We start from the raw sequence: 138,274 nt of genomic DNA on the forward strand, positions 1-138,274 counted from the left end.
AAGGTCTCTCTTGGCGAGTGAAGGTGTGATCGTACTTAAAGGCTCATTCTATCCTCCTACAGCCTGGGTGTGGGTTGCCCAGAGCTCCACCATCAGGGAGAGCATTTCAGTGGTCCCCAGGTCTTGGTAAGACTCCAGGCTGAGCCCCCACCTGCTTGAACCCACCACAGTCCTCCTCCCTCTAGCTCCAAAAGTCCACTCCCCGTGTCATCCGTGGCTCTCCTCTCCACTCATTCGGATTGCGACAGTTCAACCCAAGTTTACCTCTGTCTCCCCAGGAAGACGTGGCTGACTGCATGAATGAATAGCGTAAACAAAATTACAGGAATCTTGTGTTTAAATTGCTTCTGAAAACAAACATGTTAAAGGCATTTAGCACTTTGTGAGTAGTGTGTAAATAATGCCGCTAATTTCAAACTGCTCTGGGGGTGCCTCCTCCCCTTTTACCTGGGGCACCCTTCCCCGCTCAGTTTCCATGCCTTTTTGGAGGAGCGGAGCATGCAAAGGGGTACCCTGCATTCCTACTGGCTGCAGGCAGCTCACAACTTCACTACCTTACGCGGTATAATGAGGAAATGGACAGAAAGGTTAACAAAACGTGCCCGAAGTTAGATGGCTAAGTGGCAGCTTCAGGACTCAGACCTGGGTCTGGTTGGATCTATGCATGACACCGAGCTGCTTCCCTTTAGAAGTGAGCAGACATCATTTCTTTCCGCGAGCCGGGGATTTCCTCCTCTCCAATTAGTCTTAATGAGTTTTTTCCCCCTGTGTGCCATGTCCCACAGAAGCAGTCACTGCCTCACATCTGGACCCCCCAGCGGCCTGGTGTGCCGCCTTGACCTCAGGAGGCCTCGCTTCCTGCTGGTTGGATCGACATAGAATAACTTCTGCATTTCCTGGGGCCCTCACATACATTATCTCACTTGATCATCACCATCACCCCTGCAAGTGCAGAGGCAGAGAGCAAAGCAGCTGGTAACCAGGGCCAGGAGGGCAAGCTTCGCACAACAGGCTCCGTTGCAGGAGGCTGAAGTCACTTGGGCTGGGGGCCGCTCACAGGGGGAAGAGGTCACTTTTGACAAGGTTGTTCTGCCGCCGACCATTTGCTAGGCAAACACTCGTGGCTCCGTGGTGCAAAATGTGCTCTTGGGTGACCCATTAAATGTACAGACTCCGCCGATGGAGTTAAGCACGTGGGCTCCTTGATCTCAATCACAGGGGGTCGGGCTGAGGTGTCTAGCTCACAAGGCGGCAGCCTGGCTGGTTCAGGGAGCTGGCAGAGGCTATTGGGTTGGGGACAGCAAGCTGACAGCCAGCTCCCAGCTGACCTCCGTAGGCAGCGATGACACTCTGAGATCCGATTGTTCCATGAGAGGCGGCAATCAATGGCTCCCCCATCTGCTGCCCTAAGGCCCCCTCCCGCTTCAACCTGCCAGCCTTGGCAGGGAGGAGGGCCTCGCTCTACTTCAGGGAGTTCAGAAGTTCTCTCTTCCCCTGATCTTCACAGCCACCCGAGGCCCCGCAGTGCAGGTCTGGGTCCCACCCAGGGGCACAAATTCCTGCCCCAGTTCAGAGACCCAGGCTCAGTGCCAGGAGCTGCAGACACAGAACAACATGAGTCAGGATGGAGTCCTTGTCACCTGTGCGTCAGCTCCAACCTCCATCAGTATCAGGACCTGTCAGGAGGGAGGGACTGGGCTTTTCCCACTGGGTCCTCCCCACACCCAGCCATTGGCTTGGCACCCACAGGGAACTTCATCACTGCATGGGGATCCTCCTTGGCAGCTGCTAAACTCAGCCATCCTGCCTCCCAGACCCCTCCTCATCAGTCTTCAGACTCCCAGAATGTTCCTTTGGCTCTTAGCCTAAGTTTGGGGGATCCTGGTTCCCAGATAGAATCTAGGTCCTGGCTGTCTTCCCCTTCTCCATGTTTTTTTTGTGACTAGGGACCAGCAGGCCTTGGGATGGAGTTTGGGTAGAGGGGGGAGGGGGGAGGGAGGAACCAGTCATGCCAGGAACCTGGAGACCATGGCTGTGTCTTCCAGCTCATCCTGGGGCTCTCCCCAGCTTGCCCACAGCGCTGCCCTCCTAGCTCATCCTGTCCATTTGGAAGACCACTGGATTGGAAATAACATGCTGCCTGCCAGCCCTCTCCTCCCTCCAGGGACACATCTGGTCTCCGCCTCTCACTCTCAAAGGGACGCAGTCAGCCAGGGAGATGGAAGGGAGCATGGAGCAGAGCAGATCAAGGAAAGCAATTAGAGAGCTAGTCTCAGAGTTAGAGGCTGGGAGGTGGGGGGCAGGCTGGAGCAGGCCCTGGCTAGGTGGGGAGATGGGGCAGAGAAGGGCCCAAACTTATTAACCCCAAAGCAGCAGGCTGGCCCCTGGGTCTGTGAAGGTGAATGAGCTGATGCCTCCGAAGGCTGAGGGACCAGAGAAGAGAAGGGAAAGGAGTCTAGGTGTTCAGCTGAGAACCCTTCTGCAGCCACAGGAGTTGGATGCTTCTAACCTGCAGGGCAAGGCTGGGCACAGGCTCAGGATGGGAGAAGGAACCATCCCTGGCCCAAGGCAGCCGTCCTCCAAAAGAAGGATATCGCCTGCCCTCGAAGCTCCCAGCTGACAGTGAACCATAGATCCTCTGATCAGATGGCTCCCACCCAAGGAGAGAGGCGGCTTCTGTCTGTGGTTGCCTGAGTCTGAAGTCTGATGAAGACATAGATATAGCACTGGGAAGACCCCATCTACTGGGAGCCTTGTCCTTGGGAAGCCTCAGGTTCAAGTGTAGAAGAGACCCATCCCCATGGGAGATGTTGACACACCAAGAGGTTCTCAAGCCAATGGAACTATGGGTCTCAAGTCCACAAGGTCTGGGAAAGGGCAAAGATGGAAGGATAGAGCCCACTGGGGGAGTCAGGGAGATGAGAAAGCAGGGTGGGAAACAGCCTCTATTCAGTCTCCGCTAGGACAGTGGGACCTAACTCTCACATGTTCCCTGGGAGACCCAAAGCTATAAACAGCTAGTGGTCTGGGGGGTGAAGAATGCTGACTCCCACCTTCTCTTCACTGGCTGCCACCACCTCCCACATCCTGTCCACACTGCCGTTTGTGGGGTGCCCCTGCCCACATGCTGTCCCTGCTCCAACCCCAATGGAGTCGACAGGACATGGCAGCTCCCCTAGAAGACCCAGCTCCCACCCGTCCAGGCCCACCCCATCAGAGATGTGCTAACATGGAAACAGGTAAAGCACTTGGTGCATGCGTGCTAAGTCACTTCAGTTGTGTCTGACTCTTTGCGACCCTATGGACTGTAGCCTGCCGGGCTCCTCTGTCCATGGAATTTTCCAGGCAAGACTGCTGGAGTGGGTTGCCATTTCCTCCTCCAGGGGATCTTCCCAACCCAGGGATCGAACTTGTGTCTCAGGCACCTCCTGCATTGGCAGGTGAGTTCTTTATCACTAGCGCCACCCAGGAAGCCCCTGGTAGGTGTTATTAAATGGAAGCTAGGATTTGTCAAGCACCTGCTGTGTCTGGCTTTCACTGATAGTTTTTCTTACAACTACCTTGGAAGTAAGTTTGTCTAGACCTCATTATGGAGGTGTGGAAATGGAGACTCAAAGAAGGTTCCTGAGTCATCCAGAATCATACAGCTATTGAATGGCCTTGCTCTCTCCCCTAGAGGGCGCTGCCATAGCAGTCAGAGGCAATTCTAGTGACCCCTCTTTTAGAGGTTTTAGAAAGCCTGATGCACTTAGGGGTTTTAGAAAGCCTGAGAGGAGCTTTCTTCCTGCCTCCAAAGGACTATGGCCACCAGGCTGCTCAGATCTGGGCAGCTCAGCACTGCCATCTAGTGGTCACTCAGTTCCCTTCCTCAGGGATGGGTCCCCAAGTGCATGGATTCTGGCAAGGGGTTGGCCAGAGACCCATGTTCCCTCCATCCCACTCATGAGGCCTGCCAACCACCATGCTGTGTCAGGCACTGGGAGAGCAGCAGGGAGTCAGTGGGCAGCAGTCGAGGGACAAAAGGGCCCCTTGAATTGGAGGCTGGCAAATTTGGAACATGCTGGGCACCTTCTGTGTGGGTGGAGGCCAGGTGGAGGGTTGATCTGTCCTGGAAGGTATTTGGGCTGTAGACAGGTCATCCTGGAAGATTCTGATGTAGAGGATGGGCATAGTGAGTGGGAGGTCATCTTGTCCCTGACTCAGCTTGAATTGTCCCCGACTCAGCTTGAATTGTCCCCAACTCAGCTTGAAATAGGACCTGATTTGGCTGAAAGCTGTGGGGAGGGGTGTCCAGGCGTCCTCTTCCCAGAGCCAGCATCGTTCTTCTGTCCAGTCCAGAAGGCCATCCAGGGACTGGCCTGAGGCTTTGGATGATGAGGCTTCCAAAGATTAGGGAAGCAGGAGAGGAGGTGCCATGGAGAATGGGGCTGCAGCCAGACTGGGAGGAGGCGAGTAGAGGTAGAGGCTGGGAGCTATGTCTACCTGGAGCAAATGTGCATCACAGTATAATCTAGAACAAAGAGAGAGAGGGGACAGAACTGTGCAACAATAGGGCCTGGTTACATCCATGCACGAGCTTCCCTGGTGGCTCAGATAGTAAAGAATCTGCCTGCAATTCAGGAGACAGACCTGGGTTTGATCCCTGGCTTGGGGAGATCCTCTGGAGAAGGGAATGGCTACCTACTCCAGTATTCTTGCCTGGAGAATCTCATGGACTGAGGAGCCTGGCAGGCTATATAGTCTATAGGGTCACAAAGAGTCAGACACGGCTGAAGTGACTTAGCAGTCACGCACATTCATGCACATGGTGGAAAACCATGCAACTGTTAAAATGATGATGGTGATAAATATTTATGGATATGAAAAGATGTTCACAACATATTGTCAAGGAAATAAAAAGCAGATTACAAAATAATTTGTACAGCATGAGCCTACTTTTTAAAAATGAATTTATACATGTAGAAAAAAAATCTGTTTATATCTCCAGGTGGCAAAATGATGGCTAATTAATTTTTCTGTTCTGCTTATCTGTATTCTCTGATTTTTCTACAATGCATGTAAATAAAAAGTAATGAAGTTTTGACAAACGACCATGGCCAAATCTGTCCACCACCTCTTTGCTTCTGTGTGTGAACATCACATAGATAAGGGCTGAGTGTGGGGATGTGTCTGAAGGAGAGATAGGGGTTGACAATAGGGGGAAGGGAGAGGATACAGGTGGGTGAAAAGGGCCCAGTGAGGTGGCTGAAGTGGGTGAAGACGGGGCCTCACCTGCTGCTGCTGAAACAAGCTGGTGTTTCACAAAAACAGTTACTGAGTGTTCCTGACAAGCCCTTTCTGCTTTGTTACAGCTTTTTCCTCCAGGACTGCTTTGCACTCATTTCAAGTAGATTTCACTTGGACAAAGAGAGAAGGCAGCACTGTGACTTGCCTGGCAGGCTGGAAACGCAGCCACTCCAAGCCACGGAGAGGAGTTGGGACAAGGGCTTGTCCCCAGCCTTGTTCTTCCTCTAAGGTCACTCCCCACCCTCATCCTTCCTCAGTTCCCCAAACCACAACAGGATCAAGTCACTGGGTGCCTGCTTCTCATCATTCCCCTCCCCATGATACTCCTCAGGCCCAGCAGCAGACTCTGCTAAACAATTAGAAAGTCAGAAAATGAAGATCATGGCATCCGGTTCCATCACTTCATGGGAAATAGATGGGGAAACAGTGGAAACAGTGTCAGACTTTATTTTTCTGGGCTCCAAAATCACTGCAGATGGTGACTGCAGCCATGAAATTAAAAGATGCTTACTCCTTGGAAGAAAAGTTATGACCAACCTAGATAGCATATTCAAAAGCAGAGACATTACTTTGCCAACAAAGGTTCGTCAAGTCAAGGCTATGGTTTTTCCTGTGGTCATGTATGGATGTGACAGCTGGACTGTGAAGAAGGCTGAGCGCCAAAGAATTGATGCTTTTGAACTGTGGTGTTGGAGAAGACTCTTGAGCGTCCCTTGGACTGCAAGGAGATCCAACCAGTCCATTCTGAAGGAGATCAGCCCTGGGATTTCTTTGGAAGGAATAATGCTAAAGCTGAAACTCCGGTACTTTGGCCACCTCATGCGAAGAGTTGACTCATTGGAAAAGACTCTGATGCTGGGAGGGATTGGGGGCAAGAGGAGAAGGGGACGACAGAGGATGAGATGGCTGGATGGCATCACTGACTTGATGGACATGAATCTCAGTGAACTCCAGGAGTTGGTAATGGACAGGGAGGCCTGGTGTGCTGCAATTCATGGGGTCACAGAGTCAGACACGACTGAGCGACTGATCTGATCTGATCTGATCTGATGGTCCAGTGGTTAAGACTGCGCTTCCAAGGCAGGGAATGCTGGTTCGATCCCTGGTTGGGGAAGTGAAATGGCAGATGCTGCGAGGCACTGCTAAGTTGCTTCAGTCGTGTCCGACTCTGTGCGACTTCATAGATGGCAGCCCACCAGGCTCCACCGTCCCTGGGATTCTCCAGGCAAGAACACTGGAGTGGGTTGCCATTTCCTTCTCCAGCTGCGAGGCACAGCACCCCCCCCCCCCAAAAAAAAAATTAGGAGTGGTGCTCATCTCCTCTCTCTGCCTGAGATTAACAGGGAAATCTTGTCAACCAGCCCATAAAACATGCCCAAATGAAGAGCACCTCCCCTAGTGTGGAGGAAGGGGTATTGCTAGGACAGGGGCTCAGGGGCTGAGCTGGCTCTGAGAGCAGGGGAGGGGACCAGCAGTCAGCCCTTGTCTGCAGTGCTGGAGCCCTGGCATTGCTGGGCCACCCCCCAGGGCCTCTCCTGGTGCCCACTAAATGACTCACCTTGGCACAGACACAATGGTCAGGGTGGGCACAGAGCCTGCTCCCCGCAGCACCTCAGCTCCCCTCAGATGCTTTCCGAGAAGCTCTTTGAGCAAGGGGCTTGGGCTGAGTCCCGCCCAACGGGCTGGCAACTTGGGATGAAAACAGCACAGCCCCCTGCAGGGGCTGCCCTCGCTGAGCGATGCCCTCACCAGTGGTGGAGAACAAGGCTCCATTCAGCAAGTGCCCGGGAAAAGGGATCGGAGGCCCAGGCATGGGCAGTGGGCAGCAAGAGGGGGTGGTGCAGGAGAGGAAGGCTGCCTGCTTCCCAGAAGTCCAGGGGCACAGATAGGCTGAGGGCCTGGGTGGACCACCAGGCAACCAGATCGAGGGGGTGGATGGATCTGAAATCTCAAGGGGCCACAGGGCACTGGGCCCGGGCTCCCAGTTCAGAAGCACTGGCTCCTCAGTACCCAAACCCACTCATCCCCAGAAGCCTTTCCCAGCCTTTCAGCCTGATGTGTGGGAACTTGAAGGAGATAAATCCACTCTCACTGTGAGAGTGAGGTGAGAGGGGGCCAGGGAAGTGGGATGTTACAGGGACAAAGATGGGAGTTGGGACAGCCAGCTCATTTATAAGTGCTTTGTGGAGCTGTCAAGGCCTGGGCTCTGGGAGGGGGTGCAGGGAGGCTGAGGTGAGCCCACTGAGGCTGAGCCCAGAGCTTCAGGGTGGCCCCAGGGGTGGGGGGAGGGCCTGGGAGTGCAGCACCTGCCCCCTCTGGCCCTATCAGGAGCCCCACATTCCTTCCATCATCCCCCCACTGCTAGATAGAGGCCTCGATTGACCCTCTAGACAAAGGGTTGGTTCTAATTCCAGCCCACAGCCCCAAAACTCCGGGGGATGGGGAGACAGCAGGAATGTGGACGCCTGCACTCAGAGGGGAGGATGGCAGGAATCTGCTGGGACTGAGGTGGTCAGGAAATCTAACACAGGCTGTTTCCTGAGTAGGGAACAGGTTTATTCTTCGTCAAGTTCCCAACAAATACCAGACACTGGAAGGAGAACGCTGAGGGAGGGCCTGGGTCATGGGATCTAAGAGTTAGAAGACAGGTCTGGGGTCATCTGGTCCAGCCCTTCCCTGACCCATGGTTCCAGAGAAAGGGTCTGCTTGCTCAGTGGTCAGGGTTTCAGACAGCATCGGCCCCAGGAACTGCCCACTAGCAGCTCTGTCTGGAGCCAGACCGAGGCTGGCATGCTCTGGTGCCCCTGCCTCGGGGCACAGTGGCCTCGGTGGGATGAGAGGCGTTCTCCCCGTGGCTTGGCTGTGGCCCAGCACCACCCCCTCAGGCTATGCCAGGGGGCGTTGCCAGGGGCAGCCTGGGCCGTGCCAGGCCGGTCCCCTCCTCCTTAAAGCCTGCACATCTCTGGAGCGGGCAGAGTGAGGCCAGGATGGAGAGGAGACGGGTCACCTCAGCCACTCGCCGCTCCTATGTCTCCTCCTCAGAGATGGTGGTGGGGGGCCGCCGCCTGGGTCCCGGCACCCGCCTGTCCTTGGCTCGAATGCCGCCTCCACTCCCAGCCCGGGTGGACTTCTCCCTGGCCGGGGCACTCAACTCCGGCTTCAAGGAGACCCGGGCCAGCGAGAGGGCAGAGATGATGGAGCTCAATGACCGCTTCGCCAGCTACATTGAGAAGGTGCGCTTCCTGGAGCAGCAGAACAAGGCGCTGGCTGCCGAGCTCAACCAGCTGCGGGCCAAGGAACCCACCAAGCTGGCCGACGTCTACCAGGCGGAGCTGCGCGAGCTGCGCCTGCGGCTCGATCAACTCACTGCCAACAGCGCCCGGCTCGAGGTGGAGAGGGACAACCTGGCACAGGACCTGGGCACCTTGAGGCAGAAGTGAGGAGAGGAGCCACAGAGGGGCCTCCTGAACCGGGAGGACTGAGTCCCGGGAGGGGGCGCCTGCAGGTCTCAGGCGGAGCTCTGCCTTCCTGTTCCCGTTTCCCGCCTTTAGGAGGGAGGGCGATCCTTGTTCTCAGATGATGGAGGGCCTGGGACGAGGCTCAGAGTCTGGTTTCCGGGGATCTGATTCCCAAAAACCTGCCAGGGAGCCGCTGTACCGTCAACACCTTCCCGCTGAGGAAAGCGGACAGTCAGGGATCCTAGTGGGCAGTCTCTCTGAGTTTTATTCACTGCGGGGCCTTGCGACTGTGCACAGAGAATACACTTATTTTTAGCTCTGTCTAGAGGAGGAATTGGAAGGGAAGATGGGGGTGCACCAGGAGGACTGGGCTGGGATACAGGCAATAGTGGAGACAGCAGGTAAGCCTGGCTTCAGAACACAGGTGACTCTGCCTGTCCCCAGCTTACGACCCTAGTCAAGGTGCTTCAACTTGCACAGCTGTAAGGTGGAGATCTTAATAAACCCATTTCTGAAGGTCACAGGAAATGCCAGGGGCATGGTCCTTGCCGAGCTGGCAGAGTATGCGTGTGTGACTTCAAGTGTGAGAAGACGTGTGTGTGTGTGTGTGTGTGTGTGTGTGTGTGTGTGTATGGCAGGAATGAGTATAGGTTGGTGGAAGCGCCTGTGTGAGCAGGAGCAGGTGCAGCAACCCTGATAAGGCACCTTGGTAATGACTTAAAGCACAGGCTCTTGTCTGCTCATCCTTCTGGCCAAGGCTCTGTCTAGAATACTTCTGCCCCTCACTCCTCCTGCTCCTCTGGTCCTGAGGGTGGGAGAGTATCTCTCTGGCAGGGAGATCAGGGGAGGGGTCCCCACAGTCGTCAGAAGAGCCCAGACCCAGGAGTGTGTCTCTCTACCTCAGGCTCCAGGATGAAACCAACCAGAGGCTGGAGGCTGAGAACAACCTGGCTGCCTATCGACAGGTCAGGGTGGTGAGGAGGGATCGGGGAGGGGGAAAATGTTGATGGCAGCCCACCCAACACAGTCCCTAAGCCCAGCCCTCCAGAGCAACGTGCTCTCCCTGCCCCCCACCAGCCACAAAAGGAGAGATCAGATTAGACTAGGGAGCAGACAGGACGAGTCTGGGGTCAGAGTGGCCCTTTGCCCCACCCTGCTCCAGGAAGCAGATGAAGCCACCCTGGCCCGTCTGGATCTGGAGAGGAAGATTGAGTCTCTGGAGGAGGAAATCCGGTTCTTGAGGAAGATCCATGAGGAGGTAAGATCGGGAAGAAGGGGAAAAAAGGCCAACACAGAGACTGGAACTGAGGGAAAGAGATGGGGAGACAGAGACAGATATTCAGAGAGAGAAAGGGACACACTGACAGAGAAAGAAAATGAGAGACAGAGAAAGAGATGCAGAGAGAGACTGAGGGAGGCAGAGCTAGAGACAGATAAGAGAGCACCCCCAGCCCCCGGTAAGATGCACCTCGACACACACTCCACTTAAAGTGGGCCCTGTTGCCTCATTCTTCTTCACTACAGCCCTGTGAGATAGGGGTGGTTCCAGTGTTATCTCCTTTTCACAGAGGAGAACCCTGAAGCCCAGAGAGGTTAAAGAATGTGCTAAGGTCACACAGTTGGTCTCTATGACTCCACTCCCTCTGCCATCTCTTTCCATTGAAATGACAGCCATACATTAAAAAAAAAAAAAGACCCCACTGAGCTCTGACTTCAGATAATAGATTCAGAATCCATGGGCTCAGGGAACCCAGGAACCCATAGGCACATCCACACCACAGGACTCAGACATTCTTTCACGAGAACACAGACACGCTTCCAGTGCTCCTGACTTCCAGGCCTGGGAGGAGGACACCCTGGGGCCCCCAAACTAACCCCCTTCTTCCCTTATCCTGGACAACACCATTTCCTCCAACTAGGAGCATCCCATCTCCCCTAGCCAATGTTCGTGTCCAAGGGGCAGAAAGAAGAGGGCATGATGCTAGGGGGAAGCCCCAGTTGCAGCTGGTCCCTGAGGCCTGGCAACTCTTCTCTCACCCTGGCCAGGAGGTGCGGGAGCTCCAGGAGCAGCTGGCCCAGCAGCAGGTCCACGTGGAGATGGATGTAGCCAAGCCTGACCTCACAGCGGCCCTGAGAGAGATCCGCACACAGTATGAGGCAGTGGCATCCAGCAACATGCATGAGGCGGAGGAGTGGTACCGGTCCAAGGTAGCCCTGACTTTGGGCCAGCCTGCCTTCTCCAGGCAGCCCTCCTGGCTCCATACAAAAGAATCAGGGAAGGAGGGTGGAGGAAGCTGGGAGAGGATCCTCTTTGAGTGACTGACCTTCACCAAAGAAGTGAGGCGACTTGCCCAGGGTCATACAGGCAGTATTACTTCCAATAAGTACTTATTAGTATCTGTTGCTATTGACTACTAGCCAACACTCTTGTGTTTAGGCCCTATGCTTTGCAAGGATTATCTTACCATGAAGTAGGTACTGTTCTTTGATAGATGACAGAACTAAAGTCCAGAGAGATTAACCAATTTGACCAAACTCACACAGCTCCTAAGCAATAGAGCTGGATTTCTAACCCTAGCTGTCTCACTTAAGAGTCTGTATTCTTTTTTTTTAACTGTTTATCTGGGGGGGCTTTTTTGGTCATGCCTCGAAGCATGTGGGATGTTAGTTCCTTGACCAGGGATCAAACCCATGCCTCCCGCATTCGAAGGGTGGGGCTTTAACCACTGGACTGCCAAGGAAGTCCCAAGCCCACATTCTTGATGCTTCTGCCATCTGCATCCTGGGTTATTGAGCATCTGCTGCATGCCAAGCTCTGCCCAGCATACAGAGACACATCTGACCAGGGAGATGTGATGTCACTCAGTCTGATGTCTATGAAGAACACAGCAGGGCAGGGTTTACACGCAATGTGGGAGCAGGACAGATTTCATGGGAGGCAGTGGAGCCAGGCGGGACTGGCAGCCTATGAACATAAAGAGAAGAGAGAAAGGGCATTCAGGAAGGGCATGCAGGACACAGCCTGAGTAGAGGCCATAAAGCACAGAAGAGTGGGGGCCCGGAGATCCTGGCCCAGGGCATGGAGCTGAGGAGTGTAAGTGGCAGAAGTCAGTGATGGTTCTGAGCAGGTTAAGGCGTGATGGAGCCATGAGGGATTCAGTGCAGGCTGGGGGAGAGAGGGTTATTAGGACCTGGTCTCTGCTCACCAGAGCTCCCTGTGTGTGACCGAGGAGGACAGGATTCAGTCCCGAGGATGGAGCTACTGGAGAGTCTGGGCTCTGTGACACCCTCTGCTCATTCATGCGTTCCCTCATCAGGCACTGAGCTAGATGCTAGAGAAGTGGCAGTGTCTGTGTCCATGGGCCACGGGTGACTGTGAATAATCCCACCCAGTGCCAATGGCGTGGGGTGGGCTGGAAAACAACCCTACCGTCCGGCCCATCTCCCTGATCCTCCAGACTGCGTACCAACCCCCGGGGCCCACTAAGCTCCCGCGATATGCGGCCCCAGACCGCCCTCCAGCATAAAGCCCTCTCCTCATCTAGTTTGCGGACCTGAACGACGCCGCCGCCCGCAACGCGGAGCTGCTCCGCCAGGCCAAGCATGAGGCCAACGACTACCGGCGGCAGCTGCAGGCCTTGACCTGCGACCTGGAGTCCTTGCGCGGCACGGTGAGCACAGGCGGGGCCGCAGGCGGAGGAGGGGTACGGGGTGAGCGAGCCGGGGACCTGGGACCTACAGCCCTAGCAGATGCTGAAGGACCGTCTGGGGCGGAGCTCTGAAAAGTTACTTGGGGCGGGGTCTCGGGGAACGGTCCGGCTCCACCCACAGAACGAGTCCCTGGAGCGGCAGATGCGCGAGCAAGAGGAGCGCCACGCGCGGGAGGCGGCGAGTTACCAGGAGGCGCTGGCCCGGCTGGAGGAAGAGGGGCAGAGCCTCAAGGACGAGATGGCACGCCACCTGCAGGAATACCAGGATCTGCTCAACGTCAAACTGGCCCTGGACATCGAGATCGCCACCTACAGGAAGCTGCTAGAGGGCGAGGAGAACCGGTGAGCCCAGACAGGCCGCCTGCCCTACTGCCCTGCCCCAGAGTCGCCTTGCTCCCTTCATGCGTGCATGTGTGCTCGGACATGTCCACCTCTTTGCGACTCCCATAGATGTTAGCCCGTCAGGTTCCTATGTCTATGGGATTTCCCAGGCAAGAATACTGGAGTGAGTTGCCATTTCCTTCTCCAGCGGGTCTTCCCGACCCAGGGATAGAACCCACGTCTCTTATGTCTCCTGCTTTGGCAGGTGTGTTCTTTACCACTGCGCCACCTGGGAAGCCCCATCAGGGACTGTCTTATTCAGCCTCGTGACCAGCCCCCTCCTATCCCAGCGCCCAGCACAGTGCTCACCTAAAACACAGTTGGTATTCATAAATGCCTGATGAATGAATGGATGGATTCAATTCAGCCCATGTTGATCAGATCCTAGGGTAAGGACTTGGGTTATCTTCCAAACTAAAAGGCTCACTCCCCACCCTCCCAACAAAGACTGGACTTCTTTTCTGCTGACCAATCTCCTCTGCCTCCTGGGAACTCTCTTCATTGCTCTCCCCTCCCTGCAGTCATCCTCAGAGCACTCACTCTCTTTAGAATGGAGATGTTCCCCTTACTTATAACACCCAGAGCTCTTACAGCCCCGGGAGTGTATTGGCTGCTGGAGAAGCTAAGAGATGGGGGTCTGCCTTTCCTGGCAAGGAAAAGGGCCTCGAAGCTATCATGACGACCCTGGACCAGAATCTGGCCTGGGAATGTCCTCTGGCAGGCTGGTCACCCCTCTCCTTCTGCTGTCTTTCAGCATCACCATTCCTGTGCAGACCTTCTCCAACCTGCAGATCCGAGGTCAGTAGAACAGGGTTTTGTGGGCAGAGTGTTGGATTCCCGCCCCCTCCCCTAGGCCTGTGGGTTGCTCTTCTGGTCTGAGGCCGAGGACCAGGGCAGAGGGGCCCAATGCTCTCTGTGGGGACCTTCATTATTCACGGCACAACTTCCAGTCAGAACACACCATCCCAGAGCATTCCAGGTGGGGCTTGCAGCCACTCCTGTCCTGCTCTGCCCTTTGTCCCTCCTCCCATGCCCACTCCCCATTCCACTGCAGAACTGAGTGAGGGTCTTAACCTCTCTCCTGTCTGCAGATCCCTGTCCAGCTGAGTGTTTGATGTTTGTGTGTTTTTTTAACTGCTTGTCACTACAGGGGGCAAAAGCACCAAAGAAGGGGAAAGTCACAAGGTCACAAGACATCTCAAAAGCCTCACAATACAAGTTATACCAATTCAGGCTCACCAGGTTGTAGATGGAGCCCCGCCGGCTCTCGGTTAGCTGCCTGCCTTTTAGACATGGTGCTTTTCTCAGCTTGATAGGGAGCAAGCTCACCAAGCCCACTCTCCCCATCTTCTTGAGCTCTCTCCTCCCAGGTTTCCCTAAAGGGCCAACCCTATGTCATTTCCCCAGCAATCTCAGCACCCAGTCCAGGACCTGGCACAGGGTAAATGTACATTAAAGTAGTAGAGTTGGCCGGTGTTCAAGGTGCTAAGTCCTCAGGCACTCAGCTGAGATGCTCTGGGCCTCTGAGCAAACACCAGCTTCTGCCTCACCTCTTCCCATCACCGGGAGGGCCCCTAGAGTCTCACGGTGCCTGGCGGCCAGGCTCTTGGCCTGATTCCTCTTTCCCTGAGCCTCGGTTGTTCAGCTCAGGGCTGATTCAGCCCAGAGGATTATTTCCCTCTAGATTGCTGCTCTTGGAGTGAATAAAGTTTTATGTCCCCTGCTCTTAATAGTAAACATTAGTGAGTGTGACATATTATATTTTTCTCTCTGCAGGGAGGAATAAATTACTTCTTACTTGTATGTGGCCCTCAATTCTCAGCTGAGGGAAAATATAATTCTTCTGGACTAGAAATTTAGGAACACTAGCTATGCATGTCCTAGGGCTTAGTTCAGTATCAGAAGAGTTAACCAGCAGGCCAGGTAGAGGCAATACTGCCACATGCCAGACAGAAAAGGGTCCTAGAGAAGTGGCAGAGAGAAGCAGGAAAAGGGAAGAGGGATGGGAGAGGGACCCATGCGTATAGAACATGAATCCGTGCCCATTGTTTTAAACACATTATTTCAGTTAACTGACTCACTACTTCCACCTAGAGAAGTAGGCAGCAGCATCCCCATTTTGTAGATGAGGACACTGAGTTTGGAAGAGGTAAATTAACTTACCCAGAGTCGTGTGGCTGAGCTGGGACTCAAGCTCTGGCCTGCCTGACTTCAATAACCACATGCTCTTTCCTTGGCATGATGCTGGGTTGCCAGGGAGCCAGGGGCCAGGTGAGGGACTGCAGAGGGGCTGAAATGCAGCCAGGCCAAGACAGCAAGCAGGGCAGTGAGGGCTTGCTTGGCACCGTGGGGACTCAGGAGGTTGCCAGCCCCTCTGGGAGAGCCTAGGACTTCTCTGGTTGGATTGGCTTTTGTACTCACGATTAGGGGTCTCAGGGAGAAACCAAGGGTGGGAGAGGATGTCTAGGGCTCTGAGAACCTATGGAGGCCTCCTCTCCTCATGTCTGCAGAAACCAGCCTGGACACCAAGTCCGTGTCAGAAGGCCACCTCAAGAGGAACATTGTGGTGAAGACCGTGGAGATGCGGGATGGAGAGGTGAGGAGGGCAGGCCCAAGATTCTGGTCCCAGAAGGCTCCAGGAGAAAGCCTAGACTGGCATATAGAAGGTTCTCCATACCTCCCAAGAGTTCCTCTGGGAGGCTCTGGAAGAGGGGAAGGAGCCCGGATATAATTCCATTCCCCAGTCCCTACACTAAGGGCAGCCTAGATGGTTAGGCCATGGGACAGGGTCCTGATTCGCTTTCTTTCTCCCTTTCTCACCCTCAGACTCAGATGCCCCCACAGGCCTGGGGGAGAGAGAAAGAAAATTAGTAACTTTCACTCCCAACTTTCAACTTTCAGCTTGGTGAAAGGGACCTGGCAGAAGAATGGGAAGAGGAGATTGGGCATATCCCCTCCCTACCGTACCAGCAACAAAACTAGCTAAGCTTACAACGGCAGCTCAGCATGTGCCAGGCGGATGTTTGCTAGATGTTTGACAGGATTAGCTCGTTTCCCCCTCTGACTGCCGCATGGCGGCGTTCCGGTTACTATCATAGAAAAGTTGGAAGGCTGGGAACTTGTCCCAGGTCACATTGCCTAACCGTGGTGGACCTGGAGTCTGTGTGAGCTCCTAACTGTGGCACCTTCTGTGTCCCCTTCAGGTCATTAAGGAGTCCAAGCAGGAGCACAAGGATGTGATGTGAGCAGGACTCATCTGGCGGTCACTGCCCCACCGTGTGAGGCATTTGCAGCAGGAGTCAGGGTAGCTGTCCCTTCTCTGCTAGTTAATTTCCCCAGAATTGAGTTCCCACCCAATCCAGTTGCTCCTCTTCCTGCTCCATCTCTATGCCAGCTTGCCACCCTAGGCTCCAGCAGCATTAAGCCTGTCAGACAGCACCCACCCTACACCCAGCAACACTAACAGGGCACTCACCCCAAAGGGTGGCCTGGAGGGGCATGGCCAGCAGCTTGGGCTAGAATTGGGAGGGAGGAGAGAAAGCGGGGAGGGCAGAGAGACCTCATAAATCACCCTGCCCTCCGTATCCCGAACCTCTGTTGTCATGGCAACTGTTGCCAGAGCTGGAGGTGTCTGGGGCCTCCAGAATGGGGCCTTCGAGTTTCCTTGAGCTGCTAGAGGAAAACTGAGAGTCTGAGACAAGCAGAGGAAGTCCCCAAGGCAAGGTGGCCTTGGCCAGAGGCTTATTCTTCTAGACTGACTCTGACCAGTCTGAGGGTAGGTGGGGCTATCCTGCCAACTGGGAGAGTCAGCAGACAGAATTCCTGGCCTGCTCAGATCGCAGAGGGGCCTCCTGAGCGATGCGTCGAGTGTCTCAGGCCCACTGAGCTGCCACATGGGCATGCCGTGGGCCCGTGTGAGCTTGATTCTCTGTGCTTGGGGGAAGTATAGTGTAAGTGCAGAGGAAAGGGGTGCTGGGAGGGAGTAGAAGGGGGCCTTGCCCATTGCTGTGGGTACAGAGAGGTCAAGCCCAGGAGGACTCCAATACAGGCTGGAGTGAGCAGGTAGAGATGGTGGGGGCAGCGCTTGGGATGATGCTAGACATCAGAGTTGGGGTCGTGGGTGAGCAGTTACACTTGGCCTTTGGGTCGTGGGAATCAAGAAAGTGACTTATCCTCTTGAAGATGCTGACACAGGAAAGGAAGAGGCTGCTGTTCATGGGAGTGGGGCCTGCTTTGTCCCAGCCCTCAAGGCCCTTTCCTTGCTTTGTAAACCTTGTCCATCCAGGCCTGTGAGCCCCTGCAACTGCCACCTGACCCAGGAAACACTGCTAGGCGAAGCCTCTGTTGCCACCCAACCTCCTCTCCCCACAGTGATCACTGCTCTTCCCTAAACCAAGGCCCCTGTAGTCCCCTCTTAGTCAAATACAAAACATACCCACCTCCCCATGTTTTAGGTAGCACTTTATTTTATGATTTGGAACCTGAGGCCCATGCAGAGTAAAGACACTGGTTTGTGTTCCCGCAGCCTGGAGGCAGGAAAGCTTGGGGCAGACACTTTCACCCTGAGTACCTGTTCTGCTGTTCACAGGGAGACTAGTGGGCATGAGATGATCAGTGCCCACAAGTGGGGCTCTGAAGCCCACTCCAGGGTCCCCATCTCCGTCCAAGTCAGAGGGACTTAACTGCATACCCTTCCCCCATTCCCTCCTGCCACCCACTGCTGCTAACCTTTGGGGCATTGCTGCGGGCTTTAGTCACTGACATAAATGCAACAAATAAAGACAACTGCTGTGGCCTTCCCCAGAGTGGACTCTGATCTGTTCAGCGGAGGCTGAGGCTGGAGCAGAGGACAGGAAGCAGCCTCAGGCAAGACACAACTTGCTTCTTATCACTGATCATCTTGGGGCCCCCAGCACCCCCAGAAATGGCCACATGACAAATCCCACCTCCAACCCTGCTCTGCTCTCCAGCCCTGGTGCCCCATGCACCCACTGCCTTTGCTTCTGGCTCCTCTTCTCACCTCCAGCCCCAGGCTGGGTGCCATCTCTCAGGAAAGCCCTGAATTCACTCTCCACTTTCCTCACCCATTTCTCCTGTCCTGGTCTCTACCTTTATTCCCAAACTCACCATTTCTACCTGCTGGTCCTGGGATGAGGCTGGGAAAGAAGACAAAGAGGATATACTAGGTACCCCAACTCTTTTCTTCCTCTCTCTGCTACCTTCAGTTCAAACAGCACCCACTTGGCAATCCACGAAGGCAAGAAAATAAAGCACATCAAACACAGTCAACACCAGATAGCAGATAAATATTAGGTTACCTTCTTCCTTCTCTAAGCATGAAGTCAGAAGACACGTGCACTCCGACTACTTCCATCCTGGACTCAGTTCCCCATCTCCCACCTGCTCAGGCTTCCCTGCTTCCCAGATGAGGTTCCAGACTTGCTCACGAAAATGGGGGGCAGGTTCGCATGCCCCGCCCCCAACCAGAGGCATCTGGTACCATTTAACAAACACATTTGAGCACAGCTGGTCTTCAGAGCTGGGGGCGAGAGAGCCTGGGGGAGAAGTTGGGACAAAAACGGAATAAGTAACAGCAGCAACGACAAAGGTGAATGCTGATAAAGATGACCGTGATGAGCATGTAGCCTATCAGAATGAGCCCCAGGGCGGCCCGAGTCTCGGGGTCGGAGAAGGAGACCGGGTAGCGACCTGGAGATGTCACGCCCAGTCGGAACCCAGCAATGCGCTCGCCCTGCCGCCAGCAATAGTAGATGCCCCGGTCTTCCAGCTGGGTGAAGCGGATGTGAAGATGGTTGCCGTGGTCGATGAACACCCTCATGGACCCATTGACGCCCTTCAGGTACTGCGTGCGGTAGAGGTACTGGTGGTCCTTGTCCCAGGCCACTGCGTGCTCTGGCCGGGCCCCGGGGCAGGAGATGATGAGTCCATGGCCCAGCCTCTGCTGGTGGAACTGAATGGGCACCTGAGGCAACCAGGGCCGGCTGCCCACTTTGGACACATAGTTGAAGATGGCCATCACGCCCTCCTGGACCTTCTTCTTCTTCTCGCAGGGCATCAGGCAGCTCCGAACCAGCAGCTCGGGGTTGTGGTCGCTGGCCTTGGCCCGGAGCTGCCTGGGCACAGCTCTCGAACCGCAAGACACCACGTTGGGCAGTATCTTGCGGTAGCGGGGAGAGAGGTCCGGGCTCTGCAGGTAGCACAGACCGATACGCCACTGCTCCCCGCGCACCCCGCAGCGGTCGCAGGGGGTCCACTCCCAGAAGGTGGTGAAGACGCGGAGGCTCCCGTGGTACTCGTCTTCCAAGGGTTCCTGGCCCTGGTCCTTGAAGGTAGCCACCATCCCCTCACTGCTCTGGATGTCCACGTCATAGGCGTAAAAGTAGTCCCCCTTGCGCGTGCCGCAAAAATACAACCCGGAGTCTTCCGGCTGCGCCCGGAAGACTAAGAGGCTGAACATGCGGATGCTGAAGCGGACCAGCATGTCGCTGCCCACGCGCACCTGGGCGGCCTCCGTCAGCACCCGCCCATCAAAGTCCGTCAGCACTTTGGTGTGGCTGCTGCCCAGGTGCTTCTGATAGTACCAAACGACAGCGGACACCTCCTCCGGCTTGCAGGGGCAGGGGAGCTCGAAGCTCATGTCGGTCAGGTAGGCCGCGTTGTCAAACATCAGGAAAGCCGGGCAGGGGGTCCTCTGAAAGATGTTCTCTTTCTCCACTATTTCAAAGGCCTGGAGGCTCCCCCACGCCCACAGGAGCACAGTGGTGTGGGCCAGGTTCATGCCTGTGCAAGGGAAGGGTCAGAGGGGGTGGGGGCAAACCCGAGGCACTAAAGGCCTATGGGGCTTCTAGCAATCACTGCTGGGAGGAGGCATCTATATGAGGAAAGGATTAAGCAGCCAGGAAAAGAAGCAACAGGCTGCAGAGGAAGCTGCCATAGGCAAGGCAGTTGATTCCTAGTTAACATACAAGATGCCCTTCTCATGTTCCAGATGTGATCTTGAGGAGAAAACCATTCTAGAATCTGGCTCCCTCTCCCCTTTCTAGAACTCTAGCATTCTAGAACACTGGGTCAGGGGAAGCCAGGAGAAGAAACAAGGGCCCAGGTACAAGTTCGGGAAAATCTCTGCCCTTCTGCTTCAGGCTCTGCCCTGCCTGCCTGCCTGGTGGAAAGGTCTTCCCTTTGGTTAATCTGAGAGTTGAAGGAAACCCTCCCACCTGCACATCGGGCCATCTGAAGATACCTGGAGGCTGGCCAGGCCTGAGCTGAAGGCTTGGGGCTTTCTCAGGCCCAACCTGCATGGGAACTCAGCCCCTGGAGAAAAATATTCCACTTCAAATGAGGTAGCATTTGATCATTTATTGACTAAATGTCCATTCATTGGTTTCTGGTGATGAATACTCTTGTTTAAGGGCTATGGAGGATGAACTGGGAGATTGGGATTGACCATATGTAGACTACTATGTATAAAATAGATAACTAATGAGAATCTACTGTATACCACAGGTAACTCTACTCAATGCTCTGTGGTCACCTAAATGGGAAGGAAATCTAATACATATATATATAAGTGATTCACTTTGCTATACAGAGGAAACTAACAACATTGTAAGGCAACTATACTCCAATAAAAATCAATTTAAAAAAAAAGAACTATGGAGATCAGTATTTGTTAACCACGGAGGATTAACAATTTTGGTTTTTCCTTGTTTTGAGTGGAGGCTGCAATGGGTGGTACCAGTGTTTGGTTGGGTGCTCACCCATATCTCAGGGCCATGGGCTAGCAGACTGGCAGGCTCTAAGGGTGGAAAGCAAAAGTCTTTCAGCTTGGCCCTTGACCATCCTGTAGATCTACAAAGTTCAGAATATGAAGCCCCCAAGGGGCTGGGGGAAAAGTGAAAATTCAGTTCCTGCTTTGGTTGTGAAAATTCTAAATCCAAAAGGGAATCCAGTGTGGGTTTCTGATTAGAGTCCCGCAGAGCCCCCAAGACCATCAAAAAATGCCTCTGATGACCAGTGGGGGCCTCTGAAGGTAAATGGTCCCATCAGTCCACGTGGTATAGCATCAGCAGCTCTTGCAGCAGACCCTCCTCCTCCTGAAGCCCACCCGGCTGCTCCCCCAGACCCTGCCCCTCCGAGCTGGGGGTGCCCATGGCCTGCAACTTCTGAAACAAGGCTCTGCAGCTCTCTCTCTCTGCACGGCTCATCAAGCTCAGGTTCAGGGTGAAGCGCCCAGTGCTGGCCAGGCTGTGCAGGATCCCCAGCACCGCCCAGCAATCAGCAGGCCTCACGTGATCAGCCAGCGCCACCAGCATCTCCCCTAGAAGTCCAAACCCCACGTCCATCTGGAAGAGTCGGCCCAGCTTCGGGCCCCCGAGCTGCAGCAGGGCCTCATAGCGCTCTGGCCCGCTGCGCAAGTGTCGCCGCCAGTCACGGTAGAACTCGGCTGAGGTCTCAGGCTGGAAGAGCGTTTTCTCCTGGGTCACAAAGGAAGGGAAAGAGAGTGCAGAGCTCTTCCAACTGCTTTGTGACAGCAAGGGGAACCCATGGGTTTTCAGTTCTGGTATTGGTCTCTGAGCACTGGCAAGGCCGCAGTCCCTGTGGGCCTCATTTTCAGATGAAGGAACAGGGGATGGGATGGGGAGGGAGGATCCCAAGAGGAAAAAATGCAGGCCATGATGTGAGATTCTCAGCTGTACCAGGACTTTCCTACTGATGAGTGTGGACATAGCCCTGTTCTACAAGTGTAAGTCAGACTTCACTCTGAGCAGGGTGGCGGTGGGAGGTATTTGGAAACTTCAGGAGGAGAAAAAAGAACTCAAGTGTTCAGGGTTTGACAGGCTGTATCTCCTTCCCAACCCTGCGAGAGGATCAGATTCTCTACCATATAACCCAAGGCAGGGCACCCCAAATGTGATCTGGGAATGCAAGCCAAGGGCTGATGGACAGGGGCCTGCCAAGTACACCTTTCTGACTTGATCTGGCAGGTGTGGGCTTCATCACCCACCGGTTGCTTTTCTTTCTGGAACTGGAGGCAGAAGGTTGTTTCCGTTGGCTTTACATGAGACACAAGGAAAACCTATGTGTTGTAAGATAGGATGGGAGGCTGAGGGCAGAGATTCCTGCTGGGCCTCACCTACCAGGGAGAGTTCATTGGTTTCATCCTGGGAGGGCCTTCCCTGACTAGTGTGACAGTTCCAGGGCACAGGCCTCTTTCCTCCCATCTTGTCCTTCTGTTCCAGCGGCTTCAGATGTGATGCAAGGACGATACCCCTATGGGCAAAGGCCAGAGATTAGGGGATGGACTTTATGCTGCCTGTAAGTATGAGGTGGCTGGACTCTGCATGAAACAGGCTGGATCTGTTGGCAAGCCCATATGAGAAAAATAACAGCAAAAGTAACTGATAACTTTTGAGCACTTCCCATGTGTTAGGTATCGTGCTCAGAATCTTATGTGCAATAACGTTTAATCATGACAATAGTTACACTCTCTTACAGATGAGGAATAGTGGCTCAGATAGGGAAAATAATTTGCATAAGATCACACAGGTAGCCAGAGAAGGCAATGGCACCCCACTCCAGTACTCCTGCCTGGAAAATCCCATGGACAGAGGAGCCTGGTAGGCTGCAGTCCATGGGGTCGCTGAGGGTCGGACTCAACTGAGCGACTTCACTTTCACTTTTCACTTTCATGCGTTGGAGAAGGAAATGGCAACCCACTCCAGTGTTCTTGCCTGGAGAATCCCAGGGACGGGGGAGCCTGGTGGGCTGCCATCTATGGGGTCACACAGAGTCGGACATGACTGAAGTGACTTAGCAGCAGCAGCAGCACACAGGTAGCAGAAGGTAGGGCTAAGACTGAGCCCAGAATGGTCTGAGGCCAGGTGCATGCTTTTATCCACTATAGTAAACCAGAACAGGAGAGCCTGAGAAAAATGGCATTAAGCTGACCTGAATTCCTCATAGGAAGCTACCTTCTGTTCCACTGCCCGTAACTTGGCAGCATTCTCCCGTTTGTACTTCTCATCAGCAATGAGTGCAGCCTGCAGCTCTTTCTCCAAAGCCTTGAAGTTGATGACGTCATTCCTTTTCATGGCCCCTGCCTAGGAAGGCAAAGGAAATGAATGTCAAACAGAAGACGAATATCAGGGATAGGGGGGGTAGTGGGCGTTTGCATCTGGATTCTTTGCCAGCCAACAAAACGACCCCAAAGCACTCTGGACATCTAGTCACTTATCTTGGGGGGTGTTAAAAAAATCTAGTTCTCTGTTTTACAGAGGGGAGCTGAGTCACACAGTGAGGTCTTACTTAAGATTTGTTGTCGCCGAAAACAGTCTTGACTTTCAATTTAGTGCCTTATCTTAATTTTGTTCTCTGCCTCTGAAAATATTTTTTAATTGGAATTTAATTGACATTAAATGTTATATTAGTTTCAGGTGTACAACACAGTAATTCAACATTTATATACATTACCAGATGATCACCACAATGTTTAGTTACCATCTGTCATAATTTAAGAGTTATTACAATATTATTGACTTATTCCCTATTTTGTATGTTACATTCTCATAACAATATATCTTATGGCTGGAAGTTTGTGCCTCTTAATCTATTTCATCCATTCCTCCCCGCTACCTTCCCCTGTAGCAACCACCAGTGTGTTCTCAGTATCTGTGAATCTTTCTGTTTTCCTTGTTTTGTTTTTTAGATTTCACATATAAGTGAAATCATGCAGTATTTAACTTTCTCTGTCTTAAAATACCCTGTAATACCCTATAACACCTTAGCATAACACCCTCTAGGTCCATCCATATTGTTTTAAATAGCAATTTTTCATTCTTTTTTATTCTGTCTCTAAAAATATTTTAGTATTGGTGCTTTGGCTGAGGAAGCATTTTGATTTCAGAATTTAGTTCCTTCACATTTCCACAAGGACTCACTATATACAAGTTGCGATAGAGGCCCTCACAAAATCAGAACTACTGTAAGCTATTCTTGAGCCCAGGGATAAAAATTCACCCATTGCTAAGTTAAGCATTAGTCGTTCTGTCCTGTCACAGCTGCGACCTCATGGATTGTTGCCCACCAGGCAGCTCTTGGATGGTATCATCGACTCAATGGACATGGGTTTGGGTGGACTCCAGGAGTTGGTGTTGGACAGGGAAGCCTGACGTGCTGCGGTTCGTGGGGTCGCAAAGAGTCGGAAACGACTGAGCGACTGCACTTAACTGAACTGAAGGCGGCTCTGTCCATGGAATTCTCCAGGCAAGAATACTGGAGTGGGTTGCCATTCCCTTCTCCAGTGTTATGTTCCCCATCCAGGGATCCAACCCGGGTCTCCCACACTGCAGGCAGATTCTTTACGGTCTGAGCCACCAGGGAAGCACCCATCCTTAAATGTCTTTTAAGGAGGAAAGATACTTTCCACCCGAAACCAGATGCAATGATTGAGCAGGAAATCAAGCAGACGCGACAGAGGAAGGGGCTTAATGATTCCGGTTTTCAAATCCCTCTGTCCAGCCCAAGGCTGAAGCATAAATCTCTAGGTACTCGGGCAACCTCTTTAGTTCTGTCTATGTACTTCTGCAACTTCCGCATATCTGAGGCTGATTAATTCGTTCTATAGAGAGATCACCTATATGAGTTTTAATCTTGGATCCGCATTTACTGCTGTGAGACCCTTCTAAACCTTACTACTGCTGCTCCGAGCTATTAGCTAAAGATCACGTGGCGAAGTCATCCCCACCAAACTCCTCAGTCCCTGGGATCTCCCAGGCAAGAATACTGGAGTGGGTTGCCATTTCCTCCTCCAGGACATTTTCCTGACCCAGGTCTCCAGCACTGCAGGCAGATTCTTTACCGTCTGAGCCACCAGGGAAGCCCCAACACGGAAGCAGGAGGTCTAAAACCAACCCTCCACCCTAACATGGGTAAGCGAAAGACCAAGAAGTAGGGTGGGCTGGCCAGGAACTGAACTCAGGTGTCCTGACTCCTGCCTAGTTCTGAGCCTTTCCCAGTCACTGAAAATCTAGAACACTTAATCCTCCTGCCCTCTGACCTTCACCCCAGCAGCCGGGGCCTCGGTTTCCTTTCTTTCTTTCTTTGGGGATACCCAGATACTGCCGGACGAAGTCAGCTCAGCGTAGACCACGCCCAGCAGCTGTGGTTGCCTAGCAACTGCTACAACAGCCTCCCACGTGATCGCCCCGAAGGCCCCCCGGTCAGGGTGGCCTCGAGGCGCCTGATCAGATTCACGCCTCCTCAGGCCTCGGTTTCTTTGGAGCAGCCCACACCGTGGTTTGGGGACCCTCAGTTCCTCTTCTCAGGTTCTTGTGTCCGCAGCCGGGATTCCTCCGAGCTGGTCCACAGGCAGAGGGCTGCCCTCCCGGGAAGAAACGCGACCGCGGCGCCTGTGGGGTCCTTCCGAACGGCGGGCGCAGGCGGTGAGGCAGCGTGGGGCGGAAGCACGGTCTCCAGCGGCCGACTGGGAGTTTTTGGCTGAGCAACGGGAGGTGAGTGCCGCTGGTCAGCGTCAGGGGAGGCTTACTCTGGTGGAATGGGAAATTAAATGTCAGATCTGGAAGAGATGCTATATGTTATATGCCACGTTCACTTTACAGATGGGTAAATTGAGGCGTGGAGTAGGATAGAGAATGAAAGCCCGCCCCCGCCCCCCCCCCCCCCAACCGATTCCTGGGTTCCCTGCGTGTCGTCCGTCTGTAAAACCCTTTCCCTGGGCAGGGGTCGTTCTTGCAGTGTCTATTCCCCTATCTTACTCTGTCTTCCAACTGTGCCGCCTTCATTTCTCTATCAAGCTCCCTCCGTCGTTACTCTGTGTTGCTTTGAGAGCCTGCATTGTAGCGGGAAGCTGCAGTGAAGTTTGGTACCGAAATTCACTAGTTTTGTGCAACTGTGGGCAGGTCAGCTGTCTTCTCTGTGCCTTGTTGGAGCCATACATTTCGTCATTCAGTAAGTGGTTCTGTTTTGTGCCAGGCACCCTTTTAAGTGAAAACAAACAAAAACAGTCCTTGCTTAAACTGTAGTTGGAGAGGTGACGGTAAATACATAGATACTTGTATATCTATGTATATACTTGTATATCTTGTATATACAAGAATAGATACTTGTCAGCTAATGATAAATGTTAATAAAAATAATAAAACATTGAAAATAGGGGTTGGAGAGTGTGTGTGTGAGGGGAGGAGTTTTTTAGAGTGACAAGGGAAGGTTTCTCAGAGAAGGTGCTGTGTTAGTAGAGACCTGAGTGAGATGAAGGAACAAGGTATATAGGCCCGAGGGAAGAGCATTTTGGAAGAGTAGAGTAAGTGCAATGGCCCTGAAGCAGAAATGATTTGGATTATTTCATGAACAGTCTTGTATAGAAATTTCTGCAGTCATTTCATAGGTGTCTTGGGAGAATGAAATGTGCACAGAGATGATAGCTCTTTGGAAATAAAAAGAATATGCATATGAAAGTTTCTGTGATAATTTACATTTTCTTATTAGTAGTGGAGCTATTATTTCTCTATTTTATCCACAGTCAGCACTCAACAAGGGGCACTGAAGGAGGTGGAGGGATTACCCTCATGGAATAAATACCAGTATCTCAAAATTGAATGTTCTGGTCAGTTAACATTTATCCGGTGCCTACTTATGTGAAGTGGTGTCTTGGGCATTGGCACATGGGCACAAGGAGCACAGGGTTCCTGTATTCAAGAATGGCCAAAAAAGTTTTTTAACTAAGAAATACAAATAAAACAGACAAAAGAATGGCTAAAAAATAATGCCAGCTAACATTGACTGATCCTGGAATCGTGATGAATTCTTTACACAGCCTATTTTGTTTAATTCTCATAACGCTTTATATGATGAAAATTAATCACTTTATTTTCCAGTTGAAGAAACAGGCTTGGAGAGGTGAATAGCTTACTTAAAGTCACATAGTTATCATAGTTATTAAGTGACAAAGTTTGGATTCAAATCTAGGTCTACCAGTTCCAGAGCCCTGACCAGTAATCCATGCTCTGGTCTGTTGTCTATTACTTGTAAGCTGTAGAGTTGTTGTTGAGGGTAATTAGTGCAGTTAACTACCGTTGATGACAGAAGTAAATGCTGATAAAGACACAAAAGGCTGTAGCATCATAGGTGAGTGAGAAATTGAGGCTCTAGGAAGACTTGAAGGAAGTGGTCTTTGAACAGTTTTTTGAATAGAATTTCAATACTTGAAGTGGAGACAGCCCACAAAATATTTATTAACTGCAGAGAAAAAACAAGTATCTTTATACAGTGGAAAGGCCTGGTAGACACCACCATAATCAAGTGGTTAAGTTAACATCACCACTGATGGAAGAGATTAAAATCACATGCCACTTGTTAGGAGTTGGACTAAAAAGAGCACAGCCTCACTACTGTGATAGTCTTACCAAAAAAAAAAGCATAATGACTCTAATCATGAGGAAATATCAGACAAACTTAAATTCAGGAATATTCTACAAACTCCCTAGCCTATAATCTTCAAAAGTGTCAAGTCATAGAAATCAAGGAAAGACCAAGGATTGTTCCAGATTGAAAGAGACTAAAGACATGGTAGCCAGGTGCAAACATGGAGTCCTTTGCTGTGCAGGACATGAGTGGAACAATTTCTGAAACTTGTATGGGGGCCTGTGGATTAGGTGTAGTAATGTGTCAGTATTTTCTGATTTTGATGGTTGTATTGTGGTTATATAGAAGAATGTCCTTGTTTGTAGGAATCACACACACTAAGAGCAGGGGTTGGCAAACTTTGTCTATTAAGTGCCAGATAGTAAATATTTTAGGCTCTGAGGGCCATATAGTCTCAGAGGCAGCTCCTCAGCTGTTACAGGGTGAAAGCAGCCACAGAGAGTATAAAAAACGGGCATGGCTGTGTTCTAGTAAAGCTGTTTTCATAGACACTGAAATTTGAATTTCATAGAACTAATTGTCATGTATCATGAAATACTGTTCTTTTGACTTTCTTTTCCAAATGTTTAAAAATATTAAAAAAATCATACCTTCCAGGCCGTTATGGGAACAGCCAGATTTGGCCACAGGCTATAGTTTACCAACTCCTGCACTAAAGTCTGAAGAGGTGATGAGACATTGTGTCAGCAACTTATTCTCAAATAACTTAGGAAAAAGTGATGTGCACTGTTTCTGCAACTTCCTGTATTTAATTACTTTAAAATTAAAATTCTTTTAGTATTAAAAAAAAACCAACAAGTGGTCTGGGACTTCCCTGGCAGTCCAGTGGTTAGGACTCCATGCTTCTACGGCAGGGGGCGTGGGTTCAAGCGCTGGTGGAGGGAGGGGAAGAAGTGGGCAAAGTGTATGTGAACAGACGCAGGATTAGGACAGAGAGGAGGGAGAAGTACAGGGCTTTAGAGGAGCAGGTGGTGGGTTGATGTAACTGGAGAGGAGAGTATGTGAAGGGATATGGTCAACCATAGGCCAGGGTGGAGGCCTCGGTTTCCTCACCAGCATCTAACTTTTCTCTTGTTGAATTTTAGCACCATGGATACTGACTTGTATGACGAGTTTGGGAATTACATCGGACCAGAGCTTGATTCTGATGAAGATGATGATGAATTGGGCAGAGAGACCAAAGATCTTGATGAGGTAAAACAAATATATTACTTTTTCTCATCTCTGTTTTTAAAAAAAGCAATGAAATAGTGAATCTTCTGTGCTCCTATAGTAACCTGTATTTATCTCTAACATTGCCCTTTTTATAATTATTATGATTTAATTTGGTTCTTATACTGCCCGTAAGAAAGCTTGAAGTTCCAAAGGAGCATATAAGGTAATTTCATTGGTAGGGTGGTTTTATATTCTGAGTTCTAGTTCTTCAGGTAGTAGCTCTTCTTCCATTTGCTTGAAGTGCCTTTTGGCTATCATGAATAGTTCTAACTTAGAAAAGGTAGTCAGCTCTTTCAAGGGCTGCTGTCCTGGGAGCTCCCTCATAAACTCAGGTTTTAAAGATGTATAGGGCCTTCCCTGGTGGTTCAGTAGTTAAGAATCACCTACCAATGCAGGGGACACGTGTTTGATCAGTGATCCAGGAAGATTCCACATGCTGTGGAGCAACTAAATCCGTGCGCCACAACTACTGAGCCAAAGCTCAAGGGCCCTTGAGCCGCAACTAGTGAAGCCTGCCTGAAATGAGAAGTCTGTGCACCACAACGAAGGTAGCCTCCACTCGCCGCGACTAGAGAAAGCCCGCGAGCAGCAACGAAGAAAAAAAATACACAAAAGCAGTGGAAAGGGAAGACACAGATTCCTGTGCCTCCTCTTCAGGAGAGTTACAGAGGATGAGGTTCAGAAGGGTTTGAGGCTTGCAGAAGACGCCGAAGGCGGCTTTTATGTTGTAGCCCTGTTCAGAACAAAGTGAGTAAGAAGCACACTGATGAGCCCACTGCGCCTCGGTGGAGGCTTGCTATTAATGGGCCAGCAGAAGAGCAGGAGAAAAGTCTTGACTGCCATTTGTCTTCTTCATCAGAGAAACTGTCCTTCAAACCAGAAAAAATAGAATAAACACTGGAAAAAGAAAATTGAAACCATGTAGGTCAAAAGGGAGTAGCTCACACCTTTAGATGAGTTCAAGTCTCCAGGCCCCAGATGAATTGTGTCCTGGGTGGGATGGTGGGTGAGACGTTGCACAGGTAGGCTAGAAAGCTTAAGAAAATGAGGCATGGCCATGGTGCTAAAAAGTGAATCGGGAAACTCCTACTTTTCAAAGAGGAAGAAAAGGTACTGCCTTCAGAAACTATGGACTAGTGAGTGCTATGCATCCATGGTAAAAATTATGGAAGGAATTTTAGAATAGATGACTGTTGAACACTTAGGAAGCCAGGATGAGTTTTTAAAATAATAAGTTTTTCTTGATCCCATTACTAGATATAAGTCATAGGTATGTTGTGGATATTATGTGTATCCTGGTTTGGGCAAGGCATTTTTTTTTTTTTAATAAACCAGTTTTCTTTTTTAAAATATTTTAAAGAGATTATTTTTCATTATACAAGTAACTCACGAATCCAGTTCAAACCAAATAGGAAGGCTTCCTTGGTCTTCATTTCATTTCACTCCCTTTCCCCACTGTAATTCATGATGTCCTTATGGAAAGACAATGTGCTGAGTTATAATGCAATTTGGAGAGGTTCCAGCCAGTTGAACAGTGGGACCCAGAGAGTGTTAGTTACTGGATCATCACCAGAGCTCTTGTGACATAACCCCGGCATCCATGCTTGGTCCTGTCCTTTTTAATCTTTTTATCAATGACTTAGGTGAAGATAGAGAAGAGAGGTGTATAAGATTTGCACATGACATAAGCCAGTATACTGGATGCATGCTCAGTTGCTAAGTCATGTCCAACTCTGTATGACCCTATGGACTACAGCCCGCCAGGCTCCTCTGTCCATGGGATTCTCCAGGTAAGAATACTGGAGTGGGTTGCCCTCTAGGGGATCTTCCCAACACAGGGACCAAACCCATATCTCTTACGTCTCCTGCGTTGGCAGGCGGATTCTTTACCACTGAGCCACTTGGTATATATATATATATATATATATATATATATATATATATATATCCTGGTGTGTATATGTGTGTGTGTGTGTGTATATATATTCTGGTATATATTCCAGACAATATACTGGATAACAGAATCTAAGGTCAAAGATTCTTGAACTTGAATCTTTGAATACTGAGCTAAATGAAGTCCACGAAGTCATTCAGTATTTGTCAAGTACTTACTGTTTGCAGGAAATCCTGATGCAGAAGGGAGCCAAGGCACTATCCATGCCCTCCCGGCACAGGCTCCTTGCCAGGAGAGATGAAGTACAAGCAAGGTTTATAATAGGATACAGGGAAGGACAAGCACTGTTTAAGTCCTAGTAGCTTGTGTCTGTAGGGACATCTCTGGTGATCCAGTGGCCAAGACTCTGTACGTCCAGTTCAGGGGACCTTGGTTCAATTCCTGGTCAGGAAACTACATCCTATATGTCACAACTAAGAGTTCACATGCCCCAGCTAAAGATCTACATGTGGTTGTTCAGTTGCTGGGTGGTGTCCTTCTCTTTGAGACTCTTTGCTGTGGACTGCAGCATGCCAGACTTCCCTGTCCTTCACCATCTCCCGGAGCTTGCTCGAACTCATGTCCATTGAGTTGGTGATGCCACCCAACCATCTCCTTTGTCATCCCCTTCTTCTCCTCCTGCCTTCAGTCTCTCCCAGCATCAAAGTCTTTTCCAGTGAGGTGTCTCTTCCCATCAGGTGGCCAAAATATTAGAGCTTCAGCATCAGTCCATCCCGTGAATATTCAGGGTTGATTTCCTTTAGGATTGACTGGTTTGATCTCCTTGATGTCCAAGATCCCTCATGCTGCAAAGAAAATCAAAGATCCCTCCTGCATGCTGCAACTAAGACCTGGCACAGCAAATAAAAATAATTTTTTTAAAAAATCACATTTTTAGTAATAATATTATAAGGAAGGGTCATTCCTGGCTAGATTGACCACGAAAAATACTTGAGGAAGTCACATTGAAAGTGGACCTGAAGAATGAGTAGGCATCTGTGGGGGGAGAGAGAGTAGAGTGATTAGTGATTGCCCAGGCTGGGGGCAGGAACTAGGTGGGTAATGACTAAAGGGTACAAGGGTTTTAGGTGGGGCGTGATACAAATAATCTAAATTTAATTGTGATGGTTACCCAGCTGTGAGTATACTGAAGACCATTGAACCGTAGGCAGATTGTGTGGCATGTGACTTAGATCTCACTAAGGCTGTTAACAACAACATAAACTAAAAATAAAAGCGGGGGGAATGGTTAAGCAATGTTTGACTGTTTTCACCTCAGTCCAGAGGGTTGAGGGAATCATACTCTAGTAGAAGCTCCTCAGTATTATGGCTTGGGCGAGGCTCTCTCCTTGTTCAATGAACTCACAAATTCTTTCTATTTCATTCTTATACCTGTTACCACAAGAACTCTGGTGTACACATGCTTTTTTTACCTGTAGAAGTTACAAAGTGTGTATAGTTGCATGGTGCACCTGAACTTTTTTTTCAATCTTTGTTTCTTTGGCTGTGCTCTTAGTTGTAGCACAAGAGATCTTTGACCTTGGGGCATCTGGAATCTAGTTCCCTGACCAGGGCTGGAACCCAGGCCTGTTGCACTATGAGCACAGAGTCTTTGCCACCGGACCACCAGGGAAGTCCCTCTTTACATGTATTTTTAATGTAGGTAAATGGTATCATGTTGTCTGTATCATTCTGTTTCTTGCTTTTGCCACTCAGTCTTGTGGTGAGTGATGTATTTTTAGGATCCATCCCTGTTGCTGTGTGTCTGTCTAGTTTGTGGCATCTGATTGCTGCTCCATTCTCCCTGATGTATATCACCCAGGATACCTGCCAGCAGCCTTCCCTCATCACAGATAATACTGCAGTGGCTATTCTCGGGTATACCCAGTTATGCTCCATGTGAACATTTCTGGGGGTTATATTATATATTCCCTGAAGCAGAGTTGCTGATGATAGGGTTGTATATATACTTAATGTGTTTATACTGTCAGGTTCCTCTTCAGCATGGCTGTACTCGTCCAGACTTTCTAGCTGGGTGAGAATCCTATAGCCTCCTAGTCCACATAGGTGCGTAGATTTTTTAAAAAATACTTTTTATGGAGGTGTGTAACAGTGAAGAGCTTCCCTGGTAGCTCAGCTGGTAAAGAATCCACCTGCAGTGCAGGAGACCCCAGTTCGATTCCTGGGCTGGGAAGATCCCCTGAAGAAGGGATAGGCTACGCACTCCAGTATTGGGCTTCTCTGGTGGTTCAGATGGTTAAGAATCGCCTGCAGTGTGGGAGACCTGGGTTCAATCCCTGTGTTGGGAAGATCCCCTGGAGGAGGGCATGACAACCCAATCCAATATTCTTGCCTGGAGAATCCCCATGAACAGAGGAGCCTGATGGGCTACAGTCCATGGGGTTGCAAAGAGTTGGACACGACTAAGCGACTAAGCACAGCACAGCAGTGAAGAGATACATAGGATTTTAATTATGGAGACAGGGAAGAAGGAAGGCTATTCTAGAAAGGAGTGGAGTTTGCAGGAACCAAAAGGTTTTGTTATTTCATCGTAGTCCTTTCTTGACCTCAGAGCTCCCTTCCATTACCTCCCATTTCCCTGTTCCCTATTCGACTCATCTCCGAAGAGTTGTTACTTGCTGTCTCCAAATCCTTTTCTCCCTTTTTTCCCTCAAACCTACTTCTGTTCTTTGCCTCTCCCATTCCACAGAGATGGCTGTCGTCAAGGTCATCAGTGACCTCTGTGTCAGACCCCATTCTCACCCTACCTGCCCTGCCTGCAGCACCTAACCCCGCTAATTACTCCCTCTTTAAAACACTCTCTTTCCTGGACTTCCAGGGAACCTCTGGACTTTCCTTCTCTCTTCTGGCTGGTCCTCCTCAGTCTTTGCTGCTGGTTCCTCCTCATCTCCCTGACCTCCTAACTGTCAACAGGTCCCAAAGCTCCATTACTGATAGCTGTTCTCTGTCTACACTCACTCCCCTGCTCATCTTATCCAGTGTATCAAATACCTTCTATTAACTAAGGACTCTCAAATGTTATCTCCAGCCTGGACTTTGCTCTTGAACCTCAGGTGGTATGTCCAGCTTCCTATTTGGCATCTCTATTTGGTATCTAATATAGCATCTCAAACTCAGCATATCTAAGACCTAAACACAGAACTTCCCCACCCCCTGTCTCCTGCCTCCAATTACTCTCACTGTCTTCCTCATATCATTAAAGACAGTACATTCCCCAGATCAAAAACCTTGCCTCTTTTTTTTCACTCCACTTTGAATTCACTAGAAAATATTTTTGACTCTTTAAAAGTATATGCAGAATCCAGCCTCTTCTGACCACTGTCCCAGCTGCTCCTCTAAGTGCCATTTCTTTCCTACTTCACTGCAGTAGCCTTCTATCGAATCTCCCTCCTTCCAGTATGTTCTCAGTATGAGAACCAGAGTGATTCTTCTAAAACAAAAGCCTGACTGTATCACTCCTCTGCTCAGAACTTCTAGAACCGGACCTCTCAGCCTTGCTACCATTGACATCTGGGGCCAGGTAATTCTTCATTGCAAGAGCTGTCCTTTGTTTTATGGGATATTGATCAGTATCCCTGGCTCATGCCCAGTAGGTCCCCCCACACACACACCCAGAAATGCTTTCAGATGTTGCCAAATGTTTCCCGGAAGGCAAAATTGCCTTTGTTGGGAAGCACTGCCATAAAGTCAGATCACTTAGAATGATCCAGAGGATCCGACATGATCACCTGCTGTGTGATCTCAGCTCATACTGTTATCCCGTTATTTACTGAACTCTCACCATCCTGTCTTCCAACAGGAAACTGGCCTGTCTTGTGAGTAAATGCTATTATTATTGGAAGTATTCAACAGGGGCAGGAATAGGTAGAAAGACTTCCTTCATTTGATAGAGTTGGCTGTGTGCCAGACTGTGAGTTGAGCATGCAGAGTTGACTAGTTTTTACAGAGCTCCCATCCTGTGGGATTCCTGATGTGTGACATAGGGCAGGGCCCAGAAAAGTGCCTTCCATCTGCATCTACTTGTGACCAGTGGCCCTTAAGAAAGGGTTAGTTTTTTTTTTTCTTGGTTAGGATACATAGATTTATTTCTTTGTTATATCAGCTGACAGGGCCTGTAAGCAATTCCCTGGTGGCTCAGTAGTAAAGAATCTGCCTGCCAATGCAAAAGACTCAAGTTTGATCCCTGGGTCAGGAAGATCCCCTGGAGAAGGAAATGGCAACCCTCTCCAGTATTCTTGCCTGGAGTATCCCATGGAGGGAGGGGCCTGGCGGGCTTCAGTCCATGGGGTCCCAAAGAGTCAGACTTAGGAACTAAACAGGAACAATCTAGCGCACGTCTAGTGCCCAGGTCTTGGTTCTATAATCCCATTCTCTGATGAAGAAACTGTGACTCCTTAGATAAATGGCTGACTCTGGACAGGAGAAATATGAGATGAACCTGGAGCATCTTCTGGTGCTGTAAAGTAAGACGTGTTTAAAAACAGCAACCACACAACGATGGAGGCATATTGAAGGGACACAAGAGCCAATTAAAAGCTCCCAGTGACCAAAGAGGCAACAGCTTGAACAAAATTTAAGTATCACTGGATTCTTTCCCAAAGCATAAAATGAATATTCATGAGCTCATAATGGTAGAAATTAATAAATGAAGAGACCAATTTCTTTCCATAGGACTTCAATTAACTGATGTAAACATTCCACCCCTAAGAATACCACAACTCTACACTACTCTATATAAAATAGACAAGCAATAAGAACCCACTGTATAGCCCAAGGAACTTCACCCAGTACTTTGCAATGACCCAGATGGGGATAGAATCTAAGAAAGAGCGGATTTGTGCATGGGTATAACTGATTCACCTTGCTGCACAGCAGAAACCAGCACAACCCTGCATTCAACTGTACACCAACAAGAATTTAAAAAACAAAAACATAATTCCACTCTTAAGTGTAGGCTATACACAGTGACATCATTCCAAAGAGTACAATATTGGGGGAAGAGGGTAACTTTACAGTGCAGAAACCTGCGAATAAGACCTTGGCTTGGTGATCAAGGTTAGCATCAACAGTAGTAAGTCATATTGAGAATATACACCCTTGATGTGGGGTGAAAGTGCTGCTGTTCTCTGTGGTCATCCTTTCAAAACCCCTTAAGGTCTTAAGATCCCCAAATCCTACTTATGAGAAAAACTCAGTCAAATTCACTGAGAAAGTTTCTATAAAATGCCTTACTCAAAACTGGAGGCCATCAAAAACAAGGAAAGTCAGAGAAGCCTAAGAAGACATGATTGCTCAAGGTAGTGTCCTCAGTGGGATCCAGATTGTTTTTCTTTGTGTGACTTCCTAGGCACTGAGCCACCTTTTTGTGTCCCTTTGGTGCCTGTAGAATTTATTCCCCTGGGGTTTTGTTTTCATTACTTGGTGGCACAATGGTGTCAGACCTCTGAGGTCCCAATGGAGGAAAGTTTCTCACTCAGATCAAGGCATCTAATAACTCTCTGCACAGACTATCTGCCACTAGTTTCCTGTCTTCAGGAGGGTTAAGAATGCTCTACTTTCAAGTCCTGTGGCTGCATCTGCCCAGAGTCCACAGCTGGCCCCTCCACACATGTCCCAAGAAAGGGTTCATTTGAATCGGGAGAGTGGTCTGTGCCCGTGGCTTACAGTCTTCTCATTGTGGAGGATCACTCAAGGGTAGACCCTGCCTTGTTGACTCCTTAGTGCGGAACTCAAGAAGCTGCCAGGCGTGTGACATTGCTTTTAACTCAGGTATTGTAGTCCGTCCCTGAGCAGGAAGAGGGCATGCCTCTTCCCAACTCCTTCCCGCTTTTGCGTTCAGGTCGATGAGGATGAGGACGACGATGATGTGGGCGATCACGACGAAGACCACCCTGGGATGGAGGTGGTGCTGCACGAGGACAAGAAGTACTACCCCACCGCCGAGGAGGTGTACGGCCCCGAGGTGGAGACCATAGTTCAGGAGGAGGACACCCAGCCTCTCACAGGTCAGTCAGAGGCAAAATCAGAATGGAAACCTCGTGTGATAGCCAGAAGCAGTCTGAAAAAGTTCAGTGAATGACATGACTCATTTTTCTTTGAGGTGCTATCTCTGGGTTGAGATTCAGTTAACCCTGCTTTGATATTCAATAAAACAGCTCGTTACTAAATAAATATGAGTTGCTTCTTTACCTAATATCTGTTTAGGTTCCCAAAGACTGTCTTTGAGTTCCCCCTCCAGTCTGTTCTGTTTTTCGTTTCCCATCCAAATAATGCCAGTTCCTTTAACCAGTCCATCTCTTAATAAAGAGATATTCCACTTAATATCTTATTAGATATCTTATCTAATATCTTATTTCTTTTTTTTTTAAATTTTATTTTATTTTTAAACTTTACATAATTGTATTGGTTTTGCCAAATATCAAAATGAATCCACCACGGGTATACATGTGTTCCCCATCCTGAACCCTCCTCCCTCCTCCCTCCCCATACCATCCCTCTGTGTCGTCCCAGTGCACTAGCCCCAAGCATCCAGTATCGTCTAGTATCTTATTTCTTAATAAAGAAATATTCCACTTCCTTAATAATTGCCACTGATCTTCTGGGAAGTAGTTGCATTTTATAAATTAAGGGGAAGTTCTGAGCTGCATTCACCTCATCCTGTCCTGTATCCAGCCCCTCTCCCCTCCTCCCACAAAATGAAGTCCAAACACCTCAGTCCACAGGTCAGGATCCTTCACTGTCTCGTGCCAAACAGCATTCCCAGAACTTCTGCAACCTGAGTGGTCCTCGAGAATAATATAAATTGGTGTCCTATATCATCCATTCCAAAAGCTGAGTCTCATGGAATAGGGCCTTTGATTTTTATGCTTTATGCCTACCTGTACATCACTCTTTTTTTTTTTTCCTTCCTCCTAGAACCCATTATTAAGCCAGTGAAAACCAAGAAATTCACTCTGATGGAGCAGACGTTACCTGTCACGGTGTACGAAATGGAGTAAGTTACAAGGTCTTGCGGCCTCTGCGCGTATATTGTGGGTTTGTTTTCTCACGGAGGTTGGAGGTAGTTTGTGGTTGAAGTAGCCAGTGGGTTGGGGGCAAGAGGTGGTGAGAGCAGTGGCATCCATTTGTGCCTGAGTCACTTTACTGGCTTCTCTCTGTGACCAGGTTCAGCTCTGTGGCTGGCTACCTGCTGCCAGATCTAGTCTGACAGCTTCCAGCTTTATTTGGTAGGTAAGAGGGCATATCCATGAACTGTTTCTTATTTATTAATTAGTTTATTGTTTAAAAATTGAGGTACAGTGTGGTGGTAGCTTCCAGTGTACAGCTCAGTGATTCAGATTCTTTTCCCTTGTATGTTATTACAGAATACTGAGTGTAGTTCCCTGTGCTGTGCAGTAGGTCCTTGTATGTACTAGTGTTTATACGTTAATCCCAGGCTCCTCTAATTTATCACCTTCCTGTTTGGTAACCGTAAGTTTGTTTTCTATGTCTGTGAGCCTATTTCTGTTTTGTAGATAAGTTCGTTTTTTTGTTTTTCGTTTTTTTTTAATTCTACATACAAGTGATGTCATATGATATTTGTCTCTGTCTGGCTCACTTCACTTAGTGTGATAATCTCTAGGTCCATCCATGATGCTGCACCAGTGAATTATCGTGAAAGCAAAAATCGCTTCCTACCATTTGCCAAAATTTTCCGTCATCTTATATGGTTGCTGAGATAGGCTCCATCTTAACTTTCTTCGTGGCTCTCCTATAGATCTCAGCTGTTTTCTCTTCTTCCAGACCTTTAGTTTGGTATTGGAAGCCTGCCTCTGAGACAGACTGGGTATTGTACTTATCATTGGTAGGGCCGCCAGAGCCTGTTTTGACCTGGTAAGGTTGCTAGATGTTTTGGGAACATAACAACTCTTGATTGTGAAAAGGAGGCAGAAGTAGGTATATGTGTGTGGAATAATTTAGACTATTCATACTGCAAACTGTTGGAAAAGATTTTCATTGATGAAATGCACTTATAAGGCCCTCGTATTGGGACACTTGTGAACCATTATTAGATAATGAAACTTTTTTTTCCTTTTTTTCAAAAAAACAAAACAAAACATTGACATCTTGTCCAAAGGAGTGAGGTCCCTTCTGAAACAGTCAGCTCACCTGCCATTGTTCATACTTTCTTTTTTTTTCCCATTTATTTTATTTCTGGCTGTGCTGGGCCTTTGTTGCTGCGTGTGAGCTACCTGCTCCCAGGTCTAGACTGACAGCTTTCAGTTTTATTCTCCAGTTGGTCTGAAAGTTGTCCCTGGCCAAAAATACCTAACACACCTCTGTACCACTCGTCCGTTTGAAAACTGGCCAAAGCCCCCTTTTCTCTTTTCTTTTGTCCTTTCAGTTTCTTGGCAGATCTGATGGATAACTCGGAGCTCATCAGAAATGTGACTCTCTGTGGCCATCTGCACCACGGCAAGGTAAGCGGGCTTTTGGCTACTTGGAACAGGGTTGCTCTTCATTTCTGCTCATTTTTTTCAGACCTCAGAGTCGCATGTTGGGGTCTGAGGCCTGAAGGCTGGACCTCCTGACTCTGGGGGCCTCCGTGCCTATTGTGAAACTGAGCTGTGAAATTCCAGCTTTTTCTGAGCAGCAGATGGAAAGCTAAGCCACTGGCATGCCTGAGCCTTGTGTCTACATCTGGACAGAAGAGGGGAAATTGAGCCTTACTTTGATTTTGATTTTATAAGTTTTTATTTCCTGGGGGATGCTTGTCTAAGAAAGATTTCATCTTTCATTTGAAAATAATCCTGTGGCTTCATTGTTGATCCTTTGCTGTGCCATAATCCTCTCTGCTCTCCTCTTCCTCTCTTTATTCCTAAATTATATGGTGTACTGGGGGAAGGGTAGAATCGATTTTCCTTGGTGGGTGGCAGAACATAACTTTCTCTTCTCTTTCAGACATGTTTTGTAGATTGTTTAATAGAGCAGACTCACCCAGAAATCAGAAAGCGCTATGACCAAGATGTAAGTAGAAATCCTGTTCAGCGTTTAGGATGAACCATTCAGAATATACAGGGGTGGGCGTCTCTCTCCTTCCCCTTCCCCTTCCTTCTACCTTGCCACTCTCATTATAAATAATGATGCCTTAGGATTGTGTGCCTTTTAATGTGCTGTTTTATAATTGTAATTTCTATGAATAGCCCTTAAGAAAATGATTTCAGCTTTCTTGGGAACATAGAGAATGTTAACCTGCAGTATTTTGGGGTGATCTGTTCTTCACTTGGGATCGCTCCTCTGTTCTGATATATCCTGACTTTTATAGCCTATTCTTTCCTGTCATAGTATTAATAGCCTACTCTATAAATATAATACAATTGGACCTTGTTGCTTTCATCATAAATTTAAGTGACTCTGAATGAGGCCAAGTGTGGCTGCAAGTCTCAGTGCAATAAATGTTCAGTCTCTGCCAGATCGACTGTTTTGACATGCGGGGGCTCCACGAAGGCCAGCTATGTCTCCGTGTACCACTGCGAAGAATTCAGTGCATTTGTTATAATTTAGCTCTCCGGCCATACCTGGTCTTTAGTGACTTCCCCCACTCCCCAAGAAAACACATCAGGAAGGAGCATTTTCTATCTGGCAGGGCGCCAGTCTCATTGTCTGAAATGTCTGTAGGGACACCCTGTTATCTTCCATCTCTTCTCCTGAGGCAGAGACCCTGGAGCGGGGAGGTGGTGAGGGAAAGTGATTGATGGTTTGTGTGGGAGCGGAGTCTGAATTCAGGTGGTAACCACAGTTCTTCATTATTTTTATTTTTAGCTGTGCTACACTGACATCCTCTTCACAGAACAAGAGGTAAGTGTGCCTTTGGAAATCTGATTGTTGTTCACAGCAGTAGTAGTTTTGTAGGGAATGTGGAGGAGCCTTTATGATAACGGTTTGGCCCATACCACTGCCCCTGTCTCACTCCCACCCCTCACCTCTATCTCCCTGCTTCTCCTAGTCATCCCAAGATCTGTAACTTGAAAGAGAGCTGGGTAGGCAGACTGTCCAGTACAGGGGGGACCTTCGTATCCTTGGCTGGATATAATTAATAGGGCAAGTGCCAGGAGGTGTTGAGAACATTTATGCTCTAAGTTTTGCAGAAGCTAAACAGGATGTTTCAAATGACATCATCCTTAAAAATCTGCTGTAAGATGACTCCGTCCATATGTTGATCTCTGGGAGTAGCTTCTCTTGGTGAATGAGTTCGTCTGTCTTTGTGCTTTTCTTTCTGATTAAAGGAGTGAGTATACATCTTGGTCTTTGCCATTCCACCTGGTTGGGCTTTCTTTCCATCTGGATCTTTGGCCCTCCCCTCCAACCCCTTCTGTTTCCCTGTCTCCTTAATTTCTGTCTGTTTAATGACCACACGGAAAGCACAAGAGTGTAAGTATGATTAGCCAAAGGAACTGTAAGCAGTCCTAGTGTATGTTAAACACTCGACAGATATTAGCTGTTGTTTTTATATATATGAATATATTTATATATTTGCGTGACTGAAGTTGTTTTAATACTTTGTTACAGCTTTTATTTTATATATATTATATATATATACACGGTTTGGTTTAGTCACTCAGTTGTGTGCAACTCTTTGCGACCCTATGGACTGTAGCCTGCCAGGCCCTTCTGTCCATGGGATTTTCCAGGCAAGAATACTGGAGTGGGTTCCCATTTCCTTTTCTCATATATGTATATATTTAAAAACCTAAAATACTCCAGATTGTTTCTTTTCACTTACATGGTGCTTAATTGTTTTTGTTTACACTGTATGAGGAGGGTAAGATATTAGGACTCTAGATTCTCTACTAAACTTTAATACTGCTTTGCTGGACTTCCCTGGTGGCTCAGACAATAAAGAATCTGCCTACAATGCAGATCCTGGGTCAGGAAGATCCCCTGGAGAAAGGAAGGGCTGCTCACTCCAGTATTCTTGCCTGGAGAATCCCATGGACAGAGGAGCCTGGCGGGCTATAGTCTATGGGGTGGCAGAGTCAGACACAACTGAGCAACTAACACTTATTTACTGCTTTGCTAGCTTGTTCATTTATTTTTAGCTTTTTGTATTTGAACCAACTCCTCCCCGCCCGCAACCCCCCAACACTGTTTAACATCCAGATAGTTCATCTTCAAGGTCATTCTGGTGAGAGGCCTAGTTAAAAATCACACCCATTACAAGGAGATACATCAGGATAATTTACTAGCAACTGGAAAGACCCAGGAGCACCATGAACCCCTTTGGCATAGGAAGAGGCCTTGATCACTCTTGCCCTTTTTCTCTATGCTTTTCAGAGGGGTGTTGGCATCAAAAGTACTCCTGTGACAGTGGTCTTGCCAGATACCAAGGGGAAATCCTACCTCTTCAACATCATGGACACTCCAGGTAGGACATCCCTTGACCTTTCACCTTCAGAACCTTACCCAGCTTGTTTCTCGTGGTCCCACACTTTCCAGAACAGAACATTGCATCTTTGTTTTTACATTTCCTCTCCTTCGTTGAGATAATTTTCTTTTTTTAACTGTCTTTTTTGCATCTAATGAGTTAATTAGCGAGCACTCTGCTCCAGACCTTCTGTTTTGTTCCTCTCTTGACTCTGCTTTACAAGATTTAAATTTGGGGGAATCTTATAGTCATGTATTCATTGGGGCAGCAAAGCTGAGTCACACATGGTCCTGGGCTCAGGCAGTCTCGGTCTTTCCATCTTTTGAAAGAGACTGGGGGAGCACACGCCAATGGCTGGGGGACTTGCAGGTTACCACACATTGCCCTGTGGCTGACTTTCTCTTTGGAAAGGCCCAGCTCAGGGTTCTCCTGTTTGTTTTTTTTAATTTTTGTCCACAGCCTGTGGGACCTTAGTTCCCCTTTTGGGGATTGAACCCACACTCCCTGCACTGGAAGGTAGAGTCTTAACCACTGGACCACCAGGGAAGTCCAAGGCTTTTCCTTTTTTAAATAGGAAAATTTGGGTTTTGACAGATTGGCCTTCTTTGCCCCATCAGATCTCCATTGCCCTCATACCTCTCAGCCCCCGACTTCCAGCCCGCACCCACCAGCCACCTTACCAGCAGCCTGTGCAGGCCCTCCTTTGCCCTTTTTCCTACCTCCAAATTGTCTTTGGTCTCACAGAACTCTACTTACTGCTGAGACTGGTTTAGTCTGTGAGTATGAATGCCTTATGCCCTCCTTGGTGAAACACTTCCTTTGTGTTTGAGGGTCTCCTGGATAAAAGCTTAATCTAAGCTTTTAGTGACTTTGATGCAGAATTTTATACCCTTCAGGGAGCTGTGGGGAGAAGGGAAAGAGAATATTCGTGGGTTTGTGTGCTTTGCAGCCCCACCCTGCCCCCAACCATGTACAAGTTAATTGTGCCTCATCCTGCCACCACACAAATTGTGACTTACTTGGTATTTGCTTTCCAGGACACGTGAATTTTTCTGATGAGGTCACAGCGGGCTTGCGCATCTCAGATGGAGTGGTCCTTTTCATCGATGCCGCCGAGGGCGTGAGTCTGCCTCTTTTTTTAGACCCCTCCTCCCTGTTATATTTGCCCCACATGATGCCCAGAGCTCTGAGGTAGCTGGGAGCTAGAGAACATGAGAGTCTGTGGGATTAAGGTTCACGTTTGCTGTAAAAATGAGGGCAGCAAATGAAAGTCGAAATTAGTTCTCATGAGTCTCTCACTCCCTACCCAGTGAGGCGCAAAATGATCACAAAAATGCAAAGGTAAATAAAAGGGAAGGAAGAGAGTTTGAAATGTTAAGAGTTTGTCTAAGCTAAAGAGTTTGAAGTTAAAAGATCCAGGGTGTCTTTTATATTTCTAAATAGAAAGATTCCATCATTTGACTTAACCTCATTCACGTTGTCATCAGTGAGATAACCAGCAGAGGGAGCCAGAGTTGCCCTTTTTTAAAATTGACTTCATTTTGGAATAATTTCAAACTTGCTGAAAAGTTGCAGTAACACAGAGCAACTCCCCCTCATTTGTAATTCTCTCTGTACATGTACGCATGCACTCACATGTGTATGTGTGTTCCCCTTGTACCATATGAAAAGGAAATATTTCAGAATATATTTCCTAAGAAGAAGGGCATCACTTATGTAACCATGATAGGCTTACCAAAATCGGGGAACTTAACATTGATACAGTTGTACAGAAATTTTCCTGTAGACCTTAGTCAGTCCCAATAAATGTCCTTTATAGAATTTTTTTTCCTAATCCGGGATGATGCATAACATTTAATTTTCATGTGTCTTTCATAGGAATGGTTCTCTTATCTTTCTTGGTCTTTTATGACATTGGCATTTTTGGAGAATATAGGCCATTGATTTTGTCAGTTGTCTTTCAGAGTATGTTTATGGCTACTGGAGTACATTACTTCTAAAATTTCTCACTGAACACAGATAATATACACCCATGCATAACTGTTTCTATACATACATATTAAAAAACATTAAGGTAGTAAAAAAGGAAAAAATCAGTTTATCTTAATACCCACAATTCTTTTTTGTTTGTTTGTTTCGTTTGAACCTCGAGGCTTGTGGAATCTTAGTTCTTAATTCCCTGACCAGTGATTGAACCTGGGCCCACTAAGCGAAAGCACCAAGTCCCAACCACTGAACCGTCAGGGAATTTCCCTAATATCCACAATTCTATTTCCTCACCACAGCTTCCCAAGCCTTTCTTGGTTCCTTCTCTGGCACTGAGAAACTTGGCTCCCCAAATCATCAGTGTATTTATTCATTTCTCAACCCTACAAGGTCACCTCTTAAAATTTCTGACTCTGCTGTTGAATAAGATACCCTCTGCTTCCCCCTCGTAATCTGTTTCCTCTCTTCCCCATTCTTCATATTTTAAGATAGAACTTTCTTTGACTCTGTGCTGGCCTGTTCTGCCCTCTTGCACTCATCCCCACCTTCTGTGCCTCAGGTGATGCTGAACACAGAGCGGCTGATCAAGCACGCGGTGCAGGAGAGGCTGGCAGTCACCGTGTGCATCAACAAGATTGACCGGCTGATCCTGGAGCTGAAGCTGCCACCCACGGATGCTTACTATAAGCTGCGTCACATTGTCGATGAGGTCAACGGCTTAATAAGGTAGAGGAGCCCCCGAAGTAAACCTCCTGTCCCTGGCACTCTGGTTTTTATAAATCTTAACCTTGAACACCTCTGGGGGCAACTCTGAGCTCTTGGCATGCGTTGACGAGCTTGTTGGACACAGCTGGAGGAACATTCTGTGACTCTGCAGGGTCTGACTCCCTAGCCTTGGCCTCATTAACTCTGCTCCTTAACCAGATAGGCAACTGGCCGCACATCCTCAGTTTATTACTGCGGTCAGTTCCCTGAGCTCTAGACTCGGTCTCATCTTCACCAGCCAACCACGTAAAGTTGGGCAGATTCCTTAACCTCTTAGAGCCTCAGTTTCTGCTTCTATAAAAAGAGAATAGTAGTATTTGCCTAATGAGATGTTACAAGAAATTAAGTAGATAGCTGACATAACATACTTAGCACAATGCTCAGTGATAATAGCTTATGGGTGAATAATGTCAGCTGCTATTATCTTATTAGCACAGACTCAGTAAGAGAAGGAGCTGTTGTCTTTTGTTTCTTCCTGAAGCTGCTTTTCAACAAGATGGATTTGGGGTTTAGGTTAATAAGTATGAATGATGGTTGGGAGACCTTGGAATCATGGTGGCTTTGAAGAATAGGTTAAATATTTCTTAAGGACAGTTTAACCTGTAGCGGAAAGATGTACAGATAACTTCTTGAGGCCCCCTGCAGGGCTTGGGAGGAGCCTGTCCAGCTGAGAAAACTCCACTCCACCTGAGGATCCAGGACAGACCCCTCGTGGCCCGGGACAAGTTCACCTTTAGGAACAGCCCCAGTTTGCAGTGCTGGTTCTCAACAGGGGTATCTTCTCCCTGACACTGAAGAGGCTGAGAATGACTGGAGCCCAGTGTTATAGCCAGAATCCAAAAGATGAAATGATCCACTTCTCTGAAGACAGGGCAGGGGTTGTGTAGGGCTAAATCATGATCTACTAGAACAGGAAGTTAGGAAGTCAAGAAGTCACATCTCAAGCGCCAAGCAAGAAATATCACCATAAATATATTGTTTAGAAATATGGAGGTAAATGCTCTAGAAGCAGCTTTTAAAGAAGTTGAAAACACTCACCTCTCGGGAGCATAACTTGGGAGTGTGGTAGGGGAGTGCTCTGTAGAAGCCAGTACTTGTATTTCTAGATTAAGAAATTGCATAAAGCAGTGTGTCAGGAAGGCTTGGGTTGATTCCTGCTGGTTTTCTTATAAATGCTGGTGAACTTGGGGGTACTGTGGCTTCTGCATGACTTTTAAGACTAAATGTTTTAACTTGAGTTTGTAAAGCAAAGCCAGACAAGACCATATGAGAATGGGGAGCAAAGTTGCTTTTTTTTTCATTCATTCATTCATTTACTTATACTGGTATTTCTGTTTGTGAAATTGAGATTTCTCAAATGTACTCCTGTTTTATCAAAGTAGTTTCATTTCCTGTGTTCTGAGGTGTTTGTCCTCCCAAGTTTCCCTTTGTCTGGCGCAGTTAACTTCTCCAGGATCATGCAGTATGTTTCCAGCTCTGGAAAATCATCTTGTTACTGGGAGTTAGGGAACAGCTCCATCATGTCACTTTCTTGGAGCCAGCTGTTGGCGAAGCTGTGTGTGTTATGCAAACCCTTTCTGAGGGCGGCTGCTGGAAAGAGGCTCTGATACCAAGTCCTGCCCTTCATCCTTCACCTCAGGCCCACACTGCAGCCCAGTCAGCCCCACACTCAGGGTCATCTCTCTTTCAGCATGTACTCCACGGATGAGAACCTGATCCTTTCCCCGCTCCTGGGCAATGTCTGCTTCTCCAGCTCCCAGTACAGCATCTGCTTCACGCTGGGCTCCTTTGCCAAGATCTATGCTGACACCTTCGGTAAGCTCTGGCTGGCAGTCTGTCTCACCAGCTTCCCCAGAGTCCTGTGTGCATTTCCTGCTGAATAGTTCAGAAATGGGCTGCACGCCAGAGTCCCTGCCAAAGAGAGCACTGTGTCAACTGTTACCAAGTCACATTTGGGGCTCTTTTTGGCCCTGAGACTCTCTTCTCAGGCTCAGTGGTCTCCAAACAGTAGAAGGATAAAGGTGCCTGGGAAGAAATGGGTGAAGAGGGGGCTCATACCAGGAACAAGAATCTCCTCAAGTGACACAGGTTTTGTCAAAAAGGAATTATCCATGCTCCCAAAGCCATGCAGGCCTTTTCCTCAAAGATGGAATCTCTCTCACCAATGGTGCTTCAAGCTGTCTTTCCAACCGTATCCAGGCACATAAGGGGCTTCCTTGGTGACTGAGTCAGTAAAGAATATGCCGGCAATGCAGGAGACCCTAGTTCAGTCCCTAGGTCGGGAAGATTCCCCTGGAGATGGAAATGGCAACCCACTCCAGTATTCTTGCCTGGGAAATCCCATGGACAAAGAAGCCAAGTGGACTACAGTCCTTAGGGTTGCAGGAGTCAGACATGACTTAGCGACTGAGCCACCAGCACCACCAGGCACATAGATGTTTCATAGGCCTACTTGAGAACTTGCGTTGGATTCACAGCCCACTGGGACACACGGCAGAATGATTTTATATGTAGGTCCTTGGAGCCGCAGCACGCTGGGCCTTTGGAGCTGAATTCCAAAGATGGGAGAGCCCTGGGGCCAACATCCCAACTCTCAAGACAGTCCCACATGCTCCACCTCTGTGCCTCCTGGGGCGCCAGTGTTTGTGTTCGCTCCAGTCAGTGGTCCTGCCTCACTTGCAGTGTGGAAATGTTTGCTCTGGCGAAAGTAACAGGCCAGTTGAAACTTGGTCTTTTTTTTAATGTGTATATATTTACTGCATCCTTATTTGGAAAAGTGAAAAATACAGTAAAATCTAGTCAAGGAAACAAAATTCACCCATAACCTCATTACCATAACTACTGCAAGCATTCAGATACAGTTCCTTCTTTCTCTGTTCAGTGTTTTACATCAGTGAGATCTTATTTCATATATAATATAATTACATAAGATAAATATTTACTTAGTATTAGATCATAAGAATTTGTCTGTTAAATCTTATCTATAAATACTATTTTGGGACTTCCTTGGCAGTCCAGTGGTTAATACTCCACGCTCCCAGTGCAGGGGATGTGGGTTTGATCTCTGGTTGGGGAACCAAGATCCCACATGCTGCACGGCACATCCAGAAAAAAAAAAAAAAAAGATTTTCTATAACTGCTCATTGGTCCACTGTATGAATGTATACTTTCTCATCATTAGACATATATTTTGGTTGTTTCCAGATGGTTCTTCCTAAAAAATGGTTAGATGGACAATAAATGAAGATCATCTGAACAGGGTTCCAGTTTATGTTTCTGAATGTTCTTTGAATCAGCATATGAAGCAAAATCCAAGACTGTTTATGTAATTATATTACATTGATGGTTCAGTTTCTGACTGAAAATGGCCCTGAGCCTCAGGCGAGATTTATTACTCATCCTTTGAACCTAGTGTTTATGCAGACACCAGCTCTGGGCCCCAAGATCATTCTGAGACACCATGTATGGACTTGTAGAATGTCAGCCCTGGAAGGAGTCAGATCATCGAGCCCTTCCCCATCATTTTCCATGTGGGAAAGCTATGCCCAGGGACACAGAACTTATTGGTGGGCTTGGAGCTAGAATGCATCTTGTGCTTTTTCTATCACACCATCCTGCCAGAACTGAAACCATGTCCTCCTACCAGGATTACAAGGCATGGTGAATGATCTCTGACCTCAGGGAACTTCCTCCAGTGGGTAGACAGAACTCCACAGTGATGAACAACAGGAAGGTGGTGTGGGCAGAATGCTGGTGGCCGCCGTAGCCGGGTGGGGTTGAGGGAATTCAGCTCCAAAGGCCCAGGGGTCTGAGAAGGCTAAAGGAGAGGGGGCTTGGATGGTAGAGAGTAAGGAGCCAGGGGTTCCGGACTCCCTGGGCTGGAAGAGGAGGCAAGGATGCAGGAGCAGCTGTTCAGGAACAGTGGATTCTTCATCAAGGAGAGGCATTCAAGCAGGCCTGGCAGCTTGGGTTTGGAGCACATGGAGAGAGCTTGGAATGCGGGGTTAAGGAGTTTAGACTTTATCCTGTAGGGAATTCGGAGCTAATAAAGATTGGGGTGGAGTGGTGTGTGGAGGGCTGGCCTATCTTTGGCCAGAGAAGAAAGGGACATCTCTTTACACATTTTCACCACTATCAGATAGAGGATTGGCAATATTGGCTTGATGTTGACCATGAGATTGAGGGTGGGGGTAGGGGTCGATCAGAGAGATGTTTGCACTTTCTTTGTATCAGTGTTTATTTAACTTCTGGCACACACTGGGCCTGGTTCTTTGCCTACACAGCTCAGTCCAGGGATGATAGTATAGTGTGTGTTAAGTGCAGGAGTGGGAGGCATGTAAAAGACACAGTGGTTCACGGGAGAGGAAGAGTTTCAGTAACTAATAACGTGGGAAAGAAAGGAAAATATGGTCAACGAGCTCTGGACTTAGAAGATCTTGAATTTTAAAAGCCACAATGTCATTTCTTATTCTTATTCTTGCTTCTCTTCCTGGGGTTCCCTGCTGGTTCAGACAGTAAAGAATCTGCCTGCAACGCCGGGGACCTGGGTTCCATCCCTGGGTTGGGAAGATCCCCTGGAGGAGGGCATGGCAACCCACTCTGGTATTCTTGCCTGGAGAATTCCCATGAGGAGCCTGGCAGGGCTGTAGTCCATGGGGTTGCAGAGTCGGTCACGACTGAGTGACTAAACACACATAAAGATTAGGTTAGGTAGGAATATAGAGGGATAAACCATATATTTCCTGTTAATTTTTTAAGGTCTTGTGGGATAAACAAGTCCAATAAAATTTTCTTTAAAAGAAACATAAAAGCCACAGTGGCTTGGTTCAGTCTGGTGAGGATTAGCAGTTGCAGTCAAACTAAAAAAATGACACAAGGGCGGGCCTTGGCATCTTCTCTCCAGAGTGCCGGGTTCCAGAGTGTGGAGGGCTAGTTGAAGCTTTGGCGTGGTGCAGCTGCTGGAAGGTTGCCCACGCCGGCAGCAGAGCTTCCACGGATCAGGAAGGAATTGTAAGCATCACTGCAGAAGGGACAAGTTTAGGTGCAGACAGAGGATAGAATTTAGGCAGTTGAGCCTGTTCCATTAAAGGAAAGAATATAAACTGTACCTTTGTCCATAGTTCAGTCATAAGCTGCCTGGAGATGGAGCTACCTGGGTGCTCATTTTGGCTCCAGCATCACCTTGTCAGCTTCGGGTCAGTCCTGTCCCTTGTGCTTCAGTATCTTTACCTGCCTGCCTGGATGGAAGTGAATGTCTGGACCTTGGAGAGGAAGGTGCTAGAATTCCTCAGCTGGAAACCACTGGTGGCACATGAAACAGAATTCAAACAGTACTTTGCTAGGTAGATTATCATCGTATGGCTTTTCTTACAGGTGACATTAACTACCAGGAGTTCGCTAAAAGACTCTGGGGTGACATCTACTTCAACCCTAAGACGTAAGTAGAGTGTGGGAAGTGGACTCTCTGGAGGCATGATCCATCCTCCCAGTAAGTGAAAACAGAGAACGAGTTCTGGCCGTGAAAACCCACTTCTTGATTAAACATGAGCTACCATCTTGTCGCCTCTAAGTGAGCCGGCTTCGTGTGCTTCAACAGGGTTTGAGGCATTTCCCTTGAGGTCCCCACAGCTCAGCCCAGATGTGCAAAAGGGTCGTGACCCATGCCCTCTCAGGTGTCCCTGTTTGGAGGTTTGATGACCACACACATTCTTTCCTTTTGGCTTGGCTTTGCTCAGATGCAGAACTTAGAAAGTACACCCTTGGGGTTGGTGACACTGCCTTCTCCCTCCCAGATCTCCCGTAACTCTTGATCTCTTTAGGCGGAAGTTCACCAAAAAGGCCCCAACCAGCAGCTCCCAGAGGAGTTTTGTGGAGTTTATCTTGGAGCCCCTCTATAAGATCCTCGCCCAGGTGAGTATGTCGGGTCCCCTGGCTCAGGTCTGCCCTTCTAAGCACAAGGTGGGAAAGCTGGTGACCTTGGACTTCTCCCTGGCCCTGAGCCTGCTTAGTTTTGTGTTAGTCAGTGTGAGGACAGTTAGTCAATCTTCTGGATCTTGAACACTCCAGTCTTTTTAAGTGCTGTTGAGATCAGAGTAAAGGAGGAAGATAGAAAAGGCACAGCCTAGAGAAATGTACAAAAATTTTGACTATTCCAAAGAATGTGACACTTGAAAAATAATAGTTTCAGTTACAGGGCTTTGCCTTACAGATACAATTGTTTCTCAGAGTCCTCCAGTTCTTATTTTTATACATACATAAAATATATGTGTGTATTAAGATGTATACATACGTTATAGCATTATAACATTAGGAAAAGGGGAAAAAAGCTGGTGATAAGTGTTCATCAGGGAGAATCTGATGAAAGAATTTTGGTACATCCCATAAAATGAAGTATTTTATAGCCATTAGATGAATGATTATATGAGCTTGAATTTAATGACTGTTTTGGGCATGTATGTATGTGATGTTTGTCAGATTGAAAGGCAGGCATCAGATGGTGGCAAGGATGCAGCTAAACGCATGTGATGCTCCAAAGAAAAGAATATAATGTTGCATTTGTATGAATTTGTGCTCTCTGAGAGGCAGAACTAAAAGGGCAGTAATGTTGGAGAGGAATTTTTCATGCAGACCTTTTCTCCCAAGACAATTAACTTTATAACTGTGTTATGTGTCTGTGCAGGTGTTTAATAAGCACTGTGCACAGTGAACACACACACACGTAAACAAAATGTGTGGGGCCATTCCAGCTGACAAAACAGTGCAAACATAGCAACGAGGCAAAACAACACGATTCAATTTATTAGTGCTGGAAAGTACTTCGTATCTTGTGTCAGACTAGAGTGGATTAATAAAAGAAATTTATAGCGCCTGTCTGCACAGAGACCTCGAGTCTGCTGGGGATGATTTAGCCTGGCCCCATCCTGACAGCCGATAGACTGCTAGGTGACCTTTTTTGGTTCCTTCCATTGCAGTGATCCTCTAAATCTAAGAAGTCTCTTAATAGGGAAGGAAGGGTATGGATTCCCCGAGTGGGATGAGATGCTGCTTCTCAGGCACCAGAGGGCAGCACTGACACTGGTCTGCCTGAGAGAGCCAGGTTTATTGGCTGGCGTGGGCATTTAACGGAGCTTGTACCAAAGATGTCCTTGAAACCAAATTGGTATCCTTGCCCAGAGCTCTCCGTGTAGAAGAGAACGCAGTGCAGTGACCCTTCCTATTGCCCTTTTGTCCTCCCTTGTCCTCTGGGTCACCCAAGCTGACGTGGTGTCTGATGCCATCACAGGTCGTGGGTGATGTGGACACCAGCCTCCCGAGGACCCTGGATGAGCTTGGCATCCACCTGACCAAGGAGGAGCTGAAGCTGAACATCCGCCCCCTGCTCAGGCTGGTTTGCAAAAAATTCTTTGGCGAGTTCACAGGTAAGAAGCTCGTCGTCATCACCATCTCCTCCACGTGTATCTTGGGAACTCTTCTTTAACCCTCAGTCAGGATACCGGTCACCTGGGGTTTTTTTTCTGAGCTGCTTTACTTAGTGGATGGTACCAGGAATTCTATCTTGGGAAAACAAAAGCAATTAAATTTCCCTTCCAGGAGGAGCATGCAAGTAAAAGGGAATGGAGAAGCAGATTCTGAAGTTGTGGTATTTTTGCCAGAGGGCAGTTGGGAAGGTAGACTTGTAGGTGTCATGAAATGGTGGGGAAAGCCCCCAACTAGGACTTGGGAGACGAGTTACAGACTCAGACCTCTCTTTCCCCTGAGCTCCTCTTTCTGGTATTTTAGTTATCCAGGAGGCAGGTGCTGTAGTAGAACAAGGACTAGACTGGCTGGGAGATGACCTGAGTCTTGATCTTCCTCTGGCCCAGTCCCATGGGGTCATCCCAGGTCAGCCACTCAATCCTTCTGGGACTGATTTCTCATCCGTAAAATCATAGGCAAAAATGGTGATGGCGCAGGGCTCTCTCAGCAATCGCTTGGTTCTGAGTCTGTTGGGAATTAGGTTTCTGAATCCCCCGAAGTGCATAATTTTAATGGTTCATTCTGGCTGGCCATCCATCCAACAAAGGAGATCCCAACTAAAAGCGGACATGCTAGCACCCCAAGGTGCTAATGGAGGTTCTCTTGTGTGGCTTATTGGCTGTTAGAAAAAGAAAATAGCTATTTGAACAGAAACATGTGCAGTGTTTCCTGGAGGGAAGAGTCAGTTCGGAGATTGTCCTAAGTAGATCTATAAAGAAGAGATGAGGTACCAATTCGTGTAAGAGTTCAGTAAGTGCCTATTCACTGAAGGTCATGGACTGATACGGATATTTCCAAGTTTTTGTCAGTTCAGTTCCAAGGAGCCACTTAGACCTGCTTCTTGCTCTTCCTGGCATCCATGTGACTCCAGATCCTTTAGCAGCATGCGCCCAGGAAACAGGGTATCTTGTCTGCCCAGAATCATAGAACCATAGCTTTTAGAGCTGAAAATCAGTCTCTCACTGTTAGTTTTCTGACCATCGTGAGTGGATCAGAAGTCCCCACTCCCTTTCCCTGTGAGAGTTCATACTAATGGCCATCTCTTCTCCCTCCGCAGGCTTTGTGGACATGTGTGTGCAGCATATCCCGTCTCCAAAGGTGGGCGCCAAGCCTAAAATCGAGCACACCTATACCGGTGGTGTGGACTCTGACCTTGGCGAGGCCATGAGTGACTGTGACCCCGACGTAAGGAACATGGCCCCCCGGTTCTCTGATTTCCATCCCTGCTTTGTGGGACTTTGTGTTTTCAGTTGAAGGAGTAATCCCTTCTCCATCCCTGCATGGCCCTGCCCCTGGGCATAGTCAGAATGACTGAATTCAGAGCCCAATGTTACCACTCCTGGTGATGTGATCTTGGGAACGTTGTTCAGGTTTTCTGAGTCTGAGAGTTTTGTGTATAAAGTGATAATAATTTGTGTGTGGAAGTTATGAGAAGTAAGTAAGATTTAAGAAAGGGTTGTGGTTGTGTTTAGCATGGTACATGACAGATAGGAAAGATTCAACAAATGGTAACTAATCTCACTGGTCCTGGCTTTTAAAACAATCTTTCCCAGTCATTCCTCAGGCATTCTCTAGTTTCTTGGCATAAACATTACAGCCAGTTGAGAATTACGAGTTTCTTCTTTGAAGAAATTTGGGACCAGTTAATGTTGTAGTCTTGCGAGTTGACAGTGTCCATTTGCCATCCTAAACCTGCTTCTCTTCCCCAGTGACCTCATCCCCCACAGGAAAAAGGAAGAGGGTTTTTTTTTCTATGCCTGTGACACGTCTTAACTCAGCTGGGGGTAGGCCTTGGTTAGAATTTTTTCAGGAGATCACCACGTTGTCTTCTCAGTCTGGGCTGCTTCTTCATGGAGCTCAGGTCATTGCTGACAAGGGAAGGGGAGACGGTGGAACTTATCCAGAGTGTGTGTAGTTGAGGTGACACTGTCCCCACCTCCAGGGTCCCCTGATGTGCCACACGACCAAGATGTACAGCACAGATGATGGAGTTCAGTTTCATGCCTTTGGCCGAGTGCTAAGTGGCACCATCCATGCTGGGCAGCCTGTGAAGGTACTGGGGGAGAACTACACCCTGGAGGATGAGGAAGACTCCCAAATATGCACCGTGGGCCGCCTTTGGATCTCCGTGGCCAGGTACTACCATCCAGAGCCCCTAGATACATGCCTGGGCCTCTACACTGGGACTGCCTGGGCCTCTACACTGGGACTGCCTGGGCCTCTACACTGGGACTGCCCCGGCAAGCTGGAAGTGGTGGAGGGGTGGTCCTCCTTGGACACACAGAAGCTGCTGGCTGCCTGTGATGGGGTTAAGGTGACCCTCCCTCAGCAGATGTGTTGACTTCTAGCTCTTACTGACTGAGGTTGCTGGGGTCACAGGGCAGCTACTGTTGGGATTGATGCCAAGACTGATGCCAGGATTGATGCCGGGAGACCTGCCTTTGCCTTTGGGATGCTTTGAATGAACTCCTGTAGCAGGATTTCTGTGTGTACTTATCTCAAGCCCTCCGTTCTTCTTCTGTGTTCGTTAAATCGTAACCTGCATGTCTCTTCCCCAAAAGATGTTATTTCCCAGCCTCCACTGGCTATTCTTTGACCAAGAGAGACAACTTTGCTGAATCCCTTGGAGCATCCCAATCTGCAGAATTAAACTTCGCTTGGACCAGGGGGCTGCTCGTCAGTTCATCAGCTTGGCATTTTAGCTAGAAAGCAGAACCTAGCCTGGCCTGTTCCTAGGGTGGCTGCTGCATCTTGCCAACAGCCCTTTCCCCCACCCCCTCCAGATGTACCCCATTCTCTAGAGGATTAAAGAGTTAGAAGAATTAGAAAATTAAAGAGTTAGGGGGTGACAGAGGATGAGATGGTTGGGTGGCATCACTGACTCAATGGACATGAGTTTGAGCAAACTCCAGGAGATAGTGAAGGACTGCAGTGCTGCAGTTCATGGAGTCTCAAAGAGTCAGACACGACTTTATGACTGAACAGCGGGAGAGTTGCAGTATGTTCTGTGGTGCTTTTGACAACTCCTAACATTCCACCTCTGAGGCACTGGTTTGCTTACTGCACACATCCAGCTTGAATTGGATTTGCCTGTGTTGTGCTCATGAAGTACATTGCGTTTTTTTTTCATGGCACCTTCAGTTTGTAACCACACATATGTGTGGCCATATGATTGTTTAATTGCATCCCTCCCCTGGTAGAATGTATCTAGCTTTTTTTTTTTTTTCTGACCCTGCTCCTGGCTCAGTTTCTGGCACAGAGCTGGTGCTCAGTTAGGTTTTCTGGAATGAACACCCTGCTCCCAAGTTTCATTGCCACTTACTGGACACTGTTCCAGGTACCACATCGAAGTGAACCGTGTTCCTGCTGGCAACTGGGTCCTGATCGAAGGGGTCGATCAACCAATTGTGAAGACAGCAACCATAACCGAACCCCGAGGCAACGAGGAGGTAGAGTTTCTGAAAAGGCAACTGGGTTGGCTTAAGCTGGAGGATCACAGGGAGCCCAGCACACATGAGCAACAGGCAGCAGAACTCAGGGGAGCATGAACTGGAGTCACTGCTGCTTCCTGCTGCTGGGCCTCAGCATGGGCTCCACCTTCTAGATCCAGTCCCCCTGGATTCTCCTTGGACTCAGCTCCTAGGAATTAGGAGGGGCACTCTTTCTCTCTCTCTTTTTTTTTAATATTTATTTATTTGGCTGCATCAGATCGTAGTTGCAGCATGCAGGATTCTTGTGTCATGCAGGATCTTCTGTTGTGGCTCATGGGCTTAGTTGCCCTGTGACATGTGGGGTCGATCTCCTGTCCCCTTCATTGCAAGGTGGATTCTTAACTGCTGGACCACCAGGGAAGTCCTGGAGGGGCTCTTTTTATTCTAAGTCTTCTTTTTGTTCTGCCAGCATACATGGGAAGACGTGGCCCTGCAGGTTGCCTCCAAGCAGCGCCCTGGCTCCCAGTGGGGGGGATAGTCCTCCCCCGAGCAGGCCCTCAGCTTCCCCCTGACCTCTGCACCGTCTGCAGCTGCTCAGGCTAGGTGTCCTCACGGCTCTGCTGTATTTTGGGTCTCAGGCTCAGATCTTCCGGCCCTTGAAGTTCAACACCACATCTGTTATCAAGATTGCCGTGGAGCCAGTCAATCCCTCTGAGCTGCCCAAGATGCTGGACGGCCTGCGCAAGGTCAACAAGAGCTACCCGTCCCTCACCACCAAGGTATGCCCAAGGCCACAGCCACTGCCGCGCCCCATGAGCCCAGCTGGTGCCACCGCTGCTTTGCAATAATCAGGCAACTCTGATGCCTAGAAAGCACACTTTGAATTGATTTTCCAGAAGATACACAGGGAAGAGTGAGTCATCCTGAGCCTGCCAACATACCTTTCAGAGGAGTTGGCCAGGGCTAAAGGGTTAGCCTATATCCACGGACACAATATTTTCTTCCTAAATGGCTGTGATGAGAATTCAGTCCATGACGTCACACCCAGTATCGCTGTGCTCGGTGGCCCAGGTGTCTTGAGGACTGACTTGTAGGTCCCTGCTCCCCACTAATCCTTCCCAAAGGGAATGGAACCAGCACGGTAGTGGCTTTTCCGATAGTGGGCTCGGCACCTCCTCCCAGCTTCTAGCCTTGTTTCCGTCTCTGTCTGCTGTGGCTGGCACGGGAGAGTCCAGCCTGTGACCCCCAGGGCTATCGTGTTTTCAGGTGGAAGAGTCTGGCGAGCATGTGATCCTGGGCACTGGAGAGCTCTACCTGGACTGCGTGATGCACGATTTGCGGAAGATGTACTCGGAGATCGACATCAAGGTGAAGCAGCTGCTGCTGTCTTGAGAGCCTGCTTGGCCAGGAGCTTGGCTCACAGCTTCAGGCTGATTGTTCAAGCAACCAAACCCTTGATTCCCTGGGAAGGTCCAAGGGGAGAGGGGTGCAGTACAGGAGGTGGTCTGCTTGGAAAAAGCAAGAACTGTTGCTCCCGGCATGGGAAGGATTTGAGATCTGGTTTGCCCTCTTTGGGGGATGTTATTCTCAATGTCTGCATTCAAAACCAAGGCTCCCAAGCCTGAGCTATCCTTGGTCTTTCGTGAAGAAAATAGTTGCATGACTAACCCATCTGTGCTGATCAGGGCTCAGCATGTATGGTTTCAAGGAGGGAGCAGGGACTGGCTCTTCTGGATTCCCTGTGAAACCTTAATACAGCCTCTAAATTAAACTGCCTGTCGCACAGCTTTGGTCTCCCAGTGGACACATTGTCTCCAAGGCTGTGGGGGTTGGGAGTGAGTGCCCTCAAGTGCCCGGTCTTAGCCAAGACTGGCGCTCTGAAAGACACCGGGTGTCCCGATAGGGGGTCATGTGGGAGCTTCCAGGAGGAGCCATGCGGCCAGGGGTCGCTGAAGATGGAATGGGCGCTCACCAGTCTCTCGAGCCAGTGCTGACAGACCCACAGGTGTCAGTGAATGGTGGTGGGACAGCTATACGGGTGTTGAAAGATACTTTGAGGGACTCTTAACTAAGGCCCTTGTTTGATCCTCCACTTGCTCTTGGCTCAGGAACATAAATTGTGCACTACGCTCAGTTTTCCAGGCTTCTCCTCAAAGGTACAGACTTTTAGCCCGAGCCTGCTGCAGTGCTTGTCACTAATTCTGATCAGGACGGGTTCTCACAGAGATAGTACAGGAGGTTGTCCTTCCGAGAAAGTGACACCTCGCCTGACAGTGTATGCTGTGTCTCAGGTGGCTGACCCTGTTGTCACATTCTGTGAGACGGTGGTGGAAACGTCGTCCCTCAAGTGTTTCGCCGAAACTCCCAATAAGAAGTAAGTTGCAGGGGCCACTTCCCTGGCGGTCTCGTGGTTAGGACTCCATACTTCCATCGCAGGGTGTGCAGGTTCAATCCCTGGGCGGGGAACTGAGATCCCAGATGCCACGCAGCACAGCCAAAAATAAAAGTAGAAGAACGCCAGGGGTCCTAGTGATCCTGGGACTCCCCCCAAGCCCACCCTAGCCACAAGCACTGTGAAAATAGAGACCCTGAGTCTCGAGATGAGGGTGCTTCTAGTACCTGAGTTTTATCCCAGCCCTCACATCCCTTTTGCCTTTGTTCACAATGCTGTGGAATTCTTTGCCTTAGTTACTCCCAGGGTGAGTGTCTTAATGGCCACTTCTCCTCTCTGTGTAACGTGACTATCTTAAAATCTCCCCTAGCAGCAACTCTGCTGTTTGACTGGTTAATATACTAATACTGCTTAAAGCTTTAAAAAAGAACATTTCTCCCCAAGCCTTACTTTTTTTAAAAAGTGATGGATTCAAATGAAAGAAGACAAGCCCTTTCTGCTCTGCTCTGCCCCCGTGGCTTTCCCTGATGTCACTGCCTTCGCTCCTCCTTCTGTCATCCTCTTCTTGGGAACCACCCTCTTGCTAGTCCTGCTGACCCTCCTCATTACCTGTTTCCTTTCTGACCAGGAACAAAATCACCATGATCGCCGAGCCTCTGGAGAAGGGCCTTGCAGAGGACATAGAGAACGAGGTGGTCCAGATCACGTGGAACAGGTGAGAGCGTGGTTCCGATTCCTGGGCCAGACAGCACACCTGATGAGCTTCTGACGCGGCACACCCCGTCTCTGGGAAGTGCTTTTGCCTCCCCCTTTCGCAGTTGTCCCGGGCAGAGTGTGGGTAGCTGAGGGCACTGTTGCCCAGAAAGGCAGGATCTGTGGCCTGGGAACTGGCCATCCCAGACTGTCTGACATCATCATTCCCCTCCCTCCCTCTCCAGGAAGAAGCTGGGAGAGTTCTTTCAGACCAAGTATGACTGGGATCTGCTGGCTGCCCGTTCCATCTGGGCTTTCGGCCCGGATGCCACTGGCCCCAACATCCTGGTGGACGATACCCTGCCCTCGGAGGTACCGCAGGACTGGTGGGGACCATGTGGCCCTTGCTTATTAGCTCTTGAGTGGCAGAAACTCCAAAGCATTCTTCTCTTCCTGGAAGTACTGTGTGTCTTCCGGTGAAGAAGAGGATCCTTTTACTAGTGTGCCGACCTTCTCCCGACTATAAACTCTGGCTGTGGCGAGGGTCACTGCTAAGGGGCCCTTCCTTTCTGTACAGGTGGACAAGGCTCTTCTCGGCTCAGTGAAGGACAGCATCGTTCAAGGTTTCCAGTGGGGAACCAGGGAGGGGCCCCTCTGTGATGAGTGTAAGTTGACCAGCGCCTCTGCCTTCTCTGCTCGGTACTCTGGGGTCCTTGCATCTGGGTGTATAGTCCGGGTGGGCTCATCTTTGGGACGTGGCAGGAGACACAACTTGGGGCCCACATGGCTGTCCGGTGTCCTGGGCCAGCTTCCTCTCGTCTCCTTCCCCGTCCTGCTGGTACGGCTTGGTACATCCTAGAAATGGAAGTCACGTCTAGGTGGACATTTGCTCTTCATTCCTGGAATGTGTTTGAAGACGGATATCAGGAGGATGGGATTGAAGTGGTTTATGGAGCAGGACTGAACTCTGGGGACAAATGTGCAATTCCTAAAATTTACTCTACATCCAAAAATAATCAAATATCTGGAAAAGAAACACAAACTTCTCGAGACACTTTATGTGGTCTGAGTGTGTCCTGAGACCAACACTGCAAACGTCCGTCTACCCTCTGACCTCCATATACGCTGTTAGAATACACACCTGCAGGCTGATTCTGTACCACATCCCTTGTGGCTACAAGACAGCTTTGGTGCCGCAAGAGGCTCCTTGCTGCTCGGCCCCTGCGCCCTTGACTAGCACCAGACCCACTCCCTGGGCCGCCCCCCCTTTTCCTTTTCAGTGATTCGGAATGTCAAGTTTAAGATCCTGGATGCAGTGGTTGCCCAGGAGCCCCTGCACCGGGGCGGGGGCCAGATCATCCCCACAGCCCGGAGAGTCGTCTACTCAGCCTTCCTCATGGTGAGCGAGCGGGGCTGTTCTGATGGGGGCCCTCAAGACTGCTGTCCCCCAGCTCTGCCCAAGCTGAGGAGCCCTGTCTTCCCGCTCTGCTGCAGGCCACCCCTCGTCTGATGGAGCCCTACTACTTCGTCGAGGTCCAGGCCCCCGCGGATTGTGTCTCTGCTGTCTACACGGTCCTGGCCAGGCGCAGGTAAGCCACCAGGCACCTAAGGAAGGGGGCGGCGAGCCTGAGTTCCAGTGAGAAGGAACTCAGAGAGACTGGCCTCCCCACACCCACCGTTCCTGAGGCCTAGGTTTACAGAAGGAAGCAGGAATGGAATGTGGCATCCCCAGCCTTGCTACACATCGTAGTTTCAGGTGTCTCCTCGGACCCCTCCTCAGAGCGCTCCTGGGGGAAGTCGGTCAGCGGTGGGAGGGTCTGCAGGGCCTTGCCCTGTCAGTCTTCCACTCTTGCCCACAGGCCGCTGCCCCTTTGACGTCCACGGGGAGCTGTGGGGAGAGCCCGAGTCGCTCCCGCCCTCTGTGGGGCACTTGCAGTTATTCTTTTCTCTGATGGTCAACAGTTGGGGGTACATTGCTTCTCTGCTTTTGGCCTCCATAGGGGTAGGAATTCAGCCTTTATTTTTCTGTCTCAGGGGACACGTGACTCAGGATGCACCCATCCCAGGCTCTCCTCTGTACACCATCAAAGCTTTCATTCCAGCCATCGACTCTTTCGGCTTTGAGACTGATCTGCGAACTCACACGCAGGGCCAGGCCTTTTCCTTGTCTGTCTTCCACCACTGGCAGGTAAGAAGATGGTGCAGGCTGGCCACTGCAGTCTCCCACCTCTGCAAGGCCTTCCCCTCTAACCTGCCCACCTCCAGGCCTCCAGAGGGATCGCCAGCATCCTAGAGAAGCATCTTGCTTCTCAGCCTGGCAGCTCTGAAACCACTTTGCCTTTCAGATTGTACCCGGTGACCCTCTGGACAAGAGCATTGTCATCCGCCCCTTGGAGCCACAGCCAGCTCCCCACCTGGCCCGAGAATTCATGATCAAAACCCGTCGTAGAAAGGTATGTGTCCTCAGGCCCATGGCTGTCCCTCCACGCCCAGGTGGTCTTGCCAGGAGCTAGATCACTCTTCGTTTCTTGCTTTCGGACCCTCCTCCCAAAGACAGCATTTTACTGCACAGTGTGGGGAGATGTGGTCTTCCCAGGCTTCAGGCACCCAGGCCTGGGCCCGCATGCCTGGGAAGGGAGAGCTGTCTCCTCCTCTGTGACGATACCCTAATGGCAGGACTCCCGAAATAGCTCAGCTGACACATGCCCCACCCCCCGCCCGCCCCTCCACTCAAGCACAGCGCAGTCACTCAGGACTCATTTTTGCATCTGCCCTGTCTTTGCAGGGCCTGAGTGAGGATGTGAGCATCAGCAAGTTCTTCGATGATCCTATGTTGCTGGAGCTCGCCAAGCAGGATGTGGTGCTCAACTACCCCATGTGAGCGCCAGGCGTCACGGCAGCTCCCACTCCCCGCTCTGGGCCACACCCTGGACTTGAAGCTGGGCCCTGGTGGGACTCAGACTCCACGTGGTCAGAGCATGTCTGGGGCTGCTGTGGCCGTCCTCAACAATCCTGGAGCCCCCAAGCCTCCAGCCCAGAGGGAGGAGCATTCGGCCTCCTGGTTCCTCCTATGGCCTCAGCCTGGCTCCATTCCCAGAGAACAGAGAGGAGCTCAGGGTCCAGGAAGGAGAAGGGGCTGGAAGTGTTGAAGCCCAACGGGCCCTGTCTTTCAGGATTTACGTGAAATTTTTTTTTTTAGTAAAAGTTTGACTGTAGACATGTTTTATAAGTGAACAGAACATTCTGACCTCTGCCTTGGTCCGTTCCTTTCATCCCCGCTGCTCCACCCTCTTCCCTTCAGGCTCGTCCTGGCACTTGGGTTCTGGGTCTCTGTCATCTCCCACGAGGCCTCCCTGTCTCTGCTCCCAGCTGCAGCCTTCTTCCTGCCTGGTCCCCAGAGAGGAGCGCTTGCCTCTCCACTCAATGTTCCCATGAGCACTGAGGCCTCTTTCCCGCCCCCGCTCCCATTCCTGTGGGTGGCACCTGAGAGGGCTGGGGAGTGGTTGGGTCTCTGGGGTCAGAGGTGTCCTCTGCCCCCGAAGATTGTCCTTGCCCTGGAGTTGGGGACCAGAGCCTTCCCTCGCTCTGCTGTCCACTGTGTGAAGAAGAGACGGGTGAGTTGCCTCAAACTCCTTTATTAGGTGCACACCCAGGATTGACTGACAAGGTCCGACCGCCCTGGGCCTGTAGGACTCCTACTTCTCCCTGGTATCCTGCGCGGTTTTCTTGATGTAGTCTTGGTACATCGTGTACACAGCGCCTGTGTGAGGGAGAAGGGAAAGCGCCCCATGACATCGCCCCCTCCACCCATCCCCTGGCTCTCCCGGGCGTCTGGGGGGCGCGGACACTAGCCGTTCCCTCCAGAGTCCACCTCCCTGCTCCTCTGTCCGCCCCAGGTCTCAACAGCTGCTACAAACACTTGGCTGCACAGCCTGGGGAGACAAGCCATGTGACAGTTGACAAAGCTCTTGCACGTATGTTGTCTGAGCAACCTCACAGCAGGGAGGGAGAGAGGCGGACCCCGATGGTTATTGCCATATTGCACACGGGGAAACAGAGTCTGAGAGAAAGGGACTTGGCCACTGTCACACGGCAAGTACGTAGCAGTCTGCCTTCTGATCCAGAGAGGAAGAGAAACGGCTGTGTGTTCTCTCACCTCAGGACAGACTCATGAAACAGACTGTGTACCTTCCCCTGAACACGGGAGAATAAACAGGAACCCAGAAAATGTCTCCTTATGAGGGTTTCACCAAGGCCTTGCTGTGGAGCCTGGTTTAGGGAACAGGGGCTGAACTCATGTCCTGTAACTGTCAGGGCTCACAGCCAGATTTTGCCTTGTAGGGCTTACAGCCAGATTTTGCCTTGTCAGTTTTGCCCACATTCTCTCCCGACCCCACCAGCCACTCACCCAACATGATCGCGCCCACAGCACAGGCCTGTGCTGCCACTCGGGTGTGAATCAGGTGTATGGACATCTTGGTGGAACCCCGAGCCTTCAGCCGGTAGATCCGGTATGCTGCCACCAGCAGGCAGCCTCCCAAGCCTACAGAGGCAGAGAATGTGATGCTTGGGCCTCAGTCACCAAGCACACCGCTCTCCTGAAGAGAGACACTCACTAGGCCGACTGGGCGTCTGGATGACCAGCTGCCTTCCTGCTGCTGCTTTGGGGCGGGGGGCACCTGAGGGGACTGGGGAGTGGTTGGTGGAGTAGGGACTGTCATTACAACACTGAACTGTTCTCAATGATTTTTTCAAAGTGACCGCCTCCTTCCAATAACTGCCCCTCCCCCCCACCTCCCTGTACAAGTAGCCCATCAGCATGACTCTCCCACCTCCCTGAGCTCTTCTCCAACCACTGCCAGCCCCCATAGCTGTTCTCTTCCCCTCCCAGGGCCTCGGGGCAAGGGAGCCCGAGGGGGCCCCAGACTGCCCCTGCCCATCTTGACCCTGTCGGCATCCCGTGCGCTTGGTTGGCTGCCACCTGCACCCCCCAGACTGCCTCTTCTATTGTCAGATGTGTCACCTTGCTCTTGCTTCACTCCCTTCTAGCTGTCGATTAGGCAGTGGGCAGCACCACTCGCGTTCAAGGCTTCATTCTTTGAAAGGACCAGGAGACACGTGTGCTCCAAGAGAAGGCCCCCTCCTCGCCCCCCGTTCCTCCCTTTCCCACTCACCTATAGGCACCAGCGGAGACTCCCTCGTCTTCCTCAGGAGCTTCTCAGACACACTGTCCTCGCCCTCGGGTGGCGCCCACCAGCCTCTGTTAGCAGACATGATTCTACACCCAGATGTTAGCAGCTGGGGCTCCTAGGCTTCAGCCCAGTCCTAGAAGGAGGCACCCGCAACAGTAAGAACTCCAGTTCTCGTTGGTCTGGGCTGGGAAGGAGGAAGTTGCCTGTTGAGACCTCTTAACGTGCCTGACATAGCCACTACTTGCTCCGGCTGTCCTGTCTCAGATGGCTGGACTACTGGTGCCATTTCTCCCATCTCTTCCTCTCAACATCTGCCTCTTTCCCCAGCTCATTCCAGTTTCACTGTTTTCTCTGCCTCCCCCTCTACCATCTGCGTCCCTACGGATATGATCCTTGGGCCAAGAAAAGCAGCTGGAAAAATCCTCAGATGAGGGTGGGAGGAACAGGCCTTTATCCTTGGGTCCCCCCACGGGCCTTGAGTCTGTGATGGTTGTTCCCAAGGGAGGTGCAGAGGAAGACCTGGCCCTGGGCAGCCAGAGCCATCCTGGTGTTACAGCAAAGGTGACCAAACCACCAGAGCCAGAGATTGAAATAATCAGACGTGGACTTGTGTATAGTTTCATGCAGATTTTGAACATTAATGGAACAAATTCAGGTCCCTGAGCTATTCTCTGTCTCTTGCAGGTCCATCTCTTGCCGGGTTCTTTTCAGGTGCCAACCCCCTGCCTCCCTGTCCTGGGGACCCTTACTGCTCTACTTGTAAACCCCTATAAATGCTCTTATCACAAACTAGATGGAGCCCCAGACTGGGGATTCTGCCTGCTGGGCTCCTCCTAAGTCTAACCCCAAGACAAAAGTCCCTGCTTGAGGCAACTTCTTATCCCTAGTTGCCTCTCTCCTCCTGGAGAAGCAAGGACTACTGGCCCCACAGGTCCTCAGCATGCCGGTGCTTACCCTAGGAGATGGCTAGAAAGTGGAGTGCGAGCAGTCTGGCTAAGGCTCAGCGTCTGCTGTTTTGAACTGGCCAAGAGCTGATGATGGAGCTGCCACTATGGGGTCAGGGACACAGTGTCCGGTTTTAAGGAGACTTTGAAGTCAGGAATGGAGATGGGAGGAGATAGGTCAGGACATCAGTCTTAACCCCCCATCTGCTGAGTTCCAGGCTGGAGCTCCAAGCAGTGTGCTCAGATGTTCGGTTATGTCTGACTCTTTGTGACTGTAGCCTCCCAGGGTCCTCTGTCCATGAATTTTCCAGGCATGAATACTGGAGTGGGGTGCCATTTCCTTCTCCAGGAGATCTTCCCAACCCCAGGGATTGAACCCTCAACTCTTAGATTTCCTGCATTGGCAGACTGATTCTTTACCACTAGCGCCACCTTGTGAAACTCCAAGCACTGTAAAGTAATAAAAGATCAGATGGAGGGGATCCCCTATCTCAATTCAGTCTTTTAATCCTGTGGAGGTTCGTGGCTGGATCAGAGGTGGACTTGATTTGGAGAACTGAGACAGGAATATACAGGCAAAAATGGGCAGAGATCCTGAGTTTTCCCCAAAATTATATGGCCTCAAATACTCTTAAGAGGGGGACTTCCCTAGTGGTCCGGTGGCTAAAACGCCACACTCCCGATGCAGGGGGCCAGGGTTCAACCACTGGTCAGGGAACTAAATCCCGAATGCTACAACAAAGATTGAGGATCCTGCATGGCCCAACTAAGACCCGGCAGAGCTAAATAGTTATTTTAGGGCTTCCCTGGTGGCTCAGTGGTATAGAATCCACCTACTAATGCAGGAGACAAGGGTTCAATCCCTGGTCAAGTAAGATCCCACAACTACTGAGCCTGTGCTCTAGAACCTGGGAACCATAACTGCTGAGCCCATAACTACTGAAGTCCGAGTACTCTAGGGCCTGTACTCTGCAACAAGAGAAGACACTGCAGTGAGAAGCCCATGAGCCACAACCAGAGAAAAGCCCGTGCAGCAGTGAAGACCCAGCACAGCCAAAAATTAATAAATGTTTTTAAAAAATACTCAAGAACAATGTGGGATGTAAATGCCATAATTGTGGGAGACAGCCTGTCTGGTGTTGGTCTTGACCCCTCCAAGAATGTTTTCTGGACTAAGGAGATTTGTCCAAGAATTTGAAACAATTGTGACTTCCCTCACATCTCCAGAACCCTTTCTACTGCCTGCAGGCTCATGCTTAGGTTATGGAGAGGACCATGGCCATCATTAGCACCTCTTTTGTTTCAAGTATTCGTATTTCAGAACTTTCCACCATTCTGCGCAATAAGTAGCAGCTTGTCCCTGGACTAGGAACTGAGCTTCTGAAAGATTAAATGAGTTATCCAAGGGTACACAGTGAGGGCTTCCCAAGTGCCTCAGGTGTGAAGAATCCCCCCGCCCATGCAGAAGCCACAGGAGACGAGGGTTCTATCCTGGGTCGGGAAGATCCCTCGGAGGAGGAAATGGCTACCCACTCCAGTATTCTTGCCAGGATAATCCCATGGACAGGGGAGCCTGGCGGGCTACAGTTCATAGGATCACAAAGAGTCGGGTATGACTGAGCAACTGAGCATGCACACACACAGCTAGTGAATGTCATAATTTGAACCTGGGTCTGGCTCGCTCCAAAGAACCTTCTTGCTAAGAAATGGAGAAGGACCGGGTGCACTGTAGAGACTCCTACTCCATCCCAGGCCTTTGTTTCTCCCCCAGATTACTCTGTCCTAAAGCGACTTTTCAGCACTGGAAATGTGTCCAGCAGCTGATGTCTCTTTCTTCTCTCCCCAGGCCTCACTGCTCCAGGGAGAGACCCAGGGTCACAGTTGCTCCCCCGGGGCCTCCGCATATCCCCAGCGTCCCTGGGAACTCTCCTCCCAGCCATTCACACACACTCCTGTGCTGCCTCTCCTGGTCCCAGTGGTGGCTTGAATTCTCCAGAGATCAATGGTCTAGGCCAGAAGTGGGAGAGTGGAAATGTCTGGCTGAGACAGGGCAAGAATCAGGGCAAAAACTCCTGAGTAGTTTAGAGAACAGGGGCCAAGCTAAAGAGAGTGAATTTCAGCTTCTCCCTATTGAGATGATCTCCTTGCTGTCCAAAGGACTCTCAACTAAGATCTCACAAGCCTCGAGGTCAATATATAAATTAATAATTAATTAACAAAAAAGATGAAAAACTAAGGCTTGAGTTAAACATCTTGCTCAAGGTCACAGTAAGTGACAGCAAAAAGCACTAGACTTCTAACTATTTCTAAAATCAAAGCTAGAGAAACCTAAAAGGTGGAGGGAAAGTTTTGAAATAGAAGAAATAAAATTGCTTTTTATTTCAAAAACCTCTGAGAACACACAGTAACCAAAACTTCAAAGAACAGATTTCTGTAGAGTCCTGTTTTAGTAAACAGATAAGATAAAATTATGATACCATTTTTGTTAATACGCCAAGTCTTTAATAATTACTTTGATTTAATACTTTCTATATTAGTAATTCGCTTAATAAACCTCTTTCTTCCAGATCAGGTCACACTAATATAGATTCTAATTTAGAGGGGTCTAACTGAATGATGCAGACAGACTTAATGAACCCAGAGTGCAGGCCAGAGTCAGATGTGGGGTTACCTGCTTAACCGACTGCTCTCTAAATACCTGGTCTTACACCACTCAACCTCTTTTGAGTCTATATCATCATCTGTAAAATGGAGGTAACATCTACCCATAGGGTCAATGTAAGGGTTAAATACAGGTTGCTCAGTGGTAAAGAATGTGCCTGCCAGTGGGTTCAACCCCTGGGGCCAGAAGATCGTATCACATGGACAGAGGTCAGACACCACTGAATGAGCACGCACGCAAGGGTTAAATAATATGATTGTTAGAATTCCCGTCCACACTGCCTACTCCTTTTCTTCCAGAATAAGCAAGGTCTGGGGATGGGTAACAGGCTGGGGGAGAAATGGGAAGTCACTGACAACAGATGGGAAGCTTGCCATGTTCTGGGTGGTCCTGAATTCAGCACACTCGCATCCCTTGGCAAACCCCGTCCTCCCTGTTGGAGGGGCTTCCCTGCCCTAACTGGAAGCTTCAGGTTTGTTCTCCTGACTGTGTTGGGGGAAGGGAACGGGTGGGGGAGGGGGACTTGGACTTGAGGCTGTACACAATCTAAAGACACAGCTGTGCTATATATAGCCCGAGGGAGCTGAGTGACAAGAGTGGGGCAGCGAGGGACGTGCCTTGAGCTAAGGAGTGCTGTGAGTGAGGGGGTGATGATGAATGATCTGGACAAGGAGCAGAGATGCCCTGAGTTGGGGTAAGAACGAGAAAGACCCAGGCTGAAGGGCTAGGGTAATTACAGGGGAGAAAACACTGGGCCACAGAGTAGTTTTGGGGGGCTTGAGGAGTAAAGAGAAGGTAGCGGGAACAGGCCAGGGCAGTGGAAGTTTCCAGATGAGATGGCTAGGCTGAGGCAGCCTCTAGAAGGTACCTGGGGTAGGGAGGGTGGGGACATCCCCTTCTCTTTCTAAAAACAGGCACTGGTTCCAAGGACCTCGCAGCATTTGTTCAAGGACAGCCCCAAGAGCTACAGGCTTGGGCCAAGAAAGTGCCTTTGGTACCCACTAATCATTCTGGAAGAATAATCTCCTTGGAAGAAAAGCTATGACAAAGCTCAACAGCAAATTAAAAAGCAGAGACATCACCTTGCTAACAAAGGTCCATATAGTCAAAGTTATGGTTTTTCCAGTAGTCATGTATGGATGTGGATGTGAGAGTTGGCCCATAAGGACAGCTGAGCGGTGAAGAATGGATGCTTTCGAATTGTAGAGAAGACTCTTGAGAGTCCCTTGGACTGCAAGGAGATCAAACCAGTCTATCCTAAAGGAAGTAAACCCTGAATATTCATTGGAAGGACTCCTGCTGAAGCTGTTGCCCGAATACTTTGGCTACCTGATATGAAGAGCTGATTTACTGGAAAAGACCCTGATGCTGGGGAAGATTGAGGGAAGGAGGAGAAGGGGGCAACAGAGGATTAGATGGTTGGATGGTAGCGCTGACTCAATGGACATGAGTTTGAGCAAACTCTGGGAGGTAGTGAAGGACAGGGAAACCTGGCATGCTGCAATCATGGGGTCATGAAGAATTGGACATGACTCGGTGACTGAACAACAATAATCATTCTGGAGAGACTGCTCACATATTTTTAAAGATTATAAGAGGGTGTGGATAATGGTGATGGGAAGACTGAATGAGAGTGTAGTGATAGAATCATGTCTCATGAAGGAAGAATTTTGAGCTGTGGAAGACACCAGCACAGACCCCAGTACTAACAAATGGACGCACCAGAGGACTTGAAATGTTTTGCTAAAGTTCTGTGTTGGGTGCTTTTGAATACCCAAATTCCCCAAAGCACACTGTGAGAGGGGACTAATGTCTTGAGAGCCTACAAGATTTAGGTACTTCACATATTTAATCTTCACAACAGCCCTGACTGGTAGATATCGTTATTCCCACTTTACAGATGAGGAAATCAAGGCTGAGAGAGGTTAAGTTACAATCATATCATACCACAGGTAAATGGCTCTGCTATCCAAGCAACAATGATAATCACTAAAGACTACCTTACAATGAAAATTTAACATACTACAATATGGTTTCCTGTACATTTCATCACATTCTCACACCATCTTAGGCAAAAATCAGGCAGCACAGTGGTAAAGTATCTGCGGACTAATACAGGAAACACAGGAAACGCAGGTTCAGTCCCTGGGTTTGAAAGATACTCTGGCGTAGGGAATGGCTATCCACTCCAGTACTCTTGTTTGGAAATTCCCATGAGCAGAGGAGCCTCAGGGGCTACAGTCCATGGGGTTGCAAAGAGTCGGACACAACTGAGCACATGAGCACTGAGCACTCACGCCATCTTAGAAATATGTGTAAATGAGGGGCTTTCCTGGTAGTCCAGTGGTTAAGACTCTGCTTCCAATGCAAGGCACGCAGGTTGGATACCAGGTCTGGGAATTAAGATCCCACGTGCCAAGTGGCAAAAAAAAAAAAGAGAGAGAGAGAAAGGGGATACACATAAATGAATGTAAACAGCTAGGCAGGACAGACCTCTGAACCCAGGGCCTCCAGACATTCAAGGACTCTCACCAAGGCAGGGTAGCTCGTGACCCAGCACACTGGGTTCTGGGCGTGTCCAAAAGTCCCTGTCTGGGTGGTACCAGAGGAGATCTCTTCATCTCCCATATCCTTCTCCCTACCCCCAACTCCTGAGCATATTTCACGCATCCAAGCATCCTTCATTTGCAAGTAAATTGACCTTAACTTGAAATCCAGCATTAATACTCAAAAAACTGCTAGCTGGGCTCTGGAAAACACTGGTAAGGAGTCATCTTACTGTTTCTTTTATACTGCTTGTATTACCCATTCAAAAAATTCTTTGACCAAAAAAGAATCTGCTTTAAACAAAACCCCGGTGGCAGGAAGGAGTGGTATAATGTATCTCTCAGACAGGATTTAGCAACAGAACAACAACTACAGGTTAACTGAGACTGCTGGGGATTATAGCGGGGGGGGGTGGGGGTGGGAGTTGGGGGGTTGTGATAGTAACATGCCCCCTCCCAATAGCAGAAGGAATCAACAGCTTCTTATTCAGCTGGTCTGTGGCAGGCAGGGCTTCCTATTGCCAACAGGGAGCTTTCCCAAATCCTACCTCTCTAGGCCTCCGGTCCCATCCCCCAGGACAGAAGAATGGGCTCTGAACCTACCAGCCAAGTGGAGACCCTGGAAAATGTGTAATGGAAATAATGACACACTGCAGCCTTCAAGTTGACCCTACAGTTCCCAAACCACAGAGCCCCAGGGTGACTCTCAAGTTCTCAAACTGGGTTTTGATCCTTTCCTGCTTGAGCCCCATGTGAATAAAAAGTGACGTGGTTCTCACAGCACCCGGCTCCCTTGCTCCCTGCCAGAGGCTGGAAACCAGACCCATTTCCCCATCATTTCCCCGTTTGAAACGTGAGGATTTTTTTTTTCCCCCTTCCCTCTGGTAGTCTTTTTGTATTAGCCCACAGTGGCAAGCCTTCCTTCACGCATTCACTCTGTATACAATTGCCAAGCACCTACTATGTGTTGGGCTGGGCTCTAGGAGCTGTGATATAGCTTCCCTGCCTCCAGAGAGCTCATATTCTAGCAGTTGCCCTGATTTGCTCGGACCCTGGTCAATGCCTGGACCGCTAGCTTAGGTTTCTGGCCTCAGCTCAGCTATAACTGGATTAAAGGATGTCTCTGCTGCTGCTGCTAAGTCATTTCAGTCGTGTCCGACTCTGTGTGATTACATAGATGGCAGCCCACCAGGCTCCCCCGTCCCTGGGATTCTCCAGGCAAGAACACTAGAGTGGGTTGCCATTTCCTTCTCCAATTCGTGAAAGTAAAAAGTGAAAGTGAAGTCGCTCAGGCGTGTCCGACCCTCAGCGACCCCATGGACTGCAGCCTACCAGGCTCCTCCATCCATGGGATTTTCCAGGCAAGAGTACTGGAGTAGGGTGCCATCGCCTTCTCCGAAGGATGTCTCTAGCATCCTTTAAAGGTGATAAGAGGAGAGGAAGGAGTCCTGACCAGGAGACAGAGTCTGACTACGTTTCTATTTTCTAAACAGTCTGCAAGTAAAACAGCTTAGCGTCCTTGGGTTTCATTTCCATCTTTAAAAGGTTGCTTTAGGGAATTCCCTGGCCGTCCAGTGGTTAGAATTCTGAGCTTTCACTGCTGAGGATGCAGGTTCAATCCCTAGTGGGGGAACTGAGATCTTAAAAGCAGTGTGGCAAAAAACAAAAACCAAACAAACAACAAACTGGTTGCTCTACCTAGATAGAGACAAGCTGCATGCTTGAGAGTAAGATAACAAATATAGGAAGTGTTTGGTTCTCAATCTCGGTGAAGAACGGGTAATGCTAAAAGATGGAGAGGCTTCCCGGGCATGTCCATCCATGAATTTATAGGAAAATAATACCTAATAAACATTTGAGTATATATATATAATTTATATGTATAATATATAATACATATTTGTTTATATATATAGACTTACACAACCAAATGTTTTAAAAGGTTATTAATTGGTCTTAACATACCAAAAGTAAACTGCTGCTGCTGCTAAGTCTCTTCAGTCGTGTCCGACTCTGTGCGACCCCACAGACGGCAGCCCACCAGGCTCCCCCGTCCCTGGGATTCTCCAGGCAAGAACACTGGAGTGGGTTGCCATTTCCTTCTCCAATGCATGAAAGTGAAAAGTAAACTACCCCTATTGAAAGAGAACAGCTCAAATGTGGCAACTAAACACACCTGTGTATCTTGTATTCGGCATTCAGATCGAGAAGAGAACACCCCTCCCTTCTGGTAACTATCCTTTCCCTAGGATAACCACTATCCTTACTTCTAACAGTACAAATTAGTTTTGCCTGTTTTTGAACTTCATATAAATGGAAAGTTTTGGGAAATTAATCTATCTTAAAGCTGCCTGTAAAGATTGTTCATTCTCATTGTTGAATTGTGTGGATGTAACATTTTGTCTCTCCTTGCTGTGGTTGATGGACATTTTGGATAGTTTCCAGTTTCTTGGCTGTTACAAATAGTGCTGCCATGAATATTCTAGAACAAGTATTTTGTACATATTTCTGTGGAATTTCAGTAGAACTACAGATTCATAGTGCATTCCTAGGTTCAGCTTTAGTAGACATTCATTGCCAAATAGTTTTCCAAAGTGATTTGCACCAATTTATACTTGTACTAGCAATTGTTGGGAGTTTTAATAATGTAGTCAGTTTTACAACGATGTTGTCTCCTGTGTTATCTGTACTTTATTCTTATTTTCACATATTTACAGGGTCTTCACACTTGTCATTTTAATTTTTAAATATTTTTATTTATTTAGCTGCACCGGGTCTTAGTTGCAGCATGCGGGATCGTTACTTGCAACATGCAGGATAATTTTAGTTGTGGCATGCAAATTCTTAGTTGCGACATGTGGGATCCTTGAGCAGCGATGGAATCTGGGTTCCCTGAATTGGGAGCACAGAGTCTTAGCCACTGGACCACGAGGGAAGTCCCCACACTTGTAATTTTAAATACATTTATAGAGAAGTAACAATGACAGTGGGGAGGGCATGTGGCTCTCAGGACACGGCAAGTATAGGGGGAAGATAATTTAAATACCGAGGCCAAGCAGCTAATGAAAATGATTCAAGATGCTGAGTGGAGAGGAGCCTGAGCCTGGTAGACAGATGCTACTCAGAAGTAACTGCCAAGGGAAAACAGAGGCTCAAAGTGAGTAAAACTTTTGACTTTTTAGAGAAAAGCAGAAACACAGATTTTTAAAATTTGGCAACTAATTGACAATTTTGGAAAACGTCCTACTGGCCAAACAAAACATCTGTCAGTGGGCCAGATGCTCAGCCCTCAAGTTTGTTTTCAACCTCTGGACTGGCCTTAAGGGCTTGGCTTTCCGTCGGGGGTGGGCGGGGGGGAGGGATTTGACCTATACCAAGTCATCTCACTGGTTAAGTTTAATTTCCTCTGTGAACAAAAGGGTAAAATAAAAACCCATCCTTCAGTATGGTGATGGTCAATAAGATAATTTAGGAGCACTTTACAAAGTAAAGTACTCCTCCATCTCTTGAGTTCGACTTCCATTGTTATGCATGGACCCCTCCACTTAAAGCATTTGAGGAGTTTTCATATTCCTACGGTGCAGTTCAAGGTTCAAGTTACCTATTCATACAAGTTTTTAAAGGATCCCTTTGAAAATGGGATCCTGCCGGGATGTAGAGGGTTAAGAGGAAATGGCCTATTAGGGTCTTGCTAATTCGAGAAGTCCAGGACCTCAAAAGTATCTAGAACAGTAAAAGCCAAGCCTCGGAAGAATTACGACCATTAACCCGACGAAGGCCAGTAGGATCTTCGAGTAACTGCAGAGCAGAACCTAGAACCGGGAATCAGCGTCCGGTGTTACATCCCCTGGCCTTGGCCGAGCGCAGCACAGAAGACAACTCCGGGGCTCAATGGACCAACCCAGGATATCCAGGTAAGGCGTGTCTTCACGGCGCCGTTAGATGCCCGCTCGAAGTGAGGCACGGCCGGCCGGGAGCGGTTCCTGTCCCGAGAAGCAAGCTTGAGGAATGACCTGCCCCGGAGGTGAAGTCTGCGCCCACCCGGGGTCTAGATTCCTAGCTGGTGGGTCGCTCCTACACGTGCCGCATCTCGGACCGCTGGGGAGCGCGCAGACCCGACCGCGGAAAGTTGAACACTCGCGCGGCCGCCCGCGCGCTCCGGGCACCCCACTCCCACCCCAGCGCCACTGGCAGCGCGCCCCCCGCTCCCAGGCCGCGGCGGGACGCCCCCGCCCCCATCGCAGCGCGCAGTGCGCAGGCGCCTCCCCGTGGCTCCGGGCGGCGGGAGCGGGAGGCGGCGGCGGGAGCGGCTTCGGCCTCGGCCGGAGACTGAGGCGAAGGCGGCAGCGAAAGAGGTGGAGGAGGAGAGACGACGGTGGCGGCCAAGGCGATGGCGACGCGGGGCACATGAGGCGGCGGCCGGCGGGACGGGCCGAGGCCCGGCGGAGGAGGCGGCTCCGGGGGACCCCGCCGGCCGGTGAGGGGCGGCCGTAGCGCCGGCCGAGAGGCAGCGGGCCAGGGGCGGGGCCCTAGGGAAGGCGGGAGAACTTGTGAGGAGGCTGGAGAGGGGTCTGGGGCCCGGCGGAGAGTGCGGCGGGGGGCGAGGGGAGGGAGAGGACGCCACCGAGGGCTTCCCGCCGAGCCCCGAGGGGGCGTCGCGACCCGCTGTCCGCCGCTGCCCCCGGCGCGCCCTCCCCCTTTGTCCCCAGACGCGCGGTTCCCAAATTGGGAGGGAAAACGGCTCGGGGGTGGGCCCGGGCCGCGGCGGTCGCGCCGGGTGGGCGGGGAGCCCGGAGGACCTGGGCGCGCACTTCGGCGGTGCTCGCAACTCCTCGGGCGGTTAGGGGCGCAGGGCCGATCCGGGGCGCTTCGCGGGCTGGTCTTTGTCTCCGGATGCTCGGCCCCTGACATCTCTGCAGGCGGCGTGCCGTTCGTCTGGCTCTTTCCTCGAACATCCCTGCCGGGACTCCTGTCTCCGTGAATGTTTGAGAGATGTAGTTCGCGGGCTTGGAAGTGAGGGGACCGGGGAATATGGTAATCACCTCTCGGTTAATACGTTTTTGGTTTTTTTTTAAACTTAAAATGATCTTTTTTCCCGCTTGGTGAAACTTTGAACGACCGGGATGTTTTGTGTGTGTGTGTGTGTGTGTGTGTTTTCCCCCTTCTGTCTCCAGATTCAAAATTACGGGAAGGCGCTAACACTGTGATTGTGGCCAGTTGTGTGGTTGGCGGCTGCTGTTGAAGCTTTGAGTTGAAAAGATTTACGTGATTGTATGGTTTAGAATTGTTTGTTCTTTTCTTTTTTTTTTTTTGCGACTGTTTCTAAGATTGGGATTACTTTTTCTTTGGGAAATGGGCGGATTTGATTTACCATTTGAAGGAATTTTTTTGTTAATTGAGAACCTGCAGTAGTACAGATTTCATTGTGCTCGAGCTTTACTTTGTTAGCATGAAGACTACTTGTGGGATCGAATAAATCAAGTTACAATAAGTTCTGGATAAGCGTTATCTTGTATGCCTGATTAGTCTAAAAATTATCATATGTTCGTGTTGTATATATGTTCCAGTGAATATATGTGAAAGTGTTGTAGAAATCAAACTATATGTGAAAAGGATTTTAATTCCCTTATCAACGGAGTACATTGACATCTGTAGAAAAAAAAGACAATGTATTTAGGAATCAAATCCTTTACTCCAAAAGAGGGCTTTAGGTATCATTCAGAATAAGAATGCAGAAAAAGAAAACTTAACTCCTGAGCTCCTGACTAAAAGTACGTGCATTGTGATTATGTTTGCCGGGTTTGTGTGTGTGTTTATTTTTTGGATTTTACCATAGTTTTGTGTATTGCAGTTGCTTTGGATTCCCTAAGTGCTGTGTAATGGCAGAATTAAAGAAACATGAACTAAGTCTTCTGGGTGAAAGGTAAAAAGCTCTGGTAAACAAGTCTGTCTTAGTTTTCACCAGATCATTGTGAGCAGAGTGTTGTAGGAAAAGGACATTTTGAAGAGAATATATGGTAGTTATATGAAATTCTCCTTTTATTATTTGTCCTGATTTATGAAGAATGGTTTGATACTATTTACTAATAAACTGTTGGGTCCTTTTCCCAAGCATTTCAGACATCCTTTTCAAATATCAGTGTTCTTAACTTTTTAGGTTTGTGTGACTTTTAAATTGGTTTTCTTTTTTTATTTATTTAGCTGCACTGGGTCTCCCTTGCGGCATGTGGGATCTAGTTCCCTGACCAGGTATCCAACCCAGGCCCCCTTCGTTGGGAGCTCAGAGTCTTAGCCACTGGACCACCAGGGAAGCCCCTTAAATTGGTTTTCTACTTGTGCTAGCAGCCACAATGCTCTTAAAAAGGAGCAAAGGACTGAGTAACTTTCTGTTCAGTCCCTGAAGGTAGAATTGAGTTTCAGCCTTTAATTGAAAAGGTTTAAGAAGTTAACATATTTTTAGCATAATAATCTTATTTATAAATGCTGCTGTCCCTTACTAATTTTTATTATTTCATATCTGTATAAATTGGCCAAAGTGAAAGGATTCTGGGTAGTTCTCTAATTAGCTACTCCTTTCCTCACCGCCCTTTCAGGATTCACCTGTCAATTCATTAATTGGGATCCTAGACTACAAAATAGATAATTAAAATTCAGAGCATCTTTTTCTCAATAAATACCTAGTTCCATGATTTTATTCAGTGCAAAGTGATGAGTTCCAAAAAAGCTGGAAGTTTTTTTTTAAGTTCACATTTCAAAGTAAATGAAGTGTTTTCTTTTGTTTTTTGTTTTTTAAATATTAATTTGCATAGTTGAGTGCAGCTGGAAGTATCTTTACTTCTGAACTTGTGCTTTTTTTGTGGCATAGAAGTATGTGTGGCTCCTATCCAAAACACCTAGCAAAAATTTAGGCAAAGATAGGATGGAGTTACTTTTTTTTTTCTTTTGGGGACCATTTCTTTGAGAATATATATAAGATAGGTTTTAGCTGATACCATTAACATGAAACTTACACATAGAAAACAGTTTTGAGCTGTTAATATCAGCAAAGTGTCAGTAGTTGTGTTTCAAGCATATTACTGCTGCTGATGAATTTAGTTTGTGTAGAAGTAAGGACCTATTAGGTTAAGTCTGAGCATCGCTATTTTCTACAGCTGTCAAGAATCAATGACCAGTCATTCTGGCTGGCATATGGTAGAGAACACTTGGGTTTATCATTCAGGTCAATAAAGTGTTGCCCAATGAGGTGTTTTTTTTTTTTTTCCCCCTAAAGACAAGGATGAGATCTTTATTTCTGTAGAATGAGTAGAACTCTTAGTTAAAGCCTGTTCTGTGAGGCTATATTGCTGTGACACTAGCAGAATTTGGACAAAAGTGTTCTGGTGCCCGTTTATTCAGTGAAATTCTCTTTTCAGTCGTGTACCTATGGTAAGCATTGAACTAGATACTGAAGATTCAAAGATGAATGTTGTGTGGATTTTGCTCTCAAAATGCTTAGAGTTTAACACGCCAAAAAGGTTTAGCAATCTGGAAATTATATAAAATCTTTGAAACAAAAAAATGTGTAGGATTTCAGAGGTTTTGTTTTTCTCTATAGAGATGGAATCAACTTCACATCCTATTTTCATCTAAATTGTAGTTAAGTCTCAGTCATAAAAATTTTCAGCTACATCTTTGAGGGATTTATCAGGTTTGATGGAATGTATTGTTACTTAACCAAGTTACTGCATTCCTTTTGGGAATGTTCAGAGTGAAGTGGGTCTGGACTCTTGTCTATTTTTAGGGAATTCCCCTTTACTCATTCTTGGACCTTAGATTCCTAATTGCCCATCTAGAGTAGGTGTTTATTTGGATTCAAAAATTTCCTTCCTGAAATAGTTTCTTCTCTTAGTTTTCTAATTTTCCTTCCCTGCTGTCTGGCTGTTCCTGCAGGTCTCCTCCACCCCCACCCAGATCTTTAATTGATGGTCTCTTTCAAGTCTTGGTCCTTAGTCTGCCTCCCTTCTCTAATCTTAACCATTCTGTGCCTTCAGTTACCACATATTTTTTTTTAATAGTTATTTATTTTTATTTATTTGGCTGCGCCAAGTCTTAGTTGTGGCACACAGAATCTTTTAGCTGCGGCATGGGAAACTCTCAGTTATGGCATGTGGGGTCTCGTTCCCTGACCAGGGATCAAACCTGGGCCCTTTGCATGGGGAGTGTGGAGTCTTAGCCCCTGGACCACCAGGGAAGTCCCACCGTATATTTTTAATACAACCAATTCTTTATCTATAGTTCAGACCCCTTTTCTGATCCCAGCTGTCTGCTCAGTCAGCATCTCCACGTAGATACTCAGGTAGTTTGAATTGAGTTGCCCAGAGTGAACTCTTGATCTTGGTTCCAAACCTACAGCTTCTTCACTGTACCCTGTTTCATTAAGTGGCTCTGTCAACAACTTACTGAAGCCAGATTCTTGCAGTTTTCTTTCCACCTCTAGTTTCCCCATCCTAGTCTTGACCATCTTTTCCTAAGACAATTATTATAGTCAATTTTAAATGGTCTTCCCTTGTTTTTTCACTCCTGTTTAAGAAAGTAAAAAATACAGTATTATCAGTATAGTTGAAGTCTGTTTCCTTACATGATGCACCTCCTCTCCCCTGACAACCACTGTTGTAGGCCTCCTAACCAGAGGTAATCACCAACCTGAATTTATTATTCTCTGTGTTTCTTCATACTTTTACTATGTATGTATATACTCCTAAGCAGTAGACTCTAATCTACTCCTCTCATATCAGCTAAAATTGTCTTTAAAAAGCAAATTTAATCGAGTCACTTATCTGAAAACTTCTGTTGTTCTCCCTTTAAAGCCTTCAGTCTTCGTTTTTAACAGGGTGTGATCTGGCCTTGCTACTTCTCCAGCATTATTTATTTTTACTTGCTTTCTTATAGTATATGGTCTAGCTATACTGATCTTTTTTCCCCCCATTCACTGAAGGTTCAGAGCTCACCCAACAGCCTTTCTACATGCTGTAGCTAATCTCTCTGGAAGGCAGCTCTTCATTCTTCAGAACTTGCTTAAATATCACTTCTGCAGAAAAGCTTTCACTGTGTGCTGTGCTGTGCTTAGTCGCTCAGTCATGTCCGACTCTTTGCGGCCCCATGGACAGTAGCCCTCGGGGCTCCTCTGTCCATGGGGATTCTCCAGACAAGAATACTGGAATGGATTGCCATGACCTCCTCCAGGGGATCTTCCCAACCCAGGGATTGAACCCAGGTGTCCCGCATTGGAGGTGGATTCTTCACTGAGCCACCAGGGAAGCCCGTATTAGATTAAGACTGTCTTATAGCACCTTGTACTTCCCTTATGTAGGATAGATCACAATTTTAATTAGTTTAATTATTTGTATAGTACCTATTTCATCATTAGACTGTACTTTTTTTGTCACGCCTCCTGGCTTGAGGGATTTTAGTTCCTTGACCAGGAATTGAACTCAGGCCCCAGCAGTAAAAGTTCAGAGTCCTAATTACTGGACTGCCAGGGGGTTTATATGCCCCCTGTACTTTTTATGCCATAGACTGTACTTTATATGCCATAAAGTCAAGAGAAATATCTGTCTTGGATGGCCGATATCCCTAACAGCTAGCTCATTTGGATGTTTACTAATTTCTTTTTTGTTTGTAGTTACCAGTGGTAATAAAGTAACTTCTGTCAGAGTTTTTGTTCTAACTAGAAGTCTTATTATTGTATTTTTTTTTTTGCATTTTTGGTCTTATTTGCCAACACAGTGCTAGGTTTTTAGTAAATACTTACTGATGTAAACTTACTTGTATCCATGGCCTGATCAGTCTTAAGCGGTTTTAATAAACCAAAATACTATGATCACCTATGATGTAATATACATAGTGGAGACTCTTGCCTCCCAGGAAGATAATCACAGGCTTAGCCAGGTTGTCAGATGGAATAAAGAAATTGAAAATTAGTTTTTTCTTTTTTTTTAAACATATTTTATTTATTTATTTGACTGTACCAGGTCTTAGTTGCAGCATGCAAGATCTTTATAGCTGCAGCACGTGAAATCTAGTTCCCTCACCAGGGATGTAGCCTGGCGCTTTATATTGGTAACTTGTCCCAGCCACTAGGACCACCAAGGAAGTCCTGAAGATTAGTTGTTTTTGTTTTTGTTTTTACATAGTTTGCCTAGTTCTGATTTTAATTTCTTCCTGTTTGCTGGACCAAGAGTCAGTATAAATAATGTCCTAAGAAACTTGGACATATTATGCAATTATACGTTAAGGCTGGCATTGATAGTTTTGTACTTGGAGTATTTCACTTCACTGAATTTAAAAAAAATTTTTTAAATAGGTAATTACATAGTACAAAATCAAAGGTGTGAGAGGATTTACAGTGAAAAACAAGCCTTCCTCTGTTCTCTTCTCATTTACTCAGATTTCTTCTTTCTGCTAAAGCAATTACTGTTTGCTTTTTTTGTGTGTGAATTCTTTCAGAGATATCCATACACTCAGTATCCCCCCAAATAGCATCCTCTACACACTGTTCTATATCCTGCATTTTTCACTCATATGTCTTAGTTTGTTTCTTACTATTACCGATACAGCTGACTTTTTTTGTTTTTTTCATTACTGTTGCTGCTGCTGCTGCTAAGTCGCTTCAGTCGTGTCCGACTCTGTGTGACCCCATAGACGGACGGCAGCTCACCAAGCTCCTCTGTCCTTGGGATTCTCCAGGCAAGAACAATTACTAGATATGCTGTAATTGGTTTACGGAGTCTCTTACTGATAGCCTTTATATTGTTTCCAGCCTGTTACCAACAATAGTGCAGTGAATATTCTTGTGCAGTATTCTATATATCTGAACATTTCATTAGATAAATATTGAGCACTGGAATTGCTTGCTGGATCAGAAAGTATGTGCATTTTCAATTTTGATGGATATTCCATCTTGTCTTTTGTGGAAGCTTACCGTTTTACCCCACTTATAGTAAAGCACAAAGAATGCCTATTTATGGGCTTCTCTGGTGGCTCATCGGTAAAGAATCTGCCTACAATTTGGGACACCTGGGTTCGATCCCTGGGTTGGGAAGATCCCCTGGAGGAGGGCATGGCAACCCACTCCAGTATTCTTGCCTGGAGAATCCCCGTGGACAGAGGAGCCTGGCGAGCTACAGTCCATGGGGTCACAAAGAGTCAGACACGACTGAGCGACTAAGCACGCACACACCTTATCAGTGATCTGTTATCAATTTAAAATTTTTTTCCAAGTGGACAAGTGAAAAGTAGTATATTGGTACAGTTTTAATTGTAAATCCTAATTACAAGTGATATTGAATATCTTTTCATGCCATATTATTAAAAGCCATTTACATTTCTTTTTCTGAGAATTGTCTCTTCATTGCAGGTTTTTTTTTAATTGAAGTGTAGTTGATTTACAATGTTGTGTTAGTTTCTACTGTACAACAGAGTGATTCAGGTATATATATTATGTGTGTTCTTTTTCAGATACTTTTCCATTATGGTTTATCATAGGATATTGAATATAGTTCCTTGTGCTGTATAGTAGGACCTTGCTGTTTATCTGTTGTATATATAGTAGTTAGCATCTGCTAATCCAAAACTCCTAATTTATCTCCCCTCCCTTTTCCCCTTCAGTAGCATAAATTTGTTTTCTGTATCTGCATTGCATATTTCTATTGAGGTTTTTTTTTGTTTTGTTTTAAGTATCTGTTGGAGCGCTTTATGTGTTAGAGAACTTAGGCTTTTCTTTTAAGAACTACAAATAATTTTAAGCATTTAGTATATCTTTTGATTTACTGTATAGTATTTTCTAGCGTTCTAGAATTTATATTTAATATAATTAAATTTGTCAATTCTTTCATTTGACGTCTAAGTAGTTTCATTTTAGAAAAGTCTTCACTACTTAGCTTATTACGAAAAAAATGTTCATTTCATCTAGCATATTGCTTTGCTTTTAATTTGAAATCTTGGATCTATTTGGAACCTAAAGATCAAACTTTTATGTTTAATTTTTTCTAGATAGCTACCCATAGTAGTTCAATATCATATATTGAATGTCCCATCTTTTTCCTGTTAGTTTGAAATGCCACCTGTATCATACATTTTCTCAGATGTCTTTTTAGGTCTTCTGAACTTTATTCTGTTCCAGTCTTCTAATCATTTTGCCAATTCCACCTTTTAAAGTTATTATAACTTCATAATATATATCTAGAGAAGCTTGTGTGCCCTTGTTTCTCTTTCTGAAATTTCCCAACCATTCTTACTATTTAATTTTACACATTAAATTTAGAATTAGTCTGGTTCCAGAGAAATTCTACTGGTATTTTTAGAAATCAAGATTGAATTACATTTAGATTAATTTAAGAACTAATATTTTTATGATTGCTTTTGTATCCAAGAACACATAATGCTTTAAGTCTTTAAAGTATTTTGAGCATATAAGTCTTTTTTGTTACTTGGTATTCCTTGGTAGTATGTTTCTCGTGAAGCTTATTCCTCAGTATTTCATGTACTGTTGCTATTTTAAATGGAATCTTTAGTTATATAACTTGTATATCACTGTCAGTTTTTTCAGTGACCTTCTGTTTGGTCTTAAAACTAAATACTAAATTCACATAGTATAGGAAAAAGATCATTAGGTCTTGAGTTGTGTTTTAGGCTTTACAGCTAATTTGTTGAGTGATCTTAAGTAAGTCATTATGATCTTTAGTAAAATATGCGTATTAATCTCACACTGTGGCGCTGGTGCCAGTGCAGAAGACGTATGAGTTGCGGGTTCGATTCCTGAGTTGGAAAGATCCCCTGGAGGAGGGCATGGCAACCCACTCCAGTACTCTTGTTTGGAGAATCCCATGGACAGAGGAGCCTGGCAGGCTGAAGTCCATGGGATCGCAGAGAGTGGGAAGCAACTTAGCACACATGCACATTCTCATTTTTCAGAGTGAAAGCTTTGTATTTATTATAGGTTGAGCAATTCAAGCAGATGTGCACTTCTCAGATTTACTTGGAAAGGAAAGCTTTTATTTTTAAGTTTGGAAAAATTAGTAGAAATTGGTGGAATGTCTCAGTGCTTACTGAATTGTGTGTCTGAAGCCATTGTCACCTATCATACTTGAGGGTGGGAAAGGAAAGTATGTTTATGATTTGAGGTATATCCTGGGAGGAAAATTATGTATATGTAGCTTGCATAGACTTATTTTGGTTGCCAGTTAATTATGGTTATTAATTCAGGGAGAAATTTAAAGTGCCCTTAGTATTTTGAACCTCAGGTAAAATGCTCTTAGTAGTTAGAAGCTTTAGTTTCTACTGCTTTTTATTTTGCCTCAGAAACTTTTTTGCCGTTTGGTTCAAACTTACATACATGTCAGTGCAGTTTCTTTTTTTTTTTTTAAAGCTATGATAACTCTTCTGTGATATATTCTCCTAATTAATTTGACTGTGCTGGGTCTTTGTCAGGGACTGCTCTTGGTTGCTGCGCCAGGGCTTCTCATTGTGGTGACTCTCTTGTTGCGGGGCACCGGCTCTAGATGTGCAGGCATCAGTAGTTGTGGAGCATGGGCTTCGTTTCCCTGAGGCATGTGGAATCTTTCCAAACCAGGGATGGAATCCGTGTTCCCCGCATTGGCAGGCTGATTCCTATCCACCGTACCACCAGGGAAGTACCAGTGTAGTTTTTTTTTGTTTGTTTGTTTTTTAAGGCGCACAGGCTTAGTTGCTCTGTGGCATGTGGGATCTTCCTGGATCAGGGATTGAACCCATGTCTCCTGCATTGGCAGGCGGATTCTTCACCAGTGAGCCACCAGGGAAGTCCCCCCAGTGTAGTTTCTTCAGATAGGAAAATGGAGATGAGATCCGTGCTCAGAATAGTTCCCTTAGCAAAGCCTTAAAGTAACAGGTTATTTTGGTTTTAAAAACTCCATTTAAGGCAGTATATTAACATTCAATGCCTTCCCTCAGGAGATAAATCTTTTGGGTTTGCACTGAGTCTCATGGGCACATTCTTATCCCAACAGAAGAATCCTTGATATGAAGTGAAGTGATTAGGACAGGAAGTATGAGTTTTGTAACGTTTTCACATGCCAGGCAAACATTTAATAGAATTCATAATGGACACTGGAACGTTTTTGGTGGCTGTTTTAATAATCATTTTCTCAAATAGACGTAGCTCCATTTATTCAGTATCAGACACTCATAACCAGCAGGTAGCAATGGCACAGTGCCAACAACTATGCGTTTCAAGGAAGTATTGAGGATGTTAATCTTCTGTGTTGCTTCTGGACCACTTTAGAGTGTGTTTCTAAAGAAATGAGAAGAGCAGCATTATGATACTAACTGCTATATAAGATATGTCAGAGAACTAATAACTTTTGATATATCCTTACAAATTAAGAATTACCCTGTTGTCTCATCATCCTATATTTTGCTCTAGGGTGAAATTTTATATAAGTTCTTTCCTGGATCCCTTTATGCAGGAGCGGTGTAGTAATTGTATCAAAGATTCTATGAGATAGTTAACTTTTCTGTGATATATTCATTATTTAATTAGGTCCTTATGAATGTAAAATATGTATGTATGCAAATATTATGAAATTTGTACCCTGACCTATTTTTTAAATTTCTCTTGGGGCTTTTGTTGCATATGAAAGCTTTGCCAGCTTCATTATTACATGTTTATTGTAGAATATACTGAAAAGCAAATAATACAGAAATCATCAAATATCCATCCATATTTCCATTCAGATATATTATTGTGAATTTTTTTTGTTTGATTTTTTTGTTTCTCTACTACATATGAGCATTTTCCCACACAATGAAACATTTTTAAAAAACAGATCGCAAATTGGCAGGCTTTATTCCGCTAATAAGGTGTCTGGCTCAGTATTAAATATTTATTTTTCTTATTAGTTGCCAACATGAAAAAAGGAAAAAAAGAGACAGGTGGAAGTGCAAATTGATAAACCCCCTTAAGAAAGGAACCAATCTACTTAGGCTGACATATGTGGACCGCACAGCTAGCAATTCTGGGTCTAGGCATTCAACAGAAGCATACATATATTCACTGGAGGACACATTTGGTGTGTTCACAGTAGCGTTATGCATAATAGCTTCAAACTGGAAGTTACTCAAATGCCCATCAGCAGTAGAGTGGATAGAGTGTGATATATACACACAATGGCGAAATAATAAAGCAAAGAAAATGAGTAGACTAGAGCTAAATGCAACAAGATTGGTGACTCTCAGCAGATATTGAATCAGACACAAAAGTGTATTCTTTATGATTCTGATGTAAGAGAATTCATTCTGTGAGTCCATTTATGTAAAGGTCAAGGACAGGTTAAACCAGTGAGTCTCGGTGTGGTATAATATTGTTTCCCAAGGGGCCTTTGGCAATGTCTGGAGACATCTTTGGTTGTCACAGCTGGAAGAGGCCAGGGACACTGTGATCCATTCTGCAATGCATAGGACCATCTCCCACAACAAAATATTACCCAGTCTGTCAATAATGATGATTTCTCGTATGTAGGAAGGGGGCATAATTATGGCTGGTAATGCTTTGTTCTTGATTTCAGGGCTGGTTACTTGGTTATGTGAAAATTCATTGATTTGCACATTTCTGTTTGTGTACCTTTCTGTGCTTCCCTGATAGCTCAGCTGATAAAGAATCTGCCTGCAATGTGGGAGACCTCAGTTCGATTCCTGGGTTGGGAAGGTCCACTGGAGAAGGGATAGGCTACCCACTCCAGTATCCTGGCCTGGAGAATTCCATGGACTGTGTAGTCCTTGGAGTTGCAAAGAGTCGACACTACTGAGCGACTTTCACTTTCACCTTTCTGTAGGTATTTTATACTTCAATCAAAAAATTATCCCCAAATTGGGCTTCACATAAAAATCCAGGTTAAAGACTTACTTTGAAAGCTGTGACAATCTGATGACTCCAAAGGCTGAAGCTGATAAGCAGTAGCCCCTTAGTTGGTCCTTGTGTTGTCCAGGCCCCACTGTTCTGTTTCAGTTACTTGTATCACTTACTGGTATCTGGATGTATAGAAAATGTCTTAAATGGCTTTTCTGAGGTATAATTCACACACTGTACAGTTCACCTGTTTAAAATGTACTTCGGTATTTTTAGTAGACTCACTGGGTTGTGTAGCCTTCACCACAGTTTAATTTTAGAATATTTTCATTCCCTTCAAAAGAAACCCTGTACCTGTTACCAGTTACTCTCTACTCCTCCCCATCCTTCTCCGTCCTAGGCAACCATGAATCTACTTTTTGTCCCTGTATAGTTGTATGAATTTTGTAATCTCTGTCCTAAAACAAGATTTTTGGAAGGACTGATGTTGAAGCTGAAACTCCAATACTTTGGCCACCTGATGCGAAGAGCTGACTCATTGGAAAAGACCCTGATGCTGGGAAAGATTGAAGGCAGGAGGAGAAGGGGACGACAGAGGATGAGATAGTTGGATGGCATCACCTACTCAATGGACATGAGTTTGGGTAAACTCTGGGAGTTGGTGATGGACAGGGAGGCCTGGTGTGCTGCAGTCCATGGGGTCACAAAGAGTCAGACACGATTGAGCGACTGAACTGAACTAAAAACAAGATTTATAATGGTTGTGCAATATTTCCTCATAGAGATTATATCATAAATTACATAAAGTTCTTCTTTTATTGGGCATTTATTTAAGGTAAATTACTAGATGTGGTGTTACTAATTAAAGGACATAAAACATTTTAAAATTTCTGGTGAATATTACCATAATACCTTCCAAAAAGGTTGTACCAGTCCAGCCTCACCATCACTGTATGATAATTTTTTTTGCAAATTTTGTATTGTGACCCAAGTCATATCAGAAATGTTAAATGTTTATTTTTGTTTTTCTCTAGACATGTCATTTTCCTAGACTGTTGTTCATTTGATTTGACCTAAGCTTTAAGCTGTTTTGGACTAGTGTACCAATACTGTCCTTTTTTACATGTCCTTTTTACATGAAGACAGTACCACTTACGATGCACTGTGAATGAACACATTATTCCAGGTTCCCCATACTTCTCCAGCTGGTTCCTGAAGGTTCTTACATTCAAATAGAATGGCTTTTTGCCAGCACAAATTGACACTTCAACCCACAATGGTGTATTTTGTTTCCTTGTTAGTTAATAGGGCCAAGATACTTTCTCTCCTTTATTTTATAATTTGACTTACAACAAATTTTAAATATTTGTTTTTCAAATATGGTTCATAGCCAAGAGCTCTTTTGAAAAACACGTTGTTTTCCTGTTTGTAATACATAGATTACTGTTTGTAATACATAGATGAAAGCTACCATAATGCTTTTGCTGAGAAATTGTCACTAGCTAGTTATTAAATATCTATTATCACTCATGCAGAATTAACTTCCATTTAAAACGTTCCAGTTAAACAAAACTTCATTGTAAACCCTTTAATTGATTCCTTGTGTCTGCACATAAAGCAGTCTCATTCAGGAGTGTGAATCACTAGCACAATTCTTAGTGGATCAGCTCGTAATCTGGGAGGCCCAGATAGTTAATACTTGTGAATCATGATGAGTCAATATGGAAATTTTTCAGTTTAGTCCAACCGCGGATTTTCTGAGATGACTGTTTGGAAAATGCCTTTTTGAAAATTTGATGTCTTAATATTGTTCAGTTTTGGCACCCCACTCCAGTATTCTTGCCTGGAAAATCCCATGGATGGAGGAGCCTGGTGGGCTGCAGTCCATGGGGTCACTAAGAGTCAGACACGACTGAGCGACTTCACTTTCACTTTTCACTTTCATGCATTGGAGCAGGAAATGGCAACCCACTCCAGTGTTCTTGCCTGGAGAATCCCAGGGACGGGGGAGCCTGTTGGGCTGCCATCTGTGGGGTCGCACAGAGTCGGACACGACTGAAGTGACTTAGCAGTTAGCAGCAGTTCGCTGCTTGTTACTTTGCTTCTTTCCTGTCCTTGGAATTCTGAATTCACATAATTTATTGGTTGTTTTGTGAAAAATGATCTGCCCGAGTTGATTTTCATCACCTGTTAAGGACCTTAGTAATGATCTGATGTGATATTTTTCACTTAATTCACAAATGAAAAAGTGGAAAGAAATATTTGTTCCTGAAGTGCCTGTTAGAATCTCTTGGCTCTCAGGTCAGTGCTTACTCTCTGTTTCATAAAAGTCAAGGTTAGAATCACTTTACTTCCCTGGTGGCTCAGACGGTAAAGCGTCTGCCTACAATGTGGGAGACCTGGGTTCAATCCCTGTGTCAGGAAGATCCCCTGGAGAAGGAAATGGCAACCCACTCCGGTACTCTTGCTATTAGTTCATCCTGGATTTTTGTTTAGAAAAATAATTAAGATTTTTAAGTGAAAATGAAAGTGTTAGTTGGTCAGTCATGTCCGAGTCTGTGATCCCATGGTCTGTAGCCCACCAGGCTCCTCTGTCTGTGGGATTCTCCAGGCAAGAATACTGGGGTGAGTAGCCATTCCCTTCTCCAGGGGATCTTCCCAACCCAGGGATCGAACCCAGGTCTCCTGCATTGCAGGCAGATTCTTTGGAGCCACCAGAGAAGCCCAAGTTTTTTTTTTTAATTAGAAGGAGATTAGGACTTTCCTCGTGATCCAGTGGCTAAGACTCTGCACTCCCAACACGGGGGGCTCCAGGTTCGATCCCTGGTCAGGGAACTAGATCCCAGATGCTGCAGTTAAGACCCAGATTAGTTAAATAAATATTTTTTAAAAAAAGGAGATTAAAACTTGGCTCTGACACAACTTGATTATGCATTTGCAAGACATTTGAAATAGCACTACTTATTTTAATTTTTTAAATTTCCTAGTTAGTTCAGTTCACTGAGCATCTAAAAATTGACAAGGGAAAAGTTATATACTTTTTTAGTTCCTCTGAATCCCTTGGGAGCTTTTTTTTTTTCCCTCTACATGAGTCTATGAGAAACTTTTTCAAAGAAATATATAAAATTGATATTTTTGGATTAATGGTGTTTTTGTGGCCAACGTTAATAGTAAAGAGATTGTAATGGAAAAAATGAGTCAGATAAACTGGAAAGTAAAGCATTTCCCTGTAGAGTCACTGTTCTATAAAAATGTTTAAACTTTAACAGATGATTCCAGTTATTTCTTCTAGTCTTTTGTTGTATAGCATATATAAGACTGAATACCTCTTTATATATATATATAAAATATATATTTTATTTATTTGGCTGCACCAAGTCTTCAGTTGTGGCATATGGAATCTAGTCCCCTGGAAAGGGATTGAACCTGGGCCCCCTGCATTGGGAGCTTGGAGTCTTAGCCGCTGGACCACCAGGGATGTTTGTAAATACCTCATGAATACAACTGTAGTTTTATTAAGTGTTTGTAGTTTCTTATAAACTAGTAATACTTTATTGCAAGCTTCTTGATGGTAGTAAATACTAATTGCATGAGTGAATTTTAGTGTTTTTTTTTTACTTTTTCATTGTGGTAAAATATCCGTAACATGAAATGTACCATAGGTCTGTAGCATGAAGTACATTTACATTGTTGTGCAGCAGTCATCTACATCTGTCTCCAGAACTTTATCTTCCCAACTGAAACTCACTTCCCATTAAATGCTAACTCCCCATTCCTCCCAGCCCCTGGCGATCACCAGTCTATTTTCTCTCTATGAATTTGGCTATTTCAGGGCCCTTTTGTGAGTAGAAACGTGTAATATTTGTCCTCATGTGACTGACTTCTTTTGCTTAGCCAGCTGTCTCCAAGGTTCATCAGCACTGCAGCATGTGTCAGAATTTCCTTCCTTTTAAGGCTTAATAACATTGTGTGTGTATACCATATTTTGTTTATGTGTTGGTGGATGCTGTGTTGCTTCCGCCTTTTGGCTGTTGTGGTTAGTACACTGTGAACATGGGTGTACAGATACCTGTTTGCATCCCTGCTTTCATTTCTTTTAGGTAGACATCCAGAAGTAGAGTTTCTGGATCATATGATACTTCTGTATATAATATATTGAGAAAATCATAACATTTTCTGCAGCAGCTGCACCATTTTACATTGTCAGCAGTGCACAACAGTGATTCCAGTTTCTCCATAACCTTTTCAGCTCTTGTCTCATTTCTTTTAATAGTACCCATCTTTTTGGGTATGAAGTGGTACCTCACTATGCGTTTTTTGTCTCATTTGCATTTCCCTAATGATTAATGACAGTTTAAAACTTCTTACAGTTTAAACACAGATTAACCCAAGTCTTGTTTGTTTAAAAATGCATTAGAATCATTGGTAAGGGAGTGAGGAAAACAGCATTCTCATATCCTTGATAGTGGAAATACTAACAGGTACTGGCTTTTTGGAGGGGCCATTTGGTAATACATATTAAAAATTTTTGGAGAGATAGTGCATTAAAAAAAACTGACTTTTTCTTAGTAACACACATACACAAAGTTTTTCACAATTTGTACAACTTTGTACAAATTTCTTTTATACAAAGAAATTCTTTTATAAATTTATCCTAAATCTGTAATTGGAAATGTGCTTCCCTTTAGCTCAGATGGTAAAGAATCTGGCTGGCATGTAGGAGTCCTGGTTCAGTCCCTAGGTCAGGAAGATTCCCTGGAGAAGGAAATAGCAACCCACTCCAGACTTCTTCCCTGGAGAATTCCATGGACAGAGGAGCCTGACGGGCTATAGTCCATGGGTTCACAAAGAGTTGGACACGACAAAGCGATTAACACACACACACACAAAGTCTTAAGTATTATCGTAAATCATTGTAAACAACTTAAATGTTTAACCGCAAATGTGTTAAATTCAGATTCAGTACGCCTGGGAGTGGGAATTGGGTAAGTAGGACCTGGGAATCGGCATTTTCAGTGAGCACGCTGGATAATTCTGATGAAGGTGGTCTGTGGACCACATTTGAGGAACGTTACTCATCATTACTTAACATGCTTTACTTTCAGGTTTCATGGTGTGCTAAGCCCCTCTGCAGACTGGTCTTTGACCTCCCTGTTCAACCTTCTCTGCAGCTACTTCTCAAACATCCTCCGTCGTGTTCCAGTCTAAGAGCCGTGTGCCACTTTTTACTCACATCATGTTCTCCATCTGCCTTGCCCCTACCTCCCACCCCAGCTCTGCCTGATGAAACCATCCCCGTTCTTCAGAGACCCACTTGTCTTCTGCAGTAAGCTTAAACTTTTTTTCCGGCTTTATTGCAGTATAATTGACAGTTTATACTTTTTAATCTATAAAAATTAGTCTCTTTTCCTTCTCTGAGTATTTTCACATTTTGTACTTCTATTTCATTCATTGTATTCTGCTCTGAAATGATTGTGTTCATGAACAGTGGACATATTTTATATTTTCTGCCTCCTGTAAATCAATTTAGATCTTCTGTTGAATGTAACACACATATATTGAGTTATATATGAGGGCTCAGAGAATTTTTAGAAGCATGGACTTTCCTCTCAAGAAACTAATATTCCAGCAGAAGAAACTGATACCACTAACTTCAGTTTACTAGATTAAGTCCTGATATTGGTGGAATAAAAATTTATTATGGACTTTCTGAGGAGGAGATTAAATGAGGAGGTCTAGAAAACTTGAAGTGACCTTTAGGCTAGATCCTAAAGGATAAAAAATTTTCCCAAGTAGGAAATTGTGGAAAGACCATATAAAGTAGAGGAAAATCAATGAGCAGAGATTCAAATTTATTAAATTACTCAGTTAATAGTTTTTCTAAGTGCCAGGGTTATAAGAACAAAGTATTTAATTTGATTGAGGTGACAGATAATGAACAAGTTAACAAATAAGTGTTTGAGGTAGTGTTGAGTGCTCTGAAGAAAAGAAGGCAGGGCAAGGGTGTAGAGAGGATGAAGGATTTTATTTAAGTTTTTTTAACTTTAAAAAGTTTACAAAAGATTTATTTTCAAATCTCAAGCAGACTTTATTTTCTAGGACATGGAATGTTTTGGGGGGTGTTTTCTTCAAAAAGACAGTATATTCCTTTGGTTCAAAAAATAAGACTATAAAAAGATATGTAATAAAAGTCTTAATTCTATCCCATTCCTCTTTGTCTCCTCCTCCACTTTTATTCATTAAAAAGAAAGATCCTTGTGTTTCCTTATAGAAATCTAAGCAAAAAACACAGATTGATATTTTTTCTCTTTATAGAAAAGATGTATACATATATACACATATACTTTGCTGTTTTCACTATTTGAATGTCTTGACTATCTCTGTACAATTCAAGACATTTTGAATATCTTTTCTCATGTTTTACAGCCACGCGGTATTCTGTTGTGTAAATAGGCCATGGTGCATTTAACCATTGCTTTGACAGGGGACATTGAGTTACATAGGAACAGTGTTCTACTTTGATCATTCCCAAAAGTGAGGTTACTGGGTCAAAGGATACAGATTCACATATAATTTTGTAGGTATTAGTAAATTGCCCTCCCACCAGCAGTATTTGAAAACATATTTTCCATAACCTCTCCCACTTCAGGATTTTTGCCAGTATGATAGGAGAATTGTATCTCAGAGTAGTTTATTATTGAGATATAATTTATATACCCTAAAATTTGCTCTTTTAAAGTATACAATTCAGTGGTTTTAGTATATTCACAAGGTTGTGTAACACCACTATTGTCTTAATTCCAAACCTTTTCATTATCCCCAAAAGATAGCCTATACCCATTAACGATCACAATCCATTTCCTATAGGCCCTGAAGTGAAGCTCAGTCATGTCCGACTCTTTGCGACCCCATGAACTATACAGTCCATGGGATTCTGTAGGCCAGAATACTGGAGTGGGTAGCCTTTCCCTTCTCCAGGGGATCTTCCCAACCCATGGATCAAACCCAGGTCTGCCACATTGCAGGTGGATTCTTTACCAGCTGAGCCAGAAGGGAAGCGCATAGGCCCTAACAACCACTAACTAACCTGTCTCTGTTGATTTGCTTATTCTGGACAGTTCATATAAGTGGAATCATACAATTGGTGGCTTTTGTGTCAGACTTCTTTCACTTAGCGTTATGTTTTCATCCATGTTGCGCATTTTTTAAGGGGAATTTGTGTTTTTCTTTCTGTGGAATGTCTGTTTTGAACTCTTTATATATACTAGAGATTAGCTCTTTGCATATAAAAGAATTACTGAAACCTCTTTCCCCAGTTCATTGTTTTCCAGTATTGTTTAAATTGTTTTTTCTTTTATCCGTGGAGACACTTTTTATTTTTTTGTACTCAGATTCATCTTTTCTTCCCATGTCCAGAGTTAACAGATATCAACTACGTTTTATTCAAATACTTTAAAAAATCCATCTTGGCCCCACTGATTTGAGGGGCCACTTTCATTAGTGGCTTTTCAGCAAAGGAGTAACACATCCATTTTAGAGAGAGAATTCTAGTGGAGATACAGGAAAAAGGCTAAAGAAAGGAGAAGGTAGAGTGGGTATTCATTTATATCCTTTCAAGTTTTTTTTTTTTTCTTCTTCTAGGGTTTTGTAATGCATAAATTTTATTTGTTTTCACAGTATTGGGATAATATTGTTCTGAGTCCTGTATTTCCAGTTAATACATCAGGGACATTTTTATTGAACAGATATTTATTGAGAGGGACTTCCCCAGTGGCGCAGTGGTAAAGAATCTGCCTGCCAGTGCAGGAGACTTAAGATACATGAATTCAATCCCTGGGTAACCCTGGGTCAGGAAGATCTCCTGGAGTAGGAAATGGCAACCCACTCCAGTATTCTTATCTGGAAAATTCCATGGATAGAGGAGCCTGGCGGGCTACAGTCCATGGGGTCACAGAGTCGGACACGACTTAGCGAACACAACTTAGTGACTAAGCACAATTTATTGAAAACCTACTACCTTTTTGTCAGGCTGTGGGGTTTTAGGTATTGGGGATAAAAGAACAAAAGCCTGCCTTCAAGGAGTTTACCTTCTATAAACAAATTGTAAAATAGAAATTCTGTGAGGGGTAAGTGCTATAAAGAAAAATTAAAGGGCTGGAGAATGAGAGATGTTATTTTAGAGGAAAGTGGCCTGAGGAAAGTCATTAGGGAGATGACTTTTGGGCTGACTTGAATGAAGTGAGAGTATGTTCTGCTAATATCTATGAAATTAAATATTTCAAAGCAGTGAAAATAACAAGTACAGTAATCTTGAGGCAAAAGTATGACATGACTGGTATGAACAGGGGATTGCAAGGATGTAGGTATTCCTTATTCAGAGTGAGCCAGAGCGAGAGCGGAGGGTAAAGAGACCAGAAGTGTCCTAGCAGCTTTGTGATAAAGGATGCCATCCATAGACTGTGGTGAAGATTTGAGGTTTTGTTCTGGGAGAATTTTGAGCAAAAGAGAGACATTATCTGACTTGTTTTCTAAAAGCTTTACTCTGGTTGCTTTTTGGAGAAGAGACTTGGAGGGTTAAGAGGATAAGCTGCTGCTGCTGCTAAGTCATGTCAGTCATGTCCGACTCTGTGCAACCCCGTAGATGGCAGCCCACCAGGCTCCTGTCCCTGGGATTCTCCAGGCAAGCACACTGGAGTGGGTTGCCATTTCTTTATGCAGTGCATGAAAGTGAAAAGTGAAAGTGAAGTTGCTCAGTCCTATCCGACTCTTCACGACCCCATGGACTGTAGCCTATCAGGCTCCTCCATCCATGGGATTTCCCAGGCAAGAGTACTGGAGTGAGGTGCTGTTGCCTTCTCCGAAGAGGATAAGCTAGGGGACCAATTAGAAGACTCTTGCTTTTACAGTAATCTTGGCTAGAGATGAAGGTGACTTGGATCAGTATGATAGTGGTAGAGATTGAAAGAAGTGGTTGGACTGTGGATATATATTTTGAAGATACAAATGACAAGATTTGCTGATAGCTTGGCTATGGAGTGAGGAAAAAGAGTGAGGTTGTCTTGAAAATTTTGGCCTTAAAAACGTCATGAATGACAAAACTACTTACTGATTTGGGAAAACTGCAGACAGAATAAGAGTAACTTTGGAGGAGAGGAGGATTGGTTTGGGGTATGTTAAATTTCAGGTGCTTATTAGACATCCAAGAGAGGATGTAGAGCAGCAATTGAATTTAAAGTCTGAAATTCCAGGGAGATGTTGGGGCAAATGGGACATCGTTTACAGCTTGATTTCTGGTGAAGGAATCAACAAAGGGTGCTGAAAAGGATGGGCTAAGATAGAACAAAAATCAGGATATGTATTTAGAAGTTTGGAAAGGAGAAGTGAGACAGAAATAGAAACTGAAAAATAATAGCCAGGAGAGTTTGATTATCAGGCTGGCCAGTGCCTCCCTGCACTCCACTATAGGCAACTGCTGATGTGCTTTATGTCATTGTAGATTAGTTTGCGTTTTCTAGAACTTTTATAAATGGAATCATACAGTGTGTTCTTTTTTTTTTTTTTTTGCCTGACTTTGAGATTCATCCATGTTACACATATCAGTAGTTTATTGCTGAGTAGTATTCCATTGTATGAATATACCACAATTAGTTTATTCATCAACCTGATGATGGACATTTGTGTTGTTTCCAGTTTTTTACTATTACAGATAAAATTGTTGTGAACATTTATGTTCAAGTCCTTTTATAGAAATAGGGTTTTACTTCTTGCCTAGGATCAGACTGGCTGGATCATATAGTTGATATATGTTTGCATGTGTATGCTAAGTCGATTGAGTCACGTCCGACTCTTTGCAACCCTATGGACTACAGCCCACCAGGCTCCTCTGTCCATGGATTTTTCCAGGCAAGAATACTGGAGTGGGTTGCCATGCCCTCCTTCAGGGGATCTTCCCCACCCAGGGACTGAACCTGTGTCTCTTATGTCTCTTAAATTGACAGGCAGTTCTTTACAGCAAGCTCCACTGCCACTGTTTTGCAAAGTGACCAGTGTTTAGAGTACCATCTTCTCCACATCCTCACCAGCACTAGGTATAGTCATTCCTACCCAGTGAATGTCTTTTTTTTTTTTGCTTTTCAGAATCTCAGGGATCTCCTCCCATAGTCATTCTTTTTAATTTTAGCCATTGTGTTCTGTTTGTCCATTCTGTTTATGTGTTTTCTTTTTTCCATTTTCCTATAATTACTTGAACGTTCTTTAGAATTCTGGTTTGATTTATTTACAGTATTTTTGAGCACATCTGAGCCCATGTATATCTCCCCTTTAACAACTCTAATCACTCCTGGACCGAATTTACCAACTTCTCTAGCCCCTATTCTCAATGTCCAAAGAAGTTATCTTTCTTAGTGAAATCATCATTTTTCTTTTCCAACTGCCAAGAAACCTTGAAGTTCTTTTGGGGCTTTTTATTGTTTTTGGGGGTGTCGTTTTGTTTTTTTAACTTGCAGTTCATTCTGTGTATAAGATCTTAAACTCTGAAATTTCCCCCTTGATCTTTGTGAGTTTACTTTATTATTTAGTCTAATTCTGATCCCGATGATTGAGATAAGGTGCCCTCGTCCGTGTTCACATGGGACCTGTACTTTTTTCAACTCACCTGTAATGTAATTCTTAACTAGTGGTTAAAAGCCCAGAATCTGAAGTAAGACTGACTTCAGATTCTAGCTTCACCTCTTAATAACTGGGTGATCTTGGGGAAATTTTAAAACCTTTCTGGGCCTCATTTCTTCATTGTTAAATAGACCTGATCATATAATCTACTTCCAGAGATAATCCAAATAATGAGCTTTTACGTTTGGTCTCCAAAGATGCTTTTAGTTTACAGAAAAAGGCAGTAAACTTTGACTTGATCCTGTTTAGGATATAGCTGATAGGAAACTCTTCAAATATAAATAATTTGGGAGGGGATTACATAATTTATTACCATGTTGATACCAAGTAATTTTTAAAATTCTCTTTTCTAGTGTAAGACAATGTAGATTTGAAAGTTTATTTGGAAAACAGACTAAAAATAGCACGTTTGATTTCTGTCCAGTACAAAAATGTAAGCAAACATAATTTTCTTCAGTATGTGTTGTGTTGTGGGGTGGGGATAGAATCAAGAATACTTTTGAATTATGGGCTACCAAGAATTTTGCAGATTATTTAAAAAGCTATCCTAGAAAGAATATTTATTTAACAGATTGACTGGTGTGACTATATAAAGTAGTAAATTTTGGAGGAAAACAAATATATTTATATTAAATGTCAAATGCAGAATACATTCTGCAGATAAATGGGCAAAAGGATAGGAATAGTTCATGAAGAAGGAGGACTATAGGGGGAATGTATCCTGCTGTATTAAAAACATACAAATTGAGATATTTTTGAAATTCCATTTTGCATCTGGCAGAGTAGCATAACAGACAGTGCTGATGGGGTTGAGGTAAAATTGTAATTCATTGCCAGGCGTTGTAAATTGCTAGAACCTTTTTAGAAACTCAAATGACTGTACAGGGCAAGAACCATGCAGATGTACATTTCTTGTGTCCTAATTCTACTACTTTCTAGATTTGTCTATAGATAAATTCAGCCAAAGCATAAAGGATATATTCAAGAAGATATTAAGTGTCAAAATACGTATAAATCTGTTGGCTTTCCTAGTTGGCAAAAAGCATTTAGTTGTTCAGCATCCCTCCCCCCATCCCCACCACCACTCATCACACATTCCCATGTCACTTTCCATTCATAGATAGAATACGGAAATGATTTTTATTTTTTCATGAAAGCCATTCACAGTTAATTGCACACTCTGACTCCTTACTCTTTAACCAAGTTTGTTTGCTGAAGCAGGGATGCCAAAGAAGACCGTGTTCTGCCTGTTGTTGTTGTTCAGTTGCTAAGCTGTGTCCTACTCTTTGCGACCCTGTGGGCTGTAGCCCTGCTGGGCTTCTCTGTCCATGGCATTTCCCAGGCAAGAATACTGGAGTGGGTCACTGTTTCCTTCTCCAGGGGATCTTCCCGGGTCAAGGATCGAACGTGCGTCTCCTGCATTGGCAGGCAGATTCTTTACTCCTGAGCCACCAGGGAAACCCTATTGTTTTGTCTGTTAGAAGAGCAAAAAAGCGGTAATGAGAAAAGGGAGTTTTAGTGGTGCAACAACATGGTGAGACCACACTTGGCAGTGACACAGTTTTGCTTAGAAATGTCAATTCCAGAACCCACAATTCTACTAGTTGACTTTTTTCTCCCCTTTCACTCCCTCCCACTTTCCCTTTCTACCCTTCCCCACAAATTTGAGTAGTGTACTCTGATATTTAAGCCTTTCTCTTAATGCTTAGAAGGAGAGGAAAGGGATTTGGAAAAGGAAAGAGTATCGAAGGAAAAACCCACTGACAGCTCAGTAGATCCGAAGAGTGGTGATGCTGCCATTTGGTTAGGAAGCCTGTGGTTACGTTAGAAAGAAAACCACCCATCATCCATTTTATGAGATGCTGAAGTTGCAGTACTGTACACTTCGTTTATACTCAAGGTTTGGGGATAGGGTGCTGTGGCACTTATAAAACCTTTGGAAAACCAGGCTTTTAAGTGTTCAGCATTGTATAGGCCTGCAGCTTAACCAGTGTGAATGTGTGTTTCTAGTTGTGTTTAAATGACTGCTTTATTATACAGGCTTTGAAGGATTTGCCATTGATCCCCTCCCCCCAAAAAAGTTAAGATTATTGTATGAAATACTGAACTGTTGAGAAATTATTTCATAGCAATAATTGTTAAAAAGATACCCATTTGTTTTTGGTACAGATGGAAGTGTAGAGAATGAGTTTTCTAACTAACCAATGATTGCACCTTCATGATTTGGCTTATTGGAACAAATAAAATTTCAGGCTTTAAGGGAAATGCATTAGACATGGCATTTTGGAAAAATGTGAGTCTAGACCTGTGGATGTGATTCATTATGGAAACCTGGCTTACATCACCATTTAAAGATTGCTTATTATTTACTTTTGTTTTGGTTTTATAACTTGTGTATAGAGTGAGAGGAGAACTGTTGAGCTCAGTTGGACATCAGTGCTGGAAACGAGAGTTGTACTTGAAGTCCTGTGGTGAAATACTTGTGTGACTGGATTCTTCTGTATGTAAATCTTGATACTTTCACGTTATGTAGATGCCTCTGAACTTTTTTCTTCTTCATTGACCTTTTGGGAATTGTTTTGGGATTTTTTCACATATCTTACCAAAATATTTTTTATTATTTTGGACATATAATAACTTTGAACATTCAGGGTTTGTTTTACATTTTATTTATTAAATGATAGCAAATGAGGATGATTTGTGACCATGGCTATCCCAGGGTTGGCAGAACTTGATAATGAGAAGTAATTTGTCCTGTGTATATACACTAGTAATCACAGTACAGGTGCAGATGTTTTCTTTCTGTGAGCAGTCGAGTCTGTGAATCACCTCCTGTGGATATGGGTGTCCCAGTGACAGGGAGCCGGCTGTTGGGTGTTGTAAATAAACAGCTTGCTCCTAGCTGGCTGCTCCAGAGAAGAGGGCAGGAATAGAGCACGCGGGATGAAGATTTTCTCAATGCCTATAATGACCCAGCTTAAATTCATTGAGATTTTCTGCTGTGGCTTTTTCGTATAGATGCCAGAGTTCATCTGTTTCAGATTTTCACAAATGATTCATCTTCCTGTCATATTTTCTTAGACTACAGTGAGTAAAGCATCTTCGAGTCACTTTTAGGTATTTTCTCCTACCATGATGTATTGGAGAAGAGAAGAGTGATATTCAAGCTCAGTCCTGTTTCCATCTCGTGCTGATTGATTCCTGTGGTACATGGAACTGATTGATTCCTGTGGTACTGTACCACTGTTTCTCCCTGAAAATGGCATTCTGGTGATTTACTGTTTTCTGTGGGAGAAAACTTATGGCCTTCTCTTCTGTTTCTCTTCCAGAGAAAATCTGGAAAAGTTGTAAACAAAGCATCATTTCTCTAAGAAAATTTTGGATAGCAGAAATTCTGGATAACAGGTAAAAAGAGTATTTAAATTTCTTTGATGATGCTGATAATCAACTGTAATCTGCAGAAGTAAACCAAGAGAGGAAAGAGGGGAAGAGCTAGGTGTGCTTTGTGTCAGGGGTTGAATTAGGGACTTTACATATATTATCTTGTTTAGATGGTTTTTACCAAGATTCTGAACATAGATCTAAGAATCTCAGAATAAAACTAGCTTTGAAATGCTGTTTTAAGTAGATTTACCTATTGATTGGATTTTCTGTCTGCAGGCATTTTTTAACATCAACCATAAATTAAATACAGAAGTATAATACAGAATGCTAGAATCTGCTATGTGATGCACCCTAGCTAAGGCTTCTGAGTTTCTGTCTTTTATTCTAGTTCTTGATCTTTGCCAGTTATTAATATTTGCAGCGATACCATCTCCTTAATTCTTTTTAATACTTTGTTACCAGATCCAGTATTTAAGTTTGCTAGTAAGGTACCTCTTCACAGTGGCGTCCAGCTCAAGCGTCCCCATTGTGTTCTCAGTGGCAGTCTTACTGTGGCTGAACAGGTGTACCTTTGTCCTCTTCCCTCTATCTCACAAAATTCAGGAAGTCTAAGAAATAACACTATATGTAAAACATCCAGTATAAGTATATTAATTCTTAAATATACATTTAAGAATTGTATTCCAGATGACAGCTACAATTTTACCTTTTAAACTAGAGAAGACATGAAAAGAAATCAGACTTCCCTAAGACCCTGTCAGCATAAACCAGTGCTCACAGACTGAGGTGAACGGCCCTTCCCGATGGTGGTGACGCGTGAGGCGCTGTTTATTCTGTCATCTAGTATGAGCCTTGAAGTTAGATTTCACGTATGTAGAGAAGTAGTTTCTAAAGATCAATAAAAAAGATAAGGTTTTAATATTTGCTGATCTTCCTTTGGTCTTTTTCATTTTTGTCAGGGCGGACCAGTTTAGTCACCATGAGTTGGAGCTTCCTCACTCGCCTACTAGAGGAGATCCACAACCACTCCACATTTGTAGGGAAGATCTGGCTCACGGTATTGATTGTCTTCCGGATCGTCCTTACAGCCGTAGGAGGAGAATCCATCTATTACGACGAGCAAAGCAAATTTGTGTGCAACACAGAGCAGCCAGGCTGCGAGAACGTCTGCTATGACGCCTTTGCACCCCTGTCTCACGTGCGCTTCTGGGTGTTCCAGATCATCCTGGTGGCCACCCCCTCGGTCATGTACCTGGGCTATGCCATTCATAAGATTGCCAAGATGGAGCACGGTGACGCAGACAAGAAGGCCGCTCGCAGCAAGCCCTACGCGATGCGCTGGAAACAGCACCGGGCTCTGGAAGAAACGGAAGAGGACCATGAAGAGGATCCCATGATGTATCCAGAAATGGAATTAGAAAGTGAGAAAGAAAATAAAGATCAGAACCAATCTAAACCTAAGCATGATGGCCGGCGGCGGATCCGGGAGGATGGGCTCATGAAGATCTATGTGCTGCAGCTGCTGGCCAGGACCGTGTTCGAGGTGGGTTTCCTGGTTGGGCAGTATTTCCTGTACGGCTTCCAAGTCCACCCATTTTATGTGTGCAGCAGACTCCCTTGCCCTCATAAGATAGACTGCTTTATTTCTAGACCCACTGAAAAGACCATCTTTCTTCTGATAATGTATGGTGTTACAGGCCTTTGCCTATTGCTTAACATTTGGGAGATGCTTCATTTAGGATTTGGGACAATTCGAGACTCGCTAAACAGCAAAAGGAGGGAACTGGAAGATCCGGGTGCTTATAATTATCCTTTCACTTGGAATACGCCATCTGCTCCCCCTGGCTATAACATTGCCGTCAAACCAGATCAAATCCAGTACACCGAACTGTCCAACGCTAAGATTGCCTACAAGCAAAACAAGGCCAACATCGCCCAGGAACAGCAGTACGGCAGCCATGAGGACAACCTCCCACCCGACCTGGAGACTCTGCAGAGGGAAATCAGAATGGCTCAGGAACGCCTGGATCTGGCCATCCAGGCCTACAATCACCAAAACAACCCCCATGGTTCCCGGGAAAAAAAAGCCAAAGTGGGGTCCAAAGCTGGGTCCAACAAAAGCAGTGCTAGTAGCAAATCAGGGGATGGGAAGACCTCCGTCTGGATTTAATCCTGGCTGGGCTTAAAGCTTGTGCTTTCATAGTTCATGGTAAGCGGCGGCTCACTGAATAATGACTTCCGTTGAGTAAACATTTGGCTCTGCTTATCTTCAGGGATGCTGTTGGCTCATGATCCAAGCTCAGGGGACTCTGAAGGTGGGGCTGGGACAAGGGGGAGAGAACGGGAAAACACAGCGTTCCTGGATATGAGTTCCAGCAATAATACAGTTGCAGAACTTTACATTTGTGTCTTCCAGATCTGGAAAAGAACAGATATATTTAAATCATTCTTGTTGAACGGTTTTTGTATGTACAGTATTATGGTACTTTTTTTTTTTTTTTTTAGTATGAGAACTTTTTTTTGTATTTGTACATTGGACCACTGTAGTTATACTTTTATATTAAAGGGGAAAAAATCCTTAAGGTAATGCCTATTAGGCTAGTGTTATTACTTTGTTCAGCAAACTCTACCCGGGGTTTAAAGTTTTAATAGATGCTATACACCTAATAAAAAGTGCCTCTCGTGTTACCGGGACGATTTCAGATATGTGAGGAGCTGAAGGGGGATGAGTCAGTTCTTAGCCTCAGAGAGGAAGTCCATGGTAGAAGGAGATCTCTCTCTGACTTGAGAAATCTTTGAATCTTATTCATATGCCCAGAGTTGTATCTAGTCTTTGAAAAGCTATTTTTGTTTCAAGTGATTCACTGCAGGAGTCCTTTAAATACCAAGCTTTGCTTTGATGGTGTGTATGTAACGTCAGTTGTTTCAAAAGTCTGATGCACAAAGGTGTCCTCAACCAGTAGCAGTGTGGAGACTGTGGCTAGAACTGTTCTGAGATTCCTCTATCACCAAGCAAAGCCATGCCTAGAAAATAAGCCCTGATGTTTAGTTGTGGGCCTGTCTGATTTGCCTTAAATCTGAATCAAAAAACCTGCCTCTGGTTTCTTAAGATGCCAGTGTTGAATATTTTCTTTATATGTTAACAATAAAAATACGAAAATTCCCTTCTAGGCTAAAAATTAATCAAAGCCATTTATACTGCATGTGGCAGAAGGCCTAAGTTCAACTTCCTTCTTATCATTTACCATGGAATTTTTATAATTTACCTACTTCTGCCAAAGTGGGTTTCTGCCCAGAAGACTAGTTCAGACCTGGGAGTCTATCTGTAAATAGTCTGAAAGAGAATTTCAGTATTTATTCAGTATAGGCATATCTGTTTGTCAATGACAAGCATTCATGTTCACATAACACCCATAATTTGCAGTATATTTAACTGCCATTTTCAACCTTCTGTTGGATAACTTTGTTCTCTCTGTCATGTTCACATCATTTGTCTTACAGTTTAAGAGCTTCTGAGTAAGAGCTTGGTAAAGATTTAAAGGAAGGAGATTTTGCTTCACTAGGGAGCATTTCATTTGGGACCTCTCACTCTTCTCTAACAGAAAGTTAATTGCAAGCCACCTGTAACTTTGAAATTCCAAGAGTGGGTTTTATTTTTTTGCTCTTAATTTTTAAGTGTCAGTTCTTTGTTATTTAGGAGAGTCTTAGAACAGCATCCTGTGTATAGTTCTTTTTTCTTTGTTCTCCATTTCTCCCCTTCCCCCCAAAAAAATTCAGTTGAAAATTTAAGCTTATCTTCTAGCCATGCATTTACATTTATTTTGCTTTTTTTAATCTGTAAATTTTACCCAAGAGAAGCTCCTCAGGATCTCTAAACACTTGAGCAAAAGGTCAACTCCAGTGAGACTGAAGGGAAAATTTCAGAAAATGACTTATATGTGTATATATCCTGGATAATTACCAGATCTGCAAGTTTCCTTCAAACAAAGTGTTACTAAAGAATTTCAAGTAATCATTCTAAAACAGGCAAGATTTTAAATTATTCAGGCTGGCTAAGATAAAGAACTACCAATAATTCTTATGTCAGTAGAACTTCATGCAGACTTCTGAACTGAAGGACAGAAAAAAATACACGTAGGTTCATGTCCATCTATTCAGAGCCTGAGGGAGAATAGAGTGGTTTTGCCATTGGGAGGGTTGGGAATTTGAATGATAGGAGAGGGACGGAGTCAAGCAGAAATGCCAGGCAGACATTCGGCGCCAGAGGCATCCACTTAGTTTCTACAGGCAGGGCCTCCGGTGTTTCATCTTGGCTTGTTCTGATGAGAATGTTATCTTTTGTGTCTGGATAATTCTTCAACTTCCTCAAGTACATAGAAAGATATTCTGGGTCACCTTCACATGTGTTCAAATCTATTTTTATTCTCTCACTAAAGTTCTAATTATGACATAGATTTCCCAACTCTGACTGCTTCCTTAGTCCATTTCTTTTAGCCTTTGAACATACAAATTTGCCAAAACCATTCTCACCTAATAACATGTCAATGGACCTACATTAAGAAAATGGCCCTTTCAATGTCTGGCTTAACCCACTGAGTGAATAAAAATATTGTTCCAGTTACTATTCTGGAACTTGCAAGTGTTTGTATAAACAGCATTTTTTTTTTCCTATCAAAATCACATTCCTTTGAATTGCTGTATAAGACATGCTGTCTTATGACATGCTTCTCCAAATAGTAGTTGAGTGCTTAGTCCTTCACATACTATAATCAGGATATGGTCAACAACATGTTTATATTCCTTAATATACCATCATTCATTCAGATGTGTGTCCTTTATAAAGCAAACAGGCTTTTTTCCCTTAGTTCAAATTTGAGGGACGAATTAGATAGCATTTTCCTCTAAAGAAATGTTAATGTTCATTTTGTGGCTTCCTTTTGCTTTCTGCCTTAGATTTGCTAGCTTCTATTTTGTTCATTTAAAACCACAGGCGTGTTATTTCATTAGAAGTCAGTTTTTCTGGGGATTCTCCTTGACTAACATCTGTAGAATTACTTTTGATAAAGATGAACTTTGTCATCTAAAATGGTTCTCACAGGTTAGAACTCCCACACATCTGTCTTTAAAAGGACACCTATGTCTTTGAAAAGAAAAATGTCATCATTAGGTACCTTAACTGTCATTTCTTTGTGGTATGAAACTAAGCAATTCCCTTTACTTTTCCAAGTTCTAGTAGCCACCTACCTCTCAGAAGTGTTACGGAGTAGTTAGAGAAAGCCTCTGGTGAAAAGTATTAAAAGACCAACTGTTGGTCATTGTCTGAGCTTGAAGCTTCAAAAAAATCATTGAAAGAACTATATGATATAGTAAGAAGTCCTTCGGTGCTCTTTATCACAGGAATCAGTTGTTGAAAACACTGAACTTGCTCTAGCAGCTTATTCCGAGAATGGACTTAAATGTTATTCCTATTAGTCATACCTATGGTTTACCCGTTAAGCTTATAAATGTCCTGGCTTTGTGTTTTCCATCTCATTTATGGGACTGTACACTTCTAAAAATAATACCTATAGTTGAGGATAAATTTTTGGCCAGGCAGTGTTTGGTAAAAGGCAAGTATGTTATACTTGAACCTACTTCAAGAAATGCCTTTTTATAAAGCAAAGGTCTTTCCTGACTGTGAAGTAAAGTACCTGAAGTCAGAGATACCCAGTTGCTGGTCATTTTGCTTGGAAGGTTCCAGATATTGATTTTATCTTCATAAAATCATGTAATTTCATGAAGAGTCTTACCACCTAAAAATAAGCTCCTGCACTTATACAGTGCTGAGTTTGGAAATAAAATTTCAACTCACCTACGTATCATAAATCTGTAATAATTCACAGTCACCATCAAATGTTAGAATCATTAGGTTGACTTGCATACTTGTCACTCATTCTGGCCATATATCATGGAGAGTTTAAAAGATTTTATTTGTTGTCTCTAATGCAGTTGTGTTGTTTTTGTTTTTAATAATGGTGTTGAGTTTGGTTCATGCACATTCCATGTTAAGAATCATACTTTTAAAAGAAGCAATCCATGTATTCCAAAATGCAGGAGTCCAAACAGAAGAAAGCCCTACCCCTGTACAAAGTCTCTACAGAAATGAAAGAAGTAAGAGTTCTGCATTTCAGGCTTGGCTTGTTGAACCAGCAAAGACATTTGGCTATAATATGCTTCCAAGACCGGAAGTGTTTTTCTTCATTATACTCTCAATTGTGTTCTCTTCAATAAATCTCTTACAGAAGTCTCTACCTCAGGCACTGTTAGATATGATTAGTGTATTGATACTGAAAAACTTAGCTAGGACTTCAAACTCTTAAAGGTAATTGTAAAATTCAACTGTTAACTAGCAGTTTAACGTCATGTAATGTTCAGTTTGGATACTGTATGAACAACTAAGGAGTTACCCATTCTAGTGCCAAAGATTACTGGTTACTAATTTCATTCTGTACAGTTAATGTAAAACTTTACACAGTGGGGACAGACTCCTCTCAGGGCCTTGTCTCTAGGAAGATTTTTGTTGGTTCTGAATGTTTGTCATTTCCAAATACAGTTTAGAAGATTCATATGTGGTCTGTGCATCTTTTTCGAAACTTGAAAACTCAACTGCCAGGACGTGTCATTTTGAGGATTTTTACCCCATCCTTTGTATAACATAGTGCCCGAGAGCTTAATGGTTTACACAGGAAACCCGATACGGAAATCTCTTCCAGTACATTCACCTGTAAGTTGATCTCAGTGGGAATGCAGGAGCAGGAAATTTTCAAAGTAGAGGCTTGGACTCAAAAGGTACCACCTGATTTTTCATAGCTGTGTTGGAATCTGTGGCTGAAAGAGTTTGGCATGTTTGTGGCATCTCCATCTGGGGAGGGTAGATGACCTTGAGAGGGTGGGGGTACGGGGGAACACGCCCCTGGGAACAAACCACATCTCTGGCTCCCCTTGGTTCTGGACTCCTGGAGAAGAGTGCCTTCTGAGAGGGATGCCTCTCACAGATGTAGACCATTCTTGGTGTGACTCATCCACTCTTTGAGAAGAGAATGGTGTGGGGGAGGGCTGAGGAGAGGGTAGCCTTTACTGCAACAATGCCCTCTGTTCCCCCAGACACAGAATCGCTGACAGACTGACAGAACAGGTCATGCGTTGAGCACACCCTCAGCAGCACAGATTGTAAACCGGTCAGCCAACCATATTTGGTAATAAACGTGTGAGCCATTTGAAAGCTGTTAGAGCTGCTAGTTTGGAAAGAGGTTTCTTCAGCAGATTTGCCATCAGAACAGAGACTAGTACCTGGAAACGGTGTTGCATCCAAGTTAAAATTGGTTTTCTTTGCCATGCAGAGTTTAAAATAGTTTTTCTAAGGTTTTGAGGGCTTATACCAGTCTTAACATGTAAGACTGTTTTAGGGTTGGAAGCATATTACCCAGGAGCGCAGAGCATACAGAGGTTGAGGCAGAACCGAGAACAGACCTGGGTCTGCACACTGATTGCCCAGTGGCTCCATCCAGCATCCTTTGGTCTTTTCCTGGAGAAGTGCAGAAGCCGCTGTTGGTGGGGCTGTCGTGGTGGCTGGGGGTGGACCGTGCTTGGTGGACCTCGCTGTCTTCACAGCATTTTTTCCTAAATGTGACCACTGGACCACCTATGAAGAAGTAACAGGGAATGCCTGTTCAGATGTTGGCTCCTTGGACCCATCAGGCTCAAATAGTCAGAATTTAAAAGTTTTCCAGGTGATTTTTTTAAAAGAATCTTTTATTAAGGTATAATTTAAACAATGTAAAATTCATCCTTTGAGCATGTAGTTACAGGTGCGTGCATTGAGTAAGCTACTACTGGAAGATACAGAAGTTAACATTTTCCAAAATTCTCTATAGGTGATTCTTATGTATATTAAGGTGTGAGAACCGCTTATCTTAGGAAAACAATATAAACATGAAGTGTGTGCCAGAATAAAAGGGAGAAGGGGATTGATTTGAGTCATCACTGTTCAAGGAGGTTTAAACCAGACAGACCACATGAATGTCATCTTGTGTCAGCTCAGAACGATGGCTGTCTGGAGTGGAGGACTGGAGATGACTCAGAAACTGGAATCAGCTGAATAATCCATAAGTGATTTGGGAGAGGGGCAGGGGCTACCAGGAAGAAAGCTATCTCCAGCTAGATGTTTAAGCATGTTTTCTAAATTTTTATTGGAGTGTAGTTGACTTACAATGTTTTGTTTCTGCTGTAGAGCAAAGTGAATCAGTTATATATATGTGTGTGTGTGTGTGTATATACTTTCTTTTTTTTTTTTTTATGATTCTTTTCCCATATAGGTCATTATAGAGAACTGAGAGGGCTTCTCAGGTGGCTGAGTGGTAAAGAATCCACTTGCCAATGCAGGTGACATGAGTTTGATTCTTAAGTCAGGAAGATCCCCTGCAGAAGGAAACAGCAACCCACTTCAGTATTCTTGGCTGGGAAATCCCATAGACAGAGGAGCCTGATGGGCTACATTTCATGTGGTTGCCAAAGAGTCGGACATGACTTAGCAACTAAAACAAGAGTATTGAGAAGAGTTTTCTATGTTGTGCAGTAGATCCTTGTTAGTTATCTATATAGTGTAGTGTGTATATGTCAATCCTAATCTCCCAATTTAAACCCCTCCCCACCTCCACAAAGCATAAGTTTTCAAAACATCTTCCAGTAGGCATTCCGGACTTGCACTTTATCACTATGACTAGACCCAGAACCGTCCCACCTTGTATGTGAACAAGTTGGTACCACTGCTTCGGAGTTTCTCCACCCTACATTTTTGACTTCTTTGAGGAAAGTAAAAACAGGAAGTGACTCAGGTTGGAAAACAAAAGAGAAAAGAGATGATGGTGACAGGCATCTGCTGTCAGTTGGTTTTCTCTCCTGCCTTCTCAATTCCAAGGAAGTGCACAGCATTTCCTTGCTGTGCCCTTGACGTGCTGTGCCTACTTTCACTGAGATTTGGGGATTGTGAAAAAAGCCCATGGAAGCCCACTGCTAGAGCCTCGAGGAAAAGCTGACCGGATTCGCTCTTTACCCTCGGCCGAAGCTTCCACAAGTAGCCTTGTCTGCTCTGCGGGGCCATCACGCAGGGTATGGCTGGCTGACAGCCTTAAACTCCAGGCAAGGAAGAGCCAAGCAACTGTTCATAACTGATTTCAGTGCATAGCCAGTGACCTGAATGGGACCTGACCATGGGGAAAAATGATACAGAACTAGATTGCTTTTTTCAATTTTATTTTTAGTTTGTGTAGTCCGGTGAAAGTGAAATTTTATCTTTGCTCTGGAAACACTGAAAAACACTGACAGGGAGCTCCTTCGGCCTGGCCCATTTTCCGGAAAGCGTGTTGCAGCTGTGGCTTCTGCCCAGTGGGCAGAGACTGATGTTTGATCCTGGACCCAGGTGCTGCTGAGAGCAAGGACAGGTCTCAGCCTGACTGCAGAACCCTCTGCACAAGGATTGGGACTCCTTAAGACACTTTTAATGCCAAAAGCCATGGAAACAGGGTGAGTGTGAATTGTCAAAGAATTGTACTCCACATTCAGATGGGAAAATAATCACAGACAAGGGAGCTATAGCCTTTGAACCAGCTGTAATTACAGACCAACTTGTGTTGAGTTCCAGTGATCTGCTTTGGGGTCTTGTTGACCCAGAAGAGACAGAGTGTGGAGTGGGGGCTGCTTTTCCTTTATGTTAATTGACCCTAGGCAATGAGCAGCCACTCAAGCCAGGTCTTTGAGTTGTCAGCTATGATCCCAGGAAATAGCTGCAGGAAAGAAGGGTAGAGCGTTTAGTATAGATCCAAGCTAAGGGCATGGAGGGGTGGGGGAGCCGGGCAGGGGGAGGGGCGGTTGTGTGGTAAGGAGAACGCCCGCCATAGCACAGCTGGGTACTCCCAGAGAAGGTCGGTGTAGATTGACCTGGAATATATGTCCTGGAGCCCATCACCCTTGATTTAGGATTGCCAGATAAAACACAGATGCCTGATTCCATTTGAATTTCAGGTCAATAGTATATTTTACATGGGACATGCTTGTATTTTAAAAATTATTTGTTGTTTATCTGAAATTCAAATGTAACTGAGTGTCCTGTATTTTTATTTGCTAAAACTGGCAAACCTACCTTGATGCAACTCAGACATGTGTTCTGAGGCCTGATGACAGAGGATGGAGAGGTTTCCCTGGTGGTCCAGTAGCTAAGAGTCCGAGCTCCCAAGGCAGGGAGCCCAGGTTCGACCTCTGGTCAGGAAACTAGATTCCACATGCTGCAGCTAAAGACACTGTGTGCCAAAACTAAGACTCAGTGCAGCCAAATAAACATGCAAAAAGAAATAGAGGATGGAAAAGACTTTAGTCAACTCTTAGAAAAACTGAGCAAAAGCCATATGCTAAGTGTGAGCCACTTCATATGAGAGTAAGGAACGACCGATGAGGAGTGCTTTTTGGTCTTCCATCTTTATAGCAGTTCTCTCGATGCAAACCATTTGGGGGATTTATGATTTTATTAGTAACAGTTTAATAACCATATCAACCCAAGCTCAGGCCAGCAACCATCCGCCTTTAAACACACACGCACATACAGACCTATTAATCTATCAATCCCACTTCTGGGTATATACCCAAGAATTGAAAGCAGAATCGAAGAGATGTTTACACACCAATGTGACTTGCAGCATTTTTCACAATAGTCAGGAAATGAAAACAATTCAAATGTCCATCAACAGGTAAGTGGATAAAGAAAATACGGTACATATATATCATGGACTAGCTCAGCCTTGAAAAAGGAAAAGATCTGTCACACGGTCGAGCCTTGAGGACAACATGCTAAATGAAATAAGCTTGTCACAAAATGACAAATACTGTATGAGTCCACTTACGTGAGCGATTTAAAGTACTCAACGTCAGGGAAACAGAATAGTGATTGCCAGGGGGCTGGGAAATGTTGAAAGTTCCGGTTTTTTGAGATAAAAAAGTTGCAGAGATGTGTCACACGATGTGAGTATAGCCATCACCACTGAACTGTACACTTCAAAATCACTGAAGGTAAATTTTACATGATATGTTTTGCAACTACCACAATTAAAAAAGGATAAACCTACTGAATAAAATCATAAAAGAATTTTGACCAATACTCAAGGATCTAAAAAAGTAAAATGTGGAGACTTCCCTGGTGGTCCAGTGGCTAAGACTTCACGTTCCCAATGCAGGGAGCCTGGATTCAATCTCCAGTCAAGGAACTAAATCCTGCGTGCTACAACAAAGACCTGGTGCAGCCAAGTAAATATATATATATTTTTAAGTAAAATGCTCCCTCATATCGTATTCACATTCCTCAGAGATAATCACTGTTTAGCATTTCCTTCCAGAAATCTTTTTGCACATACAGGCATATACATGTGCCTATTCTTTGTTTCAGTTCAGTTCAGTCTTAGCAAACCATTTATTCAACAGAATTACAATTGTCTTTATTAATAGACTACCGGACCTCAAATCTAAAATTGGTGGCACCAAAATTAGAGAACTTAAATTTAATTAATTGTCTGGAAAGGGAACACTGAAATTTAACAGGAACATCTGCTAGTGTACATGAATTAATCTTCCATGAAGATGATAACTTATGTACTATAATACAGACTTTGAAATGAAAGAGCTCTCAAGATTTTTTAAGCTCTTAAAATTTATGGAGTATAATTAACAGACAATAAATGTGCCTGTTTTCAATGACTTGTGTCTTTTTTTTTAACACAAATACCATTGCCTGGTGTTTTTTGGTTATTCTGGGTTTTTAAAAATATGTGTTTGTTTATTTGTCTGCACTGGGTCTTAATTGTGGCATGTGAGGTCTAGTTCCCCAACCAGGGATCAAACCTGGGCCCCCAGCATTGGGAGTGTGGAGTCTTAGCCACTGGACCACCAGGGAAGTCCCTGGTTACTCTCTTTTAATGACATTTTTCCCGATTATAAAAGTGTATTTACACATTCCTTATAAAAAACTTGGAAAATTAGAAATAGAGAAAATGAAAAACATTGATTATTGCCTGTCCCTAAAAAAACCATTATCATTGTCTCTCTTCAAAAGCACGCAGGCACTCATTCATCTTGAAACACAGAAAAGTATGAAGGAAATAAGAACAGTCTATAGCTTCCACACTTAGATTTTCCTTGCTGGTATTTAAAAACGGATATACATGCTTGTGGGCTTCCCTGGTAGCTCAGTTGGTAAAGAATCCACCTGCAATGGGGAGACCCTGGTTCAATTCCTGAGTTGGGAAGATCCCCTGGAGAAGGGATAGGCTGCCCACTCCAGTATTTTGGGGCTTCCCTGGTGGCTTAGTAAAGAATCCGCCTGCAATGTGGGAGACCTGGGTTTGATCCCTGGGTTGGGAAGATCCCCTGGATATCCACTCCAGTATCCTTGCCTGAAGAATCCCCATGAACAGAGGAGCCTGGCGGGCTGCAGTCCATGGGGTCGTAAAGAGTCAGACATGACTGAGTGACTAAGCACAGCATACATGCATGTGTCTTAAAAATTCAAAGTACTAAAACATGTTAAGTGGATAAAGAGTAAATATCCCTTTCTCAAGTTTTTCTTCCCGGGTGTAACAGCTGGCCCTTTTTTGTGAAACTACCACTGGTTCTCCTGTGCATATGTCAGCTTACATACAAGGTGTCATCCTACAGACAACCTCCACGTCTTATTTTTTCACTTCCTACATCTTGGAGCACTTTGCACATCATTTGTAGACCTGCTTCGGTGTTCTAATGACCACTCTACTCGGCACAACCATGGATGGGTGCCTTCAGCTTCCTACTTTCTGCTCCCGGCAACCCTCAGCACTGTGTTCTCTCCACAGGAGAGATCACTTTCCAGAAGTGAATTTGTAGTGCTTACCAAAACAGAGGACCATGCAGGTGCTTGATGGGGAGGGTGGAGTGTCTTCAGCTGTCTCTCCAAGTGTAATGCCTTAACATCTTTGTGTAATACATTCTCTGAACAAGGACTGACATGTAGGTTTGGCCCCTTCCTAAAAACTAAAAGCTGTATTAAATTTAGTCCACATCACTTTATCAGATTTAACGTCTACAGATTTGATTTGGCAGGATGAAGGCCAGTAAACATTCCTAGCGTGGTCTGCTCAGAGCACAGTTACTGCTTCTGCAGATGTGAGGTTTCCTCATCAAGGATGGGAATGGGCCCGCTGCTTCGGCTCTCCCGGTCATGACAGGCTAGAGTATTCTGTTCCTAGGCAACATACTTTAGGAGGAACATGGGTAGGCTGAAGGGTGTCCAGAGGAGAGTAACAGGACAGGGCAGGAGCTGGGTCCCCATCCCTTCAAAGGACATTTCACGAATCCAAAAGGATCTTTAGCCTGAGGGAGAGAAGACTTGCACTGGGGAAATAGCAGTGGGCTTCACAGTTAAAAGACTGTCCTGGGAATTCCCTGGCGCTCCAGTGGTTAGGACTCTGCGCTTCTACTGCAAGGGGCACAGTTTCGATCCCTGGTTGGGGAACTAAGATCCCACAGATCTCATGGCAAAAAAAAAAAAAAAAAAAAGACTGTCCTAGGAAGAGGACACTAGTCGGGAGAAACCAGAGAGAGGCTGAATGTGGTTTCAGTTTTTTTGGTAAATTTTCTCTAGGGTTTTGAGGTGGTGTGTTTCCCATCGTTGTAGGAATTCACACAAAGGCTAACTTGGGGGTTGTACAGGAGGAATCGAGCAGGAATTTGGACAGATACTTTCTCAGGTCCCTCTCATCTCCACATTCTACAATTCTGTCTGAATAAACAGGATTTTAGTCTCCATCCCCTTTTCAACAACATTGATTGTTAGGGTTTGTTTCTTTTTTTCCTCTGAAGCTCCTGGAAAGGCTGGAGAGTATTTTAGTAAGTAAACACTATAAATCTTTGAAGTTTATGAATTGTTCAGAAAAGGGAAGAACCCACAGAAGTCCTTTGAAGCAAGTGACTGGCTCTTGAAGCAGCAGGCCTGTCCTGGGCCTCAGGAATGACAAAGGGTTATTGTGTTAGAGTCGTGTGTTAAAGAGTCCTCACCTCCAAGGATGTGAGGTGGCCCCATATAAAAACTGTGGGAGATGCAAAAAGAGGGAAAATGAGACTCCCTGGGTGCCATCGCAGAACTGCGGAAAACAGGACCTTTACATCAAAGTTAACAGGGACTTCCTTCCCTGATGATCCAGTGGCTAAGACTTTCTGCTGGTAATGCAGGGGGACGGGGTTCGATCCTTGCCTGGGAGCTAGATCCCACGTGCCACAACTAATGATGCAGCCAAATAAATAAATAAAAATTTAAAAACCAAGAAACAGTGGCAAATGAGTGTTACAGGCAACATAGTGAGTGAAAGTCATTCAGTCGTGTCCGACTCTTTGCGACCCCATAGACTATACAGTCCATGGAATTCTCTAGGCCAGAATACTGGAGTGGGTAGCCTTTCCCTTTTCCAGGGGGATCTTCCCAACCCAGGGATTGAACCTAGGTCTCCCCCATTGTGGGCAGATTCTTTACCAGCTGAGCTGCAAGGGAAGCCCAAGAATACTGGAGTGGGTAGCCTATTCCTTCTCCAGCAGCTTTTCCCCACCCAGGAATCAAACTGGGGTCTCCTGCATTGCAGGCAGATTCTTTACCAACTGAGCTATCAAGGAAGCCCAGCATATCGAAGGCACATCAGGGAAGGCAACATAGTGGGTTCAAGCGGATGTGTCCTCTAAGCCTGGGTTTCCATGTCTATCAGCGGGGGCTAAAATAGCCCTGCTGCATTTGGTGAGTGTGCATACCTGCTGAGATGCCACTCTGGTGCCCGGTCTACAGTAAACACCAACTAGGGGCTGTGAGCTCTCAGGCTTCATACGTGAGGGTGCTTGATGGGAAGATTGGTGTTTCCACCAATAAATCTGGAAAGGCTCAGAGGAAACCTGATTGAGGGAGAGGCTGTGACATTGGGAAGATAGTCCCAGTTCCTTCTATACAGTGGCAAGTCAGTTATTCTTTGTGTTGTATGTTTGAAAAGAAATTTCCAGAATGAGCACATCCCGTGGGTTATGTCTCAAATGAAACCATTTTGCTTCCACACCCCAAAGATCACTCAATTCCAGATTAAACTTCAGTTAAACAGAACAGTTGTGAGCTAATCTGAGCTTCCCTGGTGGCTCAGATGGTAAAGAATCTGCAATGCAGGAGACCTGGGTTTGATCCCTGGGTAGGGAAGGTCCCTTGGAGAAGGGAATGGCTACCCACTGCAGTATTCTTGATTGGAGAATTCCATGAACAGAGGAGCCAGGTGGGCTTCAGTCCATGGACTTGAAAAGAGTCAGACACAACTGATCGACTAACAAACAGGACAGTTGTGAACCAGTCTGGATTTTCAGGCCCAATTTTATGTTTCCCTATTTTCTATTTTTTGCCCCCTACCCAACACTCAACCATCCAATCCAGCCTTTTTTTTCACTTGACAAACAGTAAGTACCATGAATGTTGCAGGTACTAGATTACATGCTGGGAAAGTGACATTGTAAAAGGCAGGTTCCACCTACCCATCAGGGAGCTGATGCTGTCTAGGGGAGCAGGACAAGTTTCATGATGGCATGTGCTGTATGCTCTGACCTAGGAAAGGAGAACTTTAAAATACTTCACAAACATGTTGGGAAGACACCCAACCCAGGCTGGCTTTCTGGAGCAAGCTGCATACTTTGAGACCTCAAGGATAAATAGGCATTAGCTGGATAAAATGAGGGTCAAGACAACAGGGAGAAGTTCCCAGGATAAAAAACTTCAAGGAACTGAAAGAGATCCCCAAGGTTGGAGTCTGGGGGAAGGTGGACCCAAAATGAGCTGGAGAGGCAGGTAAGGGGTGAACAGGTGAGCCAGAACTCTGGGTTGAGGAGGGATCGGAGAGGGGATGGCTGGAGGAGTGGAGCTGGCCATCACCAGGATCCAGATGATGGGATGGAGAAGGAGATGAATTTATAGTTGACAACCTCCAGTGTTTGCTCCAAGGACTGAATGATTGATGAGGAAGCGTGATGGTGGGATCAGCCAATTCTCCCTGGCGGTCTAGTGGTTAAGAGTCTGCACTCCCACTGCAGGGGACACGGGTTCAATCACTGGTCAGGAAACTAAGATTTTGCATCCTGCAAGATGTGGGGAGGGCTGGGGAGGGTGGTGGAGGGTAGAAAAGAAGTGTGGCTGTGAAGATACAGGGCTGGTGGCCAGGGATCTTCTGGTGGTGGTGGTTTTGTTTTCAAAGATAGAAAGGTCTTGAGTTTGGGAAGAACTAGAAGATATCAGGGGAGAGGGTTAGGAAGTGGCAGAACAATGTCCTGAGAAGATAGGATGGGTTGGTGTTCAAAGCAAAGAGGGATTGACCCTTGCGGGGAGGACCCAAGAGCACTGGTAATAATGCAGGTGAGACTCTGGCAGGGTCTTAAGAGAGGATTTCAGACTGAGTGTAAAGTAGAAGGGGAGCGGAGGCAGGATGGGGTGAGTTTTGTAGGGAGCAAAGGAGGTGGGATTAAATAATGGGGAGTGGGAAGAGCACTGACCAGCTAAATGCAGGTGTGTTTGTGCTGTTTTCTTGAGTGCCCAGCTGAGGTTAGAGACCACAGGTCGTCTTTTTGTTTTATTTTGGTTTTCATTTATTAATTTATTTTTAAATTGAAGTATAGTTGATTTATAATGTGTTAATTTAAGCTGTACAGCAAAGTGATTTAATCATACATATATGTACATTCTTTTTTTAAAATTAGTTTATCATGGGACACTGAATATGGTTCTCTGTGCTATATGGTAGGACTTTGTTGCTTCTCTATTCCATTTATAAAAACTTACATCTGCTAACTGTATCCGGTCTCATCACTTCGTGGCAAATAGATGCTGAAACAGTGACAGACTATTTTTGGGGGCTCCAAAATCACTGCAGATAGTGACTGCAGCCATGAAATTAAAAGACGCTTGCTCTTTGGAAGAAAAGCCATGACCAACCTAGACAGCATATTAAAAAGCAGAGACATTACTCTGCCAACAAAGGTCCGTCTAGTCGAAGTGATGGTTTTTTCAGTAGTCATGTATGGATGTGAGAGTTGGACCATAAAGAAAGCTGAGCACTGAAGAATTGATGCTTTAAGACTGTGGTGTTGGAGAAGACTCTTGAGCGTCCCTTGGACTGCAAGGAGATCAAACCAGTCAATCCTAAAGGGAATCAGTCCCAAATATTCATTGGAAGGACTGATGCTGAAGCTGAAACTCCAATACTTTGGCCACCTGATGCGAAGAACTGACTCATTTGAAAAGACCCTGATGCTGGGAAGGATTGAAGGCAGGAGGAGAAGGGGACAACAGAGGATGAGATGGTTGGATGGCATCACTGACTTGATGGACTTGAGTTTGAGTAAGCTCCAGGAGTGGGTGATGGACAGGGAAGCCTGGTGTGTTGCAGTCCATGGGGTCGCAAACTGAGTGACTAAACCGAACTGACATCTGCTAACCCCAGCCTCCTACCCTATCTCTTCCCCAAACCCCTCCCCTTTGGCAACCACCGGTCTGTTGTCTATGTCCATTTCTATTTTGTAGATGGTTCATATTTTAGATTCCACGTATAAGTGATGTCATATGGTATTTGTCTTTCCCTTTCTGACTTACTTCACTTAGTATGATGATCTCTAGTTGCATCCATGTTGCTGCAAATGGCATTTTTTATGGCTGAGTAGTATTTCATTGTATATATGCACCACATCTTCTTTATCCATTCATCTGTTGATGGACATTTATGTTGTTTCGAGACTATGGATTTGTAATGAGGTCAACTTAGACAAGCCTGGGAGTCTCTCTCCCCCTAAGATCAGCCCTGCCTCCCACCACCCTACACATGTACCCTCAACCACACCTCAACTTGGGAATGACCCCCAGAGAAGTGACAATCATCTCTTGAAGAAACAGGAGTTTTCTGGGGTCAATTTCTTACAGTCTGTCCTCAGTGAAGATGCCAGAACACTTTCCTAATGTGGCCTCTGGGATGATGGTGGCCCTTACTCTCAGCAGCAGCCAGGATCGGCAGCTCAACCTGGAGGAAGTTGCAGGGGTCAGGCTGAAGAAAGGCAGAGCGGGAGTTTATTTTTAAACCCAAGTGGGCACTCCAGCTGCCAGGGAGGAGCAGACAGCTCTTGGGGAGAATAGAGACTGGCAGCTGGTCAGACACTTGTCAGGAGTGCTGCAGGCTGCCAAGTGGGCAGGGGTTCAGGTGGCTGAAGGCCAGGACTCTGCCTGAAGGGTCACCCGGTGGGAGGGGTGAGGGGAGCAGCAGTTAACTTCGGAGCCCAGGAAGGCAGTGGGGACTCAAGGCCCGAGCCCAGGGACCCTGGGGCTGCCCTGGGGCCATCAATGTACTGAACACTCCCGGCGTCCCTCTGGGTTGGGGTGGAGGGGTCACTGGGGAAATCTTGATTCACGGTCAGATGGATCATGTGAATATCTTTTTGCAAGAGCAAAGGGCAATCAAGCATCAGGGCTGTTCTGTCGGCACTCGAGGGGACCGAGTGTGCCTTGTGCCCTTACAGCTCATCTGGAATGCAGAGGTGGCCAGGGCTTTGCAGCCTCATCAACCTCAGGAGGCAGGGAGAGGCTTCTGCCAAGTTCAAGTGACAGTGAGCCCTCTGGACGACTCCCGCCCTGAGGGCTGCCAGCGCACGTTTCCAGAGCTGTCACCAGGGGAATGGCGTAATATCAAAAAAGGACAGTGACAGCTTGAGTCACAGTGCTGACCGACATTTATTTCCCACCTTGCTTTCGACATCAGGAGGTCTGTAGAGCCCCCATGAATGTAGAGCTAAGGTCAGGTTTCAGAGGGTCTCTGGACTGGGTGGGAAGTCCTGGGGGCCTGAGCTGACCTCAGTCCCTTAAATGTATCTGTGGCACCTCAAGAAATGAGACTTCCCTGGTGGTCCGGTGGCTAAGACTCCACACTCCCAATGCAGGGGGCCCAGGTTCAATCCCTAGTCAGGGAACTGGATCCCACATACCACAACTAAGACCCAGGGTAGTCAAAGAAATAAATATATACTTTTTAAAGAAATGAGACTAAATCTTCATCTTCAAAAGGCCAAATGCTGAAGCTGTTACTGACAGCCTATGAACTCCTTTTGGCAAGAAGAGGTGTCCTCGACACCAAGCCGTAGGCCCAGGGTTGCCTCTCTCCCGCTGACCTTCTGAAAATGTCGATAGAAGTTGGACTCTCTACTTACAGAAAGTTCCCGGGGGCCAGAGCCATACTCAGAGGGCAGGACACATCCAGAACTCTCAGTCTAGGTGAATTTAAAATTCCCCAATCCTATCAAAGTCCTCCTAGCCCCTCTTTTGCCTTCTAGAAAGGTACACCCAAGATCCCTCTGACCTTATGTGAGGTCTTGCCCCTGGCGGCTGGTTCAAACCTTTCTTGGTGTACTTTGTTTCATATTTCAGGTCCTTGCCTGATTTCCAAGTTGCCTGGGTTTGATACTGCAACTTAGTAGCATTAGTTATTGTCTAAACCTAAGCCATTCATTCTGGTGGCTACTGGCCACACCTGGCAATTGAGCGCTTGAAACATGGCTCACCGGAAACTGAGATGTGCTTTAAGTGAAAATACATTCCTGATTTCAAAGACAGAGTGCAGAAAACAAATAAACCCAAAAAAAGACAAACCAAAGAGACCAATGTAACATCTCAATGATTATGTTGATCGTGCTAAGTCACTTCAGTCATGTCCGACTGTTTTTGATCCCACGGACTGTATCCTGCCAGGCTCCTCTGTCCATAGTATTTCCCAGGCAAGAGTCCTGCAGTGGGTTGCCGCTTCCTAATCCAGGTGATCTTCTGGACCCAGAGTACATCCGCATTGGGCAGAAGGGTTCTTTACCACTAGCGCCACCTGGAAAGCCCATATTGGATTTAGTAAAATGTATTAACTTTACCTTCTAGAAATTTTTATTCTTTAATTTTATTGAATTTTTTTCTCTGTGCTTCTGTGCTGTTTTCGTTGCTGTACTTGGGTTTTCTCTAGTTGCAGCAAGCGGGGCCACTCGTCACTGTGGTGCGTGAGCTTCTCACTGTAGCGGCTTCTCTTGTTGCAGAGCCCCAGCTCTGGGATACAACGGCTGCAGTAGTTGCAGTTCCCAGGCTCTAGAGCCCAGGTTCAATAGCTGAGGCAGAGGGGCGTAGTTGCTCCACAGCATGTGAGATCTTCCCAGACCAGGGATCGAACCTGTGTCCCCTACACTGGCAGGTGGATTTTTATCCATTGTGCCACCAGTGAAGTCCAGAAAAATTGTAAATGCATACATAGCTTGTATGTGTAGGCTGCATTCAATTCTGTTGGACTGCATTTAATTCTGTTGGTCTAGACACTGGGATGAGCCAGAATGAATTTGCAACCCTTCCTTCAACTCCACGAGTAGACTCTAAGGTGCCAATGTCCCCAGCTTTGAATCTTGGTCACCTCCAACTCATGAGGATACCAAGGGGACCCACACATTAGCTCAAACAAATAGAACTGGGGATTGAGATCTGCACCCATGATCCACCCAGAAATTCTCAACAGGGACTTCCCTGGGGGTTCAGTGGTTAACGCTCCCTGCTTCCACTGCAGGGGGCATGGGTTTCATCCCTGGTAGGGGAACTAAGCTCCTACATGCCGGGTGGTGTAGCCAAAATAAATAAATAAATAAATAAATCCTCAGCAAGCAGGTCCTGGTTTAGAGAGGGAGACTCAGACACACACTGGGAGTCATTTTATCTACTTTTTTGTTTCTACTTTTGAAAAACCAGATACCCAGGAATTCCTTCAACAGGTGGTCTTCAGAGCAAGTTTAATTTCTGGTTCCACATCACACTTTTTAGGCACCACTCTGTCAGAACTGCCTGACATGTTCTAAGCCAAAGTAAGTACAGGTTTCCCTGCTGTCCAAATTAGAGCACTCCTAGGAGAACTTTCATAAACCAAAATGGTGTAAAGCAAAGAAGCAATTACCTTAGGAAACATCTTGCTAACACATGCACAAAATAAATTGAGATGAAGTGCAGATGTTCACAGTTCAAGGCTATGTGGTTTAAAAAAAGAAAAAGGACTTCCCTGGTGGTCCAGTGCTTAGGACGCTGCACTTCCACTGCAGGTGGCATGGGTTTGATCTCTTGTCAGGGGAATTACGATTCCTCTTGCCATGCATCATGGCCAAAAAAAGAAAAACCCAAATGAACAGAAAAAGCTATGGCTGTTAGATGCTGAGTGTGGTTCCTTCTGGTGTCACTCTCACTTCTTGGGGTGCTCGAGGCCTCTGTAAGAGCTACTGCAAACAGGTGCTGAGTGCTATTTAATTAAATCAAAAATCCTCTTCAAATTTCTTTCAGTTAGGAAAACAGGTGTTAATACAGGTCTCTTGTAAAAGCAAAAGGGCATAAAGTGAACTTTCACTAAACGAGGGATGCCTGTAGTTTTCCAGTTATCTGTCTGGGCCAGGTCTGATTGTTCCATGCCAGCCTACAGAGTCTGACACCTGGGCAGATGGGGGAGTGCTGGCATCAGAGGTGCTACCTCCCTGGCATTCCCGCTGCACCCCCTTGCACCTGCTCCCCTCTGCAGCCTCCTGCATCACTGTGCACCCATGTAAATAACAGGGAGCTCTGGGGGCTCCTGAGGTTGAGAGGCAGGTGTGAGTGGTGGAGCACTGACCTGCAAGAGCCAAGTGCCAAGCCTCCCCTGAGTCCCCTGCCACTGTCTGCCAACAACCGACAGTTGTTTTAATTTATTTTTGGCTGCACTGGGTCTCCATTGCTGTGTGCAGGCTTTCTCTAGTTGCAGTGAATAGGGACTACTCTCTGTGGTGAGCGGGCTTCTCATTGTGGCAGCTTCTCTTGTTGCGGAACATGGGCTCTAGAACGTGGGCTCAGTAGTCGTGGCACACAGGCTTAGTTGCCCCTCGGTATGGGGGATCTTCCCAGACCAGGGGTCAAACCTGTGTCCCTCACATTGGCAGGTGGATTCCCAACCACTGGACCACCAGGGAAGTCCAACAGCCACACTTTTTACTATCCGAAGTGTCAGCTGTATACACATCAGACCAAGTTTGAAGGTCACTACGGATTGGGAATTGATAAGGGGTATGGACAGGGATGGAAGAGTTGAGAGGCAGAAGCGATGACGCTGTAAGTAGGGTTTGCAGCCCAGAAGAGAGAAGACAGGGCGAGCCTAGACTTCAGGTCATGACTGAGGTTGGAGATGGATTCTTGTCGGGCTGCCTCACCTGTGAACCCACTGGGGGAAAAGCTGACCTTCTGCACTGGGGGAGTCTGGGGGCAGAGGTTCCAGATGTGCTGGGGGACTGAGATGCCCGAACAGGGTGGGAACCAGGAATCCAGGCCAGCACTGCCCGGGTCGAGTCCTGCTCTCTCTGCACGTGACCGGGGGGGTCCTGGGGCCTCCTGTCCTGGTGAGCAGCTTCTAGCTGCTCACTCTCCCAGGTCCCTACTGCTGCTATTTCTTGCTCCCGTTATCTCCTCTCTCCCATTCCCTTCCTTCCTCCTCACCCCAACCTCTCTCATCTTATCTTTCCCCTGAACAAGCAGGACTTTCAGAGCCAGATATCTCCAGGCCCAAAGCATCCGGAGGCCAGGATGGGAAGACTAGGTTCTTGGCTCAAACTTGGCCCCCAGTGTGGGGACGGCTCTTGGCCTTGGCTGTGCTCAGCCCCTTCCTGCCCCAGGCACAGTGAGGCAAGAGTCAATTCTCTGAAGGCCTGAAATGAAAGCACAGCACCCTTGGGACCAGAGAGCAGTTTGATCCAGCTTTCTGGACTCTTTTGGGAGGTAAGGAGAGTCTGGCTTCAACCATAAAAGGGAAGTTGAGTCTTCTGCCTCTTGCTAAGATGCTTTCCTGCTCAACTCCCATCTACTTTGCTGAAACTGGAAAGGACAGTTCTCTTTGTTGGGAGAGTGAGGAAGCGGAAGGGCCAGGCCCTCCACCCAGTCGGTGCCTATTTCCTGGCTGGGAATGGAAAACTATGCTCCTTCTTTCCAGTCTCCCAGCGCCCAGTCCTGGGTGCTCCCTTCCCGCTCTTGGTGTCCAGTCATCACACTCCCTCCAGGGCCACGGAGCACAGGGGAGGGTCCTGGCCACAGTGTGGTCATTCACAGAAAGGAGACACAGGCTGGTGTGAGTTCCGTGGAAGCCCTGGGACGTGATCTTTAATGGACGTTCCTGTCCCTGCCTCCCCACCCCGAGCCCCAGATGACGTATTTACAGGATGCTGTTTGGAGCCAGTTCCAGGCCCACGTCAGTGTGCCTCCACCCCTCCCTGGGCACCGCCAGGGTGGGGGCTGCCAGGGTGGGGCAGGAGGATGCGGACAGCTGGGAGCCAGGTGGACTGGTCACAGGAAGTCTTGGGTTCTCCACACCCCATCCCCACCCCATGTGCACGCACACACAGACGTGCCCGTGTGTGCAGAGGTATTCACGCTTGTGCGGAGATGTGGATCCAAATGCTTGTGCCAGATGCATCGCCACCTGTGTGCAGGTGAGTACCACAAGAGGCTGCCTTAAGGTACCGCCGCAATAGTGCAAAACCCAGCCCTTAGCTTCCCGACCCCGCCTCAGCTTGTGTGGCTGGCTGGTGGGGCAGAACTGGCCAGAGGGGTACCCCACCTACTCCCTTGCTTGGGCAGTGCCAGCTGGAGCTCAGTATCAAGGACCGCACTGCACATGCATCCAGCCACCTTAAAGGGTGTCAGTGGGCCTCAGTCCCCAGTTTGCCCTGAGGCGTGGTACAGATAAACTGGGAGCCATTTCTTCCATGATTCCTCCTCACAGATGCCCCAGAGGAACTAAGACAGGCAGCTCAAAGACCCTGGGGGTGTTCAGAAACCCCTGGGGAGGCTCAGGGGTATCCCTGGGCAGAGGAGCTCCATTCATTTGTGGCTTTCATCCAGAAGGTAGCTTGATCCCCAGCTTGCCCCTGCCGGCTGGTTTTTAGCAGTCAAGGAGCCAGAGCTCCTATATCCCAAGTGAAGGTCATGAGGAAAGGCCATGGGCAGGACCGTGTTTGTGGGGGGACTGAGGAATTCTGCCCAGCCTCGGCCTCAGGTTTGGCTGCAGTGGGGATCAGATCAGAGGACTAATGGGGAAAATGACTGTAAACTTACTACTTGGCCCTGGAATGGGGTTAAGGAGCAGAATGGGCTTGAGAGGGCCTTAAGGACGTTTCTGGAAGCTGAGGATCAAACGTTAAGACTTGCCTTTTCCTACTTCCTCTCGCACATCACAGGCAGAGCCCCTAACCCTCCAGGCACTGGGCCACCCCTGGCCTTCCCTCCTTGGGAGAGTGCTCCCCAAGCAGATGGCCTGGGACCTCTAGGCCATGCCAAGGGGCACTTAAACCCTGAGTCAGCCCCAGCATCACCCTTCTTGAAAGGGGGAAGGTGCCATGTTATTTCAGGGACTACATATTCTAGGACCCTACCCTCCTCCCAAATACATGCGTCCTGGCAGGGACAGCAGGACGACTGTTTGGGAATTGAAGACAATCTGGGACGTGTGGTCGCCGTACCCATAACCTAGGCCTCGGGCACGGAACAGGCAGCTTTGGTTTGATTCAGCACTCGGACTTGTCTCCAAGCTCAGCAGGGCTGGGCGGAGGGGGTGCGCAGGGTTGCCGGGCCCCTGCCTGGCTTGCCACGTTCAGTGAGAAGATGCCAGGTGTGACCACCCCTGTGGGGACGGCCAGAGTCACACCCCTTCGGGAAGGGCCAGAGGGATGGCCAGGCCTCAGCTCCTTCAGTCCCTCCTGAAAATGTTGAAATATCCCCACAGCTGCCTGGCCCAAGCACCCCCAAAGTTACATTCATCAGTTGAGATTCAGTTAAAAAAAAAAAAAAAAAGGAAAAATAAATAAATAAAAGGTTGATGTCAGCTCCCTCCCCCTAGGTTCCAGAGAGGTTAGACCCTCCCTGGTTCCAATTGCCTGGTTTTGAGGTCCCAGCTGCCTGGTTTTGAGGCGGGGCCATCCCAGGCCACGCCCATCACTGGCTGCGTGCCCTCCCGCTGCCCAACTTGAGCTGTGGCAATCTGTGATGATGGAGGCTACATTCACAGGAGGAGAGTTGGTGTGCAAGGCCAAAGCCGCATGAGGTGGGGTGGGGGACCATGAGGAAAATGCCCTCCAGGCCTAGTCCACCCTGGTGGTGTGAGGGCAGGGCCACGACCCGGCCCCAAGCCCCTGTGGGGCCAGGAGTTGAAGGGCTGGGCCCGGAAGACATTTGCATGGTGCCTCCCTCCGTGGCTGGGCGGGGGCAGCCTCCTGGTTCTGGGCGGAGATGGTGGGCGCCAGACTCGGAGGGAGGGTGGGGTGGCACTTAGGCCCCTCCGGACCTGGAACGGAGAGGGGGCATCAGGGGAAGATATGAGGCAGGGCCTAGAGGGAGAGCACCCCCACCTCAGCCGGCCCCGGGAGGTCAGTGCTGGGCCCTGGAGGCAGCGAGTCACAGGCTGGCCAGGGAGGGGGTCTGGCGGGAGGTCAGACAGTGGCGACATGAAAGACAAAACGGATGGGACGCAGAGGTAGGCTCCCTTCCCTGGGGAGGAGTGGTGGTGGTGGGGCGCGCACAGCTCCAGGTCCATGGGGCCAGAGGTGGGTTGACCATTGGAAGGGCAGGAGTTAAAGTACCAAGGCCTGAGGGGTGAGTGGGCTGGAGAAGGGGGCACGGGGCACGTTGAGGACTCTCTTCCTGGAGCGGGGTTCTCCCACCCCGGGAGTGACAGCCGTGACCGCAAGGGTGGGGGAACCGGCCCCAGCTCCCCATCAACAGAATGCGAGGTGACGAATGAGATGGAGGAGACAAGGACAGCGGGAGGGAGAACGTGGCCGGCGTCACACTGCCCCCTGCTGGGTCGGGTCGTACCTTCCTCGGCGGATGTTTCTTCAGGAGCCAAAGCGAGGCGAGGCAGAGAAAGGAAAAGAAGCCTTCCGTGACCCTCCCCTTCTCCCAGGGAGGGGCCTCCGGCTCCCAGGAGACACCTGGCCCCAGAGATGCTAGACATTCCTTTGTCCCTAGACGCTAATGACAAGTCCAGGGATGTTTATCCCAGGTTCAGAGGAAACAAAAGAAGGGCGGGTCCAGGAAAACCTACAGAAGTGGAGTCCTGCATTGAGTCCTGACTGCAACTAACTCACCGCCTGACCCTGGGCCTCGGGTCCGTCCTCTGTACAGTGAGGGGTTACACCAGCTTGAGGGCCTCCAATATGGATGCCCACAGAACAGCCATTAGGGCCTGGGGACTGGGAACTCAGGCAGCCCCTGCTCAGCTCCGCTCTGTGGCCAAGCTGGGAGGCACTGAAGAACAGGGGGACCCAATCTTCTCATTTTTCAAGAGAAGCTGGAAATCTGGATTCTTAACATAAAATCCCTGGGTTTTAAAAGTCTGAGTAACTGATTTTTTTAAATATAAAAACAAGACCCTGTGGGCTGGCTTGGCTTGCAATGTGTGAGCTCTGGTTTAGCTAACCTCTCAGGGAGGTCCCCTCAGCTCCAACAGCCTGGGGTTCTGATAACCCTGGGGGATGCAGGGGGTGTAGGGGGCGTATTTGTGTCTTACTTAAATCCCCAGCCCGTGCCACCCAGGACGATGGCTGCAACCAGAACAGCCCCGGCGATGGAGCCGATGATGATGTTGGTGCCGCTGGGACCTGGGGAGGAGAGCAGGGTGGGGTTGGCCGGGGCAGGCATGGAGAATGAGAAAGACAGAGCCCCACCCTGGCCAGTTCCAGCCTCACCCTTATATCTCTCTGTCTCCCCCGTGGGCGGAGACGTGGGCAGGGGGTTGTGGATACTGCAGTCTTTGCCCGTCCAATCTGGCTGACAGATGCACTTCCCTTCGTTGCTGCAGACCTAGAGGTGGGGTGGGGCCAGTACAGGTAAGCAGGGCCCAGTCCCCTCTTATAACCCCCTCCCGCAATCCCTGGCCTCCAGACACCCACCCCGTGGTGGGAGCAGATCCGGCGCTCGCCACTGCCTGGGCAGGTGCTGAAGTTGAAGGCAGAGGCTGGCAGGCAGCGATGGTCCAGGCACAACATGTTGGGCCCGCAGGCTGTGCCGTCCTCCACGTAGCTCAGGTCTGAGCCATCAGCCAGCTGCACATGACCGCCCCTGGGGAGATGGCACAGCGAACCTCTGCCCTTGCCCTCCACCCCCCACACAGCTGCAACTTCCCCTTCCCCAGCCATGGTCCCAGCCACACCTGCAGTCCAGCTCCTTGCCCTGGTGGTAGAAAGTGACGCTGCTGATGTCTCCCCCTAGATCCCCCAGCCGAGGAGCTCCAGAGATGTTGACACAGAGGAGGAAGCCACATAGCACATCCCTGTTCGTGTAGAGACAGTGAGACCCAAGTCTGACCTCAGACCCAATTACAGACCTCATGTCTGCCCTCTCCCCATCCCCCGATTTTTCAGTCTCCCATTAGGACTCAACATCCTGCCCCATCTCTGAAAAATCCCTGCCCAGCCCCAGAGCCCCAGCCTCTAAACTGGGATGGCCCAACCAGAAGCTTTGACAACTTACTGTTTATTGCACTGGACCCAGCCTGACCCCTTGCGCCCACAGTTGCCACGTTCTGTCCCCTCCACATTCAGCTTCTCATAGCAGAAGCGATCAGCAGCCGCTGTAGGGAGAAGAGGCCAGCGTCACCGTAACCACTCCAGAACCCACCTGAGACCTCAGGCCTGCTTCTCCAAAAATGGCCTGATTCCAAGTCCAGCTGAGTCACTGAGATCCTGGGGAGCTGCATATCTTTTGGAGGGGTGTTCAGCCAGAGCCTGCCCCCCTCTAGCCTCTCAATTCCAGTATCCAGATACCTTCTCCCATCTCCAAAGACTCACCATGGCCCCAAAGGGCCTGGCACTGCCGGTCCCGGGTTTTGCAGCGACCTCCGTAGCAGCGGCCCTAAGGGACAATCAGGAGACAAGGGACAGAGACACTGAGGACAAGACAGGACACTGGACTGAGCCAGAGACCCAGACAGGGCAGAGCTTCCATCCCTTCATACCTGTTCGTGATCACAGTAGTAACCGTCCAGCTTGTGCAGGTTAGGTGGACACTGTGGAAAGAGGCACTGGACTGAATAGAGCTGCCCCAGGACTGGGAGCTAAGTTCGGCTCCAGGGAAGAATAAAGGCCTGCCAGGTAGGGGCTCTGGCCCAGGGTCCCTCCATATCAAAGACAAGAGCAGAGAACTCAGATCACATGGCTTAGCAGGTCCCAAAGCCTCTCCAGTCTCCATCAGTTTTCTGCACCTACTTCACAGGCCTGGGAGTACTCGATGACTGGCATGTAATAAGGATTTAGACATTAAATAATATTATTATCCACTGATATCCCTAGTACACACCAGGCATCTAGCCAGACTATAAATACTGGTCGAATGATTGGAAGAGCAAAGCCAGGAGGCATGAAAAACTCATATCTCAGACGAGAAACAGCCTGATCAGCGGTGGCGACGCCAGCAGCCGAGAGAAGGGCTGGGGAGGGAGATAGTGGCCGCCTCGCTCGGGGGTCCGCAGGGCAGCCGGGACGGACGGACCTGGCTCGAGTCCCCGGTGCAGGTCTCCGCGATGTCGCACTCGTTCACAGCCTCTCGACAGGACACACCCCGCGGCTCGTACTAGAGAAGGCATGCATTGCGGGGTTCAAGCAAGAACCACGCACTTCCGCGTCTTCCCGCCTCCTCGGCCCCACCCTCTCCTCGGCTCCGCCCCGGACCTCTCCCTACCCACTCGCACCGTCCCCAGGTCCGCTCACGGTTCCGCCCACCCCACCACTTATCATCAGGTGCTCCGCCCCACTCCCGGTAGCCCCGCCTTCAATAGAACGTAGGCTGCCGCACACTCCACCCCTCTCCTTTCCCATTGGCGCTTTCTTCGCGTTAAGCTCCGCCGCCCCTACGGCCCCACCTCCCTAAGTCCCACCCTCTACATGTACTCTGCCCAGTACCTCCCGGTCCCGCCGCCTTTCCGCCCCTGCGGCGGGTACCGCTCACCTTGCAGCGGCGACAGCAGAGACCGTCGCTACACATGGCGTCGTGAGTCAGAGTGCATTTCTTGCAACAGTTCCCTCCCGCGCGGCTGCACTCCTGAGGGACACCGAAGGCGAGCCCTGACCCTCCCCACCCAGACCCTCCCTCGCCCACCCCCGCGTCCCCCGCCTCCCACCTGGCGCCCGCACCCGTCTCGCACCTGCACCGAGCCGCAGTCGCACTCCTCCCCCGCCTCCACGAAGCCGTTCCCGCACTCAGGCGGGTCCAGGAGCTGCGGGGATGGGGTGTCGTGTCGCGAGTCTGGCCAGGACCCTGCCCAAGCCCCGCTCCCACGTTCCTCGCCCTGCGGCTGGTATTATACCTTGAGGGGCTTGTTGAAGAGGCAGCTCCCGCCGCCCTCCTGAAGAAACTGGTTGTACTCGTCGATGCTGCAGCGCGAGAACTTGCGGGGCAGGTAGAACCTGGGTAGGGGTGAGGGGACCGTGCTGCCGAGTGCCCGCCGGCGCACCCTCTCGCCCCTTCTCAAGATTGGGATGGGGTGCACCGGAGGACTCGGTCACTGTCTCGAGGAGGCTGAAGATCTATGTGCTTGGACACTGCACGAAAATCCTCCCGCCTGCCCATCAAAGGGCAGTGGGCAGGGGATGCCGCTCCAGTTGACTCCCCGAAACTTCAGGACTCCGAGAGAGTCCGAGGGAGGTTTGTGAGCCGAGGAGGGGAGGGGCCTCCAAACGAGGCTTTGGCGGCGCCCAGTGGGCGACTGTGAGTATTGCAGCCTGGACAATTCTGGCGTCCGGCTAGGGAATGCATGTCTCCCTGTACAGTGTCCACAGACAACTGCGTTTCTTGGAATTCTGAGTGGTCCCGAGAGCAGGGTCTCTTGAGGCAGCCAGGTCCAGAATGTCACCCAATGCTCACCCTGCGGCTCCCTTTGCCCAAGAACTCACCCAGTGTCCTCCATGATGCAACCCAGCCAGTTGTCCGGACATTTGCAGTCCCCTGCAAGTTGAGCCAGGTGAATGTAAGGGAGGGTAAAAGACGGTCCCCCTTGTGTGGACACCCTCTTCACTTCTAGAATGTGGGTCTGGGCTGGGGGTGAGGGTCTTCACTGATACCTGCCGAGCTCCGGTGTTTATTCCACATCATGCCCAGGTTCTGCCCCAGCGTCTGGGCCAAGGTCACCGCCATGGCCCCCATGTTGTCATACTTGGGGTGAAGAAGATGGAACCCAAAGATGTCTACATCCCTCCAAAAGGCACAATGTTCATGCCCTTCGCAGCCCCCTCCCTCCAACCCCCCACCCCAGCCACACCCCCACCCAGCTTACCTCGTTCACACCCCCTCCCCTAGACAGCGAGCAGATGCCCCCCACGTAGGCAGCCCCGCTGCTGGTGCTCTGGAAAGTTCTGCCCCTGGAAGAGAGAGGGTTGCCAGGAGAACTGGCTAGCCTGTTCTCCCTGGTGGCTAGCCTGGGCTGTGAGGGGAGACAGGTGAGCCCCCATACCAGAGCCCCTCCATGGGGAGGTGATGAGCAGTGCCCTCCATGTCAGCCTGTGTGACTCAGGCAAGCCCTTTCCCCTTTTGGGTTCATTTGCCCATAAGCCAAATGAAAGATTTCTAATAGGTCATCTCTAATTGCAAGGACCTTTTATCAGATTTTTCTCCCGTACCAGGGCATTGGGTCCCTGAGAAAGGGATGCTGGGACCATCTGAAAGGGGGAGCAGGGTGAAGGGGAGGTAATGGGCAGAGGAAGGTCACAGGGTAGGGAAAAGGGGCCTCAGCCTAAGAGGCAGGGGTAGATGACCAGCCACTGTTGCAAGGGCAGGTACAAGGGGATCCCAGTCACCTCGCCCTGCAAGAGCACCTGGCCCAGAGCCATGTTCAGTAACTCTGTGATCTGCAATGATCAACAGAAGCTGGCAGGGTCCATGGAGTGGGGGACTCACGAGAAGAGGTGGGTGGCATCACTGGCCTCAGGCAGGCCCTCCCGCCTGTAGACCATGAGCCTGGCCAGGGTCTCCAGGAGGTCATCCTGAACCTGGATCTTGTCCCCATCTGCCCACGTTTCCATGGCAACCAGCACGATGCGGGTATTGAGCTGCTCCTTGTACATCTGTGCCAAGAAGGGAGAAGATGAGGAGGGGGTTGGAGGTCAATCTGTCCGTGCAGGAAGTTGGGGTCAGAGGCTGCCTATGCCGTCGAGCGCTCACCCCAAGGACATGTGCATTAGTGTGGGGTGTGGGAGGAGAGGGGAAGGCAGGGAGGGCTGCTCACCACATCTGCCAGGTTCACCACGGACTTGGCAAAGTTGCTGGTGAGGACCACCGACTGCCGCATCTGCCCGAACTGGGAAAGAAGAGGGTGGGCAGAGGGCTGGGCTGCTTCCAGTCCCTCCTCCCAAAGTCACCGCCCCCTCTGCCTGGGAACTTACCAGCTGGTGGTCATTGATCACAATCAGCTCCACGTACTTGGTCTCACTGTGCACTGTAGGGTGGCCCCGGCGGACCTAGGGGGAGGGTGGGCACTTGGAATCAGTTCCCTCCACGTCTGGTCAAGCTGCAGACAGACTCTAGAGCGGCTGGGCTCCAGCCAGGAACAGTACCAGCTCTCCACTGGCGGGGGCCCCATCCAGCCTTGATATGGGACAGGCAGCCTCGGTTTGCCCAGGACGGGGATGTGTGCAGACACTAGCCTTAGGGAGTGGGGTGGGGGGCTTCCTCCCAGGGGTGTTCTCTGACCTCCAACCACATCAGTCAGAGCCCTCCTTTGCCCCAGCTACAGATGGGGATATCCTGTCTGGACCACTGCCCGAGGTCTCTGCAGTGGGAGGTCTGTGCGGGCCCCCGTACCTGCCTTTTCCTTCTCAGCCTTGGCCTGTTCGGAGGAGCAGGATGGTCCGGGGCAGCAAACAGGCAGCCTGGGGGGAGGGTGCCGGTGAGGGGGGCACAGCCGGCCCCCTCCCTAGCCCTGCTTTCCCTCCCTTACCTGGCTCCCTGCATCCGAGGGGGGCTGGGAGAAGAGGGGTCCGGTAAATGAGGTGGGGAAGGGGTCCCTGCAATGAGGGGAAATGAGTTCTTGGGGGGGCTGGCCAGGTCTGCTCTGAACCGCATTGTGGGGGGACATCTCCTGCCCTTCCCCCCACCCCACCCCAGGGTGACCCAGCACTGGCCGGAGCTCCCATGTCGGATCTGGTCTCCCAGATGCTCAGATTCCAGGGTCAAGACCTGGGGGTGCCCTGAGAGATAGGGGCAAAGGACACTGGAGCCTGGTGGGAGGTTACTTGGAGGACAGAGGGGACATTGGAGCTGGGGGGCATAGGAGGAGGGAACCAGAGCTGGGGTCGCTGCAAAGGGCAGTGAGGCTGAGGTTACCAAGGTGGAGGAGGGTGGGGGGGGAAGGAGGCAGCCGCAGCCACTGAGATGACAGCCACTGGGACGACGAGTGGGGAGGGGCTCACCTGGGCGTTTTCCCAAGGCCCGGCCATCTCTCGGGGCTCCACGATGTAGGTGAAGTTCCCATCAGAGAAGACCCCACTGCAGTGAGAGAAACGCAGCTCCCCACCGTCCCCACCGGCCCCAGGCCTGGAGGCTCCTCCCACCACCCAGCCCCTCCCCACACTCACTGCAGCCCCTGGCAGGTGGAGAGGGCAGCAAAGGAGTGGGGGTTCCCTCGGAGCTTCCCCTGGTAGTAGCAGTGGTCTCCAGCACCCTAGGGGAGCAGAGAGCGTGATGGCATGCCCCCTTCCCAGCATGAAGGCAGGAGGATGCGTGAGGGCTACTGAAGCTGCCCGTGTGGTGTGAAGGTGGCTGGAAATCTGGGGACCTGGAGTCTGGCTCTGCTCTGGCTGTGCTCCTAATTGGCTGTTTCACCCTGGACAAGTTCCTAGCCCTCTCTGGGCCTCCCTTACCTCATCTACAACATGAGGACCCTGGAGCACATCAGTGCCTCTTAACCATGAACTGGGGCTGGTACAGGGGTCACAGACTTCTTTGAGAAGACTAAATGACATTCACATAGCACCTACTGTGTGCCAGGCAGTGTTCTAAGTGCTTACCATGGATCAGCTTGCTTAATCAGATGAAAGCTATGGGCTCACTCCCGACACACACACACCATTTCACATATAGTGTGTTCACAGATGCCACAGCCTCCATGGACCACCCTGGTCACGTGGTCTGCGGTCTGTGAGGGACTGAGCAGCGTGTGTCCTCCCTGCTCGGCTCGTGGGTCAGACGGGACTGACACCCCCTCGCCTCTGCTTCCTGCAGAATTACTTGTGCTCCAGTTACTGAACAAGCTGGAGGGGGAGGGCCGAGGCTATTTATAGACACTCATTTATCTTTGCTCACACACCCCTGGGCCTTCGGGCCTGGGACCCTGGGGTCCCAGGGAGCCAGGAATTCCTGGAGCCTTGGTGCTGAGCAAGATTCCGGCCATGGAGCACTAGGGGGTCCTGAAATGTCTCCAGGCTGGCAGACAGGCTGGCTGGGGCTCTGTCCCCTGGAGTTGGGCAAGGGGAGCTCAGAGCTCCACACCATTTGACAGGCTGCCCGGACTCTGATCCTGGAGGGGCCAGGCCAATCTCCAGTGCAGAGTATACCCCCAAGCCCACCTCCACCGACCACCTTCCCCATCATTCCACCTCCCTGACCCCTTCCAAAGGCACTCACAGTGCTGTGCTGGGTCAGCCCCTCCCGGCTGAAGTGGCGCTCCACGTATTGTGAAGAGAGAAGGTGACTGGAACAGAGTGGGCAGGAGGAAGAGGGGGTCAAGGTGGGGCTGGGTCCTGCTTGGGACCCAACCCCTCTCAGATCCAGGCCCCCTGCCCCAGCTCAGCCCCCAGCCCCCACAGCCACACAAGCCCAGGCCATGCCTTGCCCACCCGCGGAGTGCTCAGCCCCTGGACTCCAGGCCACACTCACTGGTTCAACTCCAGATCCAGAGTGAAGTTGGAGTTGAAGGCTGGGATGACGAAGCTCACCTGGGCCAGATGGACAGGCTGGGAGAAAGGAGGGAAGGCAGAAGGGGAGTCGACCTGGGGAGGCCTGGAGGTGGGAACTGAGGGGCCAGGGAAACCCGGGTACAGGGAGCAGCCCTGGGGAGGGGATGGTCCAGCCCCGGCAGCTGTGGGGACCACTGATTTGGAGGGAAGATGCTTTCCTCCAAGCTCATCTTCCTCCAAGACCCTGTTCCTTTCCTGAGGTGGAGGGGCAGGTGTGGGCATCCTTAGGCACTGACCTCCCTGCTCTCTGGGTGCCAGCCCATGCTCTCTGGTGTAGGTGCCTCCCTGGAGCCAGTCTACAGGAGCAGCAGGGAAGGACCAAGGCAGCTCAGCCTGCCCACTGCCTCACACCAGACCCTCCCTGCTGTTGGCAGGGCCACCCCCACTCCCAGGTAGACTAAAGGGAGACCCCTAGAAGTACCATGGGAAAGAGGCAAACAGGAGATGGGGTGCAGTGTGACCCCTGGGCCCCACTGAAGCAGGTCCCTCAGCTCCTCCCTATGTCCCCTCCCTACATTGGCCCCAGCCTCCATTTATGGAGGAGGCTTTGTACGCTCCAGACAGGGTTAGAATTGATCGAAGGGCCACTGGAAGCTGGGGTGATGGGCAAATACCAGTCTGTCTGGAGGAAAGAACTTGGCTCCTCTACCCTCAAGTCCATTGCCCTCTGCCTCGCCCAAAGCAGCTCATCTTTAATATTTCAATCCCATGGTTAATTTTTAAACACGGAAGTTTTCCCGATAAATTTTTCAGAGGGGCCTTTGCCGTGGGGCTGGGAGGCTCCAGGTTGTCATGGCAACGTACCAGGCCTGAGCAAGATGGCTGCCCTCCCAGGCCTGGGCGCCCAGCTACTGTGGGGGGTGGGGGCTCCAGAGCTGAAGCTAGTGAGCCTGGAAGGAAAGCGACCCTGAGATAAGAAGGGGCAGGAGAGTCTGGGCTGAGTGGGAGTCGGCCTTCTCAGCTCCCATGCCCACCGCAAGCCTTAGGTCTTACAAGAGATCTGGAAGCAGGAGAAGGGCCTAAGCAAGGCTGGAGCCTTCTTCTCATGCCCGTCCATTCAAGAAGGGTAAAATCCAGATCCCCAGATGAGGGGCCCACCACCAAGCTGTACAGATGTGAGGAAGTTTGTTGGCTGTCTTTTTTTGTGGGGGGAGTAGGTTACAAGAAGGAGGGGAGCCCCAGTGTCACAAAACCCTGTAGCCTGGAGCGAGGCGGCTTCCTGGTCAACTGCCTAGACTTCTACTCTTCATGAGCCTTTGGCATGTGCCAGGCACTGTTCTAAATACTTTACGTGTGTGCGTGCTCAGTCGTTAAGTCATGTCCAACTCTTTGCAGCCCCATAGACTGTAGCCCGCCAGTCTCCTGTTCATGGAATCTTCCAGGCAAGAACACTGGAGTGGGTTGTCATTTCCTCCTGCAAGGGATCTCCCCAACCCAGGGATCAAACCTGCACCCCCTGCATCTCCTGGATTGGCAGATGGATTCTTTACCCCTTCATCACCTGGGGAGCCTAAACTACTTTAAGAATCATCATATTCGATCTTCTCAACAAACAACCCAATGGAATAGATGCTACTGTTATCCTCATCTGACATATGGGGAAACTGAGGCACAGAGAGGCTAACTAACTTGCCCATGGTCATAAGACTAAGAAGTGGTAGAGCTGGGACTCAAGCCTCAGGACTCAGCTTCTGGGGCCTTTTTACCTGGAAGGTGAGGTAAGGTAGAAGTGGCCCAGTGTCCATGAGAGGCCCTGGGAATCAGGGTGAGAGTGCAGAAGGGCCAGAGCCTGGGTCGGGAGCCCTCTGAGCCCCAAGGACACGGACTCACCCCATCCCAGGTTGACTGAAGCTCCAAGCCTCATCCTGAGCCCCTAGAGCATCGATTAGACTTGAAATAGAAAGTCAAGGACAAGGAGTCACTGCTTCTTCCTCCTCACCTTGGCCTGGATCACCTCTGCTTTCCCCTGTCCCTGGGCCCCGACCAGCTCTGTCCCCAGTACCCTACCTCCTTGGTCTGGCCCATCCCTGCCCTCCCTCTCCCCTTGGGGGACTTAAACCCTCTCTGCCTTCCCCACCCATTCCTGTCTGGACCACTCTTTTCTCTCCTGCCTTTAGGTCTGTTTCTACTTGTTCATTCTGGCCCAGGGACAAGCCTCTGTCCCTGCTCCTATGCTGGCCACCCAGGCGAGCAACCTGTCCAGGCCCCTTGCCTTGATTCCACTCTCGGAAGCTGGTGGCCTCAAGGATAATCCAGCAAATTCTCTGAGTTCAGACTTTTTCCCCTGAAAATGGTAAGAGGAGCCTAGATGCAAGCCTGTGAGGTTGGCTTGTGTGGCAGAGGCTGTCTGGGCTCAGAGGATTCTGGAAGGGGCGACCCTGGTGCTTGCAGAATCTCCCCCACTTAAGAAGTCGGTGAGTTAACCCACCAGGCTCCCCTCTCTCTGTGCGGACCAAGCTGACCACCCCCTCTGGAGACAGCCACATCAGTGGGGGAGCAGACCCCAGGTCCTCTCTGTCCTCAGCCCATCTGCAGCCTGCCAAGGCCTTGGCTCCCTCCCCACCTGGCAGGGCCTAACTGGGGGCTGGGCGCCTCCCCAGCAGCTTGTGTCTTGTGTCCCAGCAGGACACAGGGCTCAGGCCAGGAGGGGACCTGGGGCAGTGCAGGGCTGCTGTGGGGGCTGGGAGGCAGGCCCAGGAGAAAGGGGAGGGAAAGTGCATAGTTGTACAGGTCTGCCTGACCTGGCCCGATGTGGGGGACACGATGGGGACACCCTTTGTTTGCAGGAAGGGAAAGATCAGGCAAACCCACCTCAGTCCCCAGGACCTCTGTACCCCAGGTGGCTGGAAGGGGGCTTCTGCTGGCACCAGAGTCCTAACCCCCCCAGCCCACCCTCAGTTAAGATTTCAGCTCATGTTCTATTAACCCAATTGCTCCTAGCATGGCTGGGCTCCTGCCCCAGCCTGGCCCATCCCCGACCTCTCCTGTGATCCCTCAGTCCCTCCCTTGGGAGCCTCTAGTGTCCCTGACTGCCGTCCTCCCCTGTACCCAGCTGCTGGTGACAGCCGACCAGGCCTCCACCCTGTGCCCTGAACTTGCCTCTTGCTCCCCGGCCACTGGCTCCCACATGCTCAGGCTCATTTGATCTCAACCCGCCCGGGCCGTCTGGTGCTCATTTTATAAGTGCCAGGGAGGGATACTTGGAGGTGACTGGCCCAGGGCCACACTGGGGAGGTACTGGGTCAAGGCTCACCCTCAGGCTGGTGTTCCTGTTGCTCACGGCCTCTGTGACCACCTGGCTGCGGTGACCTTGCCCACCCCGAGGTTTCCCTGTTGCCAGTTGGTCCACTCTCCAGGAATCCGCTTGCCCACCACCAGATAGAATGCAGAGGTCAGGAGGTAAAGACCCTGCTGAAGTTCTAGAATGACAATACAGGTACCAGGGCTCCTCTCTACACCTATGGGGAGGTGTAGAATCTTGGGGAGGAGTCTTGGAGAGTCCTGGGGGGGGAGGAGGTTAAAGGCCTTTCTGGTTCCCAAATGCCCCAAAATTCGAACATCCAGGTGCTACTCCTCACGCAGCAACCTGAACTCCTCCCTCTGAACCTCCATCTCTTCCAGGACCTTCTCTTCCTCACCCTCATCTGTGACCACAAGCCTCCACCCACCCAGCCGACAGGGCTCTGAAGTGAAGTGAAAGTGGCTCGGTCGTGTCTGACTCTTTCTGACCCATGGACTATACAGTCCATGGAATTCTCCAGGCCAGAATACTGGAGTGGGTAGCCTTTCCCTTATCCAGGGTATCTTCCCAACCCCGGGATTGAACCCAGGTCTCCCACATTGCAGGTGATTTCTTTACCAGATGAGCCACAAGGGAAGCCCAAGCATACTGGAGTGGGTAGCCTATCTCTTCCCTAGCAGATCTTCTGACAGGGCTCTGCTCCCCTCTATTCCTGGACCCTCGGGCACACTGATTTCTTTGGTCACTGGTTCAACTTTTCACAGGGGTGGCACGTAGGCCCCCGGGGCTGCAGATGCACCCGCCCTTTTTCCTGCCCAGGAGCCCCTACACTTATGTTGTAGGAAAGGCATCAGAAAGAATGAGTGAGCTGCTTACCCTCTCTGAGCCTCAGTCTCCCCACTGGTAAAATGATGTTGTCATGAGGACTAAAGGAAAGCCCTCTTTAACATGTTATTCTCACAAAGGTTGTGCTTAGTCGCTCAGTCATGTCCTACTCTTTACGACT

The 138,274-nt window shown here is 47.6% G+C and overlaps 7 protein-coding genes across 29 annotated transcripts in view; 3 read left to right on the plus strand and 4 right to left on the minus strand.

Moving 5' to 3' along the window:
* The first annotated feature begins 8,259 nt into the window (after nt 1-8,259).
* Nucleotides 8,260-17,638, plus strand: GFAP (glial fibrillary acidic protein). 3 transcript variants are annotated; one of them, XM_086357295.1, is made up of 10 exons: nt 8,260-8,722; nt 9,649-9,709; nt 9,907-10,002; nt 10,791-10,952; nt 12,290-12,415; nt 12,576-12,796; nt 13,590-13,633; nt 13,986-14,105; nt 15,346-15,431; nt 16,039-17,638. In XM_086357295.1, the coding sequence occupies exons 1-10, from the start codon at nt 8,274-8,276 to the stop codon at nt 16,078-16,080; spliced, it is 1,407 nt and encodes a 468-aa protein (XP_086213421.1). In that variant the 5' UTR covers nt 8,260-8,273; the 3' UTR covers nt 16,081-17,638. The 3 variants fall into 3 exon arrangements, with proteins under 3 accessions (XP_086213421.1, XP_086213422.1, XP_086213423.1); XM_086357296.1 differs by lacking the exon at nt 13,986-14,105; XM_086357297.1 differs by lacking the exons at nt 15,346-15,431; nt 16,039-17,638 and having other exon boundaries at nt 13,986-14,110.
* A 482-nt stretch (nt 17,639-18,120) lies between these two features.
* On the minus strand, nt 18,121-21,136 carry FAM187A (family with sequence similarity 187 member A). 2 transcript variants are annotated; one of them, XM_086357298.1, is made up of 2 exons: nt 18,545-20,193; nt 18,121-18,390 (listed from the first exon to the last, which is right to left on the minus strand). In XM_086357298.1, the coding sequence occupies exons 1-2, from the start codon at nt 19,632-19,634 to the stop codon at nt 18,200-18,202; spliced, it is 1,281 nt and encodes a 426-aa protein (XP_086213424.1). In that variant the 5' UTR covers nt 19,635-20,193; the 3' UTR covers nt 18,121-18,199. The 2 variants fall into 2 exon arrangements, with proteins under 2 accessions (XP_086213424.1, XP_086213425.1); XM_086357299.1 differs by having other exon boundaries at nt 18,121-21,136.
* Nucleotides 20,198-25,064, minus strand: DNAAF19 (dynein axonemal assembly factor 19). 2 transcript variants are annotated; one of them, XM_086357301.1, is made up of 4 exons: nt 24,912-25,064; nt 22,805-22,956; nt 21,994-22,126; nt 20,198-21,330 (listed from the first exon to the last, which is right to left on the minus strand). In XM_086357301.1, the coding sequence occupies exons 2-4, from the start codon at nt 22,945-22,947 to the stop codon at nt 20,899-20,901; spliced, it is 708 nt and encodes a 235-aa protein (XP_086213427.1). In that variant the 5' UTR covers nt 22,948-22,956; nt 24,912-25,064; the 3' UTR covers nt 20,198-20,898. The 2 variants fall into 2 exon arrangements, with proteins under 2 accessions (XP_086213427.1, XP_086213428.1); XM_086357302.1 differs by having other exon boundaries at nt 22,828-22,956; nt 24,912-25,037.
* Nucleotides 25,065-25,331: 267 nt separating this feature from the next.
* On the plus strand, nt 25,332-61,901 carry EFTUD2 (elongation factor Tu GTP binding domain containing 2). 2 transcript variants are annotated; one of them, XM_086357294.1, is made up of 29 exons: nt 25,332-25,477; nt 25,669-25,822; nt 28,381-28,489; nt 36,304-36,469; nt 37,380-37,458; nt 38,848-38,923; nt 39,405-39,470; nt 40,266-40,301; nt 41,778-41,868; nt 42,906-42,988; nt 44,414-44,580; nt 46,310-46,434; nt 49,993-50,056; nt 50,439-50,529; nt 51,902-52,037; nt 53,192-53,319; nt 54,077-54,270; nt 55,472-55,583; nt 56,204-56,344; nt 56,832-56,933; nt 57,857-57,939; nt 58,586-58,672; nt 58,896-59,022; nt 59,228-59,315; nt 59,931-60,049; nt 60,145-60,239; nt 60,685-60,838; nt 60,996-61,103; nt 61,436-61,901. In XM_086357294.1, exons 3-29 carry the CDS (start codon nt 28,385-28,387, stop codon nt 61,529-61,531), a joined length of 2,919 nt encoding a protein of 972 aa, XP_086213420.1. In that variant the 5' UTR covers nt 25,332-25,477; nt 25,669-25,822; nt 28,381-28,384; the 3' UTR covers nt 61,532-61,901. The 2 variants fall into 2 exon arrangements, with proteins under 2 accessions (XP_086213420.1, XP_086213419.1); XM_086357293.1 differs by lacking the exon at nt 25,669-25,822 and having other exon boundaries at nt 25,332-25,365.
* A 368-nt stretch (nt 61,902-62,269) lies between these two features.
* HIGD1B (HIG1 hypoxia inducible domain family member 1B) lies at nt 62,270-65,015 on the minus strand. Of its 3 annotated transcripts, none has more exons than XM_086357304.1 (4): nt 64,797-65,015; nt 63,825-63,975; nt 63,059-63,193; nt 62,270-62,410 (listed from the first exon to the last, which is right to left on the minus strand). In XM_086357304.1, the coding sequence occupies exons 2-4, from the start codon at nt 63,922-63,924 to the stop codon at nt 62,346-62,348; spliced, it is 300 nt and encodes a 99-aa protein (XP_086213430.1). In that variant the 5' UTR covers nt 63,925-63,975; nt 64,797-65,015; the 3' UTR covers nt 62,270-62,345. The 3 variants fall into 3 exon arrangements, with proteins under 3 accessions (XP_086213430.1, XP_086213431.1, XP_086213429.1); XM_086357305.1 differs by having other exon boundaries at nt 63,825-64,026; nt 64,797-64,895; XM_086357303.1 differs by lacking the exon at nt 64,797-65,015 and having other exon boundaries at nt 63,825-64,306.
* Nucleotides 65,016-73,127: 8,112 nt separating this feature from the next.
* Nucleotides 73,128-106,513, plus strand: GJC1 (gap junction protein gamma 1). 15 transcript variants are annotated; one of them, XM_086357312.1, is made up of 5 exons: nt 74,271-74,471; nt 86,325-86,500; nt 90,962-91,182; nt 99,854-99,929; nt 100,868-106,513. In XM_086357312.1, the coding sequence occupies exon 5, from the start codon at nt 100,888-100,890 to the stop codon at nt 102,076-102,078; it is 1,191 nt and encodes a 396-aa protein (XP_086213438.1). In that variant the 5' UTR covers nt 74,271-74,471; nt 86,325-86,500; nt 90,962-91,182; nt 99,854-99,929; nt 100,868-100,887; the 3' UTR covers nt 102,079-106,513. The 15 variants fall into 15 exon arrangements, with proteins under 15 accessions (XP_086213449.1, XP_086213442.1, XP_086213441.1 ...); XM_086357318.1 differs by having other exon boundaries at nt 91,028-91,182; XM_086357319.1 differs by lacking the exon at nt 74,271-74,471 and adding an exon at nt 74,581-75,028 and having other exon boundaries at nt 91,028-91,182.
* Nucleotides 106,514-123,158: 16,645 nt separating this feature from the next.
* ADAM11 (ADAM metallopeptidase domain 11) overlaps nt 123,159-138,274 on the minus strand; it is a 20,796-nt gene continuing 5,680 nt past the window's right edge. The window contains exons 3-27 of one of the 2 annotated variants that reach the window (XM_086357306.1): nt 133,948-134,024; nt 133,696-133,762; nt 132,648-132,733; nt 132,483-132,558; nt 132,011-132,077; nt 131,875-131,942; nt 131,457-131,531; nt 131,300-131,371; nt 130,972-131,138; nt 130,352-130,436; nt 130,140-130,230; nt 129,972-130,023; nt 129,386-129,485; nt 129,224-129,295; nt 129,028-129,120; nt 128,572-128,652; nt 128,039-128,089; nt 127,872-127,935; nt 127,555-127,654; nt 127,235-127,354; nt 126,975-127,143; nt 126,771-126,885; nt 126,593-126,683; nt 125,899-125,916; nt 123,159-125,368 (exon numbers count right to left, since the gene is read on the minus strand). In XM_086357306.1, coding sequence (XP_086213432.1) covers nt 125,353-125,368; nt 125,899-125,916; nt 126,593-126,683; nt 126,771-126,885; nt 126,975-127,143; nt 127,235-127,354; nt 127,555-127,654; nt 127,872-127,935; nt 128,039-128,089; nt 128,572-128,652; nt 129,028-129,120; nt 129,224-129,295; nt 129,386-129,485; nt 129,972-130,023; nt 130,140-130,230; nt 130,352-130,436; nt 130,972-131,138; nt 131,300-131,371; nt 131,457-131,531; nt 131,875-131,942; nt 132,011-132,077; nt 132,483-132,558; nt 132,648-132,733; nt 133,696-133,762; nt 133,948-134,024 — 2,073 coding nt within the window. In that variant the 3' untranslated portion in view covers nt 123,159-125,352. Of the gene's footprint in view, nt 125,369-125,558; nt 125,917-126,592; nt 126,684-126,770; nt 126,886-126,974; nt 127,144-127,234; nt 127,355-127,554; nt 127,655-127,871; nt 127,936-128,038; nt 128,090-128,571; nt 128,653-129,027; nt 129,121-129,223; nt 129,296-129,385; nt 129,486-129,971; nt 130,024-130,139; nt 130,231-130,351; nt 130,437-130,971; nt 131,139-131,299; nt 131,372-131,456; nt 131,532-131,874; nt 131,943-132,010; nt 132,078-132,482; nt 132,559-132,647; nt 132,734-133,695; nt 133,763-133,947; nt 134,025-138,274 lie in introns of those variants that run through there. The other variant, XM_086357307.1, reaches the window with a different exon arrangement.

The sequence above is a fragment of the Bos grunniens genome, chromosome 19, assembly GCF_055505025.1.
Source record: "Bos grunniens cultivar Pamir isolate PY7600 chromosome 19, Bosgru_T2T1.0, whole genome shotgun sequence".
NCBI lineage: Eukaryota > Metazoa > Chordata > Mammalia > Artiodactyla > Bovidae > Bos > Bos grunniens.

Excerpts from the sequence above, each read along its gene's own strand:
- GFAP (XM_086357295.1), top strand. The coding sequence starts at position 8,274 with ATGGAGAGGAGACGGGTCACCTCAGCCACTCGCCGCTCCTATGTCTCC. Across the intron at positions 8,723-9,648 it reads CTGGGCACCTTGAGGCAGAA|GCTCCAGGATGAAACCAACC; the intron begins GTGAGGAGAGGA and ends TCTCTACCTCAG. Across the intron at positions 15,432-16,038 it reads TGGAGATGCGGGATGGAGAG|GTCATTAAGGAGTCCAAGCA; the intron begins GTGAGGAGGGCA and ends TGTCCCCTTCAG.
- FAM187A (XM_086357298.1), bottom strand. The coding sequence starts at position 19,634 with ATGAACCTGGCCCACACCACTGTGCTCCTGTGGGCGTGGGGGAGCCTC. Across the intron at positions 18,391-18,544 it reads ACTGGGCGTGACATCTCCAG|GCTCTCTCGCCCCCAGCTCT; the intron begins GTCGCTACCCGG and ends CTTCTCCCCCAG.
- DNAAF19 (XM_086357301.1), bottom strand. The coding sequence starts at position 22,947 with ATGAAAAGGAATGACGTCATCAACTTCAAGGCTTTGGAGAAAGAGCTG. Across the intron at positions 22,127-22,804 it reads GCTTCCTATGAGGAATTCAG|GGGTATCGTCCTTGCATCAC; the intron begins GTCAGCTTAATG and ends CTTTGCCCATAG. Across the intron at positions 21,331-21,993 it reads AAACCAATGAACTCTCCCTG|GAGAAAACGCTCTTCCAGCC; the intron begins GTAGGTGAGGCC and ends TTTGTGACCCAG.
- EFTUD2 (XM_086357294.1), top strand. The coding sequence starts at position 28,385 with ATGGATACTGACTTGTATGACGAGTTTGGGAATTACATCGGACCAGAG. Across the intron at positions 28,490-36,303 it reads AGACCAAAGATCTTGATGAG|GTCGATGAGGATGAGGACGA; the intron begins GTAAAACAAATA and ends TTTTGCGTTCAG. Across the intron at positions 60,050-60,144 it reads TCTACTCAGCCTTCCTCATG|GCCACCCCTCGTCTGATGGA; the intron begins GTGAGCGAGCGG and ends GCTCTGCTGCAG.
- HIGD1B (XM_086357304.1), bottom strand. The coding sequence starts at position 63,924 with ATGTCTGCTAACAGAGGCTGGTGGGCGCCACCCGAGGGCGAGGACAGT. Across the intron at positions 63,194-63,824 it reads GTCTCCGCTGGTGCCTATAG|GCTTGGGAGGCTGCCTGCTG; the intron begins GTGAGTGGGAAA and ends CTGCCTCTGTAG. Across the intron at positions 62,411-63,058 it reads TGTGGGCGCGATCATGTTGG|GCGCTGTGTACACGATGTAC; the intron begins GTGAGTGGCTGG and ends TCCCTCACACAG.
- GJC1 (XM_086357323.1), top strand. The coding sequence starts at position 100,888 with ATGAGTTGGAGCTTCCTCACTCGCCTACTAGAGGAGATCCACAACCAC.